General features: G+C 38.5%; 4 protein-coding genes, 1 long non-coding RNA gene and 3 pseudogenes across 8 annotated transcripts; 3 read left to right on the forward strand and 5 right to left on the reverse strand.

The window, feature by feature from the left end:
• Positions 1-13,284: 13,284 nt before the first annotated feature.
• On the forward strand, positions 13,285-18,630 carry LOC147544451 (protein NRT1/ PTR FAMILY 7.3-like). Its single transcript, XM_086634311.1, has 5 exons — positions 13,285-13,611; positions 13,961-14,159; positions 16,353-16,570; positions 16,664-17,226; positions 17,325-18,630. The coding sequence occupies exons 1-5, from the start codon at positions 13,582-13,584 to the stop codon at positions 18,211-18,213; spliced, it is 1,899 nt and encodes a 632-aa protein (XP_086490437.1). The 5' UTR covers positions 13,285-13,581; the 3' UTR covers positions 18,214-18,630.
• Positions 18,631-20,675: 2,045 nt separating this feature from the next.
• Positions 20,676-21,975, reverse strand: LOC147544452 (uncharacterized). The gene has a single exon (XM_086634312.1). It carries the CDS (start codon positions 21,973-21,975, stop codon positions 20,827-20,829), a length of 1,149 nt encoding a protein of 382 aa, XP_086490438.1. The 3' UTR covers positions 20,676-20,826.
• Positions 21,976-28,483: 6,508 nt separating this feature from the next.
• On the reverse strand, positions 28,484-64,147 carry LOC147544453 (uncharacterized). The gene is made up of 3 exons (XR_015223137.1): positions 62,904-64,147; positions 49,732-50,085; positions 28,484-29,334 (listed from the first exon to the last, which is right to left on the reverse strand). It is a non-coding gene; the product is annotated as an uncharacterized LOC147544453 (long non-coding RNA).
• Positions 34,157-38,528, reverse strand: LOC147544454 (linoleate 9S-lipoxygenase A-like). Of its 2 annotated transcripts, XR_015224008.1 has the most exons (7): positions 38,141-38,528; positions 36,699-36,781; positions 36,490-36,594; positions 36,171-36,407; positions 35,235-35,307; positions 34,886-35,152; positions 34,157-34,785 (listed from the first exon to the last, which is right to left on the reverse strand). XR_015224008.1 is itself a non-coding variant. In XM_086637666.1 (6 exons), the coding sequence occupies exons 1-6, from the start codon at positions 38,349-38,351 to the stop codon at positions 35,148-35,150; spliced, it is 714 nt and encodes a 237-aa protein (XP_086493792.1). In that variant the 5' UTR covers positions 38,352-38,528; the 3' UTR covers positions 34,157-35,147. The 2 variants fall into 2 exon arrangements, 1 of the variants encoding a protein (XP_086493792.1); XM_086637666.1 differs by having other exon boundaries at positions 34,157-35,152.
• On the forward strand, positions 46,461-48,502 carry LOC147544455 (leucine-rich repeat receptor-like serine/threonine/tyrosine-protein kinase SOBIR1 pseudogene; annotated as a pseudogene).
• Positions 64,148-69,036: 4,889 nt separating the features above from the next.
• On the reverse strand, positions 69,037-76,095 carry LOC147544456 (uncharacterized; annotated as a pseudogene). Its single transcript, XR_015223138.1, has 2 exons — positions 70,390-76,095; positions 69,037-69,886 (listed from the first exon to the last, which is right to left on the reverse strand). The product of XR_015223138.1 is annotated as an uncharacterized LOC147544456 (transcript).
• A 4,006-nt stretch (positions 76,096-80,101) lies between these two features.
• LOC147544457 (type I inositol polyphosphate 5-phosphatase 2-like) lies at positions 80,102-96,232 on the forward strand (annotated as a pseudogene). The gene is made up of 8 exons (XR_015223550.1): positions 80,102-80,140; positions 80,545-81,336; positions 81,622-81,806; positions 89,227-89,335; positions 89,641-89,786; positions 89,887-90,111; positions 90,208-90,539; positions 96,132-96,232. The product of XR_015223550.1 is annotated as a type I inositol polyphosphate 5-phosphatase 2-like (transcript).
• A 616-nt stretch (positions 96,233-96,848) lies between these two features.
• Positions 96,849-97,313, reverse strand: LOC147544458 (egg cell-secreted protein 1.1-like). The gene has a single exon (XM_086635710.1). It carries the CDS (start codon positions 97,311-97,313, stop codon positions 96,849-96,851), a length of 465 nt encoding a protein of 154 aa, XP_086491836.1.
• Between the last annotated feature and the right edge of the window lie 20,848 nt (positions 97,314-118,161).

Below are 118,161 nucleotides of genomic sequence, written 5' to 3' on the forward strand. Positions count from 1 at the left end.
ACTCAAGAAAATACCAGAAGCCAAACGGGTCAACGCGATTCAAGACACAGTACCATGAGGCCCGAAGAGATTCGTCACCTAAGCCCGAAAATGAGAGGTCGACTAAATCTACTAAGGAGCTCCAGTCCTGTTTCGCCTAAAACACAAAGAGGTCTGCTCTGAAATTCTGAAGAAGTATAGGGGGTCCATGTAAGCTAGGTCGATGCTTACACCATGACACATGGGAAGACCAAAGTGCGTCGCATGCTTACTGACTTAATGCCTAATATTCTTACAGATATTAGTCGGCTACAGAACTTAAGTGTTTAATTAACTTGGGATTCAAGAGTCTCAAAGGAGGAAATATCTCCTCAAAGATCTATCAATTCGGCAGGATATCCTTGAACAGAGGAGCTTCTAATTATCTTAGATACGAGATAAACTAAAAAGGAAACCCTAACTACGTGTTGAAAGTATCTTCAATATGGATTGATACCGAACCCGGTTTATGACCCGCCAACCCGTTAGCAGAGCTGATTACTGAGACAGGGCTAATATGCGAAGCAGGGCTCCGAGACAGAGCTGGACTCCGAGACAGAGCTGGAATGCGGAGCAGAGCTATGTCGGTTATTAGTGTTAGCGTATCCATGTGTATTTCGGATTTAGAAAGAGAGAGTCGGTGAGGCGGTGAGATTGGGGTTTTAGTGGCTATATAAACTAAAACTCTAGGAGATATCTGTGTCTAATTCTCAGGAATCTCTTCTGTAACTTGTTTGTTTATCATAGTGGAAATCATCGCGTCGTTGTCGCCATGGAGTAGGTCTCACCAACCGAACCATGTAAATTTCTTGTGTTCTGTGTGATTGTTCTTTATTTCCTATTGTTTTTCTTGGATTACTCGATTTAGGTCATAACAAACCTCTTTTGGCATAGCACTAGAAAATAGTAGTTTCGATACAACACGGTAGATCTCAACCGCGTCAAGCTCAACGTCCATCGCAGTCGGTCTAAAGCAGCCTATAAATGGGCACCTCATCACCTTCGTCAAGGTAAGCTCAATACATTCCACAAGGATCACTCAATACTCAATCTTTAAACTGCAAATGGCAATATGACTGTCCGCAATGTCGGAGAGGTTTTCGAACTCCTTGCAGGTTTCTCCCCAAGTTTCTAGGAGCAAGGAGGGGGAATCAAAGGAATGAGTATCGTTCATCCAGTCGGAGCATCATTTAATCGGACAATCCAGCATCAAGGTCTCAATTCCCTGACTGATAACTGGAGGTGACATTTTTCGATATCAACAATTAGCGCTAGAAGGGGTGTTGAACTTCAACAATATCATCAATTTGGTAACCCAGACTCAGTTCAATTCTTTTTCAGAATTACCTTTGTTACTTGTTGCTTCAACCATGTCTTCGCAAGAGGATACCCTTCGTAGACCTGGAATCGAACATTCCCTTCTGGAGGAATTAAATGTTGAGGTCGCACGCCTCATGGCCGAAAAGCTTCGCGGCGACGATAATACTCGAAGCCTTTGCGAAGAACTTCGCCAAGCTAGAGAGGTGGTAGAATCAATCCAGAAGTAGCGAGCAGCTGGAGAGAAGATGAAGAAGGTAAGGAGTCTCTCCCTAAGCTCTTCTCCACACCGGCCAATGCCTTTACGGTCCGGCGAGACGTTGATCGAACGGAAGCTCTCAAATTGTTATACATAGAACGAGAGCTAGATCGAGCTGACATGCTTGATCCATGTCGACCGTATGCCCCAAAACCTATAGGGGCGGGCCAGAAGCCACGAGTGAGCCAATCATGAACGACGTACTCCAGCATCAAGTGGCAGAGCTAACCAGACTTCACAAAGAGAATGATGCTTCGACAAAACAATTAGCGTCCCACCTCTGAACGCTTAAATATTAGAGGCCCCAAAGCTGAAAAACTTCAAATGTCCCATCCTCGACTACTGCGACGGTACGGGGGGACCCCAACGTGTTCATAAACCATTATGTCTCGTTAATAAGCTTGAGCACAACAGGTCAGTGCATATTGTGTTTGGTTTTCACCACATTTTTGAAGGGACCAACCCGGGCATGGTACCAAGCCTTGGAAGCAGGGTCAATACACTCTTTCGACGAATTGGCATAGGCTTTATGCGCCGCCTTCTAAGGAAGTTATTCAGTAAAAAAGACAACCGAAGAACTATTCAATGTCGTCCAGGGAAGAGGAGAATCCCTAACCGACTACCGGCAGAGTTATTGAAATAGTATGGTGCAAATCCCTAACCTTGATCACAAGCTCGCTCATATAGCCTTGAAAAGAGACATAAGGAAGGATGATGTCATCCGTGAAATCTCAAACGAGGAGACACATAACCTCTAGGAGTTCATAGAGAGAGTGCAGCGCATTATAAGAAGAGAAGAGAATTACAGGAAGATGAAGTAGGTCGCCAAATTACCCTACGAGAATAACCTGCCTAAAAAAAAGAACGGGAAGAAACCAGGGTTGTCAAGGAACGGGACAAAAACAGACGTAGGAGGTCAGAATACGCTTCTTATACCCCCTGACTCGAAGAAGGGAAGAGATTTTGCAAATCCTTGTCAACAAGGACAAGGTGCAGCTTCCCAAGCCCAATGATGACAAGGAAGATTTCGGGCCTAGTGACATGCCATCTTGGTTCGCTGTTCCTCTTCTCCTGCTCCTCGCTCCTTGTTCCTAATCTTTACTCCCGCTACTTGTTCCTTTCTCCTACTTATTGCTCATGTTCGTCTGTTCTCAAAGGGGGGAAACCTTCAAAGGGTTCAAAAACCGCTCCGACGCTCAAGCTAGTCAGGGTGCTCTTTGCAGTAAAAGAATGACTACTGATTGATCCTTTTGGGGGAAAGTTATGAGAACTCAGAGTTAACTGTGATCTTCTAGGCTTTAGAGACCGTGTCCTTTGAAGGACGATTTTGGGGCCTTTTATAGGCTTAAGAGGCGGCGGTGATTGTTATGGAGGGAAGTTTTCCTTTTGTGTTTATCTCACATCCAGGATAGATGAAAGTTCCTAAGTTCAAGGATATGTCGTAGATATCCTGACGATGTGATAGATCTTTGGGGAGAAGTTTCATCCCTTGGATGCGTGAAGTCCACACTTGCTTAAACACTTAAAGATCTGTAGCCGACTGAAATCTCCGCGGAGATTCTGGGACTAAGTCGGTAGATTGCTAGTGCGCTTTGCCTGCTTCCCTGTTCTGGGCGTAAGGCATCGACCGAACCTACGTGGACCCCCCTCATTCCTTTAGAGACCCCAGGGCTGATATGTTCATGTGAAGGGCGTTACAAGGCTGGTTTCCTCTAGCCGACCTCCCAGTTAGGGGAGTACGTGTCGGATCGTCAAGGGTTTAGCTGACCTGCTACCTCAAGTCTGGTTGACCAGATGGACTTCAGGTCTGATCTTGACAGATGAAGACCTAATAGGAGTAATCATACCGAATACGAACCCGTTGATGATAACAATAGATGAAGACCTAATAGGAGTAATCACACCGCATACCGACCCGTTGATGATAACAACAGTAATACCCAATTGGAGCGTCGGACGAATCCTGGTCGATACATGCAGCTCAACCGAAGTCATGAGCAGGGCATGCTTCAAAAAATTTGAGATAAGCTCTCAATACTTAAACCTTACAAATCTTATCTGACAGGTTTTGAAGATAACCAGGTCCCAATCGATGGAATCATATCGCTACCTATGGCAATCGGAGATGGGGCGACGAATGAGGTGATGATGAAATTCCCAACGTCATCCTCGGAAGCAACTTCCTAAGGGTATTAGGGGCCATCATCTCTATAAACCATCTAATGATGAAATTTCCAATCCCCGTAACAAACGTGGTAAGAACTATCAGAGGAACCCGAAAAGTAGCCCACAAATGCTACTTAGTTTCAATCTGAATCTGCATAAAAGAAAAGCTAAAGCTTGAGGAGGTCCCGTAAAATGAATCCTGAGGTGAGGATCCTACAACAGACATGGAAGAATAATAACTCGTCCAGGTAAGAAGAATAACTATACTAGTCTTTCATTTTTATTTGTTTTACAATAAAGCCACTGGCTGTAACATGGCGTTCGAGCCACAATAAGTATCAATCGAGAATACTGTTGAAGCAAGTATTATTAAGGAGATGTCCTAGTCTAAACTAATTGTGCTCAAGCCAACGGCCATCCCCGGTAGCCCAACCTACGACCAAGAGTGGAGGAAAAGTCATAGTCTAAACTAGATGTGCTCAAACCAACGACCGACCTGGTAGCCCAAGCTACGACCAAGGGTGGAGGAGAAGTCCTAGTCTAAACTAGTTGTGCTCAAGTCAACGACCGTTCCTAGTAGCCCAAGCTACGACCAGGGGTACACGAGAAGTCCTAGTCTAAACTAGTTGTGCTTAAGCCAATGAACAACCCTATTAGCCCAAGCTACGACCAAGGGTCAAGGAGAAGTCCTAGTTGAAACTAGTTGGGCTCAATCCAACGAACAACCCTAGTAGCCCAAGTTACGACCAGAGGTAAAGGGGGAGCCTTGTCGAAACTCAAATCAAGGGGGAGCCCAACTCTCACCTCAAAATAAAAAAATCAAGGGGGAGCCCTAGTCGAAACTCAAATCAAGGGGGAACCGTAGTCCAAACTCAAATAAAAAAATAAAGGGGGAGCCCTAGTCCAAACTCAAATCAAAAAATAAAGGGGGAGCCCTACTCGAAACTCATGAACTGCTCTGGCCACACCACCGGTAAACGACACAAGAATCGCAACAAACAGGTATTCAGGTCTGACTAAGCTTTTATTTTGTAGAGAACCTACAACCGTCTTGAAGGATAATAAGTTAGATCATGAGCATTAGTAAGAGTAAGACTGACTAAACTTTTCTTTTGCAGGAGGAGGCATTCATTCCAGATATAGGAAGATAGGAAAACAACATTGCTAAGCTTAGGATTACGTTAACAGGATAACAAGTCTGTTTTCGTGTTTCGAATATGTATACAGGAATCAGCCCCAAAAATAAGTTCATTCAACGATCAAAGACAAATATAAAAAAAAAAAGCAACAGCGAAAGCTGAAAAAGAAAACAGGTCCTCAAAACCGCCAGAAACTTCAGAGTCCCTCTTCGGGGAGGGCAAAGGGTTGTGAGGATTACCGGAATGATGTTGATGAATAGAGAAGGTAGAGCCTTCGTCAGAGTCATTGTCTACCCTAATCACCGAGTCGGCTACCATCGTCTCCCTCATCATCGCTGAAAGGGAGAATCTCTTTTATCCCCCTTTCAACGACAAAAGAAGAAACGATCTCGCCCACTATATCCTTGTTGATCTGGCGGAGAAAATAAGATTTATCAGGGCCATAAAAGCGACGAGCACATTCCCGCGCGGCCTTAAAGCCTAATTTACGTTGCTTCCTTATAAGGCAAAAGAATTCGTCCCTACGTTTAAAGTCCGAAATCATTTTCTCCCAATTAGCGTTGGTCATCTCGAAAAAGTTGCGCCTGAAGGTTTGGAGGGAGAGCTTACTTTCTCTCTCTGAGCAAGAAGATCGACATCTTTCCCCTTAACAGCCTCGAACTGCTTCTCAAAAACAGGCAGAAGAGAATTTAGCTGTTCGGCTTGAAGTTTCCAGTAATCCCTCTCGGTGCAGACAACCTTCAAGGCAGAGCTTAGAACTACAGTATCATCCCGGGAAGATTGGGCGTCCAATTCGAACTGCTTCTTCTCTCTCCAGATTTTCGATTTAGTTCAGATAAGTGGCAATATCCTGGTTAACCCGGGACCTCTGCAGATAAAGAAAGGTAGCAAAGGCGAAGCGATCTTAGCAAAAAAGACAGAGTCACTAAAGATACCTCGCCGCAGAGATGGTGATCAAGACCGTCTGTAATAATGGTCATTAGAGGACGAAGATCCTTGGCCAGTCAGCTATACGAGACTTCACCTCATGAAAGAAGGGGCCTTTACCCTTGTCTGCCCTGGAGGAGCCACCAACAGCAGCCTTGAAAGAGGCTGGCCCTGCTTCGCTCTGAGAGGTTCCCTCAAAATTGGAGCCCTCAAATTAGACTAGGTTAAAAAGGAGAAGAAACGCGCCAAAAGATACAAAGGTACAAAGAAATAAGGTAAAAAGAAAAGAGGAATACGGAACCTGAGGGACTGAAGGAGTGACAGGGCTGCCCGATTCTCGAATAACGACGCCGACGGATCTTCGGTCGAGCCTATCGGCAAGAATATTGGTGCGAGTCTTCTTAACACCAAACAATTGGGCACCGAATTTGGATCGTTTCCTTAGATTAACTGAAACCCAAGGAATAGAAAAATGGCTTGAACAAGAAGGTAAACAAAAAGAAGATGCAATAGTAAAAAATCAGAGCAAAGATCTTCGAAACTTACCTGAATAGTAGGAATGACTTTGTCACAAAGAAGAGCCTGATAATCAACAAGATCAACGAGTACAATCCCCGAGTCTCCCTTGTCCAAAGCATTAACAGCCTTTAAACAGTCGGTATCTTTGGGACCAAAGGGAATCTTAGGGAGATCAACAAGAGCGACAGGAGAATGAACAACAAAGTCACAATCCTAGGCCAGATCCAGAGGACGAGCAAAGAATACCTCCCCTTGTAGTCTTTCGGGGTGGAAGGAGCAAGAATAAAGAGCTTCGAGCGAGAAGCAAAATAATACCAAGAACGATCAGTAGTCTTCCGGATGAAGATCTGATAAAAAAACATACACACTAACTTTGAGTTTCAAATGCTTGCAAATCAAGAAGACCGCCATGACTGTCAACACGGCGTCAAGACTCAACTGGATAGGCAGAAGGCCATAAGAACCCAAGACCTCTACGAAGAAGGCAGGAAAAGGGAAGAATATGCCCAGCTTAAAGAAAACCTCGTACACTCCGACACGACGGTCGGAAGTCAGACATGATGATGCACAAAATGGTCAACCGTTGACTGTCGTCACGAAGTCAACAAAAGACCAGAAGCTTAACGGGTCAACCTGATTCAAGGCAGCATGATTGCTAGGCCCGAAGAGATCTTCCACCTAAGCCCAGAACTGGGAGGTCGGCTAAATCCTCTAAGGAGCTCCAACCCTGTTTCACCTAAAACACAACCAAGTCTGCACTGAGATTCTCAAGAAGTATAGGGGGTCCATGTAAGCTAGGTTGATGCCTTACACCTTAACATAGGAATGTTGATCTGCGTCGCACGCCTACCGATTTAATTCAGAATCTTCCTAAAGATTCAGCCGGCTAAAGATTTTAAGTGTTTAATTAACTTGGGCTTCAAGAGTCTCAAAGGAGGAAATATCTCCTCAAAGATCTATCAATTCGGCAGGATATCTACGGAATATCCTTGAACAGAGGAACTTCCAATTATCCTAGATACGAGATAAACGAAAAAGGAAATCCTAACTACGAAATAGTAGTTTCGATATAACACGACAGATCTCAACTGCCTCAATCTTACCGTCTATCATAGTCAGTCTAAAGAAGCCTATAAAAAGGGCACCTCATCACCTTCACCAAGGTAAGTTGAATACGTTCCACAAGGATCACTCAATACTCAAACTTTAAACTCTGTCTTGAGCGTCGGAGAGGTTTCAGAACTCTTTGGAGGGTTTCCCCTTAGGTTTCTAGGAGCAAGAAACGGGAATCAAATGAAGGAGTATCATTCATCTAGTCGGAGCATCATTCATCTAGTCGGAGCATTAATTAATCGAACGATCCAGCATCAAGGTCTCAATTCCCTAACTGATAACTGGGGCTGATGTTTTTCGACATCAGCAGTTGCTAGTGTTCAAAACGTTTCTTAAACATATTTTAGGTGGTTGTTACATTTTGGTCCAACCCTGTATCAATAACTTGATTTATTTTCTGTTGTATATATAGAGGTACTTAAAGTTATTCCACTAAAGCTTTGTGAGTTAGTGTCGAAGGTTTATGTATACGATCTTAAGTTATAGTTTACTTTGTTGATTCTCTGCGGAAACTCATAACAATAAAATCCACTGCAACTACTAATAACTTAAAAAAAAATTCCATTTATGCTTTGATTTATCCATTAACCACCAAGTTAATTCAACTCTCTTCCTCTTCACTAGTATTATTCAATCTTCGACTGACATCCCCGGTGGAAAATGCTTATCGTTAGATTCGACCCCAAATTTCTCCACGTGCAAAATCACATGCAACAAACAATCACGTATGTAAATTTGTAAAACATATTAGTGTTTTAAACAATTGTTTGTAGTATATAAATATAAAACTTTGTGAAAAATATGTACACTCATTCTGGAAGAAAGTACTTACGTTTGTAAAGTATGTTAGATTTTGTCAGATTTTAGAAAATTTTGGTAAAGTTGCCCAAATGTATGCAAAATAAAAGTTTGGCCAATATCAAATCATTCCGTACAGAGACTTCCCCTATAAAATATAAGATGGGTAAGTCAAAAAATTAGGAAACGTAAATATGTTGTTAGAATAAAAAAAACTTCTAGGAGAATATAAATAAAATTCAGGAATATATTAGTTTTCTATGCTACATTTTAGGAGAAAAATCGATTTTCAAAAAGAGAAACGGTGAAAGGAGATTTGTAACTTACAAACAAAAAATAGTTTTCTGGTTTTTTTCTTTATGGAAAAATGTTAATATTGAACCTTAAACAATAAGCTTCATCCAATTCTAAAAACAAAAAAATGAACCACACTTACAAAAGTTAAAGAAGAATCATAGCTATTGCAGGAGATGATAAGAAAACTCAAGCCATTGTTAATAAATGTGTTGTTTTGAAATGAAAGAAATATATAGAACTAAATTAATTCTTTGGGTTATTTTGCGAAAGGGTCATACATAAGTATCGGGTTTTGCGAAAGGGGCGTGACCTTTTATTTTTTTGCAAAAGGGTCGTGGACTAGTGTTGGCCAGTTAAGTTCTAACACCGTTAATCTAATTCTATTACTTAAAAAATATATTGTTACATTTAAGAAATTTATGCGATTTTGACACTAAACGCGCAAAGGTGAAAAATAAGACATCCACCTTGAAAAATATTATTTTTCTAGATTTTCTAGCATTACACATTTAAATAATGAATTTCATAATCTAATACATGATGAATAAATGATATAATCAAAATATATTTATGTGAAATATAAAAAAAGAAGCAAAATTTCAACTCCGACATAAACAAGAGAGAAAAAAAATCTAAAAGCACATGAATATAAATCTAAACTATATTCTATCTACTCAATTTAAAGAGTTAGAAAGTAAAAGGAATTTAAGAAGTGTGATGAGGATTCGTAAAAAAAAAAACAAATTTAAAAAAAAAAGACCAAAAGACTGACCAAAAAAACCGTAAGCACTTCTCTTGTCGGCACAATCTCTTTGTAAAACTCAAGCGACAACACCTCTTTTAATTTCCGATGAAAATCGAAGGTGGAAGAAAAAAAAAGATGAATAATGTTAACTATTCATGTAATGTGAAGTTAAATTTAACATTTATTTAATGGTCAATGTTAGTCCACGACCTCTTCACAAAATAACAAATAGTCATGTCCCTTTCGCAAAATCCGGTACTTATCTACGCCCCTTTTGCAAAATAACCCTAATTCTTTTTGCAAAGTTTGAATAATAATCATGCAATATTTAACTAACTAATTCTTAATTGATTTGTTGTTAGGGTTAAATTTCTTGTTAAATAACTTTTCCAAATCGATGTAATACTAAAATAGCTTTGGAAATTAGTAAACAGTGTGGCATTCTCTTATATAAGATGAACGATCATCATAATCTCAAGAGATATACAAATCTCTAAATGATGAAACATGAAAAATGACTTTTAAAAGATGATTAGGAATATATCCAAGTATGGGAGAAAGTAATTTGGCATATTAGCATAAGGGAGAGAATGAGTGAGCCAAGTTGAGCTATACAAATTCTTCCTAATAAGAAAGGTCCATTATTTGACCTAAAAATAAAAAATTCCACTAAATTATATATCTATCTCAAAAGTGAGATTTTGTTAATTTTCAACTATTTTTTTTCACATAATCTACCGAAGAAGAGAACATCCCAATAAAATGATGATACAAAAAACTCAAATGGGTAAATAAGAGAGAATATATCCCACACAACTAGTGAAGAAAGGTGAAGAGTTTAGATGCAAAATAAAACATGATTTTAAATTACTTTGAGAATTTATTCCTTTATAATTTATTTATTTTGGATTAGAACTCAAGAGTCATTACATGACATGGATATATTACAGATGCAACATACACAACAGAATTAACATGTTAAGTGGAAACGCGACAATTCATCGATGAAACAGTCAGAAGCCCTGACCCGCAGACTATCAATGAAGATCAGCCCTGGTTCGGTAGGCAACGAAGGTCAGGGCCTGCCCCAAACAACTGACTCACCAAGACCGTTGCAACTTTTGCATAAGACCTTGGATTAAGGCTTATAAAACACCGAACGTTGCGTATAGATGAGATGGTCGTGCCCGCGTGGCTTAGTTGACCTATGGGAGGATTTTTTTTATCTTAGTTTTTAGCTGTTTCTGAATTTACTTGTTTTAGAGTTTTGGTATCTTAAGACTTATATTATTTTAGGATTTCAAGCCTATAAATATACTTTTATGTTCACCCTTAAAGGACATCTTAGTTATTCAATAAAATTTCGTTTGATTTAATAAATCATAGAGGAACGATCTCTATATTTTTTATCTTTTGTCTACTTCGCGCTGCATCAATTATGAATAGAATAACTTACCATCACAAAGGCACCTTGGACCCTAAGGATCATATAGAAACCTTTAAGGTCATTTTATATGGTCTGAAAGCCCATTTTTTCCTACTTCTACCTTATATATTCCATATTTTAATAAATAAAAAAGGATGAAGGAAATCTCGTACAAATGTTTAGCATTTCAGGACGGAATTCAGAATCTAGCTGGAAACCATATCATCACAACGTGTCCATTAAGCAGTTGCAGTAGAATCTATGGGCTTCCGAAGAGAGCATTCGTAAGACTATGTTTACTATTAGCAACTAGGGTTGTGGTCGTGCCACGATGTCATTGGGGATAATCGTATCCTAAAAGTGTTGAAGAGTGAGTCATGGAAGTCAGATTATCAGATGGATGAATTTTATAAGCCTCATAAATAACCGAAGTCGATCCATCATCTTCGTTGCACAGGAGTCGCAAAAAGAACTGTATTTGAGGGAAAAGGGGTCTCGGTAGTTATGACTTAAGAAGAAGAAAATAAGAACAAATAATATGAATAAAGTTAACGAGAAAAACAAGAATTATGACAAATAGTGCAAAGAAGAAACAAATATATAGAAATTTTTTACAGTAAGAGGAACGACTGATACAGGACGAAGGCAACCATCACTAGTTGTAACTGTTCTAATAGAAACAATTACAGTATGAAGTTCGGGTGGGTAAGGCAACGGTCCGATCCGTTGTTGTTTTAGAATAGGACAATGACAGTGAAAATCGTGGTTATGCTTGGCAAAATACCAATTGAAAAACTGTCGTTGTAGTGTTCAAACTGAGCCCCTTTATTACTTTTTGTAGGCGGGAACGTTGGTGATATGAATGTGGTGAAGCTAGAGAGCATCGACGAGTTGAAGGTTTATTCGGTAATGCCCTATCCAGTGCTTTCTCTCGATCTCAAAGAAACTTAAAGAGAAAAAGTGGTGAAGCTTTAATAGATTATTCGCTGAAGTCACGGACATGGTTTTTGAACCTGATGTAGAGGAATTGGCCGAAAAATACATGGAAGAAATAGATGCGGCCAAGTATAAAGGTGACAGACTGAAACGGCCAAAACCAAAGCTACGGGTGTCGGAATTGAACGAAATGTTGAGGGATGGTGCGAAATAGCATTCCAGTCATTCATTGTCGCTATGCCGCAACCGTCCCACTTTGAAGGTCAAATTTCATCGTTTAGGGCTTCAAAACGGAATTTTGGTAGTTTTCAATTTTTGGAAATTGTTTTCAGTTTAGGATTTCTGCTATTCTAGTATTTTATTTTTTTAGGAGTTGTTATTTGAGTTTGACTAATATTAGGAAACCCTAGGCCTATATAAAGAGGGTCTAGAAGTTGTTTCAGTCATTCAATTCAATCAATAAAAATTCAGTATTTTAGTATTGCTTCTTATAATTTCGGTTCTATAGTCTTTAGACGGAGTTCTAAGGCTTTTATTAGTTTTCCGCTGCGTCAGAACCTCGAAAGACCTAAAGATCTAGTCACCAGGGCAAGGTTGGCCAGAAATCAGACTAAATCCTCGGACAATGGTATTGGGTACTTTCTCAAAAAATCGAGTGGTCCACGACGGAGAAACGTGGTTTCTCAAGAAATCGAATACCCGGAAGAGTCAGGTCTTTTCAACGAGTCTGACAACCAACCAGAGAAGAAGATCTCTGACATGTTGGAATGAAGAACGAAAGATAGAATGTAAAAGAAAAAAAACTAACCTCATGGATGACGTTTTAGAGAAAAGGAAAAATAAGAACTGATAATCATTGATAAAGAAATATTCTTCAGAAATAAACACTTATACCCAATGATATTATGTGAAATTAACAATCTTGCAAGCAGAAATTGGAACTAGTAGAGAATAATTTGGATCAAATAGTAAATATAGTTGATCTCTCTAAGAAGTATTTATAATGTATTACATATTATGATTACAAAAGAATATTAAGTATAATTACAAACAAAGAAACATAGAAAATTTAGGAAACTGAATTAAACTAATCGGAATCTTCTTGTGTTCTTTGTTTGGAAGACTAGGAGCACGTGTCTCTGTGCATTCTCATTATACGTCAATACTTTCTCCAAGAAGCAAAGAGTCTGAACAAATTGATATAACTCTTGTTCCATTTGATTGTGAAGATATACGATTTTAAATTAAATTTTTATTCAAATGCTGTAATGGTGTGTATGTTACACCTAAGTTATGATTGTATAATTAAATTAAAATTTGTAATAATTCTAAAAATGAAGAAAGAAAATAATTTGGATCAAATTAGGTATAAAAAGTTAGGGTTATTAGTTAGTGGTGATTCACTTTATTTGTTGTCATAAAGTTAAATTTGGGTTAGTAGGGGTCTCCAATTAGAGTTTATTTTCTTTTTTTTAATGACCCAAGAGTCATTTGTGATTTTAACACTAAAAGAAAAAGGTACTTGAAGGGTTGTTTTTATTCTATTCATCCATCATGTATCATCAAAGGCACCCATATCTCTTTTTGCTTCTTATTTAAAAATTATTTTTCTCTCCCAATAACTAGCACCACATATTATAAAATTGGGTAAAATTTTACATGTGGGTCTTTTTCATTTCTCCTTAAAATCTATATCCCACTAAATCAATTTTTATCTGGGTCTCTTTCATTTCTCCTGAAATCTATATCCCACTAATCAACCCTCTCACTCCTCTATATATATTCTGCACTCTCCTTCTCTTTCACCAACTTCCTCTCTCTCTCTCTCTCTCTCTCTATATATAGCATCTTACTACCTCTATATTTTCTCTCTCTTCTTTTAACACTTCCTATTTCAAGAGAGCTTCTCAAGATCACCAATATGGCAGCATCATTTGAAGTCACTGAGGGGGTTAGTACTCATGTTTACTTTGCATTGTAGATATCTTTACAAGAATTAAACTTGCAAGCTTTATACCTTAAACTCTTCTCTCAAGAGCTTAGTTTTCTTCAAGATCATACAAACCCTAGATACCATTTATAGTCCTCTCCCTTCCCATATGTTCTTTTGATTGTTAATGAACAAAGACAAAAGTACCCATGCACACCTCTCACTCTCTCTCATAATGTCTCTTTCTCTGTCTAGACCAATTTGGTGACACATTGAACCTTGCATGCATTTGTGTAGTTTAAGTTACAAAGAAAAGGACTATATATATCAGTTTCAAATTATGACAGTTTTGAATTGATTGATGGTACAGGTGAATAAACAGATGATGATGATGGAAATGGGAGATATAAGCAAGAGAAGTAGTAGTAAGAAGATAAGAGAACAAGAAGAAGTTGATGAACAAGAGAGAGAAAATCAAGAATACACTCTTGATGGAAGTGTTGATCGACATGGTCGTCCTGCTATTCGTGGAAAGAGTGGCAGATGGTTTGCTGGTATCCTCATCCTTGGTAACTTCACATTCTCTCTCTCTCTCTCTTCTTTTATGTTAGGGGGACTTTGGAACTCATATACCAATCTCTGGATTAATAGGAAAATGATAAAAATACCTCCTTTATGACTCCGGGAGTGTCCATATCTACGCGGGTAGACGAGGGAAAGAAAAGACCAAATTACCCCTTATCTTGTTAGGGTGGAGTCACCAAAGAAATACTTGTATGACTGTTATAATTAATACTGAACCCCAACATCTGTATTACTTTTATTTTTCGACAACCTATAATAAAACTATCTTATCTGTCAAAAGAAAATCATATATGGCTTTGTATTAAGAATAACATGAACTTAAATCAGAAACTGCGTAGGTAGTTTCGAAAAAGAAACATAGATAAGCAATCGGATATTTACTTCTTTAATTAGTACCAAAAAAGTTGTCATGAAAGATCTAATTTTCTTCTTTAATTACTTTAATAGTCATAATCTTCTTGCTTAAGCAAACCCAATCCTTAATTTCATGAGGAAAACAAGTACATAAGAATCTACACGTATGTGCTTAATAGATATACACCTTCATCCTTGTGTAGATGTTAATATTACATGAATACCTAGGAACATCTAACTTCTAAGGGTGGTGATAAAAACCAAGATAAGTTGTCAAATCTAAATATAGGTGGTTCAACGTATCTATGGGATAATTTTTTAGTTTTTTTTTTTTGTTAAGAGGGGATAATTTTTTAGTTTGAAAAAGGAAATAGGTGAGAAGTTCATGGTGGAAAGAGACAAAATAAGAAAAGTTGGTGGAAGACAGATTTGTCATAATAGTTAATATAGGGGTAGAATCGTCAATAAAATAAGTAGACTTATCCATGCAAAGTTTCATCATGAATTTTTGTACTTTAGCTATACCGTATCTGAACTTCCCAAACATGCTTTTCGTGAAAGCATATTATTCTAATTTCGACCCACCAAAGTGATCCGGATAATAAGTAATTGGGTATGGGTCAACCCGGATCACAGCTTTTCTTTTTTGGAAAAACCTATCAAGCTCGCCAATAATCCTTTATTAGAGTGGTAAGAGTCTAACAAGTCTAGTCTTCCACCTTATAGGTCAAGAGTTTCCACCTTATAGGTCAAGAGTTTCGAGACACGCTAACAATTAAAAGAAAACTTATCAAGCTCACCAATTCTGAAGTCTTGATCGAACTTCTCACATGTTAGGTGCTAACTAATACTGTCACTGTTGGTGCTTGTGACGTCCAGGGTTTAAATTGCCTAAGAAGGAATGAATATTTAATCCTCCCTCTATAAGAAGCACTACTGTTCAACTTCCGCTTATATAAAGACGTGCGACTATATAATTGGGCAAAGAAGTTCTTTTATTTAACTTCAGTCCAAACTAAAAATGTTGCCGTTAAAATAAGAGTAATTGAAAATAGTATATTGAAAATAGTCTATCGGGTTTTCATAAAACCATCATAAGGGTAAATTAGTAAGTTTCTCATATTTATAGATGTTAAAATTTACGAAAATTTATACATGGTGTCTGTGAATAACAAAAGCAAGTAAAAATTTTCCGAAAGAGTCAAGATCGACGAGTTTTATTGGAGGAAGACAGCTATTTCTTGTATCTTCACTAGCCAACTAAATGGGCCCAACCAGCCCAAGTTGTTTCCTAGACCCAAAAGATTCATTGGCCCACCATATCATTATGCCATGATATTTTATAACACAAATGGAACTTCAAAATACAGCTAAGTACCCACCTAAATACTCTATAAGCTATAAGAAGCAATATCTGACATTGGCAAAACACAAGCAACCATTCATAGTGTTAAGATTATAATGGAAAAATGATAATTGTAATGGTTTCTTTAATGAGACCGGTTAGGATCATTTAAACATTAACAGTTACATGAACAAAAGACAACGACTATTCGATGATCTTACCATTAAAATCTATGTGGAATGACGAAACATCATAAACGGAGAAGAACAATAGGTTTTTCATGCTTGCAGTTGTTGTCTTAGATACTAATGTATAAACTGTCCTAAAGATCATGAAACCACCTACTTTATTTCTACAGATAATTGTTCGATATGAAATCAAATTTTATAAAATAAAATAAAAATTGCTTAATCATTACTTTTACACCGAAGTTAGAATGACAGGTCTGAGTACTAACTACTTTTTTTTTTTATGACAGTTAATCAAGGTCTCGCAACTTTGGCTTTCTTTGGTGTGGGAGTGAACCTCGTCTTGTTCTTGACAAGAGTTCTACAACAAAACAACGCTGATGCAGCTAACAATGTTAGTAAATGGACAGGAACCGTTTATATATTCTCACTCGTCGGGGCTTTCCTCAGTGACTCCTATTGGGGGAGATACAAGACTTGTGCTATTTTCCAAGTCATCTTTGTCATTGTAAGTAACGATCCTGTCCAGTCATAGTTTCCTTTCCTGCTTTCCCCGATATTAACTCGACTGAACTCGTTCGCAACAACTTATTTGATGCAGGGTTTGGCATTATTATCGTTGTCATCTTACCTATTTCTAGTAAAACCCAAAGGTTGTGGGAACGAAGAACTAGAATGTAAGACCCATTCCTCCGTCGAATTGGGGTTGTTTTACCTGTCGACATACCTAATTGCCCTAGGAAATGGAGGATACCAACCAAATATTGCTACATTTGGGGCTGATCAATATGATGAAGAAAACCCTAAAGAAGGACTTCAAAAGGTAGCTTTCTTTAGCTACTTCTACTTGGCTTTGAACCTTGGTTCTCTCTTTTCAAATACCATATTGGGCTATTTTGAGGATGAAGGAATGTGGGCTTTGGGGTTTTGGGCCTCCACTGGGTCTGCCTTTCTCGCGTTGGTCTTGTTTCTTGCTGGAACACCCCAGTACAGACACTTCAAGCCAACTGGTAACCCTCTCTCGAGGTTTAGCCAAGTTATCATTGCAGCATCAAAGAAATGGAGGGCTACAATGCCGGAAACTGGTGATGAACTATACGAAGTTGAAGGAAAGGAATGTGTTATTGGTGGTGGAAGAAAAATATTCCATACAGAAGGATTCAAGTAAGTCAATACCTTAAGCCCATTTCTATATCTTCATTTGTGGTTTTTGTTTTCTATTATACTGAAAGATCTGTGCACTAATCTTTATATAATTCCAGGTTCTTGGATAGAGCTGCCATAATTACCTCGAAGGATTTATCCCTACAAAAAAAGGGTAGACACAGCCCGTGGCGTCTCTGCACAACAACACAAGTCGAAGAAGTTAAATGCATATTGAGACTTCTCCCAATTTGGCTTTGCACTATTCTCTATTCAGTAGTTTTCACTCAGATGGCATCTCTTTTCGTCGAACAAGGAGCAGCAATGAAAACGACAGTTGGGAACTTCCGTATTCCACCTGCAAGCATGTCAAGCTTCGATATTTTAAGTGTAGCTGCATTCATTTTCATTTACAGGCGAGTTCTAGATCCTCTAGTTTGCAGACTAAAGAGCACAAAAGCTAAAGGACTTACAGAACTTCAGAGGATGGGAGTTGGATTGATTATAGCAATTACGGCAATGGTTTCAGCTGGCATTGTTGAAATATATAGGCTAAAGTCTGCTAAGAAAGATTGTATCAACTGCGAAGAATCGAGTTCTTTGAGTATCTTCTGGCAAATCCCACAGTACGTATTTATAGGAGCATCAGAAGTGTTTATGTATGTCGGTCAATTGGAATTCTTCAACGCACAAGCACCTGACGGGCTAAAAAGTTTTGGAAGTGCTCTATGTATGACTTCAATTTCACTAGGAAACTATGTTAGCAGCTTGCTTGTGAGTATAGTAATGAAAATCTCTACAAAAGACAATATGCCCGGATGGATCCCGGGGAACCTTAACAAAGGTCATCTAGACAGGTTCTTCTTCCTGTTAGCAGCTCTGACAACAGCAGATTTCGTTGTTTACATATTATGTGCAAGATGGTATAAGTATATCAAAATGGAAGGAAGAGACAACACAAACCTAGGTGACAACAATGACGAAAATATTGAAGATTTCAAAGTCTAAATATAATTTATAACTACGATTTAAGGTTGTCTATGAAGGTGAATAAATAAATAAGAGAAAGAGAAAGCAAGAATGATAGAAAAGAGGTGATCCAAAGTTCATTCAGTTTATGTGAAACTCATGTAAGCACTCTTAGAATACTCAACCTAAAGTTTATGTTTTGTGCTTTAACCCTAGGTTTGAGTATGAATGAAGGGGGTGTAAAAGGTGAATGAAGTTGTTGTACTTTCTCTTTCTTACTTAGTAGCTTATGATTTTGATTTGTTGATTCTATGGCAATGAATCAACATGTGAAGTCCAAAATGTAGAAAGAGGATTTCCTATTTTGTATGAAATTTGTGGATATGAGAGTTTCTCTCTCTGACCTTAAAAGAGTGACAATGACAATAATGTAATATCTAAGTTTATGTTTTTCAATCTTGGCAGCTCCTAGTAATGATAATAAGTCTCTTATAAACATAACAAAAAACGGATTTCATAATGTTGACATATTTTCACAAATATGACCGAAATATTTCAATTCCGACTTGACCAAAAGGAAATTTCACATTTTTTATATATTTCCACGACATGGCTGGAACAATAAAATATCTCTCAACAATATGTTTTGACCAGAACGTGGAGAAAAAAGAGTGAGAAAATATCAATACTAAGGATGTCGATCTGAAGTGCAGGAGAAAAAGAAAAGGAAAACGAAGAACAAGTGAAGTGATGAATGTGAGACATTAATTCAGTACCTTTAAGAGATTTAGTGCTCGTGGGAAGGTGTCTTCTGTATCATCTGATAACTCCGTATAAATGAGATGCACATCATGATAAAGTACAAGCCTCGGCTTCACTCTTCGCCAATTATGACAAGTCAGTTAACGCCATTCGCGTATAATTTAACAATGACTAACTCCAAGACAAAAGTTTCAAGTAAGAACAATGAACTAATGATAAGAAAATATCTAAGTACGAATCGTATCCCCGTACAGGGGGGTTGATAACGATATCTGTACAGACTTACTAGTGTGATATAGGATAACCACAGTCAGGGAAACACCAGAACAATAAAACACTCACAAACACAATATCTTCAAGTTTCAGAAGAAAATGGGCAGACTTGGCTGATGAGGGAAGTAGACTATTTTGATTGCAAACAGAAATCCTAAAATGTAAAACCATAAACAATGTCTCACTACATTCACTGATCTTTGGCCAAATAAATGGTAATGAAGCCAGAGAAGGCAGGAAACAGATCAATGGTAAAGTGTTTTGTTAAAGTAAGACCACCTCATGTAGAATAAATGGACTAGTTTGTCATCCCTTTTCTATTTGTTCAATATAATACCTTTCTTATTGGTGGGTCAAATCTCAGGGAAAACGTACCCATCTATTCTCCTCTATCCACCTTTCCAAGACAACAGACAGCATTCCTTTCCCTCCAAATGATGGTCGCTTCTTGCAGCTAGGACGTTTAGCTACGCTTGGCTGTTAGTTTCCAGTCAAGAGATAGATCAGCATTAGTTGGATTAATTGAGGCATCCAGATACGAAGGATCAGATCCGTCAGTTCACCTGGGTTGCTTGCATTCGATGCTTCCTGCCCTCGTCTTTCCGAAGCCCCTTATTATGTTGTTTGCCATGCCTTTTTTCAATATGAGCTTTACATGCTTATGTAGATATTCATAGGAATCCAGATAGCTAGGACTAGGAGAGAAGATATAAGAAAAGGGCTCCAGTCTTTCATTGTGAAGTATCTCAGTCGGTATAGTCCTATCTCATATGCTGTATACCTTCTACCTCAAACTGGTCTAACTGCGCACAAACCAGCTGGGAGCCTGGGACTCCTAATAAATTGAATCATCGGTCTGAAATTTAGGAAGATAACCGCAGGAGGATCCTTCCATGCTTAGACAATGGGTCAGAAGTCTAACCTACCTGACTATGACAAAACCTGACATAGCCATTTGCTCTTGGTATTGTAAGTCAGTTCATGCAGATCTTTAAGAGATAGGGGAAAGCCTCCCTTAGATGCAGCATACAGAATACCAAGGGAGGAGAGCTTTCTCTGGATAAAGGAATTCTCATGTCAACATCCTCTAGGACGTCTTACTCAGAAGCGGATACCTCCCAAGCGAGATGGCAATGGTTGAGTCCCCTGGGCAGCTAACCTCAGAATTTTTAAATCCTCGATACACGTGCTGTTACTATGGATTCGCTGACCCCTGGCCGACCAGGAAGGGGGGGCATGAGGCAGTATAGTTGAGACATAGAGCTTTCCTCATGAGATGAAATATGTGTCAATAAGAGGTTAAAGCCAGTGGGGCACCGACCGAAGTTCAAGCAGGAACCACGTAAGCGCACAGGGGGGGAATAAGCGCTCTTTGTCCCACTAGGCTTGACCCTACTTGTAAAAGCAGGGACAATATCTATAATTGTTGGGGCTCATGCAATCATATTATCGTTCCAAGCAAAGAGTGAACAAGCTTAATATTATTCCAGGAAAAGAGTAAACAATCTTAAGATAAATTCAACAAATAAAGGTAAACAAGCTTAATTTGATCGAAGGCTAGCCTTAATTAGAATAATTACAAGAGTTTTTAGCACTATACAAGAAACTCATACCCCATTATTTAGAAGAAGCAGCCATTATAGCTCTCTTCAATTCCTCTTCTGCATTGTTGTTTGAACTTTCAGAACCATTGACCTTCTTCATTTCACTCTTCCCATTCTCTTCTCCACTGTTCCTCTTATTTCTCCACCTCTCAAAATCAGTGGAGTTATCAGAGGAAGGCGATGAAGATACCGACTTTCTATTAGCGTTTTCGCTGCTTCCTCGACCACCTTTTGCTATTGGACTTCCCAAGCTCAACCCTTCCAAACTCTCCTTCAATGTTCTGTTCTCTCTCTGTAATCCCTCCACTTCCTTCTTCATCCAAAAGCACATTCCTTTCAACATTTCCAAATCTTCTCCAACAATCCCATTTTGGTCTTTCTTCATCGAATTCGACTTCATTTTCTCCTCAACTCTTTCCACTGCAATCTTATCAACTGTCAAAAATGGTAATTTCAGTTTCTGATCGAAATCCGGTGGGAAATTCACTCCCCATCTGAATTTCACCACTGCCTGTTTTGTAATTGGGAGAATAGTTTTAGCTGTAACAGCCAATCCAGATAAAAACCCATCTCCACCATTACGAAATTCAGTCAATTCCCTCCAAGCCAAAGGTCTCTCTAACATAACACCAATATCATCAGCAGCGAAATGTGTACCACCATTCTCTTTAGAGAAATTAGTGGGAGGATTTGGGTTAGGGTTAAGAAGAGGAGTAGAAACAGCCATTTTCTTCAAGGAGAAGTCACCAAATTGGGGTTTGATTTGGAGCAAAAAAGTGGGATTAGGGTTTCCAAAGAGATTAAAATTAGCAGACATTATGAGAGGAGAATTTTGAGGAGAACCAAATAAACCAACTCCAGATTTTAGAGAGAGAGAAAAAGGGCTGGTATTGTTGTTCTGAGTGGTGGTGGTGGTGGTGGTAGAGTTGGGAGAATAAGAGAATTTGAGAGATGGACCATTGTGGGAATTTGTACGGAGACTGAAAGAGAGATCAGATGGATCTCCTGCTGAGATGATTGATATGAATGGAAACCCTAATATACTAATTGGGATTTTTGCTCGTACTAAGGGGTTTTGGTGTTGATTTTGTGTCGTTATTTGATTTAGGGTTTGATTATGGTGATGTTGTTGATCTTGTCGGAGCCTTATTGACGCCTTCATATCTCCCTCTTTCTTTCTAGGGTTTTTGAGCTCAATCTCTTTGCACTACCGTATTTTAGTTCGAAAAGTTGGACTTTAATGGAGGAATCAATGCACCCGTGCGAGTATCTATGTGTATATGAATATACGCATAAAGGTTAGGGTAAATCGCAACCACTTGATGAAGGGATAACAATTTTAGGGAAAATCCAACAGCAATGGCTGAATCCTCAACCCCAAAGGCTTTGTTTGAGGTTTGTTTCTGTCTAGGCAACCCGGTACTTTCTTCTTTTTCTTCTATTGGCGCTCCGGGTGCAAACTGTGCGCCCCTTGACTAATGGTACGTGAGTCCCCTTTGTCATCCGACCTATTATTACCATTACCGAAGTCCTAATTCTTCTCTTCTCATTCTTCGAGTTTTCTTCTTCCCTCTGATTTCTTATGAAAAATTCGTCAATTTATCTTTTGATTAGCTATGTGTTGTTGAGGAATTACTGTCTCAACAGTGTTATTAGGAGAAGGATATAAAGAACTGAAAATGTCTTCATTTCTCTTTTAAGGTAAGATCCACATCTTTCAACAAAAAATAAAAAAGAAAGAAAGAAAGGTAAGATCCCAAATCATATATTTCTTGATGATTGGCCGGTCAATGTGTTGAAGGGAGTACTTTAGTTTTATAAAAAGGTTAATGATCACTTGTTTGTTGATGATTTGAGTGGTTGTCGAGTATTATGGACTCTTTTTTTTCTTTTTACTATCAACAGACTTTGATGATGTCTAAATTTCGCTTTAGGTTATCATTCAGGATATATATAAGAGATCGCTTCATTGAATCTCGAATTGCTCATTATGAACTAAGGGATGAAAATAGAACTCGGAAACCTCTCTGAAGGTCAAGTCAGTAAAGACATTCTAACAGTTAAATTAATGAATTGAAGTTTTGAGTTTAGGAATTGGACCTTCGATTGATTGTGTTGGCTTGAGAGTGATATGTTGTGTCTAGTGTAAGAAGAATGTTGTCTTTTATAAGCTTGTTTAGCCGATTGTGATGAGGCGATTTGGATCCGCCGTCTTATGATGAAATTGTAATTTCGAAGTTGTAAGACATCAAGATTCCTGTTTGTAATTATCTCGTATATTTCATAGATGGGAAGTTCCCTCATTTGAGGATATGCGACATTTTGGATAGATCGTGTTATCGATCTTGTATATTTGGTAGGAAACGTGTCCTCCCTCGCACGACTCTTGTGTCCCAAGTTATTTAAATACTTAAGATCTTTGTCGCCAAAGATCTTGGATCAAATTTGGGCCTAAGTTGAGAAAGCGTTAGGCACGCTACTACCCCTTCCCCCATCCACCATATTTTCGGAGTGATATTGACCCTACTTACGCATACCTCATTTCCCTTTACCAAAATCTAGGGTAGACCTGATTGCATCTAAAGCAAGAGCAAACCTTAAGCACATAGGACACTCGTACTGACCCCCCTTCCCCCTGCCCCCCTCCCCCAGTTTTGGGCTTGAGTGGTAGAGCTCATTCAGATTCAACTTATGGCTTAACACGGGTTGACCCGTTGGGGTTTTGGTATTTTCTTGATTTAGTGACCTTAGTCAACTGCTGATTAAGTTTTGGCTCATCAGAACTAATCGAGTCCGATCAATTTCTTGTGGGTTGTTTCAGTTCATTCACCCTCAGAGTGATTAATCTGTTATATTTGAGATTGGTCAGTCTGTGGTTCTTACCACTGTACTCAAACTAGTCTAGTCTGATATCTTTATGAGTGGATAGTTCGAGTGTACTCAGTACCAAAGGCAAAGCTTAAGAATTTTTGAAAGTGTCTTGAATATGGGTTGATACTGAACCCGGTTAACGACCCGCCAACCTGCTTAATTTTGAACCCGTTAGCGGAGCTGATTACCGAGACAGGGCTGGTACGCGAAGCCGGGCTCTGAGGCAGAGCTGAACTTCGAGATAAAGCTGGAATGCGGAGCAAGGCTTATGGCGGTTATTAGTGTTAGCGTATCCATATGTATTTCGGATTTAGAAAAAGAGAGTCGGTGAGGTGGTGGGATTAGGGTTTTAGTTGCTATACAAACTAAAACCTAAGGAGATATATGTGTCAATTTCTCACGAATCTCTTGTGTAACTTGTTTGCTTATCATAGTGGGAATCATCGCGCCGTTGTCATGGAGTAGGTCTCACCAACCGAACCACGTAAATCACTTGTGTTATATGTGATTGTTCTTTGTTTCCTATTGCTTTTCTTGAATTACTCGATCTAGGTTATAACAAACCCCAACCGAACCACGTAAGACTTCCCGAGTGACTTAGGAACCTTTAGTCGGTGGGTTATATAAAAATCAGTAGTATTAGCTGAAGTCCATAGCCTCTCACATTATCCAATCTGGCAATTCTCATAATATATAGTTCGAACATATATTACCTGTTTATTTTGATAGCTATCTTTCATAGTTCACTTTCAGTTTCCACTTTAGGTTATATTTCATTCATGGTTGCATCCTACTTAGAGTGACATGGCTCGCAAAGTTTAAAGTCGAATGGTAGAAGATGATGAAGGAGACATCCTTCGACCAAGGATGCAATGCAAGCAATTTTTCGGATATGACAGTTGATGAGAAGATCATCAAGTCCGGATGATTTAGGGATCATAATGTTTAGCTAGAAACCAACTACGATCGTCGAATCGCAAAACGATTCGCGGCTAACTTCGGACCAATCCTACAACGGGTTACACAAAGAATGTCAACTTGAACGGAAGATATGGCTAGAGGGATTGGACATATGTACATGGATAACACCCATAAAGATATGTCCAAAGGCCTAAAAGAAGTTTAAGCAAAGATAATAAGAAAGGCCCGAAAGAAGGGATTTTGGGTCGGGGCACCAAAGGGATGTTTTGGGCCCAAGAGGATGGTCGACCATGTGATATGGGCTGCCCATATAGGGTCCGGCCAGATCAGATCACATTCCCTTGTAAGGGACGGCCACCACAAGGGAAAGAGGAAAAATAGAAATTAGTTTCTATTTTTCACTATTTCCTTAATCTTATTCAAAAAGGACTTTTTAGGAATCTAATTAGGGTTGGACTCTAACTTAGAACTCTATGTAATGTCTCTTTGGGACTGGAATAAGGTGTGGAATTTCTAAAGAAGTTGTCTTACTCTACAAAATCAAGTAGAGAAGAGAAAGTGAGCTAATTCCCATAACTATCTATCTAGTCAAAGAAGAAGTTGTTCCTCGTCTAATCACCATTGGTGTTCTGGCTAGCAACAAGGTGGGAGATTAAGGTGATTGCTCGGTGTCCCATGTAGAGGAGCTACAATTGGAGCTCTTGGTCTTCTTAATAGCGATTTGAAAGGTTTGAGAGAAAACTAGCGACAAAGGTATTTACGCGTATAGTTTTCTTAGTTCATCATTATTAGCTTATGCATGAGATCCTGGGAATACTAGTGTTAGACATTAGATGTCTGAGATTCCGCTTAGAACACTAGAAGAGATCATAACCTAAGAGATGAAACTGGACTAACACAGTGCCTACCGAAGAACCAGTTCCTACAGTACCATAACACCTTCCGACTAGGATGGAGAGGAATCACAAAGAAGAAGTTACGCAGAAAATGCATTATGAGAACATCTCATAACTACCTGTAGAACTAGAATCTTCAACTCCTTTAGATGTATCGAATCTTTATTCTCGAGGTCCGTCGGTTCGATCCTTATTGAAAGGTTTCCAAAATCACTTAGCATTCCAAACTGTGGAATAATCTAGTAAGTTTTGTGAAAAATTATGATTAAGAATCACTTACCCATCCAGTCAGCCGAAGAGGAGACTTGGATGACCTATCTAATCAAATATCTGAAAACGAAAGAGTTACCCTCAAGGCCGAATGAAACAAGAAGAATCAAACAGATCACACCAATGTATGTGATGATAGGAAAGCTCCTATACAGGATGTCCTTCAAGCACCCTCTACATACTTACGTAATGAAGGAGATGCACGAAGGCCTTGCGAGAATCACTTAGGACCAAGGGTGTTATGAAGGCAACTAACACTGGATGGATACTACTTGCCAGGTATGCTAAAAGGCTGCATCAAGCATACCAAATATTACATCCCCTGCAAGAACTGCGCAAAGGAGTACAAGATGCATCCAACAACCCTAAATCCCATTGTCGGCATTGTCATTTCGCGTAATGGGGATTTGACCTGGTTGGACCATTGCCTAGAGACGCAAGGAGGAATACAATGTTACTGGTAAAAGTCGACTACTTCACTAACTGGTGATGTTGAAGCAATGGCACCAATCAAAGCTGGGGACATCATACGGGACTTGTGGAAAAAAGTATTTACTCGGCTCGGAGTCCCAAGGATCCTAGTCATGGATAACGAGCAGCAATTCAACAACCATGAAATGAAGGAGTTACTATAAGAGTATACGTGACGCCACCATACATCAGTGCCAATCACCCTGCTAGAAACTAGTAAGTAGAAGAACTAACAAAACCATTCTCCATTATATTAAGACTAAATGTGTCGAAAACGGAAAAAACTAGCTAGGTGCATGAGCTCAAGAACGTACTATTGGCATACCATACTACGCCCCAAAGGATCACCAAAGAAACATCTACAAACTAGTGTACGGCATGGAGGTTATACTACCAGTTGAGATAAGAAAGCTAAGCTTAAAGATAAAATATTTCGACCCATAAAAGAATGAAGAACTCATAAAAGAACACTTTGACCTTGTGGAGGAGGTAAGAAGACCAGGCAGTGGTAAGAAACCTCGCTTTTAAAGACGTCATGGTAACACGACACACACCAAAGAAAGAAAATTCGGACTAGGGAACATAGTATGGCGAAATTCCAAATTTATCAAAAGGTCATCAGTAGTAAAATTCTTCCCAATGTGGGAGGGTCCTTACAAGATAATCAAAGTACTATGCCCGGTAATGTTCATCTTTCAGAACGCTTCTGGGTACATCATTCTGGGACCATCAAACACCAAACATCTCAGAAAAGCATTTACCAAGATAACTGATGAGAAAACATAAGATACTCCAAACATCTTCAATATCTTTTCAAATTAAAGGGGGGGGGGGGGGATAACATACTTATACCATCCTCAAGTATTCAAATTTTTATTTCAAAAGCTATTTCGTTGCATTCTACAACCATGAATAAAATCATCTACTTATGAAAAACCCTTTCATGAGAAAAACAGTTATAAAATCGCCTCAAGGCGTTAAACAAAACTCAACGAATCAAGCCCTGATAAATAGGCAGCGTACTAAACGCTTCCAAGGTAGGCACTCAAGAAAAACACAGGGATTTTAGCACGAAAGTGTTCTCAATTATCCAGGCAATAAAAACTCTTGAGCCCGAATAGCCCAAGTGATAACCCGAAAGGCCAAAAATTAAAAGCCCGGATAGCCCAAGCATTAACCTGAGAGACCAAATATTATAAGCCTGAATAGCCCAAGCGATAACCCGAAAATCCAAAAAAAAAACGTAACCCAGATAGCCCAAACGATAACCTGGCAGACCCAAAATCGTAAGTCCTATCGATAACTTGGTACCCCAAAAATTGTAAGACCGGATAGCCCAGGCGATAACCCGACAATCAATCAAATAAAGTCTTAGTAACCCAAGCTATGACAAAGCACCAAAACAATGCAACGCGATAAGCCCCAAAATAGGCAGCGTCATAAATCCTGTTGGTTAGGCACCACAAGCCATGATAGCTCAAGTAATGACCCGACAATCAACAAATAAATCTCTTGTAGCCCAAGCGACGACCAAACTTCAAAACAACTTAATACAACAAAACTTAAAAATAGGCAGCATATTAACTTCTGCTAAACAGACACAGATAAGCTCTAACAACTCAAGTTATGATGAGTCAATCAAAGAAAATCTAAGGCAAAGGTCCTTCCAAAATAAAACCAAACCTCGCTAGTCGAGCACTCCAAAAAACTAAGCCTTGCTTTGTAGCCCCCCATAAATTATAAGTGTGCTCTGGTACCCCCAGCCACGACCAGGTTATGTGAAAAAAGAACGACCACACAAGGAAACAAGTCTGCTAAGCAAAGGTGGCGACCGAAGCAAGTTATACTGAAATATCAAATAAAGACATTACCGAACCAATATCACTTTGTACTGTCTACATCAGAAGTTATAACGGTAAGCCCTACTCCACAGGCATAAAATATATGATCAAAAGCCCTCGTAGCCCAAGCTATGACCAGACACAAAATTGATTACAACAAAATTAAGCCATGCCTTCAGGCACAATCACCGAACGTTACAAATCTGTCACAGATTGTTTATTAAGTTTAATATAAACAGATAACTAACATATTTGCTGTTTTACAAGAATAGGGAGAGGAAACCTCTTCACCTTTTAGTTAGTATAGGACATACATCTTAGACAACCTAGGTCATGCATTTTCATACTAATCACTAACGCCTTATGTCTGAGTATTAGTGTGACATAAGAAAAAAGAATAATGAAAAGGCATTCTCATTAATAGAACTAGAAGTATTACAAAATAAACAACGACATTGAAGGAACACATCAGGAAGTCCATGTACCTCTAATCGACTGAGGATCTTCTTCGGGAAGAGAAGGGTCATCCCTTGCAAACTGATTTTCAGAATGAAAATAACGAAACACTTGCGCAACATTTTTTTATGGATCACTTTCAACGATCTCGACTGAATCAACTCCGTAATCTACCCATTTCGTTAGTAAAGGGAAGACTCTCCTCAGTCGCCCTTTCATCGCGGAACTTCCAGACAACAACGTCATCTTTGTCCTTCGGATGCTTGTGAAGAGGAAACACACCAAAGGTCACGTAGTAGAGCTTGGAACATCCCACCCGGGTTTGAAGCCCAACTTCCAGTGTTTTCTAAATATTCGAAGGATTCTATGACTTTATTTCTCGATAACCTCCCATCTTGGTCAAAGCTACATTTCATAAAAGCAAAGTTGGGCTGATCCTTCTCATGCCTCGCGACAAGAAGATCCTCCTTAATCTTAAGAGATTTTATTTCCTTTTGACGCGTAGTCAGCTACGCTCTGTGATAATCTAATTTAAGTTTCAGGAGATCTTTTTCATCTTGGAGAACTCTCATGTCTAACTTAGAGATCTGTAACTCTTGGAGAAGCAGAAGAACTTCTGACTCATGAATTGCCTCGCGAGCCTTTAGACCTCTCAGCAATGGTTGAGCTCTGCTTGACAAGCGTCCAGATCATACTTGGGAAAGGAATTCTATGAGGAAGACGAATGCAAAGTCAAAACAAAGGTCAAAGGAAAGAAATCCATGAAAAAACAAGGAAAGTAAAGGCGCATACCAACTCACAAAACTGTCATCGAAGACCGTCTGAAAAATTTGGAGGGAAGATAGCGAGTTTGTTTGGCAAAGCATCTGAATATGAAGACCTAAACTTGATACTAGAGAGGTGGTTATACGAAGAAGCTAGGGCCAACAACCGGGGTAGAAGCCAACAATTTCTCAGCGGCTGAAGGGATCCCTTTAGCGGAAGAGCCCTTAAATCAAACAAAGACCACAACAAAAATACTCATTGTGCTTATAAGGAAAGTCACACACCCGAAGACGAGATAAGGTAATAAGACTGCCTAGTTCTCAGATGACAATCCCGTCTCGAACAGATTTATTAGCACCCTACTTAATCTTTGACTTTTTTGGAACTAAGTGCTTCTTTCACGATGGCTTTGTCTTTCCTCTTCTTGGAAGATATAAAGGCTGCATAAACAAAAATTAAGAATCAACCCAAAAGGGGCTCATAAAGAGCAATCATATGAAGCTAATACGTGGAACTGTTGAAATAATGCCTTTTGCGGCCAAGGCGGTATAATCAAAATGGTCATAAAGATTAATCACCTCATGCTCCACATGTTGAAGAATCGTCGCTAAACATTGCCCATCTTCATTGTGAAAAGGAATTGCGGAAGACTTTCAACTGCAAAATAGCGATAAAGCAAACCAAAATGTTTCTCAACATCCTTGCATCAAACAAAGAAAATTTTTGTTTGTAATCCTTCCAGACCTGGGAAGTATCGATGGAAGTCTTCCATTTGGCTGCAAAATAATTCCATGAGGAGTTGGCTTTATCGACTTCAGCTGGTAAAAATGATCGAAAGCATAAAGGTTGGGCCTAATCTTTAAGCTCTTTACAATTAAGACAGAAAGTCATCACAATGAGTTCAGCGTTCGGGTTCCACTGGTAAGGTAGTAAACCAAAAGGATTCATGACTTCCATGAAGAAGTAGGAAGAGGAACGAATAGGCCTGCCTTCAATAAGAACTGGTAAACGTCGATTCGACGGTGAGAAGTAGTGAAGATTCGTTCTACCTTTGTGGCACGAAGGAGTTCGAAGTCATTAGAAATGGAAAAGTCCTTATGAAGAGCAGAGAGCTCTGCCTCAGAGATGTCACTAGGGTTTTCTTGGTGACCGACGATGTTAACGGAAATATCCGTAGTGAAAGGAAAAGGATATTCGAAAAGGTCGATGAAGAAGGATTTCTGGATGACGGAGAGGAAAAAGGGAAAATCCTTAATTGATGACAAAGGTTCACAAAAAAGTAACACACAAAAAACAAAACAAAACACGTGGTCGAAAACGTGTCGCCTTGGAAAGGCAAAAGTCGTTGATCCAGCGAAGAATGGCTCCAATTGATGGTAAGCCTCGTATCTCAAGAACATAAAAGCAGGGTTGGGAAATAACCTGTCAATGTAAGTGAATGAGCAGAGTCCTACCAGACAGGCGGTGCAAAACGAACTCAAGCAAAAATTTGAATACTAAAGTTCAAATTATCAGCAATACGAAAGTTGTAAAGAAAATTTTATTCATGATTCAAACATCTATTACAGAAGAAATTATAACAAGTTCAGCAGAAACATTCGTCTCGGCCTATAAAAGAGAAAAACTCTGCGAACTAGAAGAAAAGGTCGTCGTGCAAATCTCTCAAGCAGAAGAAGGAAGCTCAATCAGCAACCGATCACCTCCAACTTCAGTTAGAGAGCTAGGAACAAGGAGACGATTCATATGCGAGGAACACTAGGAAGAGAAAAGAAAGGAATCGGGAACTAGTTACGTCGTTATCCAATTGATATGAGCTAGAGGATACGAGTAACCTACTCTCATGCATGTTCTTCCACCCTCCTTCATTTCAAAACTTGGAAATGATGCAAAGGTGAAGTACCCATTGAACAAGGATCTAGCCTCCAAGTCATGATCAAAAAGTTGATTGCACCCCAGGTAAGCTCAACTTCCCTTAATGACGCTCTTATTTAGCACAACTTCCCTTCATAACGCTCCCATTTAACACAACTTCCTTGAATGGAATAGAAGACAAGTAGTTCCAAAATTAAATTTAAATATAGGTCTCATGTTGAACTTGAAAAAAATCAAAAAGATGAAGAAAAACAACTCAGGTAAAGTTGTTCATGAAGAAAATCAAAAGATCAATCAAGCTATTCATAGGCACAAGATAAAAAGCAAAGGCTTTAAAGGTAAACTGACGAAGTAATAAGGGCTTATAAGAAAATCACGGAGAATCTTTGACTTGTTCAGACACAACATTGATGTGATAAGAAATGACTAAGTCTTCAAGCCTACCAGAAGTAGACGCATGAAGAACAAAGGTATTGTAGTCAGTTATCCAGAAAACAATCAAGAAAACTCGTCATCACAAGATCAAACCGTCTTACATTAGAAGATCAAAAAGGAGGTAAGAACTGAACTCAGTCTTCGAAATATTAAAATTAAGAAGCGCTTCAAAGCATCTCGCTACAAGGAAAATAACTAGGTTTCACGAATAGCTCTGGTTCAGGTATACTCTAAACCTCAAGGACTTACTTATTCAAATTAATCATGCATCATCTTAATTGCATGTGATTACTTGCATAACTATTATCTTTGATAGTCACAGAAAAGACTTTTAAGTTCTTCTACTCCTTAGTTTCTCTACTTTCGACTAAAGAGTGACTGGACCCATGATGATCCACAAAATGATCATCGGTTGTCTACGGTCAATAAGTCAATAAAAGACGGAAAACCCAGTTCAACCCATATCAAGTCAACTGGGAGGTTGAATCCGAAGGAGGTCTGCCACTCAAGCCCAGATTTGGGGGGTCAAAACGATCGTCCTAGGCACCTAAGTCATGCTTTGTCTTAAATCCAACCAGGTTTGTCTTGGGATTTGTGAGATTTGAGAGAAGATTAGAGGGATACGAGTAAGTGGGAATGATACCTCAATCCCGAAACACTTGGGGGGCGTAAGGGCAGCTAATGCTTTACTGACATAATCCAGAAATCCTACCAAAGATCCCAATCGCTAAGGATCTTAAGTATTTATTAAACTTGGGCTTTAAGAGTCTCGTAAGGAGGAAACCTCTACTACAAAATCTACAAGATCGAAAACACGCCTTATTAAATATCCTTGAATGAGGTAACTTCTATTTATCAAACATACAAGATAATTCCAAAGAGGAATCCTAATATCTCACAACTACGAAATAGTAGTTTCAATCCAACACGGTGGATCTCAACCGCCCCATTAACACCGCCTATCTACAGTCGGTCAAAGTAGCCTATAAAAGGTAATCAAATCCCCTCAAAGGAAACACGAACAAATCGAAGAGTAAGTCACAACTCCATAAACTCCGCTTTACTCAATACTTAATTATTAAACAACAATGGCAATCTGACTGTCTTGAGCGTTAGAGAAATTTTCGAGTTTCTTACAGGTTTGGTCCCCCAGATTGTGAGGAGCATAGCGAGATTCAACGCAGTAGTGTCAACATCTCGACTGATTCTAGAAAAACAAATTTTGACATCAGCAACATCAAGTACATTGAACATATAAAAAAAAGTATATACTATTTAAATGATTTTAATGAATAATTGATCTGAACCTGAACTTAACTTGGTTATAGGTTGGTTCACGAGATAGCTTCCGAAGCTCGATAAACCTGTTGAGTCTGTCCAACAACTATCATGACAATTAATAGATATCAGGCCATTTATGCAAGTCTTCCACTTGTTGTTGCTTGTAATTTCCCAACATACAACATCTTCTAACTGCTACCACCATTCTCTTTACCAAATCTATTAAAAAAAATTGATACACCATGAGTTTTGCTAAACTTATTAATCGAACAAGTCTTATGTTGCAAGCTCATGGATATCAGACCATCTGAATGAACGAAAAAAAACTTCCTGAAACTGTACAGCCAACCAAAATTTCATTACAATTAGTAGATAATAAACACAAGTTTCTTTGTCACATTTTATCAAACTATTTAGAGACAACATCTACTTCCAAGTCAAAAGAAAACAAAATAAAAAAAAATGTGAAAGAGAGAAAAATTACCAACACCAGGAAAATGAGTTATTCACACGCTTCTTCTGATCAAACATTTTTTAGAGATCAAGTTGTACATTTGAACTCGTTTCTCCATTATCATGATCAGAGGTGTATGAGATTAAAAATTACCTAAAGAGAAGAGAAAAAAGATAATAAAATGAATTTGCATTCTTCGACACTTTTAACATACAATGAGTTCATCTGTTACAAAACCAATGTCGAAGATTGAAGGAGAAAATAGTGGAGAAACAATTAAAAGAGAGTGAGTTTCACGTGAACAAAAAACATCTATTAAATGAATACATTCAAGGGCAATTAATTTTGGTCTAAATATCAAATCAATAAATTTGGTCTTTATGGAAGGTTCTTAAGGATTTTGGTCGCTGGACAGCGACTAAGATTAAAAGATCTGAGCAGTGGAATTCACACGAGTGACAAAATTGAAAGAAATGTAGATTCTCAGAGAGGAAGAAGGAAAAAAATTAAGAAGTACTAAACAATATCCCTTGTGTTTTATATATAACTAGGGATAGCCCGTTCTGTGCCTTCGGCACGATGCAAGTCCAATTTCAACTGATAACGCGATTACATTACACTTGAGAAAAAAATGATTTTCGATTTTTTCGAGTTTCACTCATATCCTTTATCAATTGACAGAAAAAACGGATGAGCGGAGTAGTAAATTACAAATCTTAAAAAAAATAGTGCAACAAATTGATTACGTGAATAAGAAAAGTTAATGATATTCGTTTCACGACATTAAGTTCATTAAATTCATTCCAACAAAAAAAAAAGTTTATTAAATTCTATTGAAGTATAAGAATATCATACATAAATATTCAAAATCAATCAAGTCGTTCATCTAATTTTTTCACCATCTTTGCTAATCAGCCAAATTGAAGAATAAACTAATTCAGACAAATTACATAGTCAATGTTGAAGTATCACTCCAAGGGGTTTAGATTAGATAGAACAATTTTATCATTACAAAATAGAAGGAAATATGATATTCAATTGTGTATAGGTTTACATAAAACAGGTTCGGGCATGAATCGTCTGCCTCATAGTAGGCATTGGGAAGGTAACCAGCATAAGGGAATTGTCCAAAGTTAACTGCAGCATGAAGTGATGAAGCTACCCATACAATAATGGTGCAACTTTGAGTTAGTTCTGATAATGTTTCCATCTTGGGCCACCACGGTTCATCTTTTAAGTCATCGTGACCTTCGGTTAGAACCTCTTCCCACCATGATTGGAGCTCTGAGTCTTGTTGATCAAATCGTCGGTTGGGTAATAGAATGAAAAATATTCATGGACCCATTGTATTATAGCCGCCCAAATTTCAAGCCCGTCCACAACGAATGGGTAATCTTCGATTAGTAGTCTTAACCCATGTTTTTGTGTTTTGTCGGGAACTGCAATTCCTCTTAAACAACCGAAATATCAAAAAATTAGTGATGAAAATGAATCTGTACTTGATATTGTGTAAGTATAAGACATATTTTTTTTCTTTACCTTTTAATGAGATCTTGTGGAAGTGCTTGTTCTAGGGAAACCCATTGAGTTTTATAGATGGTAGCAGACATTTCCATGGCGAATTTTCCTAGAAATACAGTTCTCTCAAGAACACCATTTGCACTAATGAGAATTTGACGAGCTAAAGCATTTATATTCATTGTATCTCGATAATGAGGTTGAAGAAGCTTGAATATCGGATGAATAACACTCAATTGTCTATTAGTAGCAATGATGAACCGCTCGATAACTGCATGAGTGTTCAACCTACATAAAAACAATTATTATAACCAAAGTTTTCGATTACAAATCCTAAGCCTAAATGGATCATGTAGTTATAAACCCTTACCAATGGCTGATAAGTTAATGAACACCAAAATCATTAACAGCAGCATAAGCTTTAGCAAGCTGCCATATCGAACCTGATTTCGTTCGGTGTTTAGTATAGGGGCATGGATAAATATTATATGGACATGGTAAAATATCATATTTTTAGATTTGAAGTCCCTTTACCAATTAGAAAATAGACATTGGTCTTAGGGATTTAAATCGAATAAATTAATGTTTATTTGGATAAAAGCTAAGATTATAACAATACCAGTATCAAAGTTTTACTTTTAAGTTGTTCTCGTCTCTTTCTTTCCTATGTAAGACATTTGTTGTTCTCATCATCTATAAACAACCCATTCTATAAAACAACCATCACCTATAAACACTACATTCTTATTTACTTTTAAGTTGTTCTCATCTCTTTCTTTCCTATGTAAGACATTTGTTGTTTAATCCTATTAGTGTATAATATTGATGAAAATTTCTCTCAAAAAGTAAATATTTCGGCTACTATGTTAACTTATTTTTATTTGTTGCAAGAATTTCGGCAACTATGGTCGAAATATTAAACATATTTTGACCACAGTGCTTGATATATGTTGAAAATTTCGACCAATGTTCATATTTCGACAATAGTGCTCAAGATTTTGCGCGTATTTCGACCATATTGGTCGAAATATTTTGGGCATATTTCGATTACTTTGTCCGAAATTTTTCTGTCAAATTTTATTTCATCATTTGTTCTGTGTTTTTAGATAGAGAAGAAGATTTTGACTATTAAAATATTTTATCTTTTCGTGGTTAATTTTAAATATTAAAGTATTATCAATATTGTCATTTGAAAGTGAATATATGATGATTTATTTAGTTTTTCAGGGAAAAATGTCTACTTACTAAAAAGACTAATGTCCCTTTACTAATCGTATCCCAGTACACTAGAGACAGGTCCCTTTACCAAAGACCTTTCGTTCTCTTGTTCGGGTGTGGCTAGTGTATAAACCTTATTGACTGCACCATATTTCTCACCGTTTGGGTGCATCAAACTCAACTCAATAGCTAAAGGCTTTAAGGTCCCATCCTTTTGCAATAAAAAGACTGTTCTCGTAGCATAAACCTTCGAGGATGTTGTATTTATACGGTTCAAGTATGGCATTATTGTATCATGTATGAACAACTTGTTGGTATTCAGAGTCTGCACAAATAAAATTAACATAATCAGCTACCTGTCTCCATCAAGAACTTTGGTTTAGGGTTTATGGCTAAGGGTTTAGTACCTCTTCGATTGTTAGGCCATTTAGATTCTTCTCAATATGTTCTTTGGTTATAGAACTTGTGTGATCTCCATATTGTTCAGGATCAAGCTTGCTAACTGGTGGAAACTCCAGTGCACTATTTAAAGAAAATCGAACATTAACTCAAGATTTTAGTCTAGAAATGAAATGAATTCTATACTTGTATTAGCATTTTAGGTTTGTAAATATACTTTGAGAAGGCGAATTGCAACGGGGTTTCCTGCAACCATTTCTCGGCCAAATTCTTCATCAGAGCGCCAAGCAAACTTGTTCTCTAAAAATGAAAAAAATAAAATAATATAATCAATATTATACTTTTCGGTGGTGTTCTTTTTATCGTCTGAATCTGACTTGTCTTAGTCAGACATAACCCAATAATGAACAATTCGGAACATGGTGTTGGAATCGGTACCTAGCTCAAAAGTAGCTGGACCGGTTTTTGGTTAATTTTATGTACCTATATTCGTTAGAATCTCGAGCAAGACGTCTCGTTGGATTCGTCTCGTCGAGCTCTTGAATTTAGACTCAAATTTTGTCCAAATCCGATTCCGTATGAGTGAGTTATTACAAAATTCGTTTGGTATGGGAACCATTAACTCAAAACCGAGATTTTGATTTAGTACCACATTTATGAAAGAAGAAATGATTTATTTCCTTTTATAGAACCTTCCATATATTTATGGTATGTTCTTTAGAATAGAAAGGTGACTCACGTGGTTTGCACCACGCAAACTACGCACGCGCACGCGCGGCGTGGCCGAATGGGCGTTTAGGGCGCATTGGGAGCTTTTGAGGCGCCCGCACGCACTTTGCACTTTGCACGTACGCATCGTCGCGAGGAGCGATTGGAGCCTTAGAGCCTTGGATTTACGATCATAGATATGATCTGACGGTCAGGATATTTGGCGCTCTTTACGATAGATCCGTTGATGATCTAACAGTGGGCGTTCAATGCGCGAGATCTTAATAGATCCGTTAAGATCTGACGGTCAACATGGCACCCGAAAACCAACAGACAAATATGACTGTTGGGAAGCATCCATTCTTTTCAAGGCACCTGTCTGAAGTGTCACCAATACTTCTATAAATACCAAACAGAATCCAGCAAACAAAACACGAAAATTTTTAGCATTCAAAGTTAAGAGCATTTAGAGTTTAAGAAGTCAATTCATCTGTCGTTCTTACTGCTTGTTCTAAGTTCGCACGCTTTCAGAGAAACGAAGTACTCTCGTCGTCATACTGAAAGGTACAGCCGTTGCATCCTGGGAGACAAATATCTTACTGGTTCTAGTACTAATACCATGGTGTTCACTGTCTTAAGGAAAGAGACAACTCGACTCGGCTTTTCTCTCTCTAACCTTTTTTTTTCTTTATTAATCTTTGTTTGATTATCCTGGTTTTACTTTTTAAGTTTTAGAAACAAAAGTGTTATCTCTGAATTTATTTCAGAAAGACACAGGAAGGTATATCCTTGTTTTTATTAAAACAGGAAGACATAACCCTGGTTTTTCATAATACCAGAGAAACAACACATGGGTTAGAAAATAAACAAACAATGCGAAATTTGATAGAAATCGATCCGAGAACTGGAGTCAAATGTCATATCTGAAACTATAAAAAGTAAACTAAGTACCTTGAATGACATGAGAGACGGGGAATTGTAAGATGTTTTCATTGGTAAGAAAAACTTCTCTTGGACTCGGAAAAGGAATGGCGTCCTGAATCGAATGCAACATCTTTCCAGGGGTAAGAAGAACTCCTCCTTTATAGAGAGTTAGAATGTCTTCAAATGTATCGAATTCATTTGGTTTTCTATCACATATTCCTTTCATTCCAGGGAGCATGATTTGTGTTAAAGACTTTATAGAGTTCCCTACAAAATATGACTTCTTCAAATGGTTAAAGTTTCATCCTTTGGAACATAAATGTCTAAGCTCAAAAGAAACAATCTTGTCTCATAGTAAGGATATGTTAAGACGACAATTAGACGGAAAAGACATGAGCTATAACCCCGAAAAACAATCTTGTCTCAAGTTGGCAAGCATATCTACTATCAGTACGATTGCTTTCACCAAGTACACCAACGGTTGTCTCCTTTGTAATTTATTCCAAATTATATTTCGTTCAAACAAATTGGCACTACGCCATTTTTAAACTATCTTGGTAGTGAAGCATTTTGGACAGAGACAAACATTTTGGGCGGATAAATATATATTACTAACTAATTAATTGGTCGAATAATTTTTATTTTCGACCTAGCACACTGACTTAAGTCGGAAAATATTTAGGGGTTACTTCCATCACATTCGCTAGACTTTTTTGCTAAACTATTTCTGCTTACTATTTAATCCAGTTATATTCTTCACCATTCGTGTACAGCTGTTAACCTACGGGTTGACAACCAGTTTGAAACAATCTACCGGTAATTCAGGGAATCAATGACCTCTTTAGAGCAATCCGATATGCCCTCTCTAGAGCAATCCGGATTGACTCAATATACGCGACACTTCTCGCAAACAGGTCCCCAAGGGACACGGGCTGAGCTACATATGGAACAAAATCAAACTGTGAACCAGCCTCTACGACTTTAAAATACTCTCTAAGCCGCCGCACACCGTCAACTCAGAGAGTGGCGGACAAATTGTATGGGCCAAAATACGTCACTAGGAGCGCCCTCAGAAAAACACGATTAATGGGCTTACACAGTGACCAAGCCCACGGGCTAATAGGCCTGACACATCCATCTTCGGGCACCCCAAAGGAACGATAAAATACGCAAACACATCCAACCCTGGATAAAGACGTTTCTCCTCACTTCCTCAGCAGACCTCCCTCCGTATATCCGCTGGGGAGACGTTACTATCATTCAAGATGACAATATCTCGGATATACCCGGTAGGGGGTTACGATATCCGTATTTATGGTGACAGCTTTGTGTTTTACCATCATGAAGGCATTAAAGGCGACAACTCATCACTGGGTAACAGTCGACCCAAGACACTATAAAATGACTGAACGAAGAATGATACAGGGCATCTGATCATCGACAAAGACATCACTTATCTGTAATCTAAACACTTTCTCTTTCATATAGAGCAATCATCTGGCTTCCGACTAAAACACCTAATCATCTGTTTATCAACCAATACCTCTGATTTATTAGCAAAATTATCGAGTTATCACTCAATATATCCAATTCTCGGGCAATCAACCGATTACTTTCTCTTTCATCCATCCTCCAAACCTTTTGCGAGTTATCTTTCTCTCTCTAGACGATCAGACAATCGTTCTATCAAAGAAGGGTGACTATCTTTCTCTTTCTGGACGACCGTTCCACCTCTCTGGCCGACAAGACGATCGTTCGATCAAGGAAAGGCGACCTATCTTTCTCTCTCTAGATGATCAGACGACTGTTCTATCAAGGAAAGGTGACCTATCATTCTCTCTCTGGACGACCAGACTACCATTCTATCAAGGAATGACAACATACTTTTATCTCTGGACGATAAGTCGACCACATTATTAAGGAGGACGACCTATCTTTCTCTCTCCTGACGATCAAAGGAGGCAAGTGTCTTATACGGAGTTCAGTGGGAAAAACGGATAAAATCGAGAGAAAGACGTGCTAGAAGTATTTTTGGGCATTTCTTGATTATGGTAATTTTGGTCAAAATTGGTGCTCGAATGAAAGTACAGTCTAAGACGAACCCAACGGCGAAAGCGGAAGTCAAATCGGAGTCCGGAGGAGAAAGTTAGTTCGAGTGAAAGTTTGGTTCCAAATTCGTTGACCAATGGTCAACACAGATGTTGTGGTAACACTTGGCGCGAATCTAGAGAGGGAATTCAAATTCCGGTACATTGTTGGGCAGCTCGGGACGCTTTCGGGACTTTGGACCAGTTAGAAATCTGGTGTGACCGAAAGCGGGTTATTATGGTAGCCCTTATGATCGGACGGTCTTAGATAGCCATACAAGCAAGATCAGGCAACTGAGCGTGCGAGACACGGTGCTAATCTTGTTTCTGATACACTGAATCATTCATCCTATGCGCCAGCTGTTAATTCACGGGACCTTAAGATTTCGCTACAGAGCTCGTCGAAGCAGGTTATTACGATACTCCCCGCGTGATCTGACGCGTCCAGAAACAGCCAACGCACACGATCTAATATTGGGACACCGCTGTATCTTTTCTCGATAGTCCCGCAATGTACTGAAGCGTTTCTATCCCAATTGCCAGCGCAAGTGACTCGATTGGTGCCCAAGTTTTAGGTAAGTAACTCTTTCTTTCTCTCTCATCTCTATCTTCTATAAACAGTAACAATGAGAGAGATTGAAAGAAAGATAGGAAATAGTGATGATCGGATATTATAGAGAGAAGGAGTTACTGATTTAAGAGAAGGAGATAGCTGGAAATCATGGTTTACTTAGAGATGATATGGCTGGAGCCTCATCGTAAATAGAAATTTTTAGAGAAAAGAAGAGATATTGAAAGAAGTTGTTGATGAAGAAATATTTTAGAGAGAGAGAAGCCGAGAAGGACAGAGATGATCTTTGAGAGATATTCCATTGATGGAAGGGATGATTTGAGAAGATTTAGAAGATTGACAGAGGAGCTGAGTATTATTTTTCTATTCTTATATAAGAAACAGAGAAGAAGAGAGGGAATCATCTCGGTTTGGGGGTAAAATCATCCTCTCTTGAGCTCAATTAGCATAGACAGATCAGAGATAGAGAGAGAGAGAGACAGAGAGAGAGAGACAGAGAGAAGAGCTCGGCTGAGAAAAGAAAATACAGTAAACTCATACCATCATCATCATCATCTCTCATTTCAATCCTTCTTCTTTTGTAATCCTTCTTTTTGTGAGAAGAAAGAGAGATTCATAGAGAGAGAGAGAGTGTTTTGTAGAGAGATCACAGAGAACACAGATTGATATTTGATTTTTGCTTGTTTTTTTATCAAGATTAATTTATATTCATATCATGATCTTTCTGTTATTATATTAGTGAGAGAGATAAAACAGAGCAAGAAGAGAGTGATATTAAAACAGCAGAAAGAGAAAGAGGAGTTTTGGAGAAGATGAGAAAATTGAATGGAAAATAATTTCCCCCCAGGGAATTCATTTCCGAGAAGACGAGAAAATCGTTTTCTCTGTGGGTGCGTTTGGCAGAATTCTGGGAAAAACAAAAGGAAATCACTTCCTTAAGGCCCTGTTTGGCTGCCAGTTGAAAATCAACGAGAAAAAGTTTAGTTTTCTTCCATTCTCTTTTATTCTTTATATCTATTTCAATATCGTATTATGATTAACTAATTCTCTATCTAGTATTGATGATGAAACCAAATATTCGACCTTTTAGAACATATTTTGGATTGATTAATTCTCTGACTGTGCTTCAATATTTAAGTTCTTTTGTTAAATCGATTTTCTTTTCACCGTCTATGCTTTTAGATTTGATGCATCGTGCTTAGGTTAAATCATTTGACGGTGCATACTTATTAATTGATAGATTGTAGTTTAGAGATTTATTTTTCAAAATGAGACAATTACAATTTTACAAGTAAAAAAACCAATTTTATCGAAAACATCTCCCGGAATCAGGATAGTTCATTATCTGAAATTCTGAGTTATAAAAAAGAGAATTAACCATTTTAAGTATTTGTTTCTAAAAGTGATTTTATTCGGTGGAATTCAGAAACCCTAGGCTCTCTTCCATTTGACTTATCCCCATTTGAGTTTATCTTTTTAATTGTTTTAATATTTTATTCATTTTCTATTAAAACCAAAACCAAAATCTTATTACTTCCTAGTTTTAGAATAAATTTAACTAGTCTCTGAGGAACGAACCGGTCTTACCAGAACTATTACATGACGCCCAGATACTTGCGGGTGGTGACCTATTTAGGAAACTTTCTAGGCCCATCAGCAAGTTATTTTGTCTATTCAGGAGGTTAGACCTTCTTTACTTCACCCACGTGATTATCTACGAGGTCAGACCCTTAAAGCCTTTTATTTTATTTACGGTACATACCCCGAACAAGAAAAATCTCACTAGGATTGTCTTACACAAGGGCAGACCTTCTCTCTCCAAACAAGTCAGTCTATCCGTAGAGATCGAGCTCCGACCCTTCTGCGAGTCGCGTCATACCCTAACCTTCTCCTCCACGGTAACATTCCAAGGATAACATTCACAATATCTATTAATTTTCTTGCAAGCTTACTGACTTGACCGTCGGAGTACCTTTGGCCGGCACCATTCCGGTGTCCCCCAAAGACTTTACGATCGCGTGTGTTTTGTCTCTTGTCACAGGTTAAGCCCAAAGACGTCGTCGGTGCCCGTAAAAATATTAACAGGTGAAGGTCTGACTTCCGGTCAACGTCCCGGTCCACTCGACTTCTTGACCCGCGATTTCATCCCCTTAGAAAACTTCGAAGTCTTTCCTTTGATTTTTTAAAATTATCGTGTGTAAGTAATTCATATGTAATTAGGATGATGCACGATTAACTTAAGCAAATAAATTTTCCACGTTTTAGATATACCTGTACCAAGGTTGTTCTAATAGCCCAGTTGTTCTTTGCATGGCTAAATATTTTTTATAACACTGCTTTCTATTGCTTGTTCACGTGTCTGTTCGCATGCACGAATTTTAATTCCTTTGTTTTTCAAAACGAAGGTCGTTCCTAACTTTTTATTTTCTAACGCCAAAAGACTGACCCTCAAATCACGCGTTTTATGGTTTACCAGGCCTCCAGCGAGAGGGGGCTCTTCCCCTTCATCGGGAAGAGAGTAGAGAGAGAGAGAAGAGAAGAAAAATGAAGAAGAAGAAAGACAAACGTGAGAAAGAAGAAATAACGGAAACACGCGTTTACTGTTTTAACATTTTTTTAGGATTAATTTCATTTTTGCGCCTAAAGTATTCTCGGAAAAAACTGAAGTTTTTTTTGGCAATTCGGGGCCAAATCGAACTACCTAACACTTATAGGGTAGAAAACGACGAATCGTCACAAATTGGGGGTAATGCGAAATTAACCCTAAAAAACTTTTCTCCGGTGCAAAACTCAATTGGTTTTAAGATGATGTGGAATCATTTAATTATAAGATGTCTAAAAGCCTCACTATTTGAGAGTCCTCTTGAAGACTTCAATTGTGCACGTCAATGTTTTATATATTAAAAAAAAAATTATCCTTGTAGGAAATGTCACTTGAGTAATTCTAAAACTTTTAGGGTGTTATGTTGAAAATGACTTTTGAATGCATGATCTTCGTAATCTAGGGATGAGAATCTCAATTAAATGTCAATTAATATTGGACAAAAAAAAAAGAATTTCAATTAAATGTCAATTAATATTGGACAAAAAAAAAAAGTATAGTTTGTCCTTGAGCAACTTATCCATAAACGTCCTTTTATGAGATGTATTGGCCTTGCAATCATATCCGTAGACTTCACCAACACAAAGTCTTGAACTTTTGTCATATAGACTGAGCACTTCTCTTACTCCATTGACCTGAGAAAATTCAGTCTTTAGCCTCTCCATTGTCTCCAATAAAGAATGAGTCCCTACTTCTCAATTTGACAAGAATACCCACTTTCTCCTCAAAATTGACTAATAAAATTAATACTCCATTATAGTTTAATATAGGAAGTCAAAGTCAAGAAGTTAGGAGATCAATTAATTAAAGAATATTTCAACAAAAAAAAAAAGTCAGGAGATCAATAACCAAATAAATTGTGAAATTATACGAACTTTACGAATTTTTGGATTAAAAAAAGAAATTGTTTTTTTTGTGACACTGTATTTTGAGATTCACCAAACAAATTATTTTTTAATGACATTTGTTATCTTGTTTACATAAAAGAACAAAACGTGAATAATCCTATTATTTTACTGTTTAATTTCATGTAACTTAGTTTGTATCACATAAAAAACAAACGTGTTGCCACTCATATCCATACATTCACTAAACAATCAACACATTACAGATGAAAAAATGGACTTATTACTTATTTTATATTAAATTTAGATCTTAAATCCATTATATTTTTATATTTGGACCTAGAGCTACCGCCCCTTTGGAGTTTCCATCATTGCCTCTATTATTTTTTGGTCAGCGCTTTGGGTAAATCAAAATAGTTTGCGAGGTGTGAAGACTTTGTAAAAAACTGGTCAACTTTAGTTGCATAGTATATTTTCTTGTTGTTAGGAGGAAAGTAAATTTTTTGGCCATTTCTTCTCTATTCCGGCAACGGTGGTCGGAATCCGGATACCACTAGAAGCAGCTCTAAACCACGCCATTAATGAAAACTGATTCAAACCTTTCTAAGGAACTAATAATAATCTTTTCTTCTAAAAATTTGTCTTAGATATTAATTAATACCACATTTCATTGTTCAATCTAACTACACAAGTAACAAAACGAGGAACACATCAGTAAACAAAACCCTAGGTCTTCAGTTTTTTAAAATAGTGAAGTTAGATATGCACATTGATTAATGAGAACTGAAACTAATAATTAAACAAACAAGAGAAGAAATAAGTAAAAATGAAGGATTAAGTAACAGTTTTTTTTATATTGGTGGATAGATGATCGTACCTGAAGGAATGAAAAGAAGGTGGATGAAGAAACCCTAGTTTTTTACAAGTTAAAGAGAGGCGATTCTCCACATGGTTTGTTCAGACCAAAATGGTCAAGATCCCCTTAGAACAAAGAGAGAGAGAAATCGGTATTTAGGGTTAGGATTTGTATTTGAAGGTCTAAGAGAGAGACGGTAAGAGAGAGAGGGGCAGAGATAGAGAAACAAACTATAAGAGAGAGAGTGGGGAGAGAAAGAAGAAATTGATGGTGGTTGTGGTCGGAGATGGTGGTCGGAAATGGTGGTCGGAGTTGAAGATGATGAAGAAGAAGATGAAGAAGCAATGTTTGATTTCCCCTTAAAACTTATTTTCCCGGAAAATTTCTAAAATTTCATATATTCCCTTTAAAATTTCACACCCCGGAAACTATTTTGCTTTCCCCAAAGCGTTGGCCTTTGTAAGGGGTTAATTCTATTTGGCCTTCTAAAAATGACCAGCTCATCAAAATGATCCTCCAAAATATGCCAGCTTCCAATATACGAGTAGTTCTTTCTTTTTTGACAGTCAATTGTTAGTCAACTTTGCTTTTAGTTTTTATATTTACCCCTATTTTGAGAAGTATTCACCTTCCTATCCTTCCCTCTCATTTTACCTCGCTACAAAACGGTCGACGTCAATTTGCCAGTCGAACGACAACCTACCAGCAACCAGACTTAAAAATATTTGTTTATCTTCTTCTACCTTCTTCCTCATCCCTCCTCCTTGCACCTCCACCGATGGCCTTTGACCCCAACCTTTAGTTTTTCTCTCATCTTCCTCTCTTTGTTTCTTCATGTCCCTTTCTCTCTGTCGAAATCCTCCTCGAGGTTCCCTTCGTCAGATGAAAGTAATTTCGGCAAAGAGATTCCTTTTGCCGGAGCTGTGTGAGAGAGGGAGAAATAAAAATCGTGACATTGAGAGATGTGAAGTGAGAGAGATACAGTGACCTAGAGTGAGTAACAGTGAGAGATAGAGGAAGATGGACTAGGAAAAAGAGAGAGGAAGAGAGAAAGAGGGAGAAGAAGAAAGAGATAAATAGTGAGAGGGGGAGACTGAAAGAGAGGGTAACAGTAAGTGAGAGAGGAGAGAGAATAGTTGTCAATGGTGGTCGGAATTCATTTTCAAATGTTTTGTGTTTTTTAACTAATTTTCAATATTATTTTGACCTTTCTAAAAATTATCACTTAGAAAAATGAACTCTAATTATGTCATGATTACTTGACTTAGGATTCATAATATCAAGTTTACAAATTTACCCTTTTATTTTCCTTTAGAAAATGAAATATCTTGTAATAAAAGCCAATTGAACCAGAACGACCTCCACTCACAATTCCACAATCTACAAGCAGGTCCTAAATCTTTTTTAGCCCTTCTCACCGGCTTCTAACATGGTCGGTCGGGGTCTGACGGAAATGGTTACTTTTCCGGCGAGAATCCACCTTTATCTCTCTCTACTCGTCTTCATCTCTCTAGCAATTCTTTCACAAGCTAGATTAAACGTTGACGGTTCCGATTCCGATTCTATCTCACACTTCAAATACGAGTTAGGTTTCAATGGTAAACCAGAGAACAACCCATGCAACTCAATTGGAGTCTACTGCGAGAGAAGAATCACCTCTCTTGAATCGCCGGTACTCCGAGTTACTCGGATCGTTCTTGGTTCGAAAAAGCTCAATGGAACTTTGTCTCCAGTAATCGGACGATTCTCTGAACTCAAAGAACTTTCTCTTCCTAACAACCAACTTTGTCCGGCGAAATTCCTTCCCAATTCTCATCTCTTATTAGTCTTCGAATTCTTGATCTTTCTTCTAATAGATTTTCTGGTGGTTTAAATTTCTTGAAGTATTTGAAGAATTTGGAAAAGCTTGATCTTTCTAATAATCTGTTTTCTGGGAAAGTTCCAGCTTCTTTGAATAGTAATCATCGTCTTCAAATTCTCAAGCTTTCTGGTAATAAAGATCTTCAAATACCAGAACAGAAGCAATGGATGAACAGAAAAGAAAAAGAACAAGAAAATCTTCTACCCAAACGTTATATACTTGCAGAAAATGCATCACTAGCACCATCAAGAACAGAACCCAAATCTTCAAATTCATCAAAATCAGCTCATCCACCTTCATCAATTGAGAATAAGAAAAAAAAAGACAAGAGAAATATAAGAGGTTGGATAATTGGGTTTACAGTTGGTGCAATAACTGGAATTGGGTCAGGATTATTCTTCTCTTTCTTGTTTAAGTTTCTAGTTTTATGTATTAAAGGAAGAGAAAAAGAAATAGGAACAACAATTTTTGTCTCAACGATAATAGCTGAAGATATGGGAAGAGGTTTAGCATTTTTAGAGAAAGAAGATGGTTTAGCATCACTTGAGATTATAGGAAGAGGTGGGTGTGGAGAAGTTTATAAATCTGAATTTCCAGGAAGTAATGGAAAGATGATAGCAATCAAGAAGATAAATCAGCCAAAGAATGAAGCAGTTGATGTTAATGAAGGAGATAGTAAGCTTTTAAACAAGAAACTAAGACAAATTCGATCCGAAATTCAGACAGTTGGTCAAATAAGGCATCGAAACCTTCTTCCTTTGCTTGCTCATGTGAGTCGACCCAATTGTCATTATCTTGTATATGAGTTCATGAAGAATGGAAGCTTACAAGATGTGTTGCAGCAAGTGTCGGAGGGGACTAGAGAGTTGGAGTGGTTGTTAAGACACCGAATTGCTATTGGGATTGCAGCTGGGCTAGAGTATCTCCACATGAATCATACCCTGCGGATCATTCACAGAGATTTGAAACCCGCAAATGTCTTACTCGACGATGATTTGGAGGCCCGAATTACTGATTTTGGGCTAGCTAAAGCTATGCCGGATGCCCAGACACATATAACAACTTCTAATATAGCAGGAACAGTTGGGTATATCGCTCCTGAGTACCACCAGACGCTTAAGTTCACAACCAAGTGTGACATATATAGCTTTGGGGTTGTGTTAGCAGTGTTGGTGATGGGAAAGTTACCATCTGATGGATTTTTTCAACACACAGACGAGATGAGCCAAGTGAAGTGGTTAAGGAACGTAATGACTTCGGAAAACCCTAGTAGGGCAATTGATCCTAAGCTTTTGGGTAATGGGTACGAAGAACAAATGCTACTTGTTTTAAAGATTGCTTGCTTCTGCACTTCGGAGGATCCCAAGCGGAGACCTAATAGTAAAGATGTCTCATGGATGTTGACTCAAATCAAGCATTAAGAATGTAAGATCCATGTATCTAAACTTACGTCTTTATTTTCATTACCGCCGTCAAGAAGAATAAGCTTTTGAAGTGCAACTCAGTGTGTTATGTGTATGTAGTAGTAACTGCTAGAAGTGACTCGAATATTGATTGGTATCGAACCCGATTTACGACCCGCCAACCCGCTTACAAGTTTCGGCGCCAAATTTTGGACGCGTTAGCAGAGCTAATTATTGAGACATGGCTGGTATGCGAAGCAGGGCTCCGAGGCAAAGCTGGACTCCGAGACAGAGCTGGAATGCGAAGCTAGGCTTATGTCGGTTATTAGTGTTAGCGTATCCATGTAATGTCGGTTGTAGAGAGAATGAGTCGGTGAGGCGGTGGGATTAGGGTTTAGTGGCTATATAAACTAAACCCTAAGGAGATATCAGTAGCACAATCTCACGGAATCTCTTGTGTAACTTGTTTACTTATCATAGTGGAAATCATCGCGCCGTTGTCGCCATGGAGTAGGTCTCACCAACCGAACCACGTAAATCTCTGTGTTCTGTTCTTGATTGTTCTTTACTATTCCTATTGCTTCTGTTTGATTACTCGTATTGATCACATTAAACCCCGATTGGCATAACAGTAACCTTAAGTTATTTATGTCGGTATACTTTTGAATAAGATGTAAGTCCACAATTCTTGAAGAAAGATCATGGTCATAGAAATTTAGAAAAACTGTACCTGATTTCCGAAATCTTCTTCCTTGGGACATAAATTGGTTGAGTAGATAATTTCTAAGGTGATGGGATAAAGGAGATGAATCTTTTTCTTTGGTTAGTAAACCTTGGACGATTCATCCTAATCTAGGTAATAGAATCATTCAAATATCAATAGCATAACAAATTTCTTATTGTAAAACCTAAAGACAAAGACAGAGATACCAGCGAGAGCTTGAAATGACTGTTCAATTTTCATGGAAAGCTATGACAACCTCGACGGCATGAACTCGACCATATTGGTGGAATATGTGCCAGAAAAAATAAAACCAATGACTCCATTAAGAGAGAGAGAGAGAGGAACAAAGAATGAGGGAAATGATTTGATTACCAAAAACTTGTTAAGTTCTTCTTGTAAAGAAACAATTAAGTTGGTGTAAATTTTTCCTTGAGATATAAAAAACCTTATGAGTTTGTTTGCAAACAATCAAATTAAATAAACATAAAAAAAATTAAACATTTAGATTCATATCCAAACAGATTAATTAAAACTTTTCTAATTTGAACTATAAATTCAAGAAAGAAGTTATTTAATAAGCATATAAACCAGAGTTAGGGAATTGAGAACCGTAAAAATTTGATTTCTACTCAATACGAAACTAAACCCTATTTGAGGGAGTGTTCAAACTTGATGCACCCGAAAAGGTTGCACACCCAAGCGGAGGTATCAAGTAGTAATCCGGCAAAGCAGGGATCGATCCAAGGATAGGAAGGTAGCTTGGATATCGAAGGGTCTTATCCCTCGGTCTAGATATTAAAAGCTAACTTAGACTAAATAGGAGATGAAACAAAGATAAATGGGGGTTTTAGATTGAATAAGTAATAAGAGAAGAAAACGAGTAAAACTAACTAAACAATCAATGTAAACGGGCGAGAGAGATTTGAGAGAAGAGTCGAAGGAAACAAGAGTCAGGAGGCAACAAGAGTCGGGAGACAAATAAGTGAGAGATGTGTCGAAGTCCGGGAATCCGATATGATAAACCTACGACTACGTATGATCCAATCTAATGTGTCGAAGTATAATCAATGTTCGACTCCTAAAGTAGATGTTTCTAAGTACTACGTATATCCGGAGATCATACTTAGTCAAACAAACGCCTAATTCGGTTAATCCCGAGTCAACGAAAGTGTTGTCTAGTCGCCTAACTATGTGAAGTGTTTGACAAGACACATGAAAATACGATCAAAACGATAATCGAAATGTATGAACATCAATTTATAATCAAAACATCAAATCATATTAAACATAATCACGAATTCATCACATTTCATCTCATATAATCGACACACTAAAGTTAGCTAAACATGGTGATTGAATAAGAAATTGAAAGAAAATGAAGAGAGAATCCCCCTTTTTCGATGTGGTTCAAGGCTAAGTTCGTCGGAAAATATTAATCTTTAGTTGCAGCCGATCTCCCCTTAGCAAATTCTGAGTTCCCCATAGCGACCACCATCATCTTCTCCATTTAGAACACAACCTCCATTAAAGCTAATCCTAGCTTTCTCTCTCTAGAAATTTCTTGTCCAAAATCAAATCAAACTACATGGGAAGCTAGCCAAGATGATGGGGAGCAAAAGCCCTAAGGTTTTGAACCAAGAAAGTGGCCGGAACACCCTTGAAAATCCGGCCAAAGTTGGAAGAAATCCGGCCAAAAACAAATCCGGCCAAGAAAGCTCCTTCCCGGACCTTGTGCATCCGGCCGGTGCTGTCCCGTGCATGTGCACTGCCCGTGAATGCTACCCTAGTGCCGTCCCGAGCTACAGCCGTGCATCCCGTGCCGGCCTGTTGAAGACCCGAGCTGCTGCCCTTGAAGCCGTGCTGGAGCAGCTGCGTCCATGAGAACTGCAGCAGCAGCTCCCGTGCATCCTTCCCGCGCCGGCAAGCTGCTGTTGCAGCTCTCCCGAGCAGCCTGAGCTGCTGCTCGGCCGGCAAAAGCTAGGCCGGCCTAGTGTGCTGGCCGGCCTATGCTTTGGCCGGATCCTCCTTCTTCTTCTCTCTTGTCTTTCTCTTTCAAACCCTCTTGAGAAGAACCGTAACTCAAGAACCCTCTTGCCTCTTCACTCTCTCTTCCTTCTTGCCTCCTTTCCCAAGCTAGAAGATGATGAATAGTAAACTCTAACTTGTGTTTACTACTCAAACCCTAAGGCCCTTTGACTTAGTCAACTTCTTTAGACTATGTTGACTTGGATCCATAAAGAGAGGGTGCCCATATAATTCTTCTTTGTCATTCTTCCTTGGGCTCTTGGGCTTTGATTTAGAAACCAAGAGAGTGCCTCCATCTTTGTTTCTACATCTTCAAATTCTCACAAAGGACTAGAATACCCTCGGACTTCTTTCTTTCATATCTTCCCCGTCCGAACTCCGAATTGAATACCGTTTTCACCGTCGGACTCGTCATCTTGTCATTTGATTTGCTTGAAGTCCTTTTCTCTCATTTTCGGCACATGAAATGATAGTGATAATTCGCTCATTTTATTCCGAATCACACGCTTAACTCCAAAATAAGTACCTAACATGAAAAACACATAAAATATTATTGAAAACACTCGAAAAGGACTAATTAGTCTAAGTTAGGCTCTCCAAATGTGACATTTTCTTGTCACATCAAGATCCCCAAACTTAAACATTGCTAGTCCTCGAGCAAATAAAACAAAATAAAAGCCTAACTCACTTTCGGAGGCATCCCGGTTGCATTTAGCGTATACAACAAGCCTTTAAACCCCTAGGTTGCCCCTAAAGGACGAGTGTCGTCTCATGAGGGTTTCCATAGGGTGGCCAATACGTGGACAACCGTTTTTCTTATATGGACAATTATCTTATGTGGACAACCAAAATAATTAATTTTTTTTTATATGGACACCAGTTTCTAAGGGGACAACTCTCTATTATTTTCACTCAAGTCCTCTTAGAATTAGATGTATTATTTTAACACCTCCCTCTTTTCTCATAAACCCTAAGTAAGTTTGGTCTTCTTCTACTACTTCATCTTCATAATCAATCCAAAATTCTAGAGAGAGAATTTTTTTGGAGAAGATTATGACATCAAACAAAGGGAAGAGAATTGTTGAAGGATATTCCTAACCAGAAAGATCAGATCTAAAAACCTTAAAACCCGTTAAACTTTTAAAACCTAGAAATCAAAAATTTCAAAACCCTAGATTTTTTACAAACAAGTAGAGTTGCTCGTGCTTCGTGGAAAATCGACAAAACACAAGAGATCTTAATTTCTGAGTTTTTGTAAAAAAAAAAAATCTGACTTGCCAATTTCGTAGATTTCCTACAAAAATTTGGCGAGACAGAAGGAAACTTGCCACAAAAATCTAGCATATTTTCGTAGATTTCCCACTAAATTCTGGGAATTTCTTCTTCACTTCGATTTTTTGCCTTGAGATCGTTTTGTATTCTTTCAAAACACATCAATGTAGGGTTTGATTAAAACCCATCTAGGGTTTGATAAAAAAACAAAGGGAAGTAGTAGAAACTATAGTTCACTAAAAAAACAAAGAGAAGTGGTAGAAACTATAGTTTACTAAAAAATAAGGGAAATGGAGATTGATGAGTTTTATCTTCTTCATTCATCTAGGGTTTGATAAAAAAATAAAAGGAAGTGGTAGAAACTATAGTTTAATTTTAGTAGCAGTACAAGAATAAGAATAAGAATAAGACTAGGAAGAAGGAAGAAGAAGAAGATGATGAAGAAGAAGACAACTTAGGTTTTCAATTTTGAACTATTATTTTGTTAATGGTCCACAAGTTAGTAACTGTTAGTATTTAAGACGTTATGGAGTTGTCCCCTTATTAAATCAAAGTCAACTAAGCCTAGCATAATTGTCTGGCACCGAGCCCGAAAATAGTTGTCCATATAAAAAAACAGTTGTCCACGTATTGGTTGCCTTCCATAGATGACACCCACAAACATCGTGGTTTCAAATACACAAGGGTTCAAAATCCAAATCATAGATAAACATGGTTCATATAGTAAAGGGTTTAAGCATGTCAATGCATAATGAATCAAGTAAATAAGCTCTTGTAAAAGCTAAAGGCCCCTTCACTAATGATCTTACCCTAAAGTGCTAGTGTCATACTATAATGAGCAACATCTATGTTCCGAAGTCACAAAACCTTGATTCCTAAGTTAGTACATTTCGCCTCGACTTCGGCCTCACGGACATACACTCCAAATATGAAATCACTCAAGAATGGTTCGCTCGTATGTGTGAGTGTGATCACTAACATGGACTCCACACATAAAAAGGGTTGAGGACAACATTTTGGAACGAATGATCTTCGAAAAGGAATTAGACACTAAATGGAGTTGAGAAGCTCACTCGCCCTTCTCACCCATTCTACCCTCTAAGAAGGTCTTCTAAAGGTTAACGGATACTAGAAATGGATGATGATGGTAGCTTCCCGAGAATGTCGAACTCTTCATGATAGAACCTCTTAAGCATTTCCACATTCGTTTCTTGCTTCGAATACTTATTCATGAACAAACACACAAACACACATATATACAATCCACATCACTCACACAAAAGAGCTAACATGCTCAAACATACTCATAAACAACTTTATTCTTATTACTTCCTTCTTTCTTTTCTTTTTTTTTTTCTTTTTTTTTTCATGTCGTTTTTTTTTTCATAACTCAAATACAATCAACCAAAACAAAATACAACACACACAAGTCTATTCTTGCAATCAACTTTTCATTTCATACTTGTTTTTGACATTCTTCATTCTTTCTTCTCATGTCTTCATTCTCGGGATATAAGATGATGGATGGTGATGGAGTATCCGCCTTCCTCTAGTTGACACTCTCATTGGGTTTCATGGACTACAAGGGCAAGGTTAATTCGCTATCCTAATGTCACTCCTAGTGGCTAAGGACGTTGAGCACACGAGATCAAATGAGCTCTTTTAATAGGTACGAGGTTGAGTAGCTCTTCATTCTACTCGGAGTTAGCGCGGAAGAGTACACTCGAAGGACAATTTAGGCTTTGAGCTCTCACATGGGTTAAGTCTCCACTAATGACTACTCTAGGTCTCTTAGAGATGTTTCTTCTTCACTAAGATGTTACTCCCATAGTATAACACAAACACTCAAAGACTCGACTTTCATGCAAAGACCATTAGCAATCACAAAACTCATCAACTCGACACATATGCATCAACATTCTTAAAACCATCACTACAATCACATGCAAATCTAATCAAAATGTTCAAAATTTTCAAATTTTGGCTAATTTGAACCCTTTTGTCTTTGAAACCCATGGTCATGCATTGGTTATGGTCATATCCCGCATCCCCAAACTTAAAACTAACATTGTCCTCAATGTTTTAAGCATACACTCACCAAAAGATAAAGAGGCACATCAATTTCAAGAGAAGAGTGGAGAGATATTACCATAACCGAAGGAGATAAAAGATGATACTACCAAGGCTCATGTATAACGAGGTTCCAAGTTAATGCCAAGCTCACGCTATCCCCAAACTTGAAACAAACCACGCCTTAGAAGTAAAATATATAAGAAATGCTCCTAAAATATCCAAAACATAATGAGAATGAAGCACATAAAAGACATGACCATATAAAGTCTACCACTAACGCGGGTATACACGATTGCATTGAGCTATGCAATTAGCCTTTGATTCTCTTGTTTTCACACAAGGGCACGAGTTATGTCTCGCGAAGGGTTTCCAGAGATGCTACCCACAAACATAAAGGCCACCTAGTCGGCTAACGATCATATAGTAAAAGCCGGAAGATTTGGGGGTCAACCCAAAAAAAGCTATATACAAATGGTAGAAGTCTCACAACTATGTTTAACCAAATAAGTGCACGTGAGACGAAAACCGAAAATAGGCCATCCCCAAACTTAGTGGATGCACGGTCCACTAAATTAGCATGAATGCTAGGGGCGACGACTAAGAAGTCGTCAAAAGGATCGACATGCAATTGAAGGGTCAGGAAGTCGGTCGAAGGTAAAAAATCAAACTCAAGCTTAGTGGATAAAACATCCACTAAGTCCCTAGACATGCTAGGAAAGACGTCCGAAGTGTCCCTGAAGGGGTCAACAACCGAGTTTGAGATCATGTGGAAGGTCGAACTAAACTCTAAGGGTAAGGCAATATGCTCGGGGACCAAGTCAAGGTCTGTGGTTTCCTTAGGTAAATAATCCAACAGGCTATCCATTATCTCGCTAACTTCTATGTCGTCGACGTCCTTAAAGGCATCTGGAGGCTCAAAGTTGGTTACAACACCATTCCTTCCTAATATGGCATTTAAGACTGCCTCCTCACAAGTGTCAAAAATTGGAAAGTTCATAATATTTTCATCCCCAAACTTGCTCATAAAGCCCTCATCCTGAACATCAAGGTCTACTGTAGTCATATCATGGTGAGATGACGAAGGTCGGGAGAGTGAGCAATAAGGGTCACCGGTCAATTCCATCTCAAAAGGTTAATCAGGAGCTTCTTCGACATTTAACTTAAGACTAGAGTTAGGTGTATTATCCTCACCATCATTCATAGTCTCTTCTTGAGTTTGGGGTGCGCAAACCCCTTCCTCGTCGACGATAAGCTCTGACTCAAGTCTATCAACAATTTTGAGAATCCGTTTCGTGATCTCCGTTATATCTCGATTAAATCTAGTTTGGTACTCTAAAATTACTTGCAGAGTATCTTCAGACATCTCCTCGTAATAAGGCACATGAGTATAACCAGACGAAGACTCTCGTAGAACACGGATCACGGGACAATACTCGGTCAAATGGTCTAAGCTCGCACAACGAGCACAAACCGGGCTAATGGTCTCCATGGTCCTTTCTTCACTACCTTCATGTAGATACCTAGACTCGACTCTTTTAGTGGAATCATCGAGTCGGGAATTGTCATCACTAAATGAACCGTTCATATATGCTTGTCGATAGTCACGAAGACTTCGACGTGGTCGATCAATACTAATAGAACTACGGTCCTCATGAAGTGACAAATTCATACATGAAGGTGTGGTCATCTCAAATTCTTGTCGATAGTCTCGAAGACTCTGACGGGGTTGATTACCCTCATGCTCATAATCTCTAAAACCATATTCATGACGAGTCTCACCGACTCCATACATCCGTCGACATTCACCCATGGTCATCCTAGGTCGGTCAGGCTCAACTCGCCTATTCCTATCACTAGTCAGACCATTCCTATATAAGTTTGAGTAGTCCTGATGACTTGTAGATGGTCGACTAGTGTTGGAAAGAGTTCGCATAAGGTCATTCTCATCAAATGACCAACTTCCATGATCTCACAATATTCAAGGTTACTAACACACAATCGCAAAAATGGGAACAAACACTTATAGAATTAAACAATCACACACAAGTAAAAAGGATGAGATAGAATGCGATACTATCGAGTGCTCCTCTCGTTTCGTTCGTCTTTCTTCTTAAGCTTCTCGAATCCTTCCTTTTCCTTCGCCTTTATGTCACTTTGAGCTCTTTTCTTGTAATGGTACCTAAAAAAAATGAAATTACGAAAGTACAAAATAAAATAAAGACGTCTAAGAAGCAAATAACACTAAACTAATGAACAAAACAACTAACGCTATCCAAACTACTAAACCTATCCCCGGCAGCGGCGCCAAAAACTTGATGCACCCGAAAAGGTTGCAAACCCAAGCGGAGGTATCAAGTAGTAATCTAGCAAAGCCGGGATCGATCCAAGGATAGGAATGTAGCTTGGATATCGAATAATCTCGTTCGTCGGTTTAGATATCAAAGGCTTACTTAGATGATGAGACATGAAAATGTCTCAATTGAATCTCTTAACTCGGGTTAGTTAGTCCAGTTCGAGCGGTTACTCTGATGACTTGTCTGATTTTCTTTCTCAGTTCTCATTTACGGAGTTCGATGCGAAAATATCTTGATAAAGACATACTTGAGGGGTATTTTGGTCATTTCTGAATTATAGTAATTTTGGTCAACAATGTTGCTTGGATGGAAAGTAGATGTCAAAACGAACCCAATGGCGAAAGCGGAGGTCAAATTGGAGTCCGGATGAGGAAATTAGAACGGGTAAAAGTTTGGTTCAAAACTCGTTCGCCAAGTAAACTGGAGGACAAGTGGCGCGCAAGAAGGGACTGCATCGCATGACTCCAAAGCTATACGGGATATATTCGGGCGTATCTAGAGGGCTCTCGGGATTTCATTTGAGACATGATTCGGTAGTTTTCCGATCCGACGGCTCCCGATTTAATAGGTCATGCTACACCATGTTTCAACTCCTTGATGCCAGCTATTAAATCACGTGACTCTAAGGAATTGTGCCATTGACCAATTAAAATCAGCACCATTGACAGCCAACTATTTTTTGACACGTGACAGCCATGAATTGGCAATACTCCACGTTTTCTGATTAGGTAATATTGGCTATATTATTTTGTTTCTCATTTTATTATATCTCTTTCCTTAAGACCTGGATATATGGAAAATCTAGAGAGATGAAGAAAAAGGAAAGTGATTTTATTTAGAAGAGAAAATGAAAGATATGGAAAGAGAGACATTATCGAGAGAGAGTGAATGGAACATTTCTTACATAGCAGCTGTGTTAATGGAGGAACGAGCTGGAGGTTTTCAATTAATAGAAGAATATATTCAGACCAAGATATATTCTACAAAGATTGAAGAAGGAAAGATGGGATTCGGCTGGATGAAGAAACAAGATAAGAGAGATTGGATTATCTCTAATCAGAGAAGATATCTTGGTTGTTTGATACAATGGAGAGACTTGAAGATTGATATAAAATCTTATATGATATTTTATGGAAAGAGTGAGCAATTTTCAGAGAATGACTAAGAGCTGGAGGTATTTGAAATACAGATATGGCTGGAATTATTGAAGAAGATGATTTGAGATTTTATTTCCTAGAGAGAGAAGATAAATCTGGGATTTCTTTCTTCTTCTTCTTGCTATCTCTGTTTATTCCTTCACCCTGTTCTACTTCTATAAAACAGAGAACAAGGGGATTAGAATGGGAATCTCATCTTTGGGGGCTTTAACCAAAACAGGGACAATTCTCTTTTCTGTTCTTCTTCATCTTCTCTCAAGAGCTTCATGAATATTTTACAGAGAGAGAGTGGAGAAGAACAGAGCATTTAAACAGTTTTCTCTTCTTTAAATTCCTTTCTGATTTTGTTTAGAGAGTTAAAAAGAGAGAGTCTGCAAAGACAGAGAGTTTCTTTTGTTGTTATTTTATGAGGAGATAGAGATAAAAAGAGGATTGTAAAGAGAGAGAGAGAGAGAGAGAGAGAGAGAGAGAGAGCAAAAGAGAATTGATTTCTTTCTTTTCTTGTATTAACAGAGAGAACTTTGTAGAGAGAAAGAGAGGGTTCATTGAATTTTCAGAGATCATAAGAGATTCTTCATCCCTTCTTTTCTTTGTGAGAGAGAAAAGAGAGTAAACAGAGAAGAGGGAGGATATTTGTAATATTGAGTCATCTTTGTGAGAGAGTACCTCATCATCAATTATCCATCTCATTCATCATGAAGGAGCAATCTCATCAATAAGCCATTTATTCAGTGATCATCTCAACTCTTACTTTTGATTTATAATGAAGAAATCTTTTATGATTATACAAAGTATGAGTAGCTAACTCTTTACCTAGAGTAAAGATGAAGCTTGGAGCATAAGTAATTATTTTATTTCTTTTCTTTTCATGATTTTCATTGATGTTCGTTATTGTTTAACTACACTTTATTTGATTCCATCAAATAACAATAGTAACTTCATCGTGTATGCTTACGACTTGATAGGTCATGCTTAGGAATAAATTTCTTTGATGATTTATGCTTGACATTTGATATACGATAGTTGGGATATTTTTATTTAGGAATCGGTATTTGTGTTGTTCATCTTAAATATGTTTGTTTGAAAGGTTCAATTTTCCGATGTTTAGATAATTTTGTTATTCTAAATGTTGAGTTATAAAATCATGATAGGAAGGGGGTGAAGCTAGTTATGAAAATTCAAGGTAGATTCTGATCTCTAGGGTAGTTTTTCCTCATTTTGATATCTTCAACCACTTTTCTTAAGTTCATGTTTGTTTAAGTCTTTTGATATTTATTTCATCACCAAACCCAATTTAAAAAGAAAAACCGTGATACTTCCAAGTCTTAGAATAGGTTTAACTAGTCTCTGAGGAACGAACCGGTCTTACCGGAAAAATTACAACTTGACACCCGTGCACTTGCGGGTATAGACCTATTTAGGGTAACCTTCTAGGCCCATCAAGTTTTTGGGTTAGCTTTAAGTTTTTATCCTTTGAAGATTTGAAGACGTCGAGTTCTCAGGAGTTCTAGTTCATCGTTATAGTCTATTGACCTCTAGGAAGCATTGTTAGATAGTTGATTAGGTGAGAAAAGTTGGTTAGCTTCCCCATTCCGTATTAGTGGTTGTTTCCTTCTTTGAGATCAGTCGTCCACAAAATTTTAGTCCGTCTTTTTCATGTGTTGAGTTTTTCCTTCATATTCATACTAACACATAGAGTGAACCATTTTGGAGTGACTTTAATTTTTGAGTGTATGACCGCGAGGCAGTAGTCGAGGCGAAATGTATCGAGACGGTAATCAAGGTCTTGTCTTTTCAGAACCGAGATGATACTTATATTGGCTGGTCACGTGCACTTCGAGTCTTGATTACTAGTGAAGAGATTTTTAGCGTTTGTATGGTTTGGTCGACTTGGATTTCATTTCTATTAACTTTCGAAAGTAAACCGGATAAACAGTTTTAGTCCACATCATATTTAGACCCTTCTGCATTTTTGAGATTTATGAATTTTGTGGGTATATTCACTGCAAACCCTCACGAGACAAAACTCGTCCTCTAGGGCAACCTAGAGGTTTAACGGCTTGTTGCACGTGCTAAGTGCAATCGTGATTCCCTACGAAAGTGGTGAACTGGGCGTGGTTTTATTTTTCTGTTTTGCTCGAGGACTAGCAAAATCTAAGTTTGGGGATGTTTGATGAGACATGAAAATGTCTCAATTGAATCTCTTAACTCGGGTTAGTTAGTCCAGTTCGAGCGGTTACTCTGATGACTTGTCTGATTCAAAAACTTGATGGGCCTAGAAGGTTACCCTAAATAGGTCTATACCCGCAAGTGCACGGGTGTCAAGTTGTAATTTTTCCGGTAAGACCGGTTCGTTCCTCAGAGACTAGTTAAACCTATTCTAAGACTTGGAAGTATCACGGTTTTTCTTTTTAAATTGGGTTTGGTGATGAAATAAATATCAAAAGACTTAAACAAACATGAACTTAAGAAAAGTGGTTGAAGATATCAAAATGAGGAAAAACTACCCTAGAGATCAGAATCTACCTTGAATTTTCATAACTAGCTTCACCCCCTTCCTATCATGATTTTATAACTCAACATTTAGAATAACAAAATTATCTAAACATCGGAAAATTGAACCTTTCAAACAAACATATTTAAGATGAACAACACAAATACCGATTCCTAAATAAAAATATCCCAACTATCGTATATCAAATGTCAAGCATAAATCATCAAAGAAATTTATTCCTAAGCATGACCTATCAAGTCGTAAGCATACACGATGAAGTTACTATTGTTATTTGATGGAATCAAATAAAGTGTAGTTAAACAATAACGAACATCAATGAAAATCATGAAAAGAAAAGAAATAAAATAATTACTTATGCTCCAAGCTTCATCTTTACTCTAGGTAAAGAGTTAGCTACTCATACTTTGTATAATCATAAAAGATTTCTTCATTATAAATCAAAAGTAAGAGTTGAGATGATCACTGAATAAATGGCTTATTGATGAGATTGCTCCTTCATGATGAATGAGATGGATAATTGATGATGAGGTACTCTCTCACAAAGATGACTCAATATTACAAATATCCTCCCTCTTCTCTGTTTACTCTCTTTTCTCTCTCACAAAGAAAAGAAGGGATGAAGAATCTCTTATGATCTCTGAAAATTCAATGAACCCTCTCTTTCTCTCTACAAAGTTCTCTCTGTTAATACAAGAAAAGAAAGAAATCAATTCTCTTTTGCTCTCTCTCTCTCTCTCTCTCTCTCTCTCTCTCTTTACAATCCTCTTTTTATCTCTATCTCCTCATAAAATAACAACAAAAGAAACTCTCTGTCTTTGCAGACTCTCTCTTTTTAACTCTCTAAACAAAATCAGAAAGGAATTTAAAGAAGAGAAAACTGTTTAAATGCTCTGTTCTTCTCCACTCTCTCTCTGTAAAATATTCATGAAGCTCTTGAGAGAAGATGAAGAAGAACAGAAAAGAGAATTGTCCCTGTTTTGGTTAAAGCCCCCAAAGATGAGATTCCCATTCTAATCCCCTTGTTCTCTGTTTTATAGAAGTAGAACAGGGTGAAGGAATAAACAGAGATAGCAAGAAGAAGAAGAAAGAAATCCCAGATTTATCTTCTCTCTCTAGGAAATAAAATCTCAAATCATCTTCTTCAATAATTCCAGCCATATCTGTATTTCAAATACCTCCAGCTCTTAGTCATTCTCTGAAAATTGCTCACTCTTTCCATAAAATATCATATAAGATTTTATATCAATCTTCAAGTCTCTCCATTGTATCAAACAACCAAGATATCTTCTCTGATTAGAGATAATCCAATCTCTCTTATCTTGTTTCTTCATCCAGCCGAATCCCATCTTTCCTTCTTCAATCTTTGTAGAATATATCTTGGTCTGAATATATTCTTCTATTAATTGAAAACCTCCAGCTCGTTCCTCCATTAACACAGCTGCTATGTAAGAAATGTTCCATTCACTCTCTCTCGATAATGTCTCTCTTTCCATATCTTTCATTTTCTCTTCTAAATAAAATCACTTTCCTTTTTCTTCATCTCTCTAGATTTTCCATATATCCAGGTCTTAAGGAAAGAGATATAATAAAATGAGAAACAAAATAATATAGCCAATATTACCTAATCAGAAAACGTGGAGTATTGCCAATTCATGGCTGTCACGTGTCAAAAAATAGTTGGCTGTCAATGGTGCTGATTTTAATTGGTCAATGGCACAATTCCTTAGAGTCACGTGATTTAATAGCTGGCATCAAGGAGTTGAAACATGGTGTAGCATGACCTATTAAATCGGGAGCCGTCGGATCGGAAAACTACCGAATCATGTCTCAAATGAAATCCCGAGAGCCCTCTAGATACGCCCGAATATATCCCGTATAGCTTTGGAGTCATGCGATGCAGTCCCTTCTTGCGCGCCACTTGTCCTCCAGTTTACTTGGCGAACGAGTTTTGAACCAAACTTTTACCCGTTCTAATTTCCTCATCCGGACTCCAATTTGACCTCCGCTTTCGCCATTGGGTTCGTTTTGACATCTACTTTCCATCCAAGCAACATTGTTGACCAAAATTACTATAATTCAGAAATGACCAAAATACCCCTCAAGTATGTCTTTATCAAGATGTTTTCGCATCGAACTCCGTAAATGAGAACTGAGAAAGAAAATCAGACAAGTCATCAGAGTAACCGCTCGAACTGGACTAACTAACCCGAGTTAAGAGATTCAATTGAGACATTTTCATGTCTCATCATTAGACAAAAGCGGAAATAAACGAAGGTAATGTGAGGTTTATAATCGAATAAGCAATAAGAAAATAAATTAAGTAAAACAAACTAAAATATCAATGTAAAAGGGCGAGAGAGATTTGAGAGAAGAGTTCGGAGGAACAAGAGTCGGGGAACAACAAGTAAGAGAGGTGTCAAAGTCCGAGAATCCGATGTGGTGGACTAACAACTATGTATGGTCCAATCGAATGGATTGATGTAAATCTAGTCTCGATTCCTAAGGTGGACGTTCATAAGCACTACGTATGTCCGGAGATAATACTTAGTCAAACAAACTTCCTAAACGATTAAAACCGAATCATCGAAAATGTCGTCTAGGTGCCTAACTATGTGAAGTGCATTACAAGACACATGAAATTTGAATCTAGACTACGGTCGATATCGATCACCTTGCCTAATCGATTAACTATGCGAAATACTTGATAAGACACATGAAAAACGATTGAAACAAGTAACCAAAATAAGAGAACATCAATTTATTATGAAAACATTAAATCATCACATAGATAATCACAAATTCATCACATTTCATCTCATCAATGACACACGAGAGTTAGCTAAAATGTTAAATGAATAACAAATGAAAAGAAGATGAAGAGAAAATCCCCCTTTTTCGATGTGGTTCGAGGCTAGGTTCGTCGGAAAATTTGAGTAGTTGAGGTTCAGCCGATTTCCCCTTAGCAAATTTGTGGATTTCCCCTTAACAGTGCATAATGGGTGTCCCCGAGCAAAAAACAGATCTTCTCTTAACAACCAGACTCATCTTCTTCATTTAGAACCCACCACCATTAAAGCTCAACTCAAGGTTTCTCTCTCTAAGATTTCACCACCAAAACCAAATCAAACACAAGGGATAGCTAGCAACTAGTGAGGGGAGTAAAAGCCCTAAGTTTTCGTGCCAAGAAGGTAGCCGGAAACCCTTGAAAATCCGGCCAAAGATAAGAACAAATCCGGCCAAAAAACATGAAATCCGGCCAAGAGAGGATGGAGATTCCGGTCCGTGCTGCTGCAGATGCATCCCGTGAAGGCTGCAGACGCGTCCCGTGAAGACTTCAGCCCGTGCCGGCAGCTGCTGCTGTGCACGTCTCTGCCCGTGCCGGAGCTGCTGTTGTGCACGTCCCTGGCCGTGCCAGAGCTGCTGCTGTGCACGTCCCTGGCCGCTCCCGCTCTAGCAGCAGCTTTCCCGAGTGGCTGCTGGTTCTTGCAGCAGCTGCTTCCGCGATTTTTCCGGCCAAGCTATGGCCGGCCTTAGTGTTGGCCGGCCTAGCTTGGCCGGCACCTCTTCTCTCTCTTCCCTTCTCTTCAAACCCTTTCAACCTCTTGAACAAAAACTCAAACCCTAAAACCCTCTTGCCTCTTTTCTCTCTCTTACTTGGTAGCTTGGTGAAGAAGATGATGAATAGTGCCCTAACTTGATTCCTTTTTCTCACTTGTGTATACACAACCCTAGACTTAGTCAAACTTGACTAAGTCTTAGACCATTTTGACTTGGACCAAAAAGGTGCCCATAGAATCTCCATTATTCTCTTCCTCTTTGGGCTCTTGGGTTGGGCTTCTTTCTAAAGCAAGAGAGTATCTTCATAGAATTCTTGTTTCAAGACCGAAACTCGGCTTCTTTCATTCACAACTTCTCCGTCCGAACTCCGAATCAACTTCCGTTTTCACCGCCGGACTCGTCATTGACTTCACTTGTTGTTTGACTTCCGATTTTGACCAAAATGACCAAAAAACCCCTGGTGCTCTTTTCTTCCCTTTTGCCGCATAAGATGAAAATGTGATAATTCGTTCTCTTTATTCCGAATTACACGCCAAACCCCAAATAAACTACCTAGCAATAAAAACACATAAATAATTAGAAATAAAACTCGAAAAGAACTAACTTATCAAAGTTAAGTGACCTAAATGTGGCATTTTCACGCCACATTGATGCACCCGAAAAGGTTGCAAACCAAGGCGGAGGTATCAAGTAGTAATCCGGCAAAGCCGGGATCGATCCAAGGATAGGAATGTAGCTTGGATATCGAATGGTCTTATTCGTCAGTTTAGATATCAAAGGCTTACTTAGACAAAAGCGGAAATAAACGAAGATAATTATGTGAGGTTTATAATCGAATAAGCAATAAGAAAATAAAGTAAGTAAAACAAACTAAAATATCAATGTAGGAAGGCGAGAGAGATTTGAGAGAAGAGTTCGGAGGAACAAGAGTCGGGAACAACAAGTGAGAGAAGTGTCGAGGTCCGGGAATCCGATGTGGTGAACTTACAACTATGTACGGTCTAATCGAATGGATTGATACAAACCTAGTCTCGATTCCTAAGGTAGATGTTCATAAGCACTACGTATGTCCGGAGATAATACTTAGTCAAATAAACTTCCTAAACGAATAAAACCGAATCATCGATCACATTGCCTAATTGATTAACTATGCGAAGTACTTGATAAGACACATGAAAAACGATTGAAACAAGTAATCGAAATAAGAGAACATCAATTTATTATCAAACACATTAAATTATCACAAACACAATCACAAATTCATCAAGATTTCATCCCTAGACCTCAACAAATTGATTAGCTACTAATGTTCAAGCAAATATCGAGATTCAAAGTTAAAGAAGAAACCACACATGATTTTATAATTTGAAATACTAAGAATCACAAATGAGTTGACAAAAGTAACCTAACACAAGTTAATATGCTTTTGGAGTACTTGAACAAGATGAAAAATAAGGTTGTGTTTGATTGCAACTTGGGGAAAGGAAAAAAAATAGAGAAATATTTACTCCAAGAAACATTTACTTCGTGAAACATTTTCTCTATTAGTATTTTCATATTTTCCTCCGTTTGGTTTGCTAAGGAAAAATTCTTTGACTCACAAAGAAAAAAAAGTGTATTTTAATATAACCATATACTTTTATAAGCATATACATTACATAGGGACAGTTTTTTTTGTTAAAAAAACCAGTCCAACTAGTGGTGAAAAGAGAAAAAAAAAGAGAAGAGAAGATTTTCCTATGAATAAATGAACTAGGTATGCAGAAGCTGTATTATATATGTTATGGGAAAATTATGTATAATCATGTAGCTAGTTGAATGAAGATAAAAGAAGAACATGGTTGATGCATGGAAGGAGAGAAAGAGGAGGGAGGGTGCAATTTAGAGAGTCAAAAAGAGAGAAAAAAGTGAGAGATATACAACACAACCCAACACAACACATGTAGTGGGTAGAAGAAGATAAAGGCATGGGAGGAGCAGTGGCTTGATTTACAGTAGAGAGAGAGATATATATGGCTATTCATTTTGCTGTGTTGTTTACGTGTCAAAGGTACCACTTGGTTAGAGAAAAAATTTCCTCAATAAAAGCTGGGTAACCATTTTCCCCGTTTTTCAGGAAAATGAAGAAAAGTTAGATCACGTGATACTTGATTTCCCCTTCCCTAAATTGTTAATCAAACAATAGAAATTTTGCATGATAGAGAAACTATTTCTCTTCTCCCTGGAGAAACTACCTATCAAACACAACCTAAGTAGAAAAAATGGAAGAACAAGAGAGAAAGTAATAGAACATGGATTTTTCCAGCTGAGATTTGGTCTCCACGGGTTTCCAAACGCTCCCTTGCTCAAGTTGATTTTCTAGCCATCTCCACTGTCCAAACAGACTCCCACCTTCCCTCCAAATCCAGCCAACAAAACTACCCTTAAATTCCTAAAACCGCCTATTTAAATCAACCAAAACTACCTCCAAAATTCTCAAAACTAAGAAACCAGCCAAACTAGAAAACCAGCCTTTTAACTTTCCTCAAACCGCTCTTTTCTAAAACTCCCACCGAATCCTCACCACCTCCTGCAATAACCTGTCCAAAACCACCCAAACTTTGCCTCCTTCCCTCTTTTGTTTTTTTTTCCTCAGCACAGTCCCCTCTTCTTTCTTGAGAAGCCGATCCACTTTTCCAAAAGACTCCAAGAAACCTAGTCAAATTTGACTTGGTCCTCATTTGACTTGGGCCAACTCTCAAAGAGTGCTCATAAAATTTATACTTCTCTCTTCTCTCTTGAATTCTCGGGCTTCTCACTTAGATTTAAAGGGAGTGCCTGTAACTTTGTCTCTACATCTTCTAACTTTTCAGCAAAGACCGAAATATTCATCGACTTCTTTCTATCACAATTTTTTCATCCGAATTCCGATTCGATTCTCGTCTTCACCGTTGTACTCATCGTTGGCTCTACTTTTCATTGGTCCACTGACTTTTAGACAAAGTTACTGAATCACCCTGGTCCAAATGACCAAATTACCCTTCGAGCGTCTTTCTTCCATTTTTACCCGTTTTTCTTGTTCAACTCTATAGATCGTACCTAATCAAGAGAAGTTTATAACTAATCAAAATAAAAGTATAAAATGGACTAACTCATTTAAATTAAGTGACATAAATGTGGTGAATTCACACCACATCAACATCCCCAAACTTAAAATTTGCTAGTCCTCGAGCAAATAAACAAGACAATAAAGTAAAATCCTAACTCACTTTCGGAGGAATCTCGGTTGCATTTAGCGTATGCAACAAGCCGTTAAACCCATAGGTTACCCCTAGTGGACGAGTGTCGTCTCGTGAGGGTTTCCAGTGAATACACCCACAAAGTTCTAGATTTCCAAAAGACATAAGAGTCTAACTATCGATGCAAATAAGGTGATGATCAACAAGTGAGAGACTTAAGTATGTCAAACATATGAATCAAACCAATAAACACAAAAGCATCCTAAGAGTCTCCTCACTAATAGTTTCATACTCAAGTGCAAGTGTCCCATCATCATGAGCATCATCCAAGTCTAAAGTAACAAAACCTTGTTTCCTATCATAGCACATTTCGCCTCGACTTTGGCCTCACGGTCATACGCTCTTAAACATGAAATCACTCAAAAACGAATTATAATGGTTTACTCTCATATGTGAGCATGGAATAACGTAAACTCAACATATACAAAAATTAAATGAGGATATCAAGTTCTAAAACGAAATGATCTCTTAGGAATGGAAATAACCACTAACGGAATGAGGAAGCTCACTCACCCTTCTCACCCACTCTACCCTCTAATAATGCCTCCTAAAGGTAAACGGATACAAGTGATGGAATGGAAGATGATGAAATCCCGAGAATGTCGACGCCTTCAATGATAAAAGAAGACTCAAACAACCTTTAACTTGACTTTTTGCTTTGAATACTTTATTTATTCCAAATACTTACATAAACACTCAAAAGTTCACATGAACTTTTACACAAAAACAACTTTCTTTCTTTTTATTTTTCTTTTCTTTTCTTTTTTCTTTTTCTTTTTTTTCGCTCTTTTTTTTTTCTTTTTCTTTTTCTTTTCTCTTTTTTACACACATAACCAAACACCAAACACAAAAGTACAAACTAGTATTCTCAACAACTCACCTTTACTTTCACACTTTGTTTTCACATTCTTTCTTCTTTACTTTTCATGCCTTCATTCTCGGGAGTAGTATGATGAATGGATGGTGGAGTATCCGTTTCCCTAAAGTTGACACTATTATCGGGTTTCATGGACTACAAGAGTAAGGTTTATTCGCTATCCTGATGTCACTCCTAGTGGCTAAGGAAGTTGAGCTCATGAGATCGTCTAAGCTCTTTTGAAAGTTGCGAAGTTGAGTAGCTCTTCATTCTACTCGGAGTTAGCACGGAAGAGTACACTCAAAAGCAATAGAAAGGCTCAGATATCTCACATGGGTTGAAGTCTCCACTAATGACTATTTTAGGTCACTTAGAAGTGTTCCTTCTTCCTTAAGATGCTACTCACATGATAAGACACCAATACCAAAGGACTTAACATTCATGAAAAGACTAAGAACATGCATAAGATTTATCAAGAAAGAACCACATGTATCAACATACTTAAAAATACCATTAGAGTCATACCAAATCTACCCAAAAATTTTCAAATTTGGTCAATTTGTTGAACCCTCTTGCCTTTTGAAATCTAAGGTCATGATGTCATGCGACTAAACGGTCATATCCCCGTCCCCAAACTTAAAACTAACATTGTCCTCAATGTTCTAAGCATAAGTTCACTAAAATATGAGAGGTACAATAAGTTAAAGAGAAGAGTGGAAGGATATTACCATAGCCGAAGGAGATAAAAAGTGATACTACCAAGACTTATGTATTCGAGTTCCAAGTTGATGATAAGCCCATCGCCATCCCCAAACTGGGAACGAACCACGTCGCAAAAGTATAAAAAGTGAGAAACACTCCTAACAAATCAATAAATAAAATAAGAATGAAGCATAAGCATGACCATATAAAAATGACCACTCACGCGGGATCACTCGATTGCATCAAGCTATGCAACTAGCCGTTGATTCTCTCGCTTTCACAAGAGCACGAGTTATGTCTCGTGGAAGGCTTCTAGAGATGACACCCACAAACATCGACTCCGAGAGCGTCTGACTATGCGAGGGGGGTCAACCTTGATGTACAAGATTGACCAACATGAGAGGGAGATTGATCCTGGTACACCGGATCAACCAATGGGGTAGTCTCAACTTCCGGGTCTTCAAGGTCCAAAAATGGCTTCAACCGTTGGCCATTCACTTTAAAAGAATTGCCATCTTTGGGATCCTCGATCTCAACGGTACCGTAGGGGAACACGGTCTTCACAATATATGGGCCAGTCCAACGAGACTTGAGTTTACCGGGAAATAAATGGAGCCTAGAGTTATAGAGAAGAACTTTGTCTAAAGGTTCAAACGTCTTCCTAAGAATTCGTTTGTCATGAAAGGCCTTCGTTCTATTCTTATAAATCTTGGCACTCGTGTAAGCCTCATTCCTAATCTCCTCAAGCTCATTAAGATCAAGCTTCCTCTTTGCACCCGCTTTGTCTAAGTCAAAGTTGAGCCGTTTTATGGCCCAATATGCCTTATGTTCCAATTCTACTGGTAGATGACATGCCTTGCCATACACAAGGCGGAAAGGGGACATTCCTAAAGGGGTCTTAAAAGCTATCCTATATGCCTACAAAGCATCGACTAGTCTTAAGGACCAATCTTTGCGATTCGGGTTTACCGTCTTATGCAAAATACGCTTTATCTCCCTATTAAACACTTCCACTTGCCCGCTTGTCTGAGGGTGATAGGGGGTAGCCACTTTATGCGTTATTCCATATGTCCGCATCAAGCTTTCAAATGGTTTATTGCAAAAGTGACTACCTCCATCACTAATAATAGCCCTAGGGGTGCCAAATCGAGCAAAAATGTGTTCTTTCAAGAATTTTATGACCACTCTATGGCTATTATCCTTGCATGGTGCTGCTTCTATCCATTTAGATACATAATCAACTGCAACTAAGATATACACATAACCAAAAGAAGAAGGGAAAGGGCCCATAAAGTCAATACCCCAAACATCAAATAAGTCAACAATCAATATAGGGTTAAGGGGCATCATGTCTCTACGGGTCATCATCCTACTCTTTGGCATCTATCACATGCTTTGCAAAATTGATATGCATCTTTAAAAATTGAAGGCCAATAGAAATCACATTGCAAGATCTTAAAGGCAGTCTTCTTACCAGAGAAGTGACCTCCACATGCCTCAGAATGACAAAAATTAAGTATACCTTTTTGCTCCCATTCTGGGACACATCGTCTGATAATCTGATCAGGGCAATACTTAAACAACAACGGGTCATCCCAAATGAAGTTTCGCACCTCGACAAAGAATTTCTTCTTGTCCTGAGCACTCCACTGAGAAGGCACATGTCCTACAGCAAAGTAGTTAGCAATATCTGCATACCAAGGACACTGTGAAGCTAAAGAGACCTCAAACAACTGCTCATCGGGAAATGTCTCGGTCACGGGTATAGCCTCTATAGTGCTATGGGTAACAAGCCTAGACAAATGATCAGCTACCACATTTTCAGACCCCTTCTTGTCTTTTATCTCTAAATCGAACTCTTGCAAAAGAAGAATCCATCTAATCAATCGTGGCTTAGCATCTTTCTTGGATAAAAGATATTTCAGGGCCGCATGGTCTGTGTATACAATAACTTTAGATCCTACCAAGTATGACCTAAACTTGTCTAATGAGAAAACAACTGATAGCAACTCTTTCTCCGTGGTGGAGTAGTTGAGTTGTGCCTCGTTAAGAGTTTTACTTGCATAATAGATGACACATGGTAGCTTGTCTTTTCTCTGGCCTAAAACAGCACCAAGGGCATAGTCACTGGCATCGCACATCACCTCGAACGGTAAAGACCAATCGGGTGGTTGAATAATCGGTGCCGTGGTCAACAAGGTCTTAAGAGTATCAAAGGCCTTCATACATTCATCACCAAATACAAAATCTTTCTCTTTAGACAAAAGAGCACATAAAGGCCTAGATATCTTGCTAAAGTCCTTGATGAATCGTCTATAGAACCCTGCATGTCCTAGAAATGACCTAATGTCTTTCACACTCTTAGGTATAGGCAAGTGCGAAATCAATTCTATTTTGGCACGGTCAACTTCTAGTCCACTAGATGACACCACATGACCTAACACAATTCCCTTTGAGACCATAAAATGACATTTCTCCCAATTCAATACAAGATTCATTTCAATGCAACGATTCAATACACATTTCAAATTATGCAAACATACATCGAAAGAATCACCAAAGAGAGAAAAGTCATCCATAAATACCTCTAGGTAGCCCACCATATCAGAAAAGATACTCAACATGAGTCTTTGAAACGTCGCAGGGGCATTACATAACCCAAATGGCATACGACGATATGTAAACGTTCCAAAGGGACATGTAAAAGTAGTCTTTTCTTGATCTCGCTCATCAATCTCAATCTGGTTGTACCCCAAATATCCATCTAGAAAGCAGTAATAAGGATGACCGGTAAGTTTCTCAAGGATCTGGTCGATGAACGGTAAGGGGAAATGGTCCTTCCTCGTCATCGAATTCAACTTCCGATAGTCGATACACACTCTCCATCCCGTGACTTTCCTAGTCGGGATTAGTTCATTGGCCTCGTTTTCGACTACGGTAATTCCAGACTTTTTATGCACAACTTGAGTCGGACTCACCCATTTGCTATCAGAGATGGGATAGATGATCCCGACCTCTAATAGCTTGAGGACTTCTGCCTTCACAACCTCTTTCATGTGGGGGTTCAACCTTCGTTGACCCTCACGTGAAGGTTTGGCATCATCCTCAAGATGGATTCTATGGGTACACACAGTGGGGCTAATCCCTTTTAGGTCGGCAATAGTCCAACTTCGGGCCCCTTTGTGGTCTTTCAAGACCTCCAATAGACTACATTCTTGTGAATTGGTTAGTTGTGATGAGATAATAACCGGAAATGATGGCTCTTGGCCCAAATATGAATATTTCAATTCACTCGGTAAGGGCTTCAAATCAAGTTTCGGAAACTCTATTGAAGACGGTTGTGGTTTAGGCTCATTGATTGGAAGTGACTCAAATCTAACCTTCCACATCTCCGTGTCCAATAAAGGTGCTGAATCCATGAGAGAGTTCATTTCTGATATAGTTATCTCATCATCAAACGTAAAGCAATTCATAAGACTAGTCTCTAGTGGGTCTTGGGTACCTAAAGCAAGGCCTCCTTGAACAAAAGACTCAATCATGTGAAGCTCCTGAACATCAGACTCATCATAATCAACATCAAACTCATCATAATCAGAAATAGGATGCTTGCAAGAATTGAAAATGTTAACCATAAGAGTCATATTACCAAATGAGAGTTTCATAGCACCACTCCTACAATCAATTAAAGCCCGTGATGTTGCAAGGAAAGGTCTACCTAAAATGACTGGAATTTGAGATTCACCATTCATCACTGGTTTTGTGTCCAAGATAAAGAAGTCTACTGGAAAATAGAACTTATCTACTTGGACCAAAACATCCTCAACCACCCCTCTCGGCATCTTAATCGAGCAATCGGCAAGTTGTAAAACTACTTTGGTGGGTTTTATTTCACCTAAGCCCAATTGCTCATAGACCGAATAAGGTAGAAGATTAACACTTGCACCTAAATCAAGGAGTGCCTGCTTAATGTGAGTCGCCCCTATAGTGCATGAAATGGTGGGGGATCCAGGGTCCTTATATTTAGGTGGGAGGTTCTCCTTAATCATGGCACTCACATTCTTAGCCAAGAAAGCTCTAGACTTCACATGATGTTTCCTCTTCAGAGTGCAAAGATCCTTCAAGAATTTTGCATAAGTAGGAATTTGCTTAATTGCATCCAAGAGAGGAATGTTGATCTTAACTTGCTTAAAGATCTCAAGGATATCACTATTATCTCTCATTGGTTGAGTAGAGACTAATCTCTCAGGGAAAGGCACACTAGGCTTAGGAGTGTGGTTAGGCATTGAGGTTTTGTCGGATGCCTTGTTATGACCACTACTACCCTCAGATTGGTTAGGCTCCTCAGGTTCAATAACCCTCATAGGATCATCTTGTCCAATCGTTTTGCCATTTCTGAGAGTAGTAACTGCCTTAACATGTGCAACCCTAGGGTCAGATGTATTACCCTCACCGTTTCCCCTAGGGTTTTCTTGAGTTTGAGAAGGTAGTTTGCCTTTCTCATCCACACTTAACCTTGCCTCAATTCTAACCATACTCTCTCGATGGCCTTGCAACATTTGCTCATGATTCTGAAGCATTACATGGATAGGATCCTCAAGGTTCCTCCGTGGAGGTGGCACATAAGCATTGCTTGATGAGGGACCTTGATGATTATGCACATCATTTGCAGTAGGACTATTCTTCCAACTCAAGTTGGGATGGTTCTTCCAACCCGGGTTATAAGTGTCAGAATAAGGTAAGCTAAATGGCCTTTTGTAGTTGTTCATGGCATTTGCGTGTTCATGGACCAATAAAGGACAATCTCTAGTGGAGTGGTCCATGCTATCACAAACATCACAAACAACTATACGAGCTTCAGGTGCTCACACAACATTAACCTTTTGCACCTTTAAGGCCTCCACCTGTCTAGTCAAATTGGCTAACTTTGCATGCACATCATCACTTTCATTTAAAAGGTACGTCCCTCCCCTTGAGCTCGTTTGAGCCTTGGATTTACTTCGATACTTTTATCGGATATGTCCCAACTTTGGGCATTTTCCGCCAAGTGGTCGAAATAGTCCCAAACATCCTCGGGATCCTTACTCATAAATTCCCCATTACACATCATTTCTACAAGTTGTCTTTGGGTGGAGGATAGACCATCATAAAAGAAATTGATAACCCTCCACACCTCATAACCGTGATGTGGGCAAGAATTTATGAGCTCTTTGAATCTTTCCCAACACTCATAAAACGACTCATGTTCCTTTTGTGAAAAGTTCATGATGCTCCGTCTCAATGTGTTCGTTTTATGAGTGGGAAAGAATCTCTTTAGAAAGTGTGTGGTCATCTCTTTCCAACTCCTTATTGATCTAGGGCGTAGAGAATGAATCCATTGCTTAGCTCTTTCCTTTAATGAAAAAGGAAATAACTTAAGCTTAACGATGTCCTCGGGCACTCCATCGAGTCGGAGTGTCGAGCAGACCTCGTCATATTCCTTCAGATGAAGGTAAGGGCTTTCAGACTCTAAGCCATGGAACTTAGGGAGTAAGTTAATTACACCATGCTTAATCTCAAAGTTGCCAACATGCACAGGAAGGACAATACAAGATGGTTGGTAATCTCTCAAGCTCCTTATAGGAGGGTTCATCTCATGACCCTCACTACCATGTGTGCTATCTTGGTCCTCCATAGTGTCCGACCGATGATTGTTGTGGTCAGACTCAGACGTGCTACCAAGCTCTATGTTCCTCTCTAAACGATTATGACTATTCCTAATCCAACTATTCATGCACAAAAAGAGAGAACAAAATGCACGCACAAACACACACAAGAGTCAGACAATATAAAAGATAGAACTTCGTTACCCCCCTTTGTTGTTTGATTTTGAAGTCGGGTTCCCACTTTTCTCTGAAATCCCCAATCTTCTTTCTTTCGATCTCTTTTTATTATTTTTTTGTTTTTCTGAAAAACACAAAGCAAACAAAACTAATAAGAATCTAGGATAAAAGAAAATAATACTTATATCTAAGCTACACGTTGCTATCCCCGGCAGCGGCGCCAAAAACTTGATGCACCCGAAAAGGTTGCAAACCCAAGCGGAGGTATCAAGTAGTAATCCGGCAAAGCCGGGATCGATCCAAGGATAGGAATGTAGCTTGGATATCGAATGGTCTTATTCGTCAGTTTAGATATCAAAGGCTTACTTAGACAAAAGCGGAAATAAACGAAGATAATGTGAGGTTTATAATCGAATAAGCAATAAGAAAATAAAGTAAGTAAAACAAACTAAAATATCAATGTAGGAAGGCGAGAGAGATTTGAGAGAAGAGTTCGGAGGAACAAGAGTCGGGAACAACAAGTGAGAGAAGTGTCGAGGTCCGGGAATCCGATGTGGAGAACTTACAACTATGTACGGTCTAATCGAATGGATTGATACAAACCTAGTCTCGATTCCTAAGGTAGATGTTCATAAGCACTACGTATGTCCGGAGATAATACTTAGTCAAATAAACTTCCTAAACGAATAAAACCGAATCATCGATCACATTGCCTAATTGATTAACTATGCGAAGTACTTGATAAGACACATGAAAAACGATTGAAACAAGTAATCGAAATAAGAGAACATCAATTTATTATCAAACACATTAAATTATCACAAACACAATCACAAATTCATCAGGATTTCATCCCTAGACCTCAACAAATTGATTAGCTACTTATGTTCAAGCAAATATCGAGATTCAAAGTTAAAGAAGAAACCACACATGATTTTATAATTTGAAATACTAAGAATCACAAATGAGTTGACAAAAGTAACCTAACACAAGTTAATATGCTTTTGGAGTACTTGAACAAGATGAAAAATAAGTAGAAAAAATGGAAGAACAAGAGAGAAAGTAATAGAACATGGATTTTTCCAGCTGAGATTTGGTCTCCACGGGTTTCCAAACGCTCCCTTGCTCAAGTTGATTTTCTAGCCATCTCCACTGTCCAAACAGACTCCCACCTTCCCTCCAAATCCAGCCAACAAAACTACCCTTAAATTCCTAAAACCGCCTATTTAAATCAACCAAAACTACCTCCAAAATTCTCAAAACTAAGAAACCAGCCAAACTAGAAAACCAGCCTTTTAACTTTCCTCAAACCGCTCTTTTCTAAAACTCCCACCGAATCCTCACCACCTCCCGCAATAACCAGTCCAAAACCACCCAAACTTTGCCTCCTTCCCTCTTTTGTTTTTTTTTTCCTGAGCACAGTCCCCCCTTCTTTCTTGAGAAGCCGATCCTCTTTTCCAAAAGACCCCAAGAAACTCTAGTCAAATTTGACTTGGTCCTCATTTGACTTGGGCCAACTCTCAAAGAGTGCTCATAAAATTTATACTTCTCTCTTCTCTCTTGAATTCTCGGGCTTCTCACTTAGATTTAAAGGGAGTGCCTGTAACTTTGTCTCTACATCTTCTAACTTTTCAGCAAAGACCGAAATATTCATCGACTTCTTTCTATCACAACTTTTTCATCCGAACTCCGATTCGATTCTCGTCTTCACCGTTGTACTCATCGTTGGCTCTACTTTTCATTGGTCCACTGACTTTTAGACAAAGTTACTGAATCACCCTGGTCCAAATGACCAAATTACCCTTCGAGCGTCTTTCTTCCATTTTTACCCGTTTTTCTTGTTCAACTCCATAGATCGTACCTAATTAAGAGAAGTTTATAACTAATCAAAATAAAAGTATAAAATGGACTAACTCATTTAAATTAAGTGACATAAATGTGGTGAATTCACACCACATCACACATCAAAACTCTATGAGGAATCAACCCCATTAAACCCATAACTCACCAAACTCTTTGATATCTGTTGGATATTAAGTGCCATAAACAAAAATTCAGACCAGAAGCAACAATTTCACATCGAATATAATACCATCTTACTTTCAATATTGAAGTTTTTATCCCGTTGTATAAAATACCCTTTGCGTTAGATAAAATTTGGGAGAACATCAAATATTGTACTCCCTCCGTCCCAAATTAAGAGTCCCATATTGGTAATCCAACTTATTTTCATAGTTTTTGTTCTTCCAAGTTTACCCTTATTTATTAGATAACTTTTGTTAATGTAATTCATGGATTATCAATCAAATTTGACCATTAGTCATTTAAAGTAACTAGATTAATCTAAAAGAAAGAATTTGTTTATTGGAAAAACCAATTTTTGTATTGGAAAGTGTCAAATGTCTTAACTAGCTTAATTAATGCACCATATATGAAAATATTAAAGAAAGGGTATTCATGGAAAAGTAAGAGATTTTATATGATATATTAGGAATGGGACTCTTAATTTGGGACATCCCAAAAAAGAATAGTGGACTCTTAATTTGGGACGGAGGGAGTAATAAGATTAAGAAAGAAAATGAACTTTCCTAATTAGGGTTGAAGTTTTGTTTTGATGTATGAAGATGAAGGAGGTAAAATGAATTCATGCTTCTTCCTAACAGCAATGAACCTCAACTAATGCTACACCAAGAGAAGTTATTGGGTTTATGTTTCTGAAGATGAATCATAAAGTTTTAGAGGATGGAAAAGACTTGAGAGAGAAAGTGGAGAGAGAGGAGAGAGAGAGAATTAGGAGAGATGAGGTGACGAACAAGGAATTTTATTGCAGAGAGGAATAAAGTTGTGAGAGTGAAAAGGGAAATGGAAGGTCTAATTTGGTAACCTAGTAGGATAATTGGAAGTAATAACTGAAAGGGCATTAGATTTGCACATGAACAGTCAGATCCAATGTTGGAAAAGAGAATGGAGGTGGATATGAATTTGGGAAATGGTTGTCCTAAGGCTAAGAGCATGTCCAACCCCAGCCGGCTGAGGCCATAAATTCAAATTTATGGCCTCAGCCACCCGCTCCAAGCCCAGCCGCTTGGAGCGGAGGCTGGGGCTCGATCTTCAGTCGCCCCTAACATTAGGGGCGACTGAAGAGGGTCCCCATGTGACCGTTGGGGACCCAACGGTCACATTGGGGACAGATCTGGCCGTTGGTTTATCCAACGGCCAGATCTGTTTGTTTTTTTATTTTAAAAAAAATAAATATTAAATAATTAAAAATAATTAAAAAATTATAAATAACTTAAAAATCAAAATACATTTTTTGTAATTCTAATTAGTTTTAATATTTTTTTTTAAACTCTAGAAAAACATAAATATTAGTAATTAAAATACATCCCACCAAATGTCGGCCCCCGAATATATTTTTTTTCGAAAAATAGTTCAAACACGTATTTTATATATACATAAAATCACACACGATTTTCGCACACCGACTAAAAGTGCACACACGCGTTTCCCACATGAACAAATTTTCGGCCTCAAGAGAGGCTGGGGCTGGAGTTGAATTTTAGAGGCTGAGCGGAGGCCAATAATTTTAGGTGAAAAAGTGGTTTTTTCGGCCTAAGACAGGCTGGGATTGGACTTGGTCTAATGAGCAATAATTTTGTCCTTGTCAGCTTCATTTATTTTGTCCAGAAACAAGTTCTGTTTTGTTATATAGGTATAGATATTTGAATTTACCAGTAAATAGATTGAAATTAGTTCTCCAAATTAAAATGATGTCCATGTGTTTGTGTTTACCACTAAACAATAAGTGAATGCAAATTTACTCCATTTTCATAATCTCTCTCATATTACCAGTATTTCTTGGCACTACAATGGTTTCAACCTAGATAACATCAAAAAAATTAATGAAAAAGAGCTTAAAACATCATTAAAACATGTTAGATTGACATTATTTCTTAGTAGTATGGCAACTCATTGACTAGGAGGAGGAGCACCGATACTGACATCAGGGGTAGGTGGAGTTGGTGGTGCTACAACTCCTTGATCAGTGGGCGGTGGTGGTGGTGGTGATGAAACTCCTCCTCTTCCATTTAAGGTAGCACAGTAGTTCTTGAGAAATGGAGGAAATATAGGGCTAAGAGGTGGTAAAAACCCTGAGAACATCTTAGGGACGCAATTCTCACTAATGTCACTAATGGCTTTGCAACAAGCTGGGCCTAAATGAATTAAGCCTCCAAGTAAAGAGTTCAAAATCTCAAGCTCACAACCTTCAATACTCTTAATAGTCGACCAACATCGTTGAATATCTTGATCAATAGGTAAATCTGGAGTCCCAGGCCATAAAAATGTCTCTCCTTGAACTTTGCGTTGAGTATCGGCTAGTCCAGGTGTAGCCGATGACACCACAATCAACACGAGCACAAAAAATTGTCCTACCTTATTCATCATCATCTTCTTGTTTGTGTTACTTGATTTGGCAAGACTACCTTGAGTGCACTTATATAGTGTTGAGACATTTGAAACTGTTGTTTTATTGTGTTTAGAATTGTCAGTTTTTTTTTTCTTAGATTTAATTCTTTTGACACTTAAGACTGCAAGAATAAGTTTCCTTGTCAAGATCCAACAGTTGGTGTGATCTTTATTGAATTACAATTTGAATATTTAACACCATAAATGAAAAAATTTATTTGTTATTTATTACTACAATTATTCTAATAAAACAAAGAAGTTAGTAGTCAAGCAAAAGCCTAGGTAGTTCAACAAAAAAAAAAAAGCAAAAGCCTAGGTTTTATTTTTGTTGAAAAAGAAAAAGCCTAGGTTACATGCCTATTGTTTACTCTTTTGGAAATCCATACTGCTAAAGCCTTTGTGAAAACGGCTAATCCCAAGGATAGCACATTTGGTGGAGCTGTGGATTAGTGTATCATTCTTAGATTGACCTAGCCACCTAGGTATGGAAAACATGTTCGCCCAAAGTGTTGGTACAGTCTGGTGTCTTGTGAAATAACATTGGGTAATTTTAAAGGCTTCCCTCAAAAGTGTTATTGGCTCCCCTTAAAGATTGTGAGGAAAGGAGGCGCCAATAACACTTTCAAGGGCCACGTTTATAACTTCCCAATAACATTTCATATGGAGATTTATGTCATATGATTTTAGTGGGGAGTCTATTTATCCATTAAGTTAGAACTTTTGTGTTAAAAGCTTCAAACCACAAGTTTTTAATTAGGAAGAATTTTCGAAAGAAAAGTGTGTTGCCTAGTTCAGGGGTATATTATTTTTTCAGCTGGGTTTCTGCTGTGTCCTACGGACGTGGTAGATCATTCTTGACAAACGCCTTCATAAAAGAAAAAATAAAGTCAAAACACAAATATGAACAGAAAACACTTTGACTTAAGATAAGAATTTACCTCTAACTTCCACTCTATCTATAAGATGGAAAGAGAACTCGATTTTTTGCAGGGGAAAGTAAAGGTATAAAGTATGTTAAATGGTGGACAAAAAACATGGGAGGATGGAAATGGGTAGTTTTTGCAGCTACTTTCATTATTTTCCACTTTTTCCTACTCATGATTTTAAATGACATAAACAACATTTGGCTATATGAAAAATTACTTTAAAAGTTTGAAATTGTATCTTTTAGAAATTTTTCTGATTAATCTTTATCGAACTCTTAACTGAGCTGCTTTATTATATAAGATTTTTCTTATCGCTCTTCCATTATGTCCGAGAGGCGTGTGGACATGAAAACTTAAGAGTTGCTCTACTGCTATCAAGAAATTTGATGAAAGTTCTCAATTATTATATATAGAATTGCTTGATCTTATAAAACAATGTAGCTTTGAGATACTTAAAGCAATTCATTGAGATACTTAAAGTTCTCAATTCATTCGAAATGGGAGGCTCTCATACGTAAAACCCTGAACAAGTCTTCGCAACCTGAAACAAAATACAAAAGTTATAGCGCACCTCCTTCTCCAGTACATAGAACATCTGCTGCAGATGATGTACTTGCCGATGAGGTAGGTTCCAATGAAGTAGAGATGTTAAAAGAAGCTGTGGAATTTATCGATGGTAGTAAGAAACAAGGCCCAAATAAAATAATTGATTCAGGGAAGAAAAATAACTTGAGGAAAGTTTATGGGATAGATAGTGAAAGTACACTTGATTGGCCTGAACATTCGTTAGATACTCCATTACAAGTTTTCCCTTCTAGACCAGGACTTCGAAGAGTTTTGAGCAGTTCAGGCAGAATTGGTTTTGATTGGACGGAGAAGCCTCTAATCTTAACCACTCAAGATTTAGAATTTAATAGTGGGTTGAAAAGAGTTCATCACAGCTCAGGTAACTTAGGATTACTCTGGATGGAAAATAACAACGAGAAGTCTACAAGAATTGATTCGCTTTCTGATGTTTCTGACAAATTTGGAGAGGAGGAAGAAGAAGACGAAGTAGATGGTTATTCTTACTCAGAGATAGAGGGAGAGAAATGTGAAAATGGAATAAGTAGCGAAAAGAAGAAGGTTCGTGCTAAATATGTGCGTATTGTTAGCAAGCAGATGGTAGGAATACATGTTTCAATTTGGGTTCGTAGAAGGCTGAGAAGGCATGTTAACAATTTGAAAGTTTCTCGCGTTGGAGTTGGGCTCATGGGCTACATGGGGAACAAGGTAATTACGCACAATTTAGTTTGTACGCCTTTCTATGTGGGACTATTCTGACACGCTCCTTCGTCTAGGGTGCTTTTAGGCCAATCACATGTCCTTCCATTGGGGGACAAGGAGCATATCATACTCATTACGCCAATTGGTTATGAGCTGAAGGTGCTAGACCTTATATACTTTGGCATGTGACTTTGTTTAGTCCATGTCAAATTATTCTCAAAGTTTCATCAATTTGACTCTATATTTGATATACTTGATATCTCATTTCATGTTTGGTATCTGTTAATGCAGGGATCTGTTTCTGTTAGCATGTCACTATTTCAAACCCGACTTTGCTTTGTTTGTTCGCATCTAACGTCTGGTCACAAGGAGGGGGATGACCATAAGCGTAACTCAGATGTTGAAGAAATTTAACGGCGTACAAGATTTTCATCAGATTTCGATGCGGATCAAGTTGAGACAATTCCATCTCATGAGTGAGTACTTCCTTAAGATCATTGTTTCAATTTCTGTTCGACAAAAGTTGATCATGAACCATATATCCAAGATCAATGTTATTTTGAAAGTGAATTTTGAATTGGCTTTCCATGAATGTTGTTGTGAAAAGGTTAGACCTTTGAATGATGAACACACTCGGGCATAACCGAGTGGAGGTGAAGTAAGTTAGAGTCTCGGTTGAGAACCGAGAGGAAGAGAGATGTAGCTCTCGGGTATAACAACCGAGAGGTTGATTGACAACTCTCGGGTGAAGCCGAGAGTGATGGTATAGCTTCTCGGATATAACCGAGAGTGAAGGATGAAGCTCTCGGTTATAACCGAGAGTGGTTGATGATGATCTTGAGTGAAAAACCGAGAGATGATAATGGTGAGTTGTTGATCGTGTGAGGGAGAGAGAGAGAGAGATAGGTAAATACCTTGGTTTATTAACACTACAACTTGTATTACAATATGTCTTGGTATGAGTATATATAGGTTTTACATGATAGAGGTGTGAAATATCAAAACTAATCTAAACTAATCTAAACTACAATCCTAATATCTATGGAATCCTAGTTGTAGTAGGATTCCTATTTGGACCCAAGTCCACTCGGTTTGGCCGAGTGGAGTGGACCTTCCAACACTCCCCCTCAAGTTAGAGCGGGAATGGAAGTAACGCCTAACTTGCCAATTATGTTCTTGAACGGTTCTGCCCCAAGTGGCTTTGTGAAGATATCCGCTAACTGATTTTCTGTACTGGTGAAGCGTGTGGCAATGACGTTGTCTTTAATCTTTTCACGAACGATGTGGCAATCTATCTCAATGTGTTTTGTACGTTCGTGGAAGACGGGATGATGGAGACCATCAAGATGGGCCTCACGGCCGAACCAGTTAGAGGGCCTCATGGCCGAGTTCATTAGGGTTAGAGTTTAGGAGTTTCCATATTTTAGTATTTCCTACTAAGTCTAGGTTTAGAAGTTTCTATATTTGAGTATCTTTGATATTTAGGAATCCTAATTTGAGTCTATCTAGAAGTTTCTAAGTTCCTATAAAAGGAAGTCAGGTTTGTCCTTGTTATTCAGATCAGAGAATATTATCAACCAAGTTTATTATTAATCAAGTTTATTGTTTATCATCATTTTATCAGTTTTATTTCGTTAGTTTAGTTTATTAACAATGGTGGATTCCATTACTTTTACGCTTCCGCAACAATCTACATCAGCTGGTATTCAGAGCTTTAAGAATCTGGGAACAGATAATTTTTTTTTAATACTTCTCATCTTGAATGTTGGAATAATCTTCCGCGTTTAGGTTGGGATCCTTTAAGAGATGCACAACAACTCTATGTTGATCGAAAAGATCAAAACAAAATTAATGTCGATTCCAAAATTCCTATGTTTGATTATCAGTATCATATAGATTTTTGGATTCAACAGATGGAAGATTGGGTTATAAACCAAGAAGTCCATGACGAAGATAAGGTTTTTGTCATCGAACAACACTTGTCTAAAAGAGTCTATGAATAATTCAACGAGATGCAATGGAGACTCATTGATCAAGGAAAAAAATTCGTCGACGATTGGACTACATTGAAAAGCATCTTTAGGTATGTTTTTGTTCCTTTAGATGAATATTTTTCATATGTGGAGAAAAGATTGAATCCAGTAGACAGTTCTCGAATATTACTTCGGTCACCGTGTTCGATGGTATTGAAGAAGTTCTTGACAAAAAAAATAAAATTTTCTCAATGACGGAGGAACAAGAAGAACAAAGTGAATTATCCTCTTTTAGCTTGAAAAGGTCAGTTCATTCTAGTTTAGATTTGATTAAGCCATATTCGAGTTTGGTTTATAAGCAACACGAAGATGAACGTGGGAAGATCGTTCAAGTGAAGAAATTCAAGGTTGATTTTTCCATAAAATATTATGTGGTGTTTGTGGTCTTCTTCATCAAATTAAAATATGACGGGAGATGTTGCAATTTGTTGGAAGTTTCTTTCCTACATTTATTTTTGCAAGATTCTTTGCACTATGAGATTGAAGCTAGTGATTTCGTCCAAGTGGGTGTCCTTCGACCCCAATGCACTGTTCGCTCGAAGTGGGAATTAAGGATTGCATTGTTGAGTCTCACTTGAGGGCAAGTTCGTTCTCGGTCGGGGAGTATGATGGAGACAATCAAGATGGGCCTCACGGCCGAACCAGTTAGAGGGCCTCATGGCCGAGTTCATTAGGGTTAGAGTTTAGGAGTTTTCATGTTTTAGTATTTCCTACTAAGTCTAGGTTTAGAAGTTTCTATATTTGAGTATCTTTGATATTTAGGAATCCTAATTTGAGTCTATCTAGAAGTTTCTAAGTTCCTATAAAAGGAAGTCAGGTCTGTCCTTGTTATTCAGATCAAAGAATATTATCAACCAAGTTTATTATTAAGCAAGTTTATTATTTATCGTTATTTTATCAGTTTTATTTCGTTAGTTTAGTTTATTAACAATGGTGGATTCCATTACTTTTACGCTTCCGCAACAATCTACATCACGGGATTATCAACAATGTGGAGAGCGGCCCGATTGTCACAGTAAACTGTCATCGGGTCAGAGTAGTCGATTCCAAAATCAAGTAGTAAATACTTGAGCCATTGTAATTCGCATGTGAGGATAGCTAAAGCTTGATATTCTGTTTCTGCCGAAGATTTGGCAACTGTGGGTTGCTTCTTTGATTTCCAGGAGAGAGGGCTGGACCCTAAGATTGTGAAGTATCCAGTAGTGGATCTACGAGTTGAAGGGCAGCCAGCCCAATCCGAATCACAATATCCTGTAATATGGAGAGAGCTGTCTGCGGATAAGAAAACTCCTTTATCAAGGGTACCCTTCAAGTATCGTAGTACGCGATGAGCTGCGTCTAAGTCTACTTGGCTAGGTGTTTGCATGAATTGACTGAGGTTGTTTACGGCGAAGGTGATGTCCGGCCGTGTAACCGTCAAGTAAAGTAATCTGCCGATGAGACGACGGTAAACTGACGGATCTGACAAAGGTGTACCGTCGGTGGGACTGAGACGGAGTTTCTGTTCCATGGGAAACTCAGAAGGACGTGTAGCGGTGAGTCCAGAATCTTTCAAAATATGAAGAGCATATTTCCGTTGACATAGAAAAATGCCTTGTGATGAGCGAGATACTTCGATACCAAGGAAGTACTGTAGACGGCCCAGATCTTTTAGTGAAAAAGCTTTATTTAGAAATATTTTTAACTGGGAGATAGCATGATCATTATTTCCCGTGATAATTATATCGTCTACGTAGACAAGGACATAGATTTGAGTGGAGTGAGATCGAAAGGTGAAAAGAGAATAGTCACTTTTAGACTGAGAAAATCCACGTTCGATGAGAACGGAGGAAAATTTTGAAAACCATTGTCGAGACGCCTGTTTGAGACCGTAAAGAGATTTATGAAGACGACATACTTTAGACTCCCCCTGAGATGAAATACCGGGGGGTAATTTCATGTAAACTTCCTCATTAAGGTCACCTTGAAGGAAGGCGTTATTTACATCCAATTGATGGAGACTTCACCCTTTAATGGCGGCAAGAGAAAGAAGGACACGAACGGTTACTAATTTAGCAACTGGAGCAAAAGTGTCACTATAGTCCAACCCCTCGATTTGGGTGTAGCCTTTGGCTACTAGGCGAGCTTTATATCGCTCAATAGATCCATCGGATTTGAATTTAATTTTATACACCCATTTGCAACCGATGGGCCTTTTGCCGGGTGGTAAACTGGTCATTGTCCAGGTTTTGTTTTCTTCCAAGGCTGAGATTTCCTTGGCCATGGCCTCTTTCCAATGAGAAGACTTCATTGCTTGAGTGAAAGAGGTTGGTTCGGTAGTAGATAAAACCGAAGAGAGAAATTGTTGATGAGAATCGGAAAACGAGTTTATGGAAAAATAGTTTTCAAGAGGATATTTTATAGTATTTGTATTTGAACACACATAGTCATCGAGATGACTAGGTGGGCGGCGAGACCGAACTGGTCGGCCGGAATCGGCGACGACAGAGTCGGAGCTCGGGTCGTCGGGTGAAGGATTCGGCAACGAGGAGTCGTTGCTCGGTGGTGGGACAGACGGTTCTGGAGGCACACCAGAACCGGGGTGTCCATCACGGTCTGCTGAAGGCACCCCTGAGGGGAAAGTCGGTCCATCGCGAGTAGGGCCTGAAGTCGGTCCATCGCGAGTAGGGCCTGAAGTCGGTCCATCGCGAGTAGGGCCTGAAGTCGGTCCATCAGGGGTGTCTGAAGGCACCCCTGTCGCTGGATCCTGACCCGAGGCGACAGGAACAGCAGATTCATCAGTGAATCTGCTGCTGTCCGGCTGTGAGATGGATTTAATGTTGTCGTTTGCCGGAAAGACAAACGTGTCATCGTCGTCAATGGAGATGAACAATGATGGACGCGAGATAGAAGGTTTTCCCGTCGGTGTAGATGACATCGGGAATCGGTTTTCAATGAAAGTCACATCACGCGAAATATATATACGTCGTGTGGAGATATCATAAATTCGATAACCCTTTTGTCCATTCGGATCACCAAGGAAGATGCCGGCGGAGGAGCGAGCATCCATCTTAGTTTTGATCAAAGGGATTCGGGCATAACAAAGACATCCGAATACACGTAAGTGTGAAAGATTCGGAGGAGAACCCATTAGGACTTCATGAGGTGATTTTCCATCAAGGATAGGTGTAGGTAACTTGTTAATGAGATAGACGGCGGTTAGAACGCATTCTCCCCAAAAAGAAAGAGGGAGATGAGCTTGAAGACGTAAAGATCGTGCCACTTCAAGAATGTGACGGTGTTTGCGCTCGACAACTCCGTTTTGTTGAGGTGTATAAGTACAACTACGTTGGTGGGTAATTCCTTTTTCAAGGAACCAACGTTGTAGAGAATTATTCATAAATTCGGAACCGTTATCCGATCGAATTGTTTTAATGTTGCAATTGAATTGTGTGTGAACGTAATTAGAGAAATTCATAATTAACGTATTTGAGTCCGATTTGGAACTCATGAGAAATATCCAAGTACAACGTGAAAAATCGTCAACAAGGGTTAAGAAATAACGACACCCGGAGGTGGAGGGAACCGGAAAGGGACCCCATAAATCCATATGTACTATGTCCAAAATATTTGAAGAAGTAGTAGTACTATTTGGAAAAGGTAAGCGACTTTGTTTGGAAAGAGAACATAATTCGCACGGTACTTTATCTGATAAGAAATTGAATTTCATACATGGAAGTCTAGAATTAAAATATTGAAAACGTGAAAAAGATGGGTGGCCAAGACGACAATGCCAAAAAAGAAAAGACTCATGACTAGAATTATCTCGAACTAAATTTGAAACTGAAAGGATGGGACGCTCCGTGCGAAGGAAGTAAAGGTCGTCATGAAGACTACCATGCCCAATCTCCGTCCTCGTTGTTCGGTCCTGAAAAAGACACAAGTCACGGTCAAATAGGACGGTACAACGAAGTGATTTAGAAATCTGAGATATAGATATGAGATTGAATTGAAAAGAAGGGATGTGAAAAACATATTGTAAATAAAATCTATTCGTAAAATAGATGGTACCAATATGATCAACCTTGACTCGGGAGTCGTCCGGTAATCGGACATATAAATCCGGTGGTGCAAGGGAATAAGAAGAAAATCTTGAAAGATTTGAACAAATATTTTTAGCGGCTCCCGAATCAATAACCCATGGAGGATGAAAAGAAGAAGAGTACTTACCTGTGAGATTGATGAGGGGATCCTTGTTGGTGCCGTTTGAGTGTTCGGTGGGTTGCCTATTTCGGTCCAATAATGCTAAAATACCTTGATATTGCTCATTGGTGAAAGATGACGCTGCAGGCACCCCCGAACCGTTATGGTTCATGGCCGAACCATTGCTGTCCAAAACCGAGGCAGTCACGACATCTTGTCGTGTTCGGTTCCTACCACGTTGACCATAATTGGGTGGATACCCATGTAATTTGTAGCATGAGGAAACATCGTGTCCATGAATTTTGCAATTTTCGCAAAAGGGTCGAGGACGTTTAGTACTTTGTCTATCGGAACCGTTGAATCGGTTATGTGAGTAATCGTTGGAACCAACGGCAAGGGCAGCAGTATTGGAGTCAACATTCATGGGAGTAACGAGATTTTGTTGAATCTCTTCTTGCTTGATAAGCGAATGGATTCGAAGAATTGAAGGGAAGGGTTAAATTAACAAGATTTGACTCCGAATTGATGAGAACCGGTCATTAAGACCTTGAAGAAATTCCATAGCTCTATCTTGGTTCGTTCTTTCAACCAAAGAGCGACCATGTCCACATATACAAGGCTCGGTGATTAGCAAGGAATTGAGTTCATCTTGAAGAGCCATGAGATGTGTAAAATACGTAGAAACGTCTAAATTCTCTTGTTTGAGACAAGAGATAGCTCTCTTTAATTGAAAAATTTTAGGAGCATTGGTTTGATGGAATCGATCAAAGAGATTCTTCCATATATCGGATGCCGTCTGATCATATAAGATAGATGATCGAAGAGGTGGGTCTACCGAATTAATAAGCCAACTAGAAACGAGATCGTTGCATCGTCCCCATTGTTCTAATTCATTAGGATCGGTGGGTTTATCAATGCTTCCGTCTACGAAACCTAGTTTGCCTTTTGCTCTTAAAGCTTTTGACATTCCTCGAGACCGTGAGGAGTAATTATCACCGATTAGAAGTGGTGTAATAAGAATAGTAGTAGGAGAATCCGAATGGTGAACATCAAACGACCCACTATTGACATTAGTGTGAACTTGAGAAGTTTCCGAAGTTTCGGGAGTAGTCATGATTCAAGAGAAAAAAAAATTTAGGCTCTTATACCATGTGAAAAGGTTAGACCTTTGAATGATGAACACACTCGGGTATAACCGAGTGGAGGTGAAGTAAGTTAGAGTCTCGGTTGAGAACCGAGAGGAAGAGAGATGTAGCTCTCGGGTATAACAACCGAGAGGTTGATTGACAACTCTCGGGTGAAGCCGAGAGTGATGGTATAGCTTCTCGGATATAACCGAGAGTGAAGGATGAAGCTCTCGGTTATAACCGAGAGTGGTTGATGATGATCTTAAGTGAAAAATCGAGAGATGATAATGATGAGTTGTTGATCGTGTGAGGGAGAGAGAGAGATAGATAGGTAAATACCTTGGTTTATTAACACTACAACTTGTATTACAATATGTCTTGGTATGAGTATATATAGGTTTTACATGATAGAGTTGTGAAATATCAAAACTAATCTAAACTAATCTAAACTACAATCCTAATATCTAAGGAATTCTAGTTGTTGTAGGATTCCTATTTGGACCCAAGTCCACTCGGTTTGGTCGAGTGGAGTGGACCTTCCAACAGTTATACAGTCAGATTTTTTGGTTCGGGGATTTGAATTATCGTCTCAATATGTTGGATGCTGAAGTTAGGAAGCTCGATGCTAAGAAACAGCGGGACAGACTTATTAACAGTGATCAGGTAATACTCCCAACTCCCAAGATAGACATGTAGGTGGAAGCTTCTACCGATGTTTACTTATACATACAATTATCTTACTAGAAATTCTCTCTTATACTACGAAGTTTAAAAAAGTAGAAAAATATCAGATTTTCAGTTGGAGTTGTGTCACTGGTCATGAGGGTTGTGGGTTTTTCTCTATTTTCCATCACCTTCCTAGTCCCTTTTTCTTCTCGAAATCTGTATTCAATTCTCAGTTGCTTTATTTTCCATTGTTTTGTCTGAAGCTAACTGATGATCATCTTTTCTGTTGACGTTTGTGGCAGCTAACGAAAGAACTTCGAAATGGGCACGTTTTTGATGGATGGAAAGGAGCGATAGATTTCCCACCCACTTACAAGTATGAACTAAACTCAGATAGATATGTTGGAGAAAACCCAAAAGAAGGAGAAAAGAAGAGATCGCCTGCATGGTAAGTTGCAACTGAAGTAATAAGCATCAAGAACTTCATATTACCTTTGAATGACGGAAAACACGGATACTCATCTCAAGTAAATTGAACTACAATGCAGGTGTGATCGGATACTATGGTTTGGGAAGGGCATTAAGCAGCTTTGTTACAAACGAGCTGATATAAGACTTTCAGATCATCGGCCCGTCAGCTCAGACTTCTTGATTGAAGTTGAAGTTTTTGACCATCGGAAGCTCCAAAAGGTTCTCAATTTCACTAATGCTCGAGTTCATCCCGAAGTTTTTCTTGAAGAAGATGAGGAGTGAGGAGAAGTTTCACAAATCAGGTCAGCAAGTAAAGCATAACTGGTCATTGCAGTAAGTTTCACATCTATGTGAAGTACTAACTTTCGATAGTAATAGTTTGTTCATCATTTTTGCAGGGTAAACTCAATTTTGAGAGACGACGATATGTTCCTTCTGAAATGGATATGACACTAATTGAGTTTAGATTCATCTTCGGCATGAGCAAAACACGGTTAAACATCAAGATAACAGATTTACAAGAACTCACATCTTCGATATTAATGATAGGGTTCATGTAATTTCAAGATCTATACCATATTACATGTAAACAGAAATAATTCGTCTCTAGAATTAATGAGTCGTTATGAAAAACAAAACAAGAAAATAAACAATTTTTCATTTTCTTTTCAGAAAAAAAATGTAACAAATTAATGTACTAAATTTACGAAAGAGTGTCGCAATATTTCGGGTGTAAATTTTGTAGGGCTTAAGTTAACTACTGTATATGTTTCCATTTTTGGTTGAATGATAGTGGATAGTTGTTGGAAGGTCCACTCCACTCGGCCAAACCGAGTGGACTTGGTCCCATAGGAATCCTACTACAACTAGGATTCCTTAGATATTAGGATTGTAATTTAGATAAGTTTTAATCTTTCACAACTCTATCATGTAAAACCTATATATACTCATACCCATACATATTGTAAACATAAGTTGTTGTGTTAATAAAAGGTATTTACCTATCTCTCTCTCTCTCTCTCACGATCAACTCTTCACCATCATCATCTCGGTTTACCCGAGACCTTCACCAATTACTCTCGGTTATAACCGAGAGCTTCATCATCATCAACTCTCGGTTATACCCGAGAGCTTCAAGCTATCAACCTCGGCTATACCCGAGAGTCCCTCATCATCATCCTCGGCTTCAACCGAGAGCTAGCTAACTCGCTTCAATCTCTCTCGGTTTTCACCCGAGCTCTCCCTCCATAACTCGGTTTCATCCGAGTTTGTTACATAGAGGATCTCACCTCTTCACATGGTATAAGAGCCTAAATATTTTTTTCTCTTGAATCATGACTACTCCTGAAACTTCGGAAACTTCTCAAGTTCACAATAGCATCAATAGTGGGCCGTTTGATGTTCACCATTCGGATTCCCCCACTACTATTCTCATTACACCACTTATAACCGGTGATAATTACTGCTCATGGTCTCGAGGAATGTCAAAAGCTTTAAGAGCAAAAGGCAAACTAGGTTTCGTAGATGGAAGCATCGACAAACCCACCGATCCTAATGAATTAGAACAATGGGGACGATGTAACGATCTCGTTTCTAGTTGGCTTATCAATTCGGTAGACCTACCTCTTCGATCATCCATCTTATACGATGAGACGGCATCCGATATATGGCATAATCTCTATGACCGATTCCATCAAAGTAATGCTCCAAAAATTTTTCAACTCAAGAGAGCAATTTCTTGTCTTAAACAAGACAATTCCGACGTTTCAACGTATTTTACTAATCTCAAGGCTCTTCAAGACGAACTCAATTCCTTGTTAATCACCGAGCCTTGTACATGTGGTCATGGTCGTTCCTTGGTAGAAAGAACTAACCAAGATAGAGCCATGGAGTTTCTCCAAGGACTTAACGATAGATTTTCATCTATCCGGAGTCAAATTTTGTTGAATGAACCCTTCCCATCAATCCTACGTATTCATTCCCTTATTAAACAAGAAGAGGTTCAACAAAATCTCATTACTCCTATGAATATCGACTCCAACAACGCTGCCCTTGCCGTTGGGACTAATGAGTATAATCAAAACCGATACAACGGTTCGGAGAGGCAACGTACAAAAAGACCTCGACCCTTTTGTGACAATTGCAAGATTCGTGGTCATAATGTTACTTCTTGTTATAAGATACATGGTTATCCACCCAATTATGGTCAACGCCATCGAAACCGCAACCGACAAGACCCTATGGCCAACTCGGTTTTGGATCAAGGGACGGGGGTGCCTACAACAACTTCATTAACCAATGAACAATATCAAAACGTCCTTGCTCTCTTGGAACGAACCCAACAGCCCACAACCACTCATTCTAACGGCACCAACAAAGATCCTCTTATCAACCTAACGGGTAAGTATTCTTCTTCTTTTCATCCTCCATGGGTCATTGATTCGGGAGCCGCTAAACATATTTGTTCAAATCTTCACGATTTTCTTCTTATTCCCTTGCACCACCGGACTTATATGTTCGATTACCGGACGGTTCCCGATTCAAGGTTGATCACATTGGTACCGTCTATTTTACAAATAGATTTTATTTACAAGATGTGCTTCATATTCCATTTTTCCAATTTAATCTCATATCTATTTCTCAAATATCTAATTCACTTCGTTGTACCGTCCTTTTTTACCGCAATTTGTGTGTTTTTCAGGACCGAACAACGAGGACGGAGATTGGGCATGGTAGTCTTCATGATGACCTTTACTCCCTTCACACGGAGCGTCCCATCCTTTCGGTTTCAAGTTTAGATAGTTCTAGTCATGAGTCTTTTTCTTTATGGCATTCCCGTTTGGGACATCCATCTTTTAGTCGTTTTCAATTTTTTTATTCTACACTTCCATGTTTGAATTTTAAATTTTTATCTAAAAAAGTACCGTGCGATATTTGTCCACTTTCTAAGCAATCTAGGTTACCTTTCCCACTTCGTACTTCTTCTTCCTCTCATATATTTGAGTTAGTCCATGCGGATGTATGGGGACCCTTTCCGGTCCCATCCACCTCCGGGTGTAGATATTTTTTAACCCTTGTCGACGATTTTTCACGTTGTACTTGGATTTTTCTTATGAGTTCCAAATCGAATGCTAGCAAATTCATAACTAATTTCTTCGATTATGTCTCCACGCAATTCAATTGCAAAATCAAAACATTAAGATCGGACAATGGATCCGAATTCATGTACTCATATTTACAAAATTGGTTCATTGAGAAAGGAATTGTACACCAACGTAGTTGTACTCACACACCCCAACAAAACGGGGTTGTTGAATGAAAACATCGCCACATTCTTGAGGTGGCCCGTTCTTTACGCCTTCAAGCGAATCTTCCTCTCTCCTTTTAGGGTCAATGTGTATTAACCGCCGTTTATTTGATAAACAAATTACCAACACCCAACTTAAAGGGTAAGTCTCCTCATGAAATTATACTCGGTTCTCCTCCGAATCTTTCCCATCTTCGTGTGTTTGGTTGCCTTTGTTATGCCCGAATTCCTTTGGTCAAAACAAAGATGGATGCCCGTTCTTCTGCCGGCATTTTTCTTGGTTACCCTAGTGGACAGAAGGGATACCGTATTTACGACATCTCAACACGACGAATTTTTATTTCCAGAGATGTTACGTTTGTCGAAACTCGGTTTCCAATGTCCCCTTCTCCTTCGGCGGCAGCACCTACTCAACGTCCTCCGCCACATCTGTCCATTGACGACAATGGAACGTTTCCTTTTCCGGGAAACGTCCCAAAACACACCGTCTAGACGACGGACAGCAGCACCTTCTCGGACGAAGCTGCTGCTCCTGTCAGTTCTGGACAAGATACCGACACAGGGGTGCCTTCAGACACCCCTGCTGGACCTAATTCGGGTCCTCAACAGTCCACCACCCCTTCGGGGGTGCCTGCAGACACCACTGACGAGCCTCCCTGTCCAGGAGTGCCTTCAACGTCAGTCACTTCATCTCCTACCGACGCCTCTTCATCGCCTCCCTCGCCGAACGTCACTCCCACTTAGGATTCCGACGACGAGAGTTCCGGCCGACCCAAGAGGTCTCGCCGGCCCCCAGCCCATCTTGCGGACTACATATGTTCCAATACGAGTACTATAAAGTATCCCCTTGAAAATTATTTTTCCAATAACTCGTTTTCCAACTCTCATCAACAATTTTTCTCTTCGGTTTTATCTACGACGAACCAACCTCTTTCACTCAAGCAATGAAGTCTTCACATTGGAAAGAGGCCATGGCCAAGGAAATCTCAGCCTTGGAAGAAAACAAAACCTGGACAATCACCAGTTTACTACCCGGCAAAAGGCCCATCGGTTGCAAATGGGTGTATAAAATTAAATTCAAATCCGATGGATCTATCGAGCGATATAAAGCTCGCCTAGTAGCCAAAGGCTACACCCAAATCGAGGGTTTGGACTACACTGACACTTTTGCTCCAGTTGCTAAATTAGTAACCGTTCGTGTCCTTCTTTCTCTTGCCGCCATTAAAGGTTGGAGTCTCCATCAACTGGATGTTAATAACGCCTTTCTTCAAGGTGACCTTAATGAGAAAGTTTACATGAAATTACCCCCCGGATTTTCATCTCAGGGGGAGTCTAAAGTATGTCGTCTTCATAAATTCCTTTACGGTCTCAAACAGGCCTCTCGACAATGGTTTTAAAAAATTTCCTCCGTTCTCATTGAACGTGGTTTTTCTCAATCTAAGAGTGACTATTCCCTTTTCACCTTTCGTTCTCACTCCACTCAAATTTATGTCCTTGTCTATGTAGACGATATAATTATCACGGGAAATAATGATCATGCTATCTCCCAGTTAAAAATATTTCTAAATAAAGCTTTCTCACTAAAAGATCTGGGTCGTCTACAATACTTCCTTGGTATCGAAGTATCTCGCTCATCACAAGGCATTTTCCTATGTCATGGAAATATGCTCTTGATATTTTGAAAGATTCTGGACTCACCGCTGCACGTCCTTCTGAGTTTCCCATGGAACAGAAACTCCGGCTCAGTCCCACCGATGGTACACCTTTGTCAGATCCGTCAGTTTACCGCCGTCTCATCGGCAGATTACTTTACTTGACGGTTACACGGCCGGACATCACCTTCGCCGTAAATAACCTCAGTCAATTCATGCAAACACCTAGCCAAGTACACCTAGACGCCGCTCATCGCGTACTACGATACTTGAAGGGTACCCTTGATAAAGGAGTTTTCATATCCGCAGACAGCTCCCTCCATATTACAAGATACTGTGATTCGGATTGGGCTGGCTGCCCTTCAACTCGTAGATCTACTACTGGATACTTCACAATGATAGGGTCCAGCCCTCTCTCCTAGAAATCAAAGAAGCAGCCCACAGTTGCCAAATCTTCGGCAGAAGCAGAATATCGAGCTTTAGCCATCCTCACATGTGAATTACAATGGCTCAAGTATTTACTACTTGATTTTGGATTCGACCACTCCGACCCGATGACAGTTTACTATGACAATCGGGCCGCTCTCCACATTGCTGATAATCCCGTCTTCCACGAACGTACAAAGCACATTGAGATAGATTGCCACATCGTTCGTGAAAAGATCAAAGACAATGTCATTGCCACACGCTTCACTAGTACAGAAAATCAGTTAGCGGATATCTTCACAAAGCCACTTGGGGATGAACCGTTCAAGAACATAATTGGCAAGTTAGGCGTTACTTACATTCCCGCTCTAACTTGAGGGGGAGTGTTGGAAGGTCCACTCCACTCGGCCAAACCGAGTGGACTTGGTCCCATAGGAATCCTACTACAACTAGGATTCCTTAGATATTAGGATTGCAATTTAGATAAGTTTTAATCTTTCACAACTCTATCATGTAAAACCTATATATACTCATACCCACACATATTGTAAACATAAGTTGTAGTGTTAATAAAAGGTATTTACCTATCTCTCTCTCTCTCTGATGATCAACTCTTCACCATCATCATCTCGGTTTACCCGAGACCTTCACCAATTACTCTCGGCTATAACCGAGAGCTTCATCATCATCAACTCTCGGTTATACCCGAGAGCTTCAAGCTATCAACCTCGGCTATACCCGAGAGTCCCTCATCGTCATCCTCGGCTTCAACCGAGAGCTAGCTAACTCGCTTCAATCTCTCTCGGTTTTCACCCGAGCTCTCCCTCCATAACTCGGTTTCATCCGAGTTTGTTACATAGAGGATCTCACCTCTTCACAATAGTGTGTGTTTAAGAGATTGATCTCATTTTTCTTTTTTGTGTATTAATTTTCTTAGCATTTTGATTTGAAGAAGATTTTAGTTAACTTCATTCAAGAATCAATCTTTGTAAATGTAAATGTTATGACATAAATGGATTAGAATCATTAGATTTGGTTGGAGGATGGATGTTTTGGGAAACATAGAAATTTTTAGTTTTTCCACCCTCTGAAATTTTGTGCTCCGGAAACTTTTCCTGTTTCCTAAGACGAGAACTACACAGCCAACTCAATGAAATAAGTGGGATGGTTTTGGGTTTAGAGGCGCTACCTACGACCTACCATTCTGTCTGAGTCCGACTAGCTTGTGATAGGCTAATGGTATGCGAACAAATACCCTCTTTTACTCGACAGAAGTAGAAGGACAAACAGGAAGTTGGTCATAAAGTGGAGGAAACCCTTCAAAATAAATTGAGTTTATCGAATTGTCAAAACTTAATGAATATGGTCCTTGAATACGTTTGAACTTAGATTAGTTCTATATTCAATTTTAACCTTCAATAGATTCAACCTGCTCCTCTAATTGATATGACCTCTATGTTTGTGTTTATAGCTAAACAAAAAGTAAATGCAAATTTAAACCATTTTTAGAAACCGATCTCTCATATTAATAGTATTTCTCAGAAGCACAATGGGTTTCTGCCAACATATGCATCAAATCAATGAAAGAAAAACAAAACTTAAAAAATCATTCTAACATGTTTAGATTGACATTAATTTCCACTAGTGTGGAAAGTCATTGACTAGGAGCAGGAGTTGATGGACTTGGTGGTGTTATAACTCCTTGATCAGTAGACGGTGGTGGTGGTGGTGGTGGTGATGAAACTCCTCCGCTTCCACTTACGGTAGCACAGTAGTTCTTGAGCAATGGAGGAAATAAAGGACTAAAAGGTGGTAAAAACCCTGAGAACATCTTAGGGAAGCAATTCTCACTAATGTCACTAATTGCTTTGCAACAAGCTGGGCCCAAATGAATTCTGCCTCCAAGCAAAGAGTTCAAAATCTCAAGCTCACAACCTTCAATACTCTTAATAGTCGACCAACATCGTTGAATATCTTGATCAATAGGCAAATGTGGAGTCCAAGGCCATAACAATGTCTCTCCTTGAACTTCCGGTTGAGTATCGGCTAGTCCAGATGTAGCCCATGACACCACAATCAACACGAGCACAAAAATTTGTCCTACCTTGTTCATCATCATCTTCTTGTTTATGTTACTTGATTTGGCAAGACTACCTTGAGTGCACTTATATAGTGTTGAGACACTTGAAACTGTTGTTTTATTGTGTTTAGAATTATCAGTTTTTTTTTCCTTGTCAAGATCCAACAGTTGGTGTGATCTTTATTGAATTACAATTAGAATATTTAACACCATAAATGAAAAAAATTATTTGTTATTTATTACTAGAATTTATTCTAATAAAACAAAGAAGTTAGTAGTGAAGCAAAAGCCTAGGTTGCTTCATCAAACGTTACATGCCTATTGTTTAATCTTTTGGAAACCACATCCATACTGCTAAAGCCTTTATGAGAAGGGCTAATGCCAAGGAGAGCACATTTGGTGGATTTTTGGCTTAGTTTATCCTTCCTAGATTCATTGACCTAGCAACCTAGGTAATTCTAAAGGCTAGTGTGCTGTGCAATAACATTGGTAATTCTAAAGGCTTCCCACAGAAGTGTTATTGGCTCCCCAAAAAGATAGTGAGGAAAGGAGGCGCCAATAACACTTCCGAGGGTCATGTTTAAAACTTCCCAATAACAATTTACATGGAGATTTATTTTATATAATTTTAGCAGCAAGTCTATTTATTCAATTAAGTTAGAATTTTTGTGTTAAAAGCTTCCAACTACAAGTTTTTAGGAAGATAATTTTGAAAGGAAAGTATCTTACTTATTTCAAAGATATATTATTTTTTTAACAAGATTTCCATTGTGTCTTACGGGCGCAATAGATCCCTCTTCACAAACGCTTCCGTGAAAGAAAAAAAATGAATGCAAAACACAAATATGAATTGAAAACACTATGACTAAAATAAATATTTACCTCTGACTTTCACTCTATCTATAAGATTGAAAAAGAACTCGGTTTTAGAGGAAAGTAATTTTTTGGAATAATGAAAAATATGTTATTCTTTTGTTGAAAAGTAAAAAAATATGTTAGATGGTGGAGAATAACACATGGGAGGATAGAAATGGGTAATTTTTTGTAATTATTTTCTACTTTTCCTCTCATGATTTTAAAAAACTTAAACAACCTTTCATTATGGTCTTTGGTAAAGGGACCTATCTCTACTTTATTGGGACACGATTTGTAAAGGGACATTAGTCCTTTTGGTAAGTAGACATTTTTCTCTTGAAAACAAATAAATCATCATATATTTATTTTCAAATGACAATATTAATATTACTTTAATATTTAAAATTAATCACAAAAAGATAAAATATTTTAATAGAAAAAATTTCTTTTTGTATCAAAAAACACGGAACAAATGGTGAAATAAAATTTAACAGGAAAATTTCGGACGAAGTAATCGAAATATGTCCAAAATTTCGACCGGTATGGTCGAAATATGCGCAACATTTAGACCATTATTGTCGAAATATGAATATTGGTCGAAATTTTGGGCATATTTCAACCACGATGGTCGAAATATTAAACATATTTCGGCCACAGTGGCCGAAATTCTGGCGACAAAAAAAGAAGAAGTGATCACGGTAGCCGAAGTGTTTACTTTTTGAGAGAAATGTTCATCAACATTATACACTAATAAGATTAAATAACAAATGTGTTACATAGGAAAGAGAGAGATGGGAACAACTTAAATGTAAATAAGAATGTAGTGTTTATAAGTGATGGTTGATTTATATGATATGTTGTCAATAGGTGATCGTTGTTTCTAGGTTAAAAAAATGATTTTGTTTTAAGATATGTAGATCTAAGGAAGGACATGAAAATAAAATAAAACTTTGATATTTGTATTAGTTCAATCTTAGTTTTATCCAAATAAACATTAATTTATTCGATTTAAATATCTAAAAATAATGTCTATTTCCTAATTGGTAAAGGGACCTCGAATCTAAAAATATGATATTTTGGCCATGTCCCTATACCATATATCAATGTCCCTATACTAAATCCCTTCATTATTCCAAAAAATTACTTTGAAATCGAATGTTTTAGAAGTTTTTTCTCCGTTAAATTAAATCTTTATCAAACTTCTGTGTTGCTTTATTATATAAGATTTTTTTTATTACTCTTCCATTATGTTGAGAGGCGTGTGGACATGAACACTTAAGAGGTGCTCTACTGTTATCAAGAAATATTGCAAAATCTCTTTTGGTGAAAGTGCACAATTATTATATATGGAATTGCTTGATCTTAAAAAAAAAGAACTATTTGTTGATTTTGGACCCACAACTTTTTTTTTTTTTTTTTTTTGTTGAACTAACCCACAACTTAGTTCAACAAAAAAAAAAAAAAAAAAAAAAAAAAAACTAACCCACAACTTTTCTGGTAGAGAATTTTGAATGGAATGTATGTTACTTTAGGAATATGTTTTTTTAGGGTAGTTTTATAGTGGCCTCCATTCTTAGGGCCCCTGGTTGTAAATTCGGTACGAGCTCTCCGAATTTACAAGAGACTATTCGGTGCGGATTCACCAATTTCACAAGAGACTATTCGGTTCGAATCTACCGAGATTCACTCCGATAGTCTATTTTTGTGAATTTGGTGGACTCGTACAGAATTGTAAATTCGGTGGAATCATACTGAATTCACGAGAAAGACCATTTTGACATAAATGAGGGGCCCCTATAAACTTTCCTTTTTTTTATTGTTCTTCCGTTATGTTGATAACGGAAAGTGTGTTAGTTTTTTTTGAAATACGTTATTTTTTTCAAAGGTAGCTGTGCTCTTCCATTATATTGATAAGCACTAACAACCCAATTCAAAATCTTACAAGAACGGGCCTAAAGCCCATAAACTTATTTATACCTTACTAACCCAAGTTCAATAAACTACAGAATCCACCTCCTCTGAGAATCGAACCTAGACCGGAATTTTTTTAGAATTTACGTCAAAATTATCCACTACTTAGGCTACCAAGTGTTGACATGAACACTTAAGAGAAAGAATTCTAAATTTTCACTAGTTAAAGTGCACAATCATTTAGGAATTGTTTGTTCTTATTTAACGATGTAGCTTTGAAATACTTAAAGCAATTCAATTTCTTGACTTCAATTATATGAGAGGGTAAATTTGTATATGGAAACATCAGTATGAGAGTTCTAAAATGACAGATATTTGCTTTCGCCTAAGGGCATCGTCGAGGGAGATCCATCCCTTCAAATAGTACCAAAGTTGGAGGAGCGGAGCTTCAACAGTGAATAGTGCTCCTCTATATATGGAGGGGCATTGTTTATCCCTCCAAGTATGGACAAATATTAGGTTTTGATTCATTTGCTTTTTTTTGATTTGCCTTGAGTCTCAATAATTATTTTTAAGTTCAAATTTATTATTTTAGTTCTTATTTTGTTATTTTAATTCTCTATTCTATAATGTAATTGGCTTTAAGTCCTTAGATTTATTTTCTAGATAGATAATTATGTCTCATTTCAAGTTATATATTCATACTAGGTTCTCGTCGCGCCATACGCGATAGATTTCTCCTGGCTAACGCCGGCGAGATTGATCACGTATCAATAAAGACAAATCTGTTCAAATCTTCTTCAACCCCACCAAGAATTGATAAATGGAAATGGGAATTTGGAAACAACTAATTGAAAATTTTGATCACTGTCAACGGGATCGAAGAAGATAGAGAGTAAAAAGCTATTTGGAAGTTACGTTGAAGGGATCGAGTGAAAAATGAGAGAGAAAGTTTTTTTTTTTTTTGAAAGGTGCAATATATTAAGTCACAAGAATTCCATTACAGTACATAATTGAAAGAAAATGAGGTACATATTCCCAGAATTTCGATGTACTATTCTTTCTTGCCCATTTGGCTAGCTTATCTGCTTCAGTATTCTGACTTTGGTTAATATAGTTGAATTTGGTGCTGTTGATTGCTTCTGATAGCTTTGATTTGTCTGATGTGGAGCTTAGATTGCCATTAGATTTTCTGCCTGGGGTTTTTCATATCTCGTATCAGGTTGATATTGTCGCTTTCGATGATAATGTCTCTGTGATTGTGTTCCTCTGCCCATTGGATACCTTTCAGGATTGATATGGCTTCACTTTATTCGCTATTTCTCACCGAAGCACTATGTACTTTCGCTTCCATGAATTTAGATTCACTATTATGAGCAATTAAACTTATGCCAATATTGGTATGAATATTCATAAACGATGCATCGACATTAATTTTGATAAAGGGCTTATTAGGAGGTTGCCATTTGGCTATTTGGTGTATCGCTGGTTTTTCCGGGTCGTTGCTTATTTTCGAGACTGACATTATACATTTAATACTGTGCTAGTCGCATAAATTATATGTTGGAAACAGTGATCGCATCTAGCCTTCCATATCTGCCACACTATAGTAACAAAATGCATGTCATTGGACGTGCAACAAATTTGAGAGTTGTCCTGCGAAGATTGGATCCATTCACGAACGTAATGGATATTGGTAAAGATAATATTAAAGTGGAATCAAACGCTTTTGGCGAATGAACAGTGAAGAAGTGCATGTTCAATGATTTCGATATCATTACAATTAGGACAAATGTAGTTATTTCCTTTATATTTGCCAATACGTTTACGGACGGAGAGGGCTCCAGAACAGCATTTCCACAGGAAAAGATGGATGCGAGGAATAGTCGGGATGGACCAGATGAAATTCCAGTTAAAAGCTTGAAGGGGCTGGAGGTTTTGGCTTATATTCAGGTTATGGTACATGAATTTGACCGAGAAGTTTCCTGATTGAGTAAGAGACAATTTCATTTGATCAAGTCCTTCCTCTTGGAGAGGAATGGCTTTAATAAGGTTACTTATAGAGGGATCGAAATTGTCTCTCAAGGTAGCCTCATTCCATTGATTATTTTGAATAAGTTGAGAGACCGTGACCAGGTTAGACTGATTATTGTTGGTGATAGGACCAACCATACCGGGGATCCAATTGTCCGCCCATATATTGATGTGATCCCCTTTGTGGACCTCCCAAGTGATCAGGTTTTCGATGAGGCTATAGTGTTTGCAAATGGTTTTCCAGTTTCAAGAGTGATGTGCTTTAGCAGGGCCTGGAGATTTAGAATGATTGAAGTATTTGAAGGATATATTCCCTCGGTCTGAAGGAATTCTTCCAAGGGATGTCCTTCGATCAAGATGACAATTCGTACGATTTGGCGAATAGGATCATAATGACCTTATTTGGAAGATCATTAGTCCGGTTGAATTAGGGGTCGTAATGCTCAGCTAGAAGGCAACTACGACCGTCGGATAACTTCGGTAATCCGCGGCTAACATAGACCCGATCCTACAAGGGTTACACATAAAAGTGATGGTTTGGATGGAGAGATATTGACTAGATATAAAGTGGCAAATAAGTGGATTGGATGCATTATTTGAGGCCAAAAGGAGTTCAGAAAAGTCCGGGCAAGTGTACATAACCCCAGGCTAAAAAGGGAGCCCGGGGTGGCCATAAAGGGGTCGGCCATCTTAGGAAGGGGCCGGCCAGCACATGGCCGGTTAGACCCCTTGTGTGGGCCGGCCATAAAGCCCATAGAGGCTTATATTGGCCGGCCACACATAAACCCTTTTAGGGTTTCATATGGGACACAAAAAGATATGTCTTGAAGGAGATATTTTAGGAATCCTAGTTTGAGTCAAATACCTTCTCTATGGTCCCTATAAATAGACCTCCTTAAGACATAATTATGGACGGAAATCAAGAGACAATTCAAGAGAGCTTTTAGAGAGTAAAGTCAAAAGAGAGAAAAGGAGTTTTCTCGATTATCTAGTCAAGAAGAAGGTGTTCTTCATCTCAACCTTCAAGAGAGTTCTAGCTAACTCGAAGGAGGGAGTTCAAGTCACACACTCGGTGTCTCGAGTAGAGTAACTACAATTGGAGTTCTTGATCTTCCGAATCTTGTCGGAATTTTGTTCGTGGGAAAGCGATTAAAGGTAATCATCTTTCCATATCTAGTTCATTGATTATTTCATGTATAATTAGATCCTGGCAGTCTAGTGTTAACATTAGATGTTTGAGATTCCGCAATAAACACTAGAAAAGGTGTGTTAGACACATCTGTAACACTACAGTGGCATCACGAGCCGGTTACATGAAACTATCTTTGACTAGACGAATAAGATTCGAGCTTGAGTGACTAGAAAACACCATTGTTTAAATAAAGATTCGAACATGAAAATCAAGGTTTTTGATGTAGATTCAATAGCCTAATACACTAAAACTTTAGTTTTTTGAAAAGGTTTTTGAAAACTAGTTTTAGGGTTTTGAAATTTAGCAAAAAAGGGTCAAAACCCACTGTTTTGATGATGATAATCATCAAAAACAGTGAAAAACAGTAGCTGAACCATGAAGGAACAGCAGAAAAATCGAGGGACAGCAAGAAAATAGGAGGAAGATGAAGTCTGTCCCGGGCCGGACTGGCATGGACGCGTCTGGCCAGTCGCGTGCACCAGGACGCATCCCAGTCCGTCTCGGACTGGGACTCCGAGACTGTCTCGACAGCATCCTAGTCCGACACGGACTGGGATATCCGAGTATATCTCGGAAAGGTCGCGTCTTCCAGAAGCGACCTGAATGCTTCTCGGATCAGACCGAGACGCGATTTTCTTGGCCGACTCCGGACGCGTCTAAAAGAGACGTCCTAAGGACGCGTCTGACGCATCCCTAGCCTCTCGGATGCGATCCGAGATGCTACGAACTCGGGCAGACGCGTCCAGACGCGTCTGTGGGCTATGGGACGCATCTGGCCTAGGGCCAGGACACGTCCACCCGATGGACACGGCACGACTCGGAACGTGCCGAGCCGGTCCGGACCTTGACTTTGACCGACCTTGGTTCATCCTTGACTGGTCAAAGGTCCCTTGCCGAGTTTGACTAGGGTTTGACCAGAACTTTGACCAAGGATTTGACCAGGGTTTGACCAGGGTCTGTCCAGGGTTTTACCAAAGTTGACTTGGGTCCATTTTTGAGTTTGACTCGAAGATTTTGGATCTTGACCCGAGTGGGAGTTTTTCAAACTTTTTCTCCGAATTTCAAGCTTATTTTTCCGAAATTGACCCGGGCCATCGGATGACCCAAATGGAGTTTTCCCTAGAAGCGATTTTGGAAATCATTAAGGAAGAAACATAACATGTTATAAGTCCGTATTTTACGAAAATAGACTTAGAACTCACGTTAGGCATAGGAATTTCACAATTTCCCACAATCAGCTATACGAGACATGGCGAACCTAGAAACGAATCTAGGATACATACTTTATCTTATATGATTGTCATATTTCTGGATGTATGTATATTTTATGTGATTGTGTAGCTTAGTATACCTATAGTTAGGTAAACGTTTCTTGTTCCTAAGCACAAGTGAAAGTTCCCGAATAATACTTAGAGTATAGGGTCTTAAGTAGCCATTGACGAATCGAATGATGAGATCATGATTCGAGTGGGAGTACTCAATGGTGGTTCAAGGATAAGAATCCGTACGAACCATAGGCGAACAAGAAATAACCTAAAAGATGAGATCTTTTAGGGGTAATACTAAAAGATGTAAGAAATCTTTACGCAAACCCACATAAACTTTACGTAATAAATCATAATTGGTTATGCCAGAGTTCACAGTAACGCAACTTGTTAAATTACGTAAAAAGTCCCAAAAATAATTTTGAGTATATGCCTACCCAGATTAAAACACCTGTTGTCCCTTGTTCATCGATGGTGGGTCGGCCTTCGCAGAGGGCCATCTTTTACCTCGGGACAATACGGGTAGATCTATAGCAGAGATCTACATGTCTAAATGGTTATTCTCAACGAGTCAGGAAAAGGGTTTTGGATGTCGAGGCAAAAGGATAATTTGACACACAAGTGTGAAATTTGTCACCCAAGAATCATAGAAGTATGATCAGTAAGGAGTAACTTACCCAGGACGATGGATTAAGGGCAGTGCCTTAGTACGCTTAATTCCGGAGGAATGGGATCTTGGAATTATATTATTCTTAGGGGACAACAAATATAAAATAATATAGGCATATAGGAATTATGCCAGGATAACAAGTTTAAATCACTTCGCATTTTTTACATGTAGTTTAATTATGACAACCAAAGAATCCTTCAACATCCGTTGGCTACTAGAGAAAGAAAAACTGAACGGAGATAACTTCATTGTATGGGAAAGGAATCTGGAACTCGTTCTCATATCCGAAAACAAGGCAAGCATTCTGGACACACCACTTCCGATAATCAGTGAAGATTCGACTGACGAGGAGATAGATTCGGAAAGAAGTCTCCGAAAGAAGGCTGAACCCGTAACATGCCTTATGTTAGCAACCAGGGAACCTAATCTTCAGGATAATTTCATTCACATGGATGCTTACACCATGATTCGACAACCTATGAATTTGTTCCAAAAGAAGTCGAGGATGGAAAGGTATGAGACTTCAAAGGCAATATTGGATATGCTCCTTGAGAAGGGAAAGCTTGTAGGGCCACATGTTTTCTAAATGATTAGTCATTTTGAGAAACTAGCTCGACTTGGAGTCGACCATGGCCGAGATTTTTCCACAGATATTATCCTGCATTCACTTCATGATGGGTTCAGTCAGTTTAGAATGCACTACAACATGAATGGATGGGATAAATCTCTAGAAGAATTACACGCTATGCTCCAGACAGCCGAAGAGAATATCGTAGTGGTGGAACCTAAGAAAGAAATTCTGATGGTTCAAAAGGAAAAGGGATTTAAAAAGGAAGGAAAGCAGAGATTCAAGAACAAGAAGATGGGCAAATGGAAAGGCAAACAAGTTGCCAAAAATAGAAGTACCCAATCTGATTCTAACTGTTTCTACTGCAATGTCATAGGCCATTGGAAGAGAAACTGTCCCAAATTCCAGGAAGATAAAAAGAACAGAAAGGTGGTTTCCGATCAAGGTAAAATATATTAAAAGTTGATTCAATTAAATACAATTTCACAAAAGGTATTGGATACCTGAAATTGTTTTTTTCATTATGAATGACAGGAACAAGTGGAAGCTGAGTATTTAATGAGTAAGGAGATGAACCTGTCAAAAGCTAAAAGGAGCAATAGTTGTTGCATAAAGCTAGAGAAGGATCATGAACTCCATAGGGATAACTCTAAATTAGTTTTTGTTTTCCTTTTTCTTTTTCAAACATTGACTCTGTAATGAGATTATGAAGATAAATAAAATATTCTGTATTTTATGATGTTCTTAAAAGATGCCTACTCAACGTTTAAAGAATTATACCAAAGTATCCAAAGTTATTCTAATTTAGTCAAACAAATTTGAAAGAACATGGATGAAGCTAAAAGTTGAGTGATCTTGTATCCCTCAACGATAGTTAATTATGGTTCAAACAAATGTACTTGACAAGATCTCAAGAGTCAATTACTCACTAAAAGCTTATGTTAGACATAAAAAAGTGATTAATGTGACTGGAATATACTAAATACTAGATTTAAGGAAGTCTTGGAAACTAAACCTGAATCAAGTAAGGATCAAATCTGACTAAAAGATTATGATAAGATCATAAGTCTAAAAGTCATAAAGTCTTCCGAAAGCAAAAGTCTAAATGCACAAAAGTCATACCACTAAGACCTAGAAAGCTATAGTGAATAAAAGGATTCCATACGAATATGGATTTTAGAAGAGTTCTAAAATGATCTTTTATTCCTAGTCTAAAGACCTTTAAGACATAAATTCTTCAATAACGAGGATTTTCCACAAATCATCGAAACACAATTAGATTATTGCTCTCGATGGTGTGTTATTAAAAAGAAAGCGTTCTTTGATAATCAGACAAATGGGAGGAAATAAAACATTCGAAAGAAGTTCGAATAAAAAGAGCAACAAATAGGAGTAAAGAGTTACTTGCTATAATGGAAGTAAGGAGTTACTTGCCATAACGAGAGTAAGAAATTACTCACGATGAAACCTCTTAAAGAAACTAAGAAGGTATTGCTCAAAACCCCGAGTGAGTCTTAGAGAAGATTCACAGAAACTATAACAAAACTACTCCGAGTTTAGACTGAGAGTCTAAAGAGATGAGATCTAAAAGGAGTGGGGCTCTAACATTCGCAAAGAAATTTGATCGGATTCAATTTCTTAGAATGAATAGTCTTGTTCGACAAGAAGGTAAGTGGGAGTGAAACAAGATCGATTCAAAGTCCTGTATGTGGAGACATACTGGGATTGAGAAAAACAGTTAGAGAACTGACTCAATAGGACAAGAGACGAGGGTAAATTTATTAGGGCATCACAATCTATGTCAATAGATTAAAGTGATGAAGAGACTCATTTCAAAAGAAGTTTTGAAAGAGATCAAGAACTCTTGGAGAAGAGTTTCCACCCATCTCACATGAGACCTGCCTAGCGAAAATCAGAATTTGGAAATCCTGACAAGCGAAAGCAAAACATGAGATGAATAATTATGTCAGGAAAACATAAGATCGATCATGGAGATGATTGATGTTTACCCGCACATCTAAAATGTACTTAGAGTACAAAAGATGTCGTCACCCACGGAAGTCAGAGAAAGGACCGAGAGTGCTGAGAGAATTCAAAATTATGTCTCTGAAAACAGAAGTTGAAGAAAGTCATAAAAGAAATCTTCCGAAAATAAAGATAAGAATCTTTTAGGAAGGGCGAACAGATGAAAAGGAGTTTTCATGCTGGGAGTCGTTGCTAACTCTACTAGATAAGAAACCAGAATTAGAACTTGAGAAGTGTTGATTTCAGTTCAAAAAACTGACATTATCATAATAGCTTGCGAAGGAGTTCTGAAGCATGATAATAATAAGCTAAGTGAAAAACATAAACTAAACTGTCACCTTAGAACGGAAATGGAAGATGAACGGATTTAAGGAATTAGGATTAAGGAAGAAAATCCTAAAAAGACTTGTAAATTGAGAAACTTAAAGAGTTTACGCGGTGCTCAATATTTACAAACTCTTGTCATCCGAAATAAACTCAGTTTATTTCGTCGTCTAAATCATGGTTTAGAATTTAGATGACAGTCCAAAACAATGGAGTGTTCCAGGTAGGTTTATTAGATACGTGATCTAATGAAAGAAACCTACTGAGTGAACATGGAAGCGCACCATTATAAGAATCCCTAGTCCAGGTCATTGGTTGGACAACAATGACTTAAGAAGACTAGCATGAGTAATTGACGAGATAGCGTTGTTTCTTGGGCTATGGGAATAGGAGTATTCAAAGTCAACTTCATGGGTGTATAAGTTGATACACTGGAAACCCGCCAAGTGAGAGTACTTCGAGAGAAGAAGTCATGAGATGTCATAACTCTCATTTAGCAAATCAGAGAGATTCCTCAAAACATAAGTACTCACTCAGTTTGTGTAAGGAATGTCGAACTTTGGCACCGTTAAATGCCGCCGCCGTAAAAGGAGGTTATAAAGGCGAATTGCTGGGGGAGACAGGATAGACATGAAATTGAGTGGGAGTACAAGAATGGAATATGTCTTCCTGAGTAAAATCAGGATAAAATATCTTCGGGCCACTTGATAAGAAACAACTGGAAAATGCATGGCCATGCTCAAATGGATTAGAGTTAATTCCTATATGACCCCCTACTTTGTGACCAGCTTCCTTTATGGCCCCTTTTTTTCGTAAATTCAGATATGACCCCCTATTTTCAAGTAAATGTCATTACTGCCCTTCTTAATTCTAAATTTAAAACATTAAAAAAAAATTATTTCCACCTCACCCCTCTCCACCTCATCTCTCTCTACAACTCACCCCTCTCCACCTCATCTTACTCTACAACTCACCCCTCTCCACCTCATCTTACTCTACAACTCACCCCTCTCTCTTTCTCCAATTCACCTCTCTCTCCAACTCACCTCTCTCTATATCTCTAACTCACCTCTCTCTCTCCAACTCACCTCTCTCTTCTCCGGCAAGGTCGCCGGCCAGAAAATTTTCCGGCCGGCGACCTTCAAACTTTAAAAAAAAAAAAATTTTCTCTCCCCTTCGTCGGAGTTTTTAGAGAGAGAGAGTGGAGAGATTTAAAAAAAAAATTTAGAGAGAGGAGAGATAATTTTTTTTTTTAGGGTTTGAAGGTCGCCGACCGGAAAATTTTCCGGTCGGCGACTTTGCCGGAGAAGAGAGAGGTGAGTTGGAGAGGGAGAGAGGTGAGTTGGAGAGAGAGAGAGAGAGGTGAGTTGGAGAGAGAGAGAGAGATAGGTGAATTGGAGAGAGAGAGAGAGAGAGGGGTGAGTTGTAGAGAGAGATGAGGTGGAGAGAGAGAGGGGTGAGGTGGAAATAACTTTTTTTTTAATGTTTTAAATTTAGAATTAAGAAGGGTAGTAATGACATTTACTTGAAAATAGGGGGCCATATTTGAATTTACGAAAAAAAGGGGCTATAAAGGAAGCTGGTCATAAATTAGGGGACCATATGAGAATTAACTCAATGGATTAAGAGTTAATCATTTGATTTGACAGTTTGTTCCCGAGATCAAGAAAATCTGATAAGTATGACATATCAGATGAGATATGAAAAGACATGGGAATCGAGCATTGCACTTATTCTAAGTACAAGTAGGACACTGAAGGATATATTCCATCGGTCCGAAGGAATGGTATCCTTCTAAGGGATGTCCTTCGATCAAGATGACAATGCGTACGATTTGGCGAATAGGATCATAATGACCTTATTTAAAAGATCATTAGTCCGGTCGAAATAGGGGTCGTAACGCTTAGCTAGAAGCCAACTACGATCGTCGGATAACTTCGGTAATCCACGGCTAATATAGACCGGATCCTACAAGGGTTACACATAAGAGTGATGGTTTGAACGGAGAGATATTGACTAGATATAAAGTGGAAAATAAGTGTATTGGATCCATTATTTGAGGCCAAAAGGAGTTCGGAAAAGTTCGGACAAGTGTACATAACCCCGGGCTAAAAAGGGAGCACGGGGTTGCCATTAAAGGGGTCGGCCGTGTGATGGCCGACCTTAGGAAGGGGCCGGCCAGCACATGGCCGGTTATACCCCTTGTGTGGGCCGGCCATAAAGTCCATAGAGGCTTATATTGGCCGGCCACACATAAACCCTTTTGGGGTTTCATATGGGACACAAAAAGATATGTCTTGAAGGAGGTATTTTAGGAATCCTAGTTTGGGTCAAATACCTTCTCTATAGTCCCTATAAATAGACCTCCTTAAGACATAATTATGGACGGAAATCAAGTGACAATTCAAGATAGCTTTTAGAGAGAAAAGCCAAAAGAGAGAAAATGAGTATTCTCGATTATCTAGTCAAGAAGAAGGTGTTCTTCATCTCAACCTTCAAGAGAGTTCTAGCTAACTCGAAGGAGGGAGTTCAAGTCACACACTCGGTGTCTCGAGTAGAGGAACTACAATTGGAGTTCTTGATCTTCCGGATCTTGTCGGAATTTTGTTCGTGGGAAAGCGATTAAAGGTAATCATCTTTCCATATATAGTTCATTGATTAGTTCATGTATAATTAGATCTTGGGAGTCTAGTGTTAACATTAGATGTTTGAGATTCCGCAATAAATACTAGAAAAGGTGTGTTAGACACATCCATAACCCTACAGTATTTGCCTTTGAGAAATTGGACCCAGATAGAACCCGATTTCATTGTCAGTCTCCAGGCCAATTTACTTCGGAGGGCTGTGTTGTCTAGATGAGGATGATGAATGCCCAACCCTCCGCACTTTTGAGGGCGACAGATATCGGTCCATGCTTTAGTGCATAGACCTCTAGACTTTCCTCACCAGAAAGACTTTTGTAAAGTCGCAATGCGTTTGCTTATGCCTTTAGGGATGGCGAAGCATCGCATCTGCTATCGAGGAACGGTCGATGCTACAACAGAAATGACTACTACGCAACCAGCTTGGAAGAGAAACGAGTAATTCCATTTGGATAGTTTGTACTTTATTTGGTCAAGAAGGTTATTGAAGACTTTAGTTTTGTGGGCTCCTATAAAGAGTTGAGCTCCTAAGTATTTCTTGGAAGTAGAAGCGTATTTGACTTTAAGGGTTTTCATAATGATTCTTTTAAATTTTGGGTAAGAATTTTCGGAATTTTTTTTTTATTTAACATAGTTGATCGTTTCTCCAGACGCCAAGCAGAAGACATTAGGAATATTCTTGAGATTGTGATTGTTGTCAAGAGAGTTTTTACCGAAACTGATACAATCATCAGCGAATAACAGGTGAGAAATGGTAAGGTTAAGGTTAATGGTAGGGAAGCCAAGAAACTTGTCATTATCCGTTTCCTTTACAAGGAGTCTACTGAGCTCTTCCACGACCGGAGTGAATAAAAAAGGGGAGAGAGGATCCCCCTGCCGAACTCCTCTGGTGTGAAAGAAGGTCGGGCCCGGGCGACCGTTTATGAGGACCGTCGTCGAGGACGTAGATATGCACGTGGATATCATGGAGATCCAGTGTTTGGGAAAACCTAATTTTCTCATGATGTCACTGAGAAAGTTCCATTCGATCCTATCATAAGCTTTACACATGTCGAGTTTTATGCCGAAATGTCCTGTGCATCCTTTCATGTTTCTGAAGGAGTGGATAATTTCCTGTCCAATAATGATATTGTCACAAATTTGTCGACCCAGAATGTAAGCAACTTGGAACGGAGAAATGACAGATCCTAGATTATGCTTGAGTCTCTCCGCTAGGATTTTGGTGATTATTTTGTATGTAGTGTTGAGGAGGCTGATGGATCGGAAGTCAGCCGGAGTTTAGCAGACAATCGCTTTCAGAATAAGACAAATGTGGGTATGATTGGTTAAAGGAGGTAGGGTGGTTGTTTCAAAGAAACTTTGGACGAGATTATAGATGTCATGGTGGATGGTATCCCAATTGACTTGGAAGAAAAAGAGGGGATAATCATTAGGTTTCGAAGCTGCATCATTCTTTAGCCAATGAGTTACCTGGTAAATTTCTATTTTTTCCAGGATGGCATACATGTCTCTGTTTTGATCAGAAGTGATACAAGGGCTGTAGAGGTTGGATATGATAGGGGGAGTGTTGATGTTTGAAGATGTTTTAATATTTTGCAGATGGTTAGTGAATATACAATTAATCTCCTTGATGTCCTCCTGCCATTCTCTTGTATCATCCTTGATAGCAAGGACTCCAGCAGTCCAGCACACACCATGTCCCCATTTTTCTCTCCATTTAAAAGATGGGTACAATACCCTAAATACCCTTTAATTAAAAGTATAATTACTTGAATATTTTTATTTATTTATTTTTTTTGATGAAATATATTAGAATAAAACAACAAGCTATTCTTACATTAGATCCTTAATTTAAAGAAGAAATAAAAGATGGTACTACATTCCATATTTTTTCCTGAATATTATTTCTACCCCATTTAGCTAGAGCGTCGGCTTTGGAGTTGCATTCCCTGGGAGCATAAGTGAAGATTATATCTGTGAACTGATTCTTGAGATCTAGAGACTTTGAGATGATTTGTCTAGACTGCCAATGTAAACCGTCGCTTTGACCATTAGTGTACTTGATGATATTTTGATTGTCGCTTTCGATGTGAACATGTTGTATTCGTAGTTGGATGGCCCATAAAATGCTGTAATGTATAGCTAGACTTTCACATTCTTCTGCATTTTGTCCCCTGACTGTGTTTGCTGCCGCTATGATAAAATTTGCTTCTTCATCATGGATAATACAACCTATTCCCGCTGGTTCTGTAAGTTGCGTAAATGATGCGTCAACATTGATTTTAAGATACGGTGTCGATGGGGGTCTCCATTGTTGTTGACGTGGTTCATCCCTGCATTTGTTAGTTATTATGGAACCAATTTTGAGTGGCTTGGTTGACGTGTTGTTGATGCGATTGATCATCTGCAAAGGAGTATGTTTTTTAGCGGTAAAACAATTTTCGCACCTAGCTTTCCATATAAACCATAGGATTTTGGCATATAAATTAGTAATCTCCTCATCCAAATTTTTCCATTGCTGAATCCATTGTCTCACCGTAATTAATTGTTCCGATCTAACCTGAAAATGAAACCATATCGCTCTGGCGTAGTTGCAGTGTAACATCACATGGTCTAAAGTTTCGTTATCATTACAGTTTATACAAGTATAGATGTTACCGATATACCTCCCAATTTTGTCTTTTACTGGTAGGCTATTCGTACAACATTTCCAAAGGAATAGTTTTATACGTGGTATGGTATTCAGATTCCATATGAAAAACCAGTCGTTAGAGTCATGCATAGGTCCATTGCTACCTGTTCTTAAATAATTATACATTGATTTAATCGAGAAATTACCAGCTTTTGTGAGTGTCCATTTTGCTGTGTCCTCCTGATCAGTCTGCAAATTAATACTCAAAATCGCACTGCAAATATCACTATCAAAACAATTATTAAGCAAGTCAGTATTCCAGGTATTATTAGTAATGAGCTGGGCAACCCAGTTGAGGCTAGAGTTACTTTGATTTGTGATAGGTGGGGGGTGGTTCGGGATCCAAAAATCGTGCCAGATACTAATATGAGTGCCTTTGTTAATATCCCAGAAGACTAGACCATCCATTTGACTAAACTGTTTACTTATAGCTTTCCAAGGCCAGGAGTGGTTAGCTTTAGGTGGAGAGGGTTTATGCGATTTAGGAAAATATTTAGCTTTGAAGACTTGAACCCAGATGGCATGAGGATTATTGAGCAGCCGCCAGTTAACTTTGTTGAGGAAAGCTTGATTATCAAGGAGAGGAAGTCGAAGCCCTAGTCCTCCTAATTTGCGTGGCTTGCAAATGGCGGACCAGTTGATGGTATGGAATGTTTTGGATTTTCCCCACCAGAAAGTCCTTTGTAGGGACTCGATGCTGTTACAAATGCCTTTGGGAATGGCAAAGCACTGCATTTGGTATCGGGGAACGGCTGCTGCAATAGTTGAAATAACTATCGAGCGACCAGCTTGGGAAAGAAGGTTGGTTTGCCACTTGGAGAGTTTGTTTTTAATTTGGGTGAGAAGGGATTTGAAAGCTTTATTTTTGTTTCTGTCGATGAAAAGATTAGTACCAAGGTATTTGTCTCCGGACGAAGATTGATGGACTTTGAGGTTACGAATGATCATTCTTTTGAATTTGGGATGCGAGTTTTTGGAGAAAAAGATGTTGGATTTAGTATAGTTTATCATTTGACCGGAGGCCTCACTGAATTCTTTCAGAATTTGTTTGAGGTTGTGCACATTCTCGAGAGTATTCTGGCCGAAAATGATGCAATCATCCGCAAATAAGAGGTGTTTAATGATAAGATTAGAGTTGGGAATAGGAAAACCGACGAAAGTGTTCTGGTTGTTGTTGTTCTCCAGCAAACGACTAAGACCTTCCATGGCAATAGCGAACAAGAAGGGAGAGAGGGGATCACCTTGCCTAATTCCTCGGCTAACCTCGAAAGCAGATCCAGGTCGGCCATTTATAAGCACTGCCATGGTGCTGGAGTTTAGACAAGCTTTAATCAGATTTATCCATTGAGAAGAGAAACCCAGGATACCCATGATTTTCTCCAGATAGCTCCATTCGATGCGGTCAAAAGCTTTAGACATGTCAAGTTTGAGTCTGAAGTAGCTTTTAGACCCGCAAATCTTTTTAAAGGAATGGACCAGTTCTTGGCTAATGAGAATGTTGTCAGTGATCTGCCTGCCTGGAACATAAGCTGCCTGAAATGGGGAAATGAGATCTGGCAGAATGATTTTGAGACGATTCGCCATGATTTTGGTGATAATTTTATATGTTGTATTGAGAAGGCTAATCGGTCTGAAGTCAGCCGGGGTTTGAGGAGTTTTAGTTTTAGGGAGAAGACAGATGTGAGTGTGATTGGACTGGGGCGGGAGGGATGCAGTGCTAAAAAAGTGAGTAACCATATCTTTTATGTCCTCCTGCACTGTTTCCCAGTTGGATTGGTAGAAGAAAGGGGGGTATCTGTCTGGACCAGGGGCTGCCTCTGGCTTGAGAGAGAAAGTAGCCTTCCTAATCTCCTCCATAATTGGGATAGAGATAAGAGACTCATTCTGGAGGGGACTGATTTGGTGAGAGAAGCACTCTAAAAGATTGGTGGAGAAACATGAGCCAACCGAGGTGGAGATGTTAAGAAGATGATTGGAAAAGATGGAAGAAATTTCCGCCTCGTCGTTAGTCCAAGAATTATCATCTTTTTTAATGGAGTAAATTTGATTTTTACGATTACGAGTGGCAGCTCTGGCGTGGAAGTACTTAGTATTTCTGTCACCCAGATTAATATTGGCAATTCTGGATTTTTCTTTCCAAAGACTCCCTTGCTGAAGAAGAAGGGTTTCGATTTGAGTGAACGTCTCTTTAAAGATTACCGGGTCTTGAATGTTTTGAATTTTATTGGTAAGTTGCTTTATGTTAGTCTCCAAATGACCGAAGACCTCTTTGTTCCACTTCGATAAACGAATGGCCAGAGAGTTAAGTTTGGATTGGATATGATTAGGAAGAGAGGCCCAATTGGTTTTGATAAATTGAGCACAGTTTGGGTGAGACATCCAAGTGCGGATGAATTTGAATGGTTTACGCCCCAAAGAAGAGTTCGGTTTGGTGGTTAGGATGATGGGATTATGGTCAGAGCCAAGAGTGGGGAGATGGGTGAGCTTGGAATGGGGAAAGGTGGATAGCCAATTGTGATTTACCAGAGCACGGTCTAGTCTCTCCTGAATAAGGTTACCCTTAAATTGTTTATTAGTCCAAGTGAAGGGGTGGCCCGAGTAGCCAATATCTTGGAGGCCCAGCCGATTAATGGCCTGCTTGCATTTGATCATGTTAGAGCATTGGGCCTCTTTCCCTCCTAGTTTTTCAGACGAGTGCAAGATACAATTAAGATCGCCAATGACTAACCAAGGGTACTGATTGTCCGGGGTGTGGCTAGCAAGGGTCTCCCAGGGTTTCATTTTGTTGTTGCTGTACGGGCACCCATAAAAGCCAGTAAGATAGAATTGATTACTGTTATCTATTTGGGTGCCTTTTGCGTGAATCATGTTTTGGTCTGTGTATAAGATGTCGATGGAATAGTTGGGAGACCAGTAAAGCGCAAGCCCACCAGCTTTGTTAATGGGATTAACTACATGGTTCTTATAAATGTTGCCCAAATTTAAAATCTTGTCTAAGTTAACATTAATACATTTCGTTTCAGACAAGAATATAAAATCTGGGTTGTGCTCTTTTATAAGGCGCCACAGATGTTTTCTGTTGGTGAAATTACCACAACCCCTAACATTCCAGGCCAAAAATGCCAGGTCCATTGGGGTTTGGTTGTCTGATGGGGATTGAAAGTCCATGGGCTCACTAAGACCTAAAGGTTTCAGGCAACACCAGGCCACAACCAATGCAAGTAAAAGGAAATAAAAGCACCTCCTAATGAAAGGAACACACAACCACAACAAAGCCAAATAAAGTAAAAATAAAAATAAAAATAAACTTACCTCCAAGAGAGGAGCCCTGCTGGTTAGGTGCAACCGGAATATCACTATGACGAAAGGACACAGGGTCCTACCCTTAGGGAGATCAACACAGAGACCTAGCTGAGGGAAACAGAAGAGAGAAAAACTAACACAAAAGTGAAAGAAGCAGAACAATAAAGATGAGGACAGAAACAAAATGGAACAAAGACAGAAAAAAAAACAGAAAAAAATGACAAAGATCCCACTATACAACAGCGAACAAAGGAGAAAAAGCAAGAAATCTCCCACACCCAACCAAAAGTCCAGCAGATACAGAGGGTCACAGATTAAAAAAACTAGATGCTTGAATAACAAGAGTTCAATGGAACATACAACCAAACTGCCCAAATAAGTTCTAATAGGAACTGTTGTGGCCACTGGACCTGCAAAAGCAACACAAAAGAACTGAAAAAAGCTAGACCAAGCACAAGAGTACCAACAGACCAGACCTAGAACTAAAACTACTAGAAACCAACACACTAACACTCAACCAATAGCTCGAACAGAAGGAAACATAACTAGTACAACAAAAAATAGTAACAGAAATAAGAAATAACCCAAAAAAAACAGCGAACCCTAAGAAGAAACGGACAATATGCTAAAGAAGAAATGAGAGAAAAAGAGAACAACAAACAAAATGAAGAGAAGACAACAAAGATGGACCAATGTCACTACTATTCCTAGTAACCAATCTAACTGTTAAAACCAACACAAGGGTCAGAGCCAGTCTACCACAAAATGGGCTACCACTAAAAAGTTAGGGTTACTACCTCACAAACAAACTAAGACAACAAAAACAGAGATGAGGTTAAAAAACAATGATACTATCAACAGTGGAATTATGATACTTAGGGCTAGGGTTGCCGTCATCGCGACCGCCATGCAAGAAGGAAGCAAAGAAACAATAACGGATCGGAGTAAGATATAAACTAAATTAACAAGAAACCGATCACATTAAGATCAAAATAGTAGAGTTGAAGAGATTAACTTCCCTGATGTCGGACTTAGATTTTGAGCTGTGTGTTAGCCATCCGATGGTACTACCTTGGCTATTGGATTGATCATCTGGGTCGTCTATGAGTAGAGAGGTTTGGATGAATCCCATATGAGAGTTTCCCAGTCCAGATCCAGATGAGTAGCAGCTTGGTGTGGGAAACCCTAGTTAAAATTTCTTGGATTGAAACAAAATTAACAATTTGTAGGAGGTGATAATGATCTATGTTGTTGGTATGGAAGATTTTGGGTACTGTTGAAGCAAGAAGAATAGGTTGATTGGCAAAGTGAATAAAGATGAAGATCAGATTCGGGTACTATTGAATACCTTCTACTCCGTTGAATGTAATCCAAAATGAACATCAAACAACAAATAAAAGGTCAAA

This window comes from Eschscholzia californica, unplaced genomic scaffold (genome assembly GCF_041429995.1).
Source record: "Eschscholzia californica isolate CP2 unplaced genomic scaffold, dmEscCali1.0.p SCAF_4, whole genome shotgun sequence".
Taxonomy (NCBI): Eukaryota; Viridiplantae; Streptophyta; class Magnoliopsida; order Ranunculales; family Papaveraceae; genus Eschscholzia; species Eschscholzia californica.

What these genes read in the sequence shown, in the direction of transcription:
- LOC147544454 (XM_086637666.1), bottom strand. Translation starts at nt 38,351, where the DNA reads ATGCTCCCTGGAATGAAAGGAATATGTGATAGAAAACCAAATGAATTC. An exon ending in CGTCTCTCATGTCATTCAAG is followed by an intron (nt 36,782 to 38,140) that starts GTACTTAGTTTA and finishes TTTCATTTTTAG; the next exon opens with AGAACAAGTTTGCTTGGCGC. An exon ending in AAGAGAACGAAAGGTCTTTG is followed by an intron (nt 35,308 to 36,170) that starts GTAAAGGGACCT and finishes GAACGAAATCAG; the next exon opens with GTTCGATATGGCAGCTTGCT.
- LOC147544452 (XM_086634312.1), bottom strand. Translation starts at nt 21,975, where the DNA reads ATGAAGGCGTCAATAAGGCTCCGACAAGATCAACAACATCACCATAAT.
- LOC147544458 (XM_086635710.1), bottom strand. Translation starts at nt 97,313, where the DNA reads ATGATGATGAACAAGGTAGGACAAATTTTTGTGCTCGTGTTGATTGTG.
- LOC147544451 (XM_086634311.1), top strand. Translation starts at nt 13,582, where the DNA reads ATGGCAGCATCATTTGAAGTCACTGAGGGG. An exon ending in CATTTGAAGTCACTGAGGGG is followed by an intron (nt 13,612 to 13,960) that starts GTTAGTACTCAT and finishes TTGATGGTACAG; the next exon opens with GTGAATAAACAGATGATGAT. An exon ending in TTCCATACAGAAGGATTCAA is followed by an intron (nt 17,227 to 17,324) that starts GTAAGTCAATAC and finishes ATATAATTCCAG; the next exon opens with GTTCTTGGATAGAGCTGCCA.